Below are 144,179 nucleotides of genomic sequence, written 5' to 3'. Positions count from 1 at the left end.
AGAGAGAAAAAGGGGAGGCGGAGAAGGAGGGAACACGTGCAGGAAACGGGGAGAAAGAGAGAGGAAAAGTAAAGGAGAAGGATGGTGTGATGACAAAGCTGCAGGCGCAGTGTTTGTACATGCATCTGCAGGCAAATTAATCACAAGCCAGCCTCTTACTCCATTAAAATGCTAATGTAGGAAAATCTAGACATTTTCATATATTTGCAATATATCCCAGAGCCCAAAGATTGTTATTATGCTAAGTACAGGCTGGCTGCTGGATGAAATGCAAAGACAAATCTAACCAAGATAAAACCCAGATGAAACGTCTCTTAAGTAATGAATTAAAGCATAGAGAAGAAGGACGGAGCAACATTGAAACTATGAGTCCTCATGCAGTCAGACAGCAGAAGACTCTCAGTGATTCCCGAAGTGCAGCAGCTACTAAAAAAACATACAGTTACAGTAACTGTATGTTACAGAAGAGAGGATGGGGGTTGTGTATCGTGAGATTTTGGGCAACAATCTCCTTCCCTACACTCAGAAAGGGGTCAGTAGCTGACCCAGCCCATTTGGATTACAAATGTGTGCAAAACTTTGTCAATATTCTGCAAAATAAATAAATAAATAAATAAATAAATAAAAAATTAAAAATGGCAAATTCTGAGACTCTGTTAAATAACTAAATTTAAACCATTTGTGAATAAGTTTGTTGATGATTTCAGTAATTAAAAAACTTGCTGCGTCATGATGCTCCAACTACTTCCTGTCATCTTCTACCAGCTGCAACATTCGGTTATTCATCATGTGACTCGTGTTACAAAAAAAAAAAAAAAAAAAAAAAAAAAAAAAAAAAAAAGTGTTTCCGTTGCACTTTTGCAAAAATAAACCAATTTTGATACGGCCAAAAAAAAAAAAAAAAAAACTCATTCTAGTGACAAAACGTTTCAGCCAAAATCAAGTTTGTTTTTTTTGTTTGTTTTTTTTTTCAAAATTGGTGTGTTTCAATTAAACAAATTTGTTTCTAAAATCTAAACTTTTTTCAGCCTATATGGTCAACGGAAAACTCAGCTACTGACCTAAACGCACAGAGAGCAATTAAGGAGTGACACCCTTGGAAGAATTTCAAGGTTCTGGAGTGGCCCGGCCAGCCTCCAGACATGAAACCAATATCAAATCTTTGGAGGGAGGTGTGACTCCATGTTGCCTAGCAACAGCCCCGAAACATGAAAGATCGGGAGAAGGTTTGTAAGGAGGAGTGGAGCAAACATCCCTGCTGCAAACCTGGTCGAGAACCACAGGAAGAAACGTCTCTGGTTTCTGTAGCACGTGTTGCTCTACTGTATAAAATACTTTTTTCACACTACAATTATTTAAAAATCATACAATGAGGTTTTCTGGATTTTTACCTTAGACACCGTCTCTCACAGTTGAGATGTACCTACGGCAAAAAGTACAGACCTCCTTTGTAAAATGAAAAACTTAATCAGCGGAATATCAAATACTTATTTTCTCCATTGTATGTGTGTGAGATACCGGTTCTGTACGTTGCTTTTATTCATCTATCAGACTTCACATCTCCATGCTTTTGTAGAGTCTTCAAATGGCAACTAAAATATTCTATTCTTTTCCATCTTCTTGTCTGTACAGTCACGTTCATACGTAAAAATTAGTCGATAATTTTGCTTCAGGACAAACACACAAAGAGCACACTGGGTTGTGATGTAAAGTAAAATTTTAAAACTTTTTCATAGCAACAAAAAACTCTAACCACATTTCAGCTATGGCTGTACAATTCAAACTAAAACCAAAACGGGGAAGGCTCTTTCCCCTCCATCAGTGCCACAGTTGTTAAATTCAGACTGGGTCAGAGAGAGCCACAACACGAGTCCCTGTTTTTAATTTAAAAAATGTAAAATGTTCTGCAGTAAATATTGTCGCAAATGACTGAAATCTTGCTTTACCTTTTCTTTAAACCGACCTGCAAAAGTTGAAGGGTATTTCCACACCTGACAGCCGTTAAACTCGGTTCGATTGAGGGCCAAAATGGCAACAATTGTTTTACTTTCTGCTGGTGACCAAACCTTTTGAAAAACCCTGCTTACCACCTCGCTTGTGGTGCTCCAACTTATACGGTATGAAAAACTTTTGACTCGTTGCAGATAAACTGCCACACACTTTAAAGAGAAAAGCCATGTCTGCTAGGGGGAGGGTACTTTTTCACATGGCAGAATAAATAAATAAATCAAAGAATCATGTTTTAGCACATCCTGAAACCTAACCCACGTCTGCACAGCGCCAGAGACAAAATATTTATGTGATCATTTACGAGGGTAAAACGGCTTCTGCTGCGCTCGTTAACTGATAAACATTAACAGCCGCAGTCACGACCAATAATTACAAGAGACGATGTAGGTTCTCTCAGCTTCATGGATAAAAAGCCCCGGTTCTATTTTCACTTCCAGTTCTAGGGAACCCAGAGTGTTTTGTGCTCATTCTGAACCCTTGAGAGAAGTTTCCTTCGCCCAGTCAGCCCATTTTACCAGGAAGTGCGACACAGACGCTGGCAGGGAGCCTTTTTATATAAACAGGCAAACTACAAATGTCGGTGTTTGTGCCGCCTGCTGCTGTAATTATTATAGGAACAATACGCTCATATAAATATTCATGACCTCTCTGATAATATCTTTGGGTCAGTTTCACACTCACAAGATATTTTGATGAAAAAGATACGGAAAGAAAACAAACAGAAGTAGGGGGAGGAAAAAGGACTCAAACTGTAAAGATATGCAGCAACGTAGAGGCTGAGCAGCAGGACTCGGTTTCCGTACGCCTTGAATTTTTCCTCACGTTTTGTCAAGTTGCAACCACAAATATCAATGCCTTTTGGAAAAAGTAGCTTAGACAGTGAGGAGGATGAAAAAACGTTTGCAGCTGTTATCTGAGCAGAAAAACGTTTGAATATTTGTACAAAATTTTAAGAATAGAAGTAGCCGACTGTTATATGGCAGTAGTGTTGATGAGTTGATGCAGGCGTTTCCTCAACTCTTTCCAGACGTGGAGCGGATGCACGAGTTGGAGTTGGAATAAGAAAACTGAAAACTGTGGCTGCATTTCTTGTTCTTCCAGAGATGAAGTTGAACTAAATCCCTTCCCTTGTTGGATGATTAATGAATCTCTGCGAGATCAAAGTCAGATGCTTTATGCATCTAACTCTTACAACAGCTAAAATGATTAATCAGTTCATCACAATGAATGGATTATTGAAATAATCTTTGACTAATTTAGTAACTAATTGGTACCTGGAGTATACAGACTCCAAAGAGGCCATTTGCTGTGAGAACACATTCAGAGCAGAAAAAAGCCAAAACTGTACAAAAATATATAGATTTTGCAACCTAAGATCACAAAAACTTTTGTTGTTCCACCCAAAGTTTCTAAAGTTTTAACTCCACCTGATTCAAAGTCTCTAAATACAATGTTCTACTGATCCAATCATTAATTGTTTAATCCAATAAATAAACAGGTCAGTCTGACACTGTGTTGATGTCAACTCAAGCAGAAAGGGTTGAGCTGTTCACACTTTTATGTCAGAAGTATTTTTTAGCTGCAGATGCATCCTTTGCTACAAATGACCAAGACGTCACAAAATGAATTCTGTTATTGTACTTTAGGCAATAAAATGTTTAATTTCCTATCTAAAAATGGAATTAAATTGTTTATATGCATCTTCTAATGCATTTCTAATATTATATCTAAAAAAAGGTCTTCAATTAAAAACCTGCAGCATGTGGCATTTTTTTTAACCGATAAATCGGTTAATCGTCAGAATAATCAATAACTGAAATAATCTTTAGCAGCATGCATAATCTGGTATATTCTTAAAGTCTGCACTGGATTTTATTTAAGGGTATCACATTAAAAGAGGCTGAATGTAAATGCCTGCCACAGATTTTAAAATTGCATTTTTTAATTTTTTTATTTAAAGCCACTACTCAGGGTTGGTGCATCACACATATCTGCAGCAGTGTGAGTACTTTATGCAAGGCACTGTACACCAGATAAATATATTTTGTATCATTACTTTGCAGACTACAAAAACTCTCTACCTACCTAGACTTGTCGGTTTGATAAGTTCGTCAAGCAGGTCGTAGAAAGGCAGCCTCTGGAGCTTAACATCCGGGTGCACCGGGTGCAGCGAGGCCGAAGTGGGCAGGTGGTGCGTCAGCGCGGTCAGCTCGTGCTTCCCGGGTCCGAGCAGCGAGAGGGGCAGTAAGGCAGCGGGCGACGGAGCGCCGCCGTGACCGGCGTGGCCCTCGTACGCCAGCTGCGTCAGGCCGGCAGGCAGCGCCGCCCCACCTCCCCCGACGACTCCGACTGAAGCCGGGTGGTGCGGCCCGGTCAGCGCCAGCTCGGGGTGGGAGACCATTTTGGCAGGGAAGCGTCTTCGGTAGAGCTCTTTGATCTTCATGTGCACGGCGGGACTGCAGCCGGATTTCAGCAGGTGGAGCGCCTTGGTCAGCAGCTCGTGCTTGCGTCCATGTTTGTTGCGCCCAGCGTAGCCCAGCAGAACCTGCAGCTCCGACACCCGCAGGCTCATCACCATTTGCTGAGGGAGGGAGAAAAAATAATGAAAATAAACTCCTGACGTGAAACCTCAGTGCTAATATCGGTACAGCTGAGAGAATTAATTGTGATGAATCGATTATTGGAATAATTGAGTTAGTAACTGACTAATACTGTAATAAACTGACCAAAACAAAAAAGTCATTTGCTGAAAGTACAACACAGAGCAGTAATTACACCAAAGCAGTAATATATATATATATATATATATATATATATATATATATATATATATATATATATATATATATATATATATATATATATATATATATATATATATACACACACACAAACATAAAGATCAAAAACTTTGTCTTTAAATATTTTCTAATCCGTTTTAACTTTAACTCACCTGGTTCAAATTCAGTAAAATTATTCTATCAAGAAAAGTTTGAATCCAATTATTAATTAGTGAATCTGAATAAAAACTGTATTGATGTTCAGTCAAGCAGAAAGAATTGAGCATATTGATGTTAGATATTATTTAACTGCAAATTCATCTTTTGCAACAAATTATCAATTGGACATGTATGCAATCAAATGTTTATTTTCTTAGTTAAAAAGGGAATTGAATCATTTGTTTACTTATATATTTTTATGATTTTCAATTTTATTTATCCAATGAATTTATTAATTATCAGAATAATAAATAGATTATTCGATTACTAAAATAATTGTTAGTTGCAGCCCTACATCCATCTTTCTAAAATCCCAATGAAATATCTGAAAGGAATCAATGCCAGTCCATCTCTGCTTCACAAAACAAGCTCACTGATGTCCAAACCACTGTTTAATGTCTTGACAAGTGTGAGAAAATCCCAACATTTGACTTTAACTTTTACTTTATCATTTATCTACAAGATGTTTCACAGAACACTAAAAGTAGTTTCAAATGTTAATGCCCTATTTTTTTTTTTTTACCAGCCTGTACCTGCCTCATTTCAGCTGGCTGTAAAGTTTGGCATTTTACCCCAATGGTCCATAAGAACTGACTCACATTTGGAGCCAGACTTCAAACTTTTAGCGTTGCCACTTCTTGACTTTATTCTTTAGCTGCAGCGTGTCGTCAAGGCAACTCTGTCACTGAGACGCATACGTAAAGTTTTAATGTTTGAAGCAGACTTCCAAAAAGTAAACAAAGCGAGTAAAGTTGCAAAAGACAAAATTTAGATTGAGCAACAAAAAATCCCAACCAAAGTAACGTGTGCACAGTTTCACATAAACTGATAACCAGCACTCATTGTTAATACTTCTTAACTTTTAATGTGGGGACGGTCTATCTGTGTGGAGAACTAAAACTCAGAATTCAATCCGTAACACACAGAGGGATAATAAAAAAAAATAGCATATACAATTTTAAAGTGCAATACGAGTTCCTCATTTATGCCCCAGCTGTTTGTGATGCGTGAATGTTTCTCTTTGTATTAGTTCGTTTCTCAAACTAAGCGTCTTGATTCAAAATTCTTGTTTTCGGATGTTTTTTTTTTTGAGTCTCGAATTTATTTCTTATTTCTTCCTGCCCCCCCAAAAAACAACCAAACTAAAACAAACACCTTACATTGAATCTAGCAGGTAAAATCCTTCTCTGAATAACAGTACTCCTAAGTTACATTTGAAAGCTAAAACTGAGTGCCCAGAAACCAAACACAGAGCAGAACAAAATCCACATGTTCACTTTGAAAGACAGTAGGTTGCTATTCATCGTTAATCTGGTGTTGCAGTCCATCGCCCCCTGCTGAGCCACAGAGTTTTAAAACACATTGGACAGCATTAACCCACAGCACACCTGCATTTCCCCTCAGTGGAACAATTAAGGACATTTCTATTCTTTTTCTATTCCAGGGGGGGAAACGTTGAGAAAAGCCCAGTGTGAGTGAAATGCCAGCAGCAAAAGCTAACTGCATTCAAGTGATTCCCCGTAAAACACGAGCACAGAGTTTTTGTTCTTGTTTACAATAGTGAAGTGGGGGAACTGGTTTGGACTCACGCTCAGTCTCGCCCCTCTCAGCCAACGTGACCTTAAAGTAAAATAAAAATCACAAAACAAACAAACTGTGCAAAGGAAAGCAAAAATTTAAAAAATAAAATAAAATAAATATCCTCAATCCAAGGCTAAAGACTTGGTTTGACTTGTTAGGCAAATTATTTTTCTTTTCCCTTTTTTTATACAGTTTAAAATCAGAAATGCCAGATTTTCATGGCACTACCAATCTATTGCTGCACACTGACTGTTAGCTGGCTGATAGAAGGCTAATGCATTCTTCCCCGGAAAGTAAAATGTACCCACCACCCATCACTTTTTTATTAAAAAGTGTAGTTGAAAAGCTGTGAGCAGCGTGTGCGTTAGCAGCCACCTGCAGGTTGGTTACTAAAGCACAAAGCTCGACTAATTAACCAGCTATCATCAGCTTGTTATACTCCTAGTGTAACTACAACACGCAGAACAGCAAAACGTTGTTCACAATACAAAGTCAATTTCCTATATTAGCCGCGATCTCCCGTTTTTATTTTATTTTATTTTTTGAAATCTGTGATATACCTTCACCTTTAGGAAGGAGTTTCACTCTCAGCATGTATTTGAACTTCTCTCTTTTATTTACTTTAGCACAGCCCACAGTTTTTAACAAATTCCGTAGCTTTCTGTGTACTTCTAAATCTGCTCTTTCATTGCATCTTTTTGGGTCTGCTACTGCCTCTAGTGGCGTGGGGGTGGTAACACAACTAATATAATTACATTACTAAATCAGAATACCACAAAGTCTTTATTATTTATTATTAATTTCGGCATTAATGGAACCATAAAAGATAAAGTCCCTCACAAAACACCATACATTTTCATTTTCTTAAGGAAGTAGAGTTAATTAAATGAGATAAACAAGACCTGAAAGTGGTTCCAGTTTCACTCGATGGCCAACCTGTTGAAATTGTGGCTAATTTTAAATACCTTGGGTCATTCCTGGACAGTCAGCTCAGTTTTGCTGAAAACACTGGCTATGTTTTTAGGAAATGTTTTCAGAGAGACTATCTTTTGGGGTTACCAAACTTGAGGTCATGTACAACCAGTTAGGTAGAGGTTGTTGAGTTAAAATGTTAATACTTAACATTTTAACTTGAGTTTTAACTCATCTCCAGTTTTAACTGTTGAGTGTTTTAACTTCTCATCTTTTCAGCTGGTTTGGTCACATGAGCTGCAGACTAACTCTAACAATCTTATAAGAAAACTTTCAATGGCAGGTAAAATAGCAGGTAATAGTTTAAGCTCATGAAGGCCTTATTGTGTTCCTCTACTAACTATAGAACATCTATTTGAAGTCATTTATTGACAATGCAATAAATATTCTTAGCCAAACTAAATAATAACGTTTAACTATAGCATCCAAAGTATTTTACTTGATGCACAAATTGTTGACATTGTGATTCTATGAAAGAGTTTTATTTTATAGTTTTAGAGTCGAAGAAAAATGTTCACTTTAGAAGACTAAATAGTTTAACCATATTTTTCATTTATATAAGACTACCAACAAAATGTGAATTATTGCTTGTATCTGTTTAACAACCCTGGTTATTCGGTTGTGAAACTAATTAATTTGTTCATTATTGACTTTTGTTCAATTAAATTTCTTATGTATACATTGTAAATGGTATTTTTATTGTAGTTGATCATTTTGTTTTTTATGTCTCCTGATTTCTTTTGTTTCTCCTATAATTGATGGAGATATATAGATATTATTTGTAATGTATTAAAAGCATTGTTTATGTCACCTAATTGGCTCTACATCCTGAAGAAAATGGAAAAATATGGTGTTATAGAAGATAATTTTTCTTTCAGGTTGCCAGTAATGGCAAACTTAATAGTAAATAATAAAGACTTTGTGGTATTCTTGTTTAGTGACTTAATTCTATTAGTTGTGTTACCACCCCCACGCCACTAGAGGCAGTAGCAGGCCCGAAAAGATGCGACTAAGGAGCAGTTTTAGAAGTACGCAGAAAGCTACAGAATTTGTTAAAAACTGTAAGCTGTGCTGAAATACATAAAAGAGAAGTTCAAGTATATGCTGAGAGTGAATCTCCTTAAAGGTGAAGACTGTCAAATTTATAGGGAAAAAATCTTTCAAGAAGCATAATTGATTGCTTAGATTAATTATTAATTGTGGTTATTGCAGTACAAGTTTCACACCAACTCATGCACACAATACTCAATTCTGCTGCTTTGTTAGGAGCTTCACAAATGCAAACAAATACATAAGTAACAGGCTCAACCATGCTGTGAGTTCCTAACAGAAAAAGTATTTCACTGAGCCACACCACATAAAAATAAAGATATCAAGTTAGAAATTTTCAACCTGTTCACAAAAGCAATCCAAGTTTTGCACAACCAAATAAAACAAGAATAAACAATGAACAAGTATTTTTAAGCAAGACTATTTTTTGGACTGGAATAAACCCACGAATGCTTTTTTTCCCCTAACTTGATATGAGGCTGAGAGCCAAACTCCCACGGGACAATAGGATGGAGCAGGTTCAGCAATAGCATAGAAAAAGGAAATAAATAACAAAAATACCCAGTTTTAGGCTTTAACAACAGTTGCAGAAGAATTATTTCACCATACCAAATTATAGAATTTAAAGATGGTACCTTAAACTCTGTTCAATAAACATGAATTTTGTATGGTTTTTACAGTTTAACTACTAACATTTTAAAAGATAAAACTGATCTCAAACTCATGTTTAAGTGTCACCGGGCGATATTTTGATTTTAGGACATAGTACCCTATTTTAAGTTAAACTTTTTAAGAAAATTCATTCCCTAAATGTTTCTGTGTATAAAAAAATACAAACAAAAACACTATAAACAACATTATAAAAGCTACACTGACGTGTTTAAAGCAATGCCAGATATTTATTAGTACTTACAATAATTGTTGCATTTCTGCTATTGAAGTAAATGCAACTTGAACTTTTCATACACGTTTTGTTTCCAATAAACCGGACAGGCGAAAACAGCGGCGAAATCTCACCTGATGTACATTATTTTACATAACAGTTTGAATGTAGCTTGATTAAAAAGTATTAGTATCATGCAACAATGTTCACATAACTTGTGTTTTGCGTTCAGTTGACATTTGAAATGACATATATATATATATATATACACACACACGACATATGTGGGCTACTTTCTGTGACCTAACCACAGCAGCTGCTTTTTATACAGAAACTAAGACAAAAGTAAAAAAAGAGAAAAAACAACCCCAAAACACTTTCTGACTGAGGGAAGACACTGCATGCAATTAATAGCACTCTGTTTTTATTAGGGCACCTGTCTGTTCTTAAATGAATAGCCATAGTTTTCAGAGGTTATTCATAGACAAAATATTAAACTGTAAAGTTTGGTTTATATTGTTTTGTCCTGGTTCTTTCAACGTCTGAGACAACACTGGAAACTGAAGCTTTTTGCACTTTGCTGTGACTATTATCCTTGGAAATGTCAACTTATTTTTATCTCGAGTGCCTCAGGTGTAAAGCGTACCTCTCACGCTGGTTCAACCACAGAACCGAGCTGTGTGATTAAAACGAAAGCGCAGCAATAATACCAGTAAATCTGAACGGAACAGAAACCCCAAACGATTCAGTTTACTGTAAATCATGCTCCACTTTTGCACACTGAACTTTCACTCTCTGCAAATGTCGCAAAAACAATTTCTATTCTGCATTTATAGGAAGTCTTCCTGTACAACTATTTCATATAGATTTAGATTAATTACTGGTGTTCATAGAAGAACAGAAACCAAAAGTGTTTCAGCCACATCCAGTTTTCTTAAAACAGAAGAAGAAAAAAGTTTGGTCAATACCAGTGGCTCCATTGGGAAACAGCCCCAATAGTTCATTTGAAATTAAATTACAAAATGTTTCGCTGAAGGAAGAATGATCAGTCTGAGTGCAGTAATAAACAAACATTTGCTATTTAAATAAAACAGGTTTACAATCCTATGGATTTCTGTTGTTTCCTCTGTGTGTGGCTGACAATTTCTGCCGTAGGCATCTTATTAAGAATGACTAAATGTCAACTTTGATTATATGGGGACTTTAAGTACTACTCTATGCAAATAATGAGCCTCCTAACCATAGTAGTCGATTTTAAATGCAGCCTTGCAAGAAGCTAATAACCCGCCTTGATCATCTCAACCCACTTTGCAGTGACAATGACGGACAAAAAGTCAAAACTGGAGCCAAAAGTGACATACCGCATTTGGATAATAGTTATTCAGGAGCCCAGCCATGTCTAGACTTAGTACTGCTGATTATAAGTGGCTTAAACTACCCAGAGCAGAAACATGGCAACCAGATTATTCACAAGGCTGCAAGTAGGCCAGCATAAATTTTATGTGAAGACCTTTTAATTAGTTAACACTTTAACAGAACATTAGAAATAAGGATTCTTTTGCAGACAGCTACTGCAAAACGTTTCTTGACTTTCTTATAAGGAATATTTGTTATTGCTATATACTGTGATAATGTTATTGAATGTGATGCTTACAGTCGCCTCTAATTGTTTCCTTCATCACTTTTCTCCTTACGTTAAATGTAAAGTGTTGGCACTCAGGGCTGTTGAGGTTTGTGGAGATTTTATGAGTATAAATGCCTGATGCTAATAATTTAACATTGCACACATCAATATTGCAATTTCTGCGATATTGCTGTTCGATTGTGCAGTTCTGATTTAAAAAGCATCAATATTTGAGTTTAATTTGAATTGAGCATCCTCTGTGTTTTTCTTTCTCATATAAATCACTCCTTGCTCAGCACCTCAGTGCTTCTTCTTCTTCTTCAGTGGTTCAGTGACGTCTCTTTCCCAGATGGCGACATTAGAAATACCAAGATTTCTAAAGATTCCACATTTGTCCAGAGTCCATTTTTCAGACTTCTTGTGTATTCTTATAATATATAAAATACAAATATTCACTTTGAACGTATGGCAGACATTTCTAGCACAAGAGAGGGAAGAGTGGAAGGAATAAGGAAGGAAGTAAGGGACAATGAATAAAGGACAAGGGAAAGAACATTTTCTCTGAACTTCAGACAAAGGAATCAGGAATAAGGACTAGAAACAAACATTTTTCCATATTTATGCGAATCTATTAAATACTGAAATCAGATTTCACAGTTTTCCAGACTGTCTAGGTTCCCTGCATTTCTGTTATTACCTTTGTGCATTTTGTTTTTCTTTGCTATAGGAAATACTCCTGAAGAAGCTCTGCTGTGTTTTCCTCTCCTTAGACCTGGACCTGAATCTGGATGAAATACGAGTATGACTGGAAGGCACATGACTGGAGGAAGTGAATTTAAACTGAACTGGAGTTAGAGATTGAAATGAATTGGATCAATTTGTTTGGTAAAGAGTCTTGAAATTAGGATCTCTTCTTTTTCTACTTAATCTTTATTTACCTAGGAGGACAGATTACAACAATTTCTTATTTACAATGCAGGTTCGCAAAGGGCAGAGGCTTTTGGGGGTAACAGGTGGTCTCCATCTATTCCTTATATTCAGTAATGCCACAACAAAATGTTGATTCATTCGAGCTAAACTTGACATCCGAAACAAACTTACTTATATTTCAAATCAAATCAAACTTTATTTGTATCGCACATTTCAGCAGCAATGCATTTCAAAGTGCTTCACATCAAATCAAACACACAAACACAATGCAACATAGAATCAACATTAAAAACACAACATTAAGTCAGATTCCGTCAATAAATTTGCAATTGATTACGTTTCGAATACAACTCTAAACAAGTGGGTTTTTAGTTGAGATTTAAAGGAAGTCAGTGTTTCAGCTGTTTTACAGTTTTCTGGAAGTTTGTTCCAGATTTTTGGTGCATAGATGCTAAATGCTGCTTCTCCTCGTTTGGTTCTGGGGATGCAGAGCAGAACCAGAACCAGAAGACCTGAGAAGTCTGGAAGGGTTGATACAACAGCAGCAAATCTTTAATGTATTGTGGTGCTAAACCATTCAGTGATTTATAGACTAACAACAGTATTTTAACCTCTATTCTTTGAGCTACAGGGAGCCAGTGGAGGGACTTTAAAACTGGTGTTATGTGCTCTATCTTCCTGGTTTTAGTTAGAACGCGAGCAGCAGCATTCTGGATCAGCTGCAGCTGTTTGATTGATTTGTTGGACAGACCTGTGAAGACGCCGTTACACTAATCAATACGACTGAAGATAAACGCATGGATGAGTTTCTCTAGATCTGGCTGAGACATTAGTCCTTTAATCCTAGAAATGTTCTTCAGGTGATAGAAGGCTGTCTTTGTAACTGTCTTTATGTGGCTCTGAATGCTCAGGTCAGAGTCCATCACTACTCCCAGGTTTCGGGCCTGATCGCTGATTTTTAGTTGTAATAACTGAAGCTGTGCACTGACTCTAGATCGTTCCTCTTTAGGTCCAAAGATAATAACTTTTGTTTTTGTTCAGCTGGAGAAAGTTTTTTAAACCATCCTCCTTTAAAAAACACCTCCAAAAAATCCTTTATGTTTTATCCGTTTCCCACCAGGCACTTATTCATTTATTTCTTATGAATTATTTCCTACTTCTTGAACATGCACAAGTCTCACCTGATAAAGTGAGACTTCATCAGCCCTAACCTCTGCTTCCCGAGACGTTGGCTGCAGAATGACGCAGGTCATGGGGTCGTTTAACACCAAAGGTCTGAAAGCCAACCAACATTCACACTGTCTGAAGCGACAGAGCTGCACCTTATGCGCCGCTGCCATATAATGCGGACCATGCAATTTTTCACACAGTTTTAGTAAGTCCCTGAGACCTGTTCTAACACGACACACTACTTGCAACCAGACTATCAGCCTAAAAATGTACGGAAAAGCCGATTCCTGTGCAAAACAAGAAAGTTGAGGCTACACAGTGTAACAGGTCCACCCAGAGTAAACCAGACCTTTTCTGTCAATACACACAGAGGCAAGCGGGAGGCAGACGCCCAAATGTGAATGCAATTCTAATGCCTCTGGTCTGAGCCACACTGCAGTCATAAAAACACATCATTCAAACACAAGACAGCAGGAGGCTCAATCACAGGTGCAGCCGCCTCTATGTGCTTCGTCTACGCCGGACTAGCATTCGGATAATTCAACATGATCTGGAATTATCTGAACATGAACACGCAGTTTATCAATTCTTCTGCTGAACTGAATGAATGAATGAACGGTCAAGTTTCATGAAATATTCATGTAAACGTCTGAGGGGGGCTGTGGGGGGCGACATGGAGAAATGGTGACACTGGCTGCCGATCGTTTCACACACACGCCAAGCCCACCTCCCCCACCCCCCGCCCACCGCTGCCACAAAGCAAACACACAGAAAAGAAAGACAAATACACAAAAGCACAAACACCGCCTCAAATAAACCTGGCGCACACACCGACACACAAACACTTCCACCACATTGCGGATGTGTTACATTCCTCTGGCTTCAAAAAATAGAGGGAGAACAAACAGGGAGGAGGGAAAAAGAAGTGGCAAGGGAAGTGTTGGAGGAGAGACAGATGAACAGTTCACCGCCTGCCCCCCCCCTTACTCCTTTTCCTTTCTTTACGCTGTCAATCACTCTCTTCAGCATTCCCGGTCAGCGGCATGCAGCTTCGAGCTCTGTTTAATGAATGATTTATCTCAGAAATCTTTCTTTGTGCACAATATGTTTTCCACCAAATGTTAAAAATCTTTCTCATCATTTTTTTTTCTCCTGTAGACAGACGGAAAGCTTTGTTCTTGAATGAGGAGCAGAGCTAAACCAACAGATGACGCTTTGGTCACATTTCTTCCTCTGAAAGCTAAAGACCTACAGGGGAATAAATCATTAATAATAAACTGCACAGTCAAATTCTGTCTTGTTTTGTAGTTCCTGAAGCTAAATTAGAGCAACCAATCAGTGATCAGTAGGTCAAAAGTGACGAATCAAATGACAAATGCCTCAACACTGAAAAATCCCGCTTTGTTTTGGTCTGTGAATGCATCACTAAACAAATTCACTGAGGCACTACTTTTCAAACAAATCATTTATATGTTAAAGTCATATGCTTTAATAAAAACAGGTTATTTTCCCAACTTTTTTTAAAACCCCGTTTTTATAAGCGATACAAATTAATTTGCTTCAGTTACAGAAAAAAGCCTCATTGTATAAATACATTAAGCATTCTCTCTCCTAGACATTTTTTTATGAAACAAAAAAAATCATTGAACTACTAGAATATTATATAAGGCCAAGGAAAGATTAAAGAGTGTCATTGCTGTTCATTTTAGGGCTTTAAAGATGGTAAAAAAAATAATAAAAAAAATAAAAATACAGATTATTCACTGAAATTGTGAACCGACTTATAGTTTAAGCTCAGTTTAAATTCAAGTGAGAAAACATGAGGTCAAGGTATATTATTTATGAAAGGAGTTAGCGGATGAAACCAAAAACACTGTAAATGATTAAAGACCTGGGTTAGTAGGAATACAAATCAAAGCGTCTGTGAACCAGCTGGAGGTTGTGTATCATCAGATAGTAAAGAACAAGTTTCCTACAACAATAATACAGACGAATGAACGAAAACAGGTTCGATTTACTGTAGATTTGCTTATTTTTGTGAAACAAAGATAAGCATCACACAATTATTAAGGAAACTAGACCCTAATCCAGACCCTTTTAACAAAGGAGATGGACACCGTGTATAAACTATCGATGGGTCCCACTTCTTAGCTACTCAGGGAAAGCTTGCTCTATGGTGCTGGAAATGAGGCGCCGACTGATCATTCAACCTCAGATCCAGGAGAAGCAGCGTGGCTTTCGTTCTGTCTGTGGAACAGCGGACCAGACCACAGAACCGCTGAGGGAAGTTAGATTCTCCGATCCACATGGGTCCCCAGAGGTATTTTGCAGAGGGTGAAGGGGGAGCACAGGGTTCACAGGACGCTTTTATGAGCCATCTAGTAAAACTCAATCAAAGGCCGCATTCGCATTCCTGGCACACACTCGAACTTGTGTCTAGTGTGAGTTGGATTCCACCGGGTCTCTGATCCAGTTTGTTCATGGACAGGATCTCAAGGAGTAGTCATGGAGAAGAGGGTGTCTGCTTTGGGTACGTCAAAATTTGTTCAATAGAAGATGTGGTTCTGTTGGTGTCTAGAGGCAATGACCTTCAGCGTGAACCGGAGCGGCTTGGAGCTGAGACTGAAGCAGCCGGGATGAGACGGCTCCTCTATGTGAGACAATGGTTCTTCACCAGAAAATATTGGGTTGCTCCTAGTAAAAGGTGCTTATCTGATACGGTTCTTCCCAAGTGTGAATGAGCGCCTATGTCTTAAAATGGTTAAACTCCTTGCAGTGAAGGTTATGTTTATTGGTTTCTTGTTACAAGTTGTTTAGTGGGGGATGGACAGATGGATTAGCGGACAATGTTACCGTTGCTCCGGTCTGTTGTGAAAGAAAAAAACTTAGCCGAATAGCAAAATTCTCGATGTACCAGTCTGACGACATTCCTACCCTCAACTCACATCATACCAGTCAATCCACAGAGATCAAAGACCCTGTGTGTGCTTTCAGAGCATACAGGTGGGATTATGGAGCCATTGGAGCGTGCTCTACAACTCCCAGCATTCAACAGACTATGACACAAAGAACAGCAGAGAAGACTAAGTTCTTTGCGATGCAAGAATGCATTCAGTGTTTTCAATATGAGCGAAGTTCCTGTGCACCGTCCTCCACATCAGTATCAGCATCAAATTATGGACCATGATGTGTGTCTGCTCGATGCACACACAGATTTCTGCTGCAGCTGCCATCTTTGCTTTGCCTCATAAACCACATTAAATCCCATTATATTGCAGCCCATAGAGGCTATCCGTTTGCAGCTACCTCTTAAGTTGCTGCAAACTTAAGAGGGAATGTTATTCTTTCTGTGGGGGAATAATATTGGTGGGTGAACTTCAACCCCCCCTTCATGTTGGGCCCTCTCGGTTTATGATGAGTAGAGAACAAAACAATATGACAGATACTTAAAGGTGTCGAAGTACATTTCTTTAAACTCATAAAAGCTTAGATGTTAAGAAAGTAAGAATTAAAATTTTGCACCTCCTTGAGTTTCCAAAGGAATTTTTTTTGTTGTTGATTTGAAAAATAAAGTAAATATTAGTTATTTTGTGAAGAAATGCACTGAATAAACAAGAGTTTGTTAAAAAGGAAGAGAAAATAATTAACTAGTTTGATAAGTAAAAATAGTCTATTAAAATATTGTGTTGTGTCACTTTAAGACTGAAAACATTTTCATAGTTTTATGTGATGTACAGCTAGCTCTGCTTAAAGCAAGTAAGACTCGACCAAGACAGGGAGCAGCATACCAACAGTTACAAATCTAAACTACAGACATTAAATCCCAATTAAAATAAAACATGGATAATAAAGGGTGAAAAATAAGAAGGAGAAAACGTAGCCGTAACGGCAAAAATAGGAATAATATACAACTTGACAATACAAAAAAAGGCATATTTACGGCCTGATTAAGAGTTGCCTTAAATACAGTAAAAGATACAATTTCATTCAACTATAAGTCTTTCTGCAGTTGATTCCAGCAAATTGGGAAGATCTCTTTTTACCATAATCATTGTGAACGTCGGGCACAGTTAATAAAATAAAGTAATCCTAGTGCAAAAACTAAACCTTCTGAACAGGTGTCTCTGTGTTAGTGTGTATTTTTATATTGTTCTGCCTAAGGTCAGGCACTGCAAGTGACTGACTGACTATTGATCAAAATTCTCCTGAATTATGATTCATTAAAGGGCGGGACTAACCAGGAGGAGAGACGAAGGGGAGACACAAAAGCAACGTGGAGTCTCCGTGGAGTCTGCAACAACCTTTGGAGGAGTTTGTAGGAAGTCTGCTCAAAAAGTGCAACAACTTTTCTGTGCACTGGAGGGATATGCGTTGAGCTGGCCGCTGGAGTTCTGCATACGGGCCTGGTGAGAGGGAGAGACCGGCTGCTGTGGATTGCTTTGCGTTTCCCACGGCCTTTACCGAGAAACGTGTGGATTGTTTTCTAAAAGACAAGGCAACAGAAACTGTGGATCGAAAAACAGTGGTGAGAGACTACTGGATCAGGCCTGCAAGGGGCGGCTTTTTCAAAATATTGTCAGCTTTTATCTGTTTTATTTTTTGATGGGGCCACTAATTAAAAACTGTCGTTTACAGTTATTTCATTTTTACTAAAACCTAGGGACTGTTATTTGCTTTTCAGAGAGTTTAAAGTTGGCTTGAAATCCCTTAAGAGCTTTAAAAAAAGAGAAGAAAAATCCTGATTTCCAAAAGATTTTGGAGGTTTTATTTTGAGACTGAAAAAGAATAAACACGTGTCTTTTATTTTTAGTTATTTAGCCAGACACAAGTCTGTGGGGAGTGTTATTCTAGAGTTTAGTCTGTTGTCTATTTTGATTTTGAAGTTTGGCACTTTAATTTCACAAAGTCTCATTACTGGATGACCAGACATAATTAAGTCAACCATGTGCAAAGAGTGATAAAATATCAATAATTAAAAATAAAAACAACAAATGCTCCTGGGATGCAGTGTAAAATAGAAAGAACCAAGAACTTCAGAGTGCTAACTAGTGTTAAATACTGATAAAGCGCTACCATCATTTTGCATGGGCACATGCAGGTAGCAACATTTGGACATGAACAAATGTTTAACGTCATAAAATTCCCAAATCTAAGCAGCAGCAGCAGCAGCACATTGAAGAAAACTTGAAAACGGTGGAACACGAGCAGCATCCCAGAAAGCAGCCCAAGTGTTGGTTAAACTGCGTTTCATCACTTCCCACTGCCTGCACACCAGGCTGCAGCTTTACGGCCAATTAATGCTGCCTTTAAACTCATAAACAGTTCCACCCACTTCTAGTGATGTTCAGACTCTCTGCCCCTCATGCTCTCAGTGTGCTTAGTAAGTTGAGTTGGGTTTGAGTAAATAGAAAACAGCAACGGTGGAGAAAATCTTGATCATGTCAATTCTCTGAAAAACACATAAACAACGATTACCTCTGGTAATGCTTGGCATGTTGCGTTTCGATAAAGGTCCATGACCTGCCTGAGGGCGGACTAAAATATGCACAAAACAAATCCAGAAGAAGAACAGAAGCCTCTTCAAATTAGACATGAAAAACAACCATAATTCTTGGTGAAGGAAACAGGACTCTAATATTCATGAGTAAGCGCTGAGTTGTCAAAAATAGCATGGAAGTCAAAGATCTGATTCTTTTGTAAAATATTTTTTTCATGACCAAACTCCAGACTAAACTTAGCACATTTCTGAATTTGAAAATAATGAGTGCCAAAATGGGTTTGATCTCATTTTAACATCATCACTAAAACATTTCTGTAAAATAAAACACACACGCTGTGAATGAAAACCGTCCACTGTGTAAGACAAAAGACTTTATCTGGAATCTAGACATCACCTTTTGAGCCTCTTTTCATCTTTTCTAAGTAGAGTGTTTTATCTTTATACAACCTGTTGAACCTTATGGACAAACGAGCAAACAGATTAATAGACTCGCAGGAGGAAATTGTGGAAAAGCTTTAGTTTTTCTTTTCATTTTTTTCATAAAAAGAAGATAAACTTTAAAACAATTGTCTTAATGTGTAAAACAGAAGGCATGTGGAGATTTAGAAAAAGTGGAGTAAAAGTAGACAATACAAATTCACCAGTAAATTAGCAAGTGATGAAATTTAAAATTGAAAAGAATTAAGTTTGGAAACTCAATCGTTTCTGCCAGCAAACTTGTCGAGAAAAACGTGTTCTTTGACACACTTGAAGTGAGTAAATATCAGACGAGGCCATTAACGGTTTGGACCACTCAGCAAAAAACCCCAGACTCCTACGACATGCTGCGGTTCTTCTAGTACAATATACTGTTTTTTGTTTTTTGCACATGTTATAATTTTGGTCTGGAACTCAACCAATGCATAAAAGGTTTGTATTAATTAGGTGACAATAAAAACCCAAAGGAAGACGTCAAACCACAAAGGTTTCTACTGTTCTCTATTTATTTGATTCGCTCGACTTTGTTCTTTGCCTACCAGGAAAGGGGAGGTAGCAGCGTTCAGCAGCAAATTTAATGTATAAAATTATGTCCAAAATATTCCAATATGACAATCTAAAACACGACAGCTGTTGTAAGTGTCACTAAAATAATTTATTTCTTGAAAAATTTTATGTTTATTTCTAAAAATTAGAATAACGTATTCTAAGTTGTTTGGTTCATGTTTTAAGATTTGTGTTAAATGATTGTATTTTATTTCGACTCGAACTATTTTGTTGGAAGCTATCGCGAGATTTGTGTATATGCGTGAGGCTGCGAGATTTGAATAAACATAGAAGAGCAGAAGCCTGGAACTGAGCTACACGTAGCAGCCTCGTGTCTCCGGTAGCAGTCAAGGTATTTTATAGTTATGTTTGTAATGTTTTGTGAATTTATTGGTTATGGTGTTTTTACGGTGTTTTAATTACTTAATATTTTGGTTTAGAGTGAACAACGACGAATTATTCAGTTAAAGACCTCCGAAGTGGCAGGCGGCCACGAGGTAACCTTTGTCAGAGCACATGTCATCTGTCTGTCTGTAAATGTATTTATGTCTAAAGTTTTGTCTTTTATTTCTGTAGTTTTCACGGCATTTAATAAAGAGCCCGTCAAAAGGAAGCCGTGCCAGTGTTGTCGCTTTGGAGTTACAGTGAAAACTCGCCCAGCCAGCTACCGTAAGAAGCTCAAGACGACGGCAGCTGCAGTGAGTGACGGTACCGTGGTGCAACACAAGAGGGCGCCATTGGACAAGCTCAACTTTCACAAGAAGTCAAGCACAGCAGCAACAACCATGTACAACTGAAGTAAGGTGGAAATTAAAAAAGGACAGTGTTAAAAGTAGAAAAGGAGTGGTTTAAGTGAAGTTTAAAGCCACTATAAGTCTATAACACATTTGTCAAAAGGTTACTTATTTTCTACTGAGCTTTGAAGTGATGTGTTGTTGTTAAGAAAAGAGTGTTGTGTATTTATCTCGAGGTCAACTTAAGTTTGAAGTTAACAAAGTTCTTTAAGTTGAAATACATTTGTATTAAGAGTGAAGCTCATTACAGCTACAGTATAAAGTACTATTCAAGTCACATAAGTTAGAATTTGTAAGGAGTGTTTTGCAATTTAAATAGAGCATTGAGTGACAATTAACCAGACTTATAAGATGACTGACAATGAACATAAAGAGCTCAATCCTGTATCATGTGCTATAGAGGAGGAAAATGATACTGAGCAAAACTCAGAACCACAGACGGTTCGAAGAAGTGAAAGAGTTAGAACGTTAACCGAAAAGGGTAAAGAGCTTCAAGAGGAGAAACTTAAAACGCTTCAACACAGATATGCAGTCAGTTTTGAAAAATGGAGATATGAAGCAAGACTGAGCAAAGTAATACTAAGAAAAGAGGCTTCAAACAGTGAATTAAAGGAGCTGATTAACAATGTAAACATCACCTGCAGAGATATGCAAAACATTTATGAAGAAATACGACAAATACAAACTCCTGATGCAGACGCAAGGCGCAAAGTAGATGCATGTACATCACTTTCTGCATTCATTGTCAGAAGAGCTGAGAAACAACTGCAAGGAGACTTTGCAGAAGGCGATGAAGAGCCATGGCCAGATTTTGGGTCATGCTTAGGGTCTGAAAGCACGACATCAAGGTCAAAATCCAGAAGGTCTAAAAGTAGCACAGATAGTTCACAAACAACCAAGAGACTGGAAGCAGAGGCTCAGGCAGCTGCATCTCAAGAAATATTAGCAGTTATGGAAGAGCAAGAAAAGGAAACATTAGAGTTACAAAAACTGGAACGTGAAAATTTGGAAAGGCAGCAAGCCATGGAAGAGCAGCGAAGAAAGATTAAACGCTTGGAAGAAGTTAAAAAATTTAATGCCGCAAAAGCACGAGCAAAGGTTTATGATGAAGCTGAAAGTATTTCTGCAAGTCAGAGTTTATCACAGAGCATTAAAGCCGAAAGTGAAATCCAAGCAATCCCTGTCACAGCACACAGTTCTTCTCCAGTTCTAAATGTTACCCAATTCCATGATGCTACAATCGTTGGTTCTGTGCCACACATTCCTTCAGTAATAACTCAAACTCAACAAAGTCCTGGTGAACAACCTAAGACCTCCATAAGCCAAACACTTAAAGCATCAAGTCCACCATTCATCCCTCAAGCCACTCAGGTTTCCTCTGTTGCAACTCAGCAACAATCAAATTATGAGCTAGTTGGCATACTAGCAGAAGCAATAAGTGCTAATCGTCTTCCAACTCCTGAACCTACATTGTTCACTGGAGACCCTTTAAAGTTCAAAGATTGGCAGTTGTCATTTGAAACCCTGATAGAAAGGAAAAACATTCCAAAGAATGAGAGACTCTATTATCTCAGAAAGTACCTCGGTGGACCCGCGAAGAAAGCAGTTGACGGTTTTCTTCTAGTGGGGACAGATGAAGCATATGACTCAGCTTGGAAATTGCTGGAAAAACGTTTTGGAGATCTATTCACCATAGGAAAATGCTTCAGAGATAAGCTTCACAGCTGGCCTAAAATAAACTCCAAGGATGGAAGTGAGTTGAGGGAATTTGCTGACTTCCTGAAGAATTGTGAAGCTGCAATGTCACATACAAGGTCATTGGAGGTCCTCAATGATTGTATGGAGATCCAGAAACTCCTGCTAAAACTTCCAGATTGGTTGACCGCAAGATGGAACCGGACAGCCATGAAAATAAGAAGGGCTAGTGATGGAGAATATCCTTCTTTTCATGTGTTTGCTGATTTTGTATCCACTGAAGCAGACTTAGCATGTGATCCCATAGCATCAATGCAAGCTCTTAAAGGTTTGGAAATAAGTAAACCCAAACAATTACGCAACCAAGTCATCCAAGCAAAAACGCTAACAACAAACTCAAATCACACAAAGACTGTAACCTGTCTTTTCTGTAAAAGAAATGGTCACACACTTGATAAATGTTTCAAATTCACAGAAACCTCACTGCAAGACCGTATCAAGTTTGCACAAGCGGAAAGGCTGTGTTTTGGATGTTTAAAGAGAGGACATCATTCAAAGAAGTGTGACAAAAGGAGCACATGTGAAAAATGTCAAAAGAGACATCCAACATGTCTGCATGACGACACATTCATTGAGCGTAAAAAAGTAACACCTGCAGTGGGTGAGAAGTCTCAAGACAAGGACGAAGCTGACGCTAAAGAAGGAGACAAACCATCAGTTGCGATCTCTAACAGAGTAACTCAAACAACTTCAAGCACGTTGACATCCTCTATACTACCTGTATGGGTTTCATCAAAGAACGACCCAGATAGAGAGGTATTAGTTTATGCACTTCTTGATTCACAGAGTGATACATCCTTCATCTTGGATGAAGTAGCCCAAGATCTTGATACAAGTAAAAGTAAAGTTAATCTGCGTCTGTCAACCATGTCCGCCAAGTCAACAGTTATACCATGTGATAAGCTGGTAAACCTTCAAGTCAGAGGATATAAGGATGAAAAGAGAATTACATTACCACCAGTCTATACAAGAGAGTTTATCCCTGTCAACAAATCACATATCCCAACGTCTGAAACCACCTTAAAGTGGCCTCATCTGGAAAAGCTGGCAGATAAGCTACCTCCACTGCTTGAATGCGAAGTTGGTCTACTTATCGGCTACAACTGTCCACAAGCTCTCCTACCACGTGAAATTCTTGCAGGCAAAGAGAATCAACCTTATGCACAGTTAACTGATCTCGGCTGGAGCATAGTTGGTTGCTCATCTCAAGTTCAAAGTCACAATGATGTCATCGGTACAAGTCACAGAATCATTGTTCGTGAAGTATTTCCTGTTTCACAACCAGCAGTTGAACTCAAGCAACAAGTGCATTTTGTATGCAGAACCCAAGTAAAGGAAGTCAGTCCAACTGATGTGATAAAGGCTTTGGAATCTGATTTCTCTGAACATGCAACAGATGACAATCCGGTTTCACAGGAAGACATTTTGTTCATGTCAAAGGTGACCAAAGGCATAAAACAGAAGGAAGATGGTCATTACGAACTCCCGTTGCCATTCAAAACAGACAATCCAAATCTCCCAGATAACAAGCAAAGTGCTGAACACAGATTGTCTTCATTGGAACGTCGACTCAGAAGGGATGAGAAATACTATAAAGATTATGTCAAGTTCATGAATGATATTATAACTCGCGGAGATGCAGAAAAGGTGCCAGAACAAGAGCTGGACAACAAGACAGCATGGTACATCCCGCATCACGGGGTTTACCACCCCCACAAGCCTGAAAAAATACGTGTGGTTTTTGATTGTTCCGCACGCTTTCAGGGAACATCTCTCAACGATCATCTTTTGACTGGACCAGATCTCACCAACACACTGGTCGGAGTGTTATGCCGATTTAGAAAGGGCCCCATCGCCATTATGTGTGATGTGGAAAGAATGTTCCACCAATTCCACGTCATTAAGGAACATCAAAATTATTTAAGGTTTCTTTGGTGGGACAAAGGTGATTTGAACTCCAAACCTTCAGTTTACAGGATGAAAGTACATCTTTTCGGAGCAGCCTCATCTCCTGGATGTTGTAACTTTGGACTGAAGCACATTGCATCGCAAGGTAGAAACACATTCAGCAAAGAGACTGTTGAGTTCATCCAAAGAGGTTTTTACGTCGACGATGGACTTGCTAGTGTAACATCAACAGCCAAAGCTATACAGCTGGTCAAAGAGTCGAGGGAACTTTGCAAAACAGGCAACCTACATCTGCATAAGTTTGTGTCAAACAATAAAGAAGTTCTTGCAACAATTCCCCAAGAAGAACAAGCTCAATCCAAAGATCAGAACATGGCTTTAGGAGAACTCCACATTGAACGTGCACTTGGAGTACAATGGTGCATTGAAGCAGACGAATTCCAGTTCAGAGTTCAAGTTAAAGACAACCCACTGACCAGAAGAGGGGTACTCTCGACTGTCGCTTCCATCTATGACCCTCTTGGGTTTGTCGCCCCATTCACATTGATTGGAAAGCAAATACTCCAAACATTATGCAAAGACAAGGTTAACTGGGATGATGATCTTCCAGACCACATTCTACCACGATGGGAAGCATGGTTGAGAGACCTGCCTAAGCTGGCAGCTCTGAAGATCCCACGTAGCTACTCACAAGACATCAACATCATACAGTATGAATTGCATAACTTTTCTGATGCGAGCCTCGACGGTGATGGCGCATGTTCATACCTTAGAGCAATAAGCAAAGAAGGACGGATAAGCTGTTCACTCGTCATGGGAAAAGCGAGAGTTACACCCATCAAACAAATGACCATCCCAAGACTCGAACTGTCTTCGGCTGTAACTTCAGTTCGCAACGCTGATGTAATCAAACAAGAACTGGAAATTGAAAATCTACTAGAATATTATTGGACGGATTCACAAGTCGTACTGGCATATATAAGCAATGACGCTAAAAGATTTCACACATTCGTTGCCAACCGGATTCAACGAATAAGACAAAGTACGAGTCCTGAAAAATGGCAGCATGTCAGCTCAGAGGAAAATCCGGCTGATCAGGCCTCAAGGGGTTTAACCGCCGCACAACTGAAAGAATCAAACTGGTTCAAGGGTCCAGATTTCCTTTGGAAAAAAGATCTTCCAATCAAAAAGGAAACGGTGGGAGAAGTTGAAGAGATAGATCCTGAACTTCGAGCAGGTCATGCGCACACCATGCGGTCAAAAGAAGTGAACCCTGTTCTAGAGCGTCTAAAGAAGTTCTCTGATTGGTCGAGAGCTATAAAAGCTATTGCCAGACTCAAACGATGCTTAAAAGAGTTTAAAGGTGTTCAAGAAAGAACAAACAAAACAACAGATCTTGAAGAGAGAAGAGACACAGAAGTGTTCATTATTAAGCTAGTGCAAAGAGAAGTTTTTACTGAGGAAATACAGAAAATCAGATCTCAGAAGGAAAATTCTCTGCACAAGCATAACAGACTAAAGCAGCTAAATGCTTTCTTGGACAAGTCCGATGTTCTCAGGGTGGGAGGAAGATTGTCCCAATCAGCTTTGCATCATCATGTCAAACATCCCGCAATTCTTCCCAAGGAGTCCCATGTATCAGCCCTTCTCGTCAAACACCATCATGAACGTGTACATCATCAAGGAAGAGGCATGACCATAAATGAATTGCGTGCAAATGGCATATGGATTCTAGGATGTGGAAGTATGGTCTCTTCGCACATTTACCACTGTGTTAAATGTAGAAGATATAGAAAGGCCACAAATGTCCAACTGATGGCAGAGTTACCAGAAGTAAGAACAGAAACAGCACCTCCTTTTACATATTGCGGTGTCGACTGTTTTGGCCCATTTATGGTAAAGGAAGGAAGAAAGGAAGTCAAAAGATATGGATTATTGTTCACCTGCTTATGTTCACGAGCTGTGCATATTGAAACACTTGATGATTTATCCACTGATGCTTTCATGAACGCTCTTCGGGTTCTGATTGCCATAAGAGGTCCTGTTCGACAGTTAAGATGTGATCAAGGGACAAATTTTGTAGGAACCAGAAGAGAGTTTTTGGAGCTAATGAAGGATATGGACCAAGAACCACAAAGAGCTATTGGTTGCGAGTTTGTGATGAACTCAACAGCTAGCCACATGGGAGGCATCTGGGAAGCATGAAATTGGACAGTATCTGAAGCGTACTAACAGCAATGTTAGATAAATTCGCAAACAGACTTGATACAACTAGTCTAAGAACATTTCTTTATGAAACAATGGCCATCATTAACAGCAGACCTTTAAGTGTGGAGTATCTTAATGATCCCTTGGGTCCAGAGCCATTAACTCCCAATCACATATTAACGATGAAGTCTTCAGTTATTCTTCCCCCTCCAGGACAGTTTTGCAGAGAGGATTTGTACTTGAACAAAAGATGGAGAAGAGTACAATTTCTGGCAAACGAGTTTTGGCAAAGATGGAAACGAGAATATCTGCTAAATCTCCAACAGCGACAGAAATGGCAGAAAGTTTCAAGGAACCTGCACATTAATGACATTGTGATCATACAAGATGATAATGCTCCAAGATGTAAATGGAAACTAGCTCTAGTAGTTGAGACTCTAGAAAGCCCAGACGGCAAGGTTCGAAAGGTGAAACTAAAGACAAGTGAAACGACATTTGACAAAGGAAAACCACTGACAAGGTTGATATATTTAGAACGACCTATTCACAAGGTAGTGACGTTACTTGAGACTAATACAGAGTAAAACAGACTCTAATCTGGACACTCATTGAAAAATCACATTGAGAACCAATTAGTGATTTTGGTGGGAGTGTAAGTGTCACTAAAATAATTTATTTCTTGAAAAATTTTATGTTTATTTCTAAAAATTAGAATAACGTATTCTAAGTTGTTTGGTTCATGTTTTAAGATTTGTGTTAAATGATTGTATTTTATTTCGACTCGAACTATTTTGTTGGAAGCTATCGCGAGATTTGTGTATATGCGTGAGGCTGCGAGATTTGAATAAACATAGAAGAGCAGAAGCCTGGAACTGAGCTACACGTAGCAGCCTCGTGTCTCCGGTAGCAGTCAAGGTATTTTATAGTTATGTTTGTAATGTTTTGTGAATTTATTGGTTATGGTGTTTTTACGGTGTTTTAATTACTTAATATTTTGGTTTAGAGTGAACAACGACGAATTATTCAGTTAAAGACCTCCGAAGTGGCAGGCGGCCACGAGGTAACCTTTGTCAGAGCACATGTCATCTGTCTGTCTGTAAATGTATTTATGTCTAAAGTTTTGTCTTTTATTTCTGTAGTTTTCACGGCATTTAATAAAGAGCCCGTCAAAAGGAAGCCGTGCCAGTGTTGTCGCTTTGGAGTTACAGCTGTAATAATTGTGTTAAGCAAAAACACAAACAAGAACACCTAATAAAATACATTAAATCCTTTTGTATTTAGAACTAGAATTCAGAAGTAATAGTTAGATTAAAATTGCTCCAATTACAGGCAATTTGTAAAATGAATGTCTAAACATTTAATCAAATAAATCAGCATAAAAAGTGTCCCAGCACATCATAGAGAAAGATGGATCCGCCAAGCAGAAATATCGACACTCAATAATTTTGTCCCTGATGGCCAATTTGTGTAACGTCGCCTGATAGCTGAGAGCCTGTCATTTTACATCAAACATTGTGGGGGTAAAATTACGCACAGCTTTTGGATCGACTCTGAAACCTTCTCCAGGAACTAATTTTTTTTGCGTTTGTGTGTGTGTGTGTGTGTATGTCTTTTAAGGGTTTTTAAGACCCGCAGACACCCAGCAGACTCCTGTCAGACTGAAAGGCAGTGTGTAGGGTAATAATTTTCTGTCCAGAGCTGGCGAGAATGACGGATGGAGTGAGGGTGGGGGATGGGGGAAGAGAGAGCCTGCAGCTGAGCCTCCAAACCGAATGAAATTCTCCACAGCTCCAGTGAATAAACTGGAGCTGTGGAGGGGAAGGGTGGAAGAGAGGACGGGAGAGCTGATGGCGGGGGTCTAGAAAAAAATAACAATAAAAAATATCTGAAATTAGCATGTCACTAATGCTGCAGCAACTAAATCAAAAGTTTGACCAGAAATTAATCATTAAAAAGTATTTAGTATTTTAAAAGAGCTGATTGTTTTCTTTATAGATTTGTGAAAAAACTAGGAAATCCTATTAGGTCCAGTGATTGACCAAGATATTAATACATAAGAATATTTTATCAATTAAAAAAACACAATCAAGTAACTGACTACTTAAAACAAAAAAATAAAATGGAATAAAAAAAAAAAATGAATCCATGGTGAATTATTCCCTAAGCAATATGGCTAAGGTAACACTCAGTTGCATCACATCAGGCGAACAAAATGCGGATTTTGAAGGTTTTCCCTGTTTAAGCCTTCAGACATTTAGTTTGGTTCCCCGGACTGCTGCAGTGAGAGTGAACATCACGGCGTCACTGAAAGCTCTCTGGGGCTCGGACTGATTTCCTCTGAATGTCCACAGTAAGGATTTCGGGACTATTTGGGTTTACACCTCCACAGCAACCACTGTTGGCCTGCGTCTCATTTGTTGGACGTTCATTTTTTCCTATTCGATCTTGAACGCATCGGTCACGCCTTCTTCCCTGCCCATTTGGAAAATTCTAGATCGTTTACTTGGTGAGATGAGGAAGCAAAAGGACTCAATCATAAACAGTCCAGTAAGAAGGCGACCCAAGACCAGGACTTCTGGAATCATTTCCAGGATAAACCAAATTATGAAATCCAGGAATAAAAAATGTTGAATAATGAAGCACGGAAGTGGACGTGTTGTGATATGGGAATGTTTGCGACAGAAGGACTTCACATGATTTTCTACCCTGTCATAGAAAAATATGAGAAATCTGTAAATAAATTAAAGGTTAAACTCAACTAGATCCTTAAACGTGGTAAAAATAGACAGTTAAATTTGTAAGAGTGAGACTGAAAATCAAGAAGTGGAAAGTCCTTGCTTAATCGCAGTCCAGGTTTAAATGTTTTGAAATGACTTGAACTGAGATTAATCCAACGCTAAAGTCAGAAAGCACATTCATATTGATTTCTTTTGTTTAATTTCATTCTGATCGTCAAACCAAAGAGAAGATTAGACATAAAAATTTCTTAATGAAGAACTGCTTCATCGTTTGATCAAATTTTTTCACAAGTGTATATGACATGCCCGTCTTTGACTTTACATAGTTCTGTCTCACTGTGTCTTCCTGATGCCGTCTGGCCGAAATTCAAGAAGTTTTGTCATTTTCTGGAAACGAATGAGCTAAAGAAGCTTTGAATGACTCATCCTGCTCAGCTCCCGACAGCCTGTAATAAATCTCCATCCATTGAAATGATTCAATCAATCACAATAGAAAGTTTATTTCAGGCAGAGTTTGGACCACTTGTTTCATAGGAAACATTTAAATATGCGAGTATTAATGAGCGGTATGACATCTGGGGATTTAGAAAGTAGGAAGCTATAAAAATAGCTACACCTCGTTCTCAGAGCGGATCAAAGTTTTATTACTTACACTTTCTTCTTTTAAATTCTGACAAAATGGGTGTCGTTGTCTTTGTGTCAGAACTAATGAGAAATAACTTGCTTGGTCAATCACTTAATTAAATTGGCCTCCGATCATTAAGTAAAAAACCTCTGTGTCATTTTTGACCAGCATGTCATTTAAATCTCATACTAAACAGGTTTGCAGGATTTCCTGTTTAATATGTAATATTTTTATGTAATATTTTTTGTAATATTGCCAAAAAGGAGAGATGCTGGAAAAATTAGTCCATGTATTTGCTTCTTCAAGGGTGGACTACTGTCATTTTTTACAGTCAGGAAGTTCTCAGCTAACTAACTAATCCAAAAATGCTGCCGCTAGAGATCTGATAACATTAAAATATCTATAAATGTCCATATGTTCAAAAGAGAGCTCTTTGCTCTCAGTCTGCTTCCTAACATGCTTCCTAAAAGTAGATTGGGAGGCAGATCCTTTAGTCATCAGGCTCCTCTCATGTGGAAACAGCTCTCAGTTTCAGTCCGTGATGAAGACACCTCGTCTACTTCCAACACTATGCTTAAAACTAAACTAACTAAAACCAGTTTCTACTGTTAAAGGGAGTTTTTCCTCTATGTCAGGGGTCTCAAACTCCAGTCGTCGAGGGCCGCTGTCCTGCAACCTTTAGATGTGCCTCTGCTGCACCACACCCGAGTAGAATAATTAGGTCATTAGCGAGTCTGTGGAGAACTTGAGGTAATTAAGACATTTCATTCCAGTGGTTTGTACCTGTGGCACGTCTAAAAACTGCAGGACAGCGGCCCTCGACGACTGGAGTTTGACACCTGTGCTCTATGTCGTCACTCCATGCATGAGTTGAAATTCCTTTTTTTGTAAAGCGCCTGAAATTACATGCTTTGTCAATTGGAACTGTAGAAACAAAGTGAACCGAACTTAGTGTTTCTGAAGCAGGCATTCGACCGAGAAAAGCTGTTTCTGTCCCGCTAAATGATTAGCTCACCATGATGTTTTTGAGATTTGTGATTTTTTTTTAAAAGTGGAATGTCCTTGACTTCAGTCCAAAACCTCCACAGATCAGATAACGTGGGACAAGGTCACTTAGATATTGTTTCAGAGATTCAGCTGGGATCAGAATTGCAACAAATATACCCTTGAAAAAATGTTCTCCAAAGCTAAATTTCTTCAAAGTTGAATAACTTAGCATTTTTCTCACACAGTTCAACATTCCTGTGCACACCTGATTATAAACCAAAAAAAAAAAAAAACCCCACACACACACACAAATAACTAAGTTATGCACGCTTCATCTCCATTCTGACACACACCTGAACCTCACCGTCACAGAAAACACACTCTGGTCAGCGCTTGGCTGCAGCTCGGAGCAGCGGCCGGTACTGAAGCCATAATGAAAGGAAACAAGCAGCATGGACGCCTGTTTGATGAGGGCAGGCAGGATGGAGCTGGCCAGCGGCCGGCTCGTCCTGAATGGGCCGTTTTATCTGTAGGGAGACACAGTGGCCTCCGAAACGGGCGACTAGCTGGCATCGCGATCAAGTTGCTGAGAAAATCTTCCTCGGTAAAGGTTACAAGCGCCAAGCTATTGTTATGATTTATGTTTCAGAGAAGAAAAAAAGCTGTTCCAGACTGATATCGAGTGTCTCATTTCATCAAGCTTTTTTATTTTTATTTTTTTTACATTTACTTATGCAAACAATAATGAGTTGCACACATAACATGCTAACAGAGTCTGATTGTAAACTTGTTACCTTTATTTTCTCATCAAAGGTTAACTTTTCCATTAAAAGTAGCACTTTATTTTAAGGGGTGTGTATAAGGCTGACATAACATTGTCATAAACATGACATAATAACACCTGTCATGAACATGAAGGAGTCCTCATGAATGTTTTTGACTGTTGTCATTTGGTAAATGATGACACTTTTAGTGCATCTTTGAATTAAATGTCATTATTTACCTAGATCAATTAACTTTATAATTGTAATGAACATTTAACACTGGAACTGGAAGAGATTTTAAATTTCCAACATAAACACAACAACAGAAACAATAAATAAAATGAATTATGAAGTCTCTGTGAACAAAAATGTCCGTCAGCAAAAAGGTCCAGCTGAGACCAAAGCACCAAACTGAAGACTCAATTTGTCACCCAGTTTTTGGTAGAGAGAGAGAAAAACAATAAATCATGTAAATTAGAAACTGAGTTTGCTTCAATTTAGCATGCGATTAATTGTCTTATTGCGACATGCCTAACACGGCATGGGAAGAACCTGTTTGGCCAGTCAGATGGACACTGAAACCAAACTTGTCTCAACACTGGCTGGGTCAGACGCTTAGACACTGAGAAATCAGAGAGAAAACATTGATGTTGGGCAACAAGCAGAATCGTGAGGAAAATGTTAAATACAGCAGATATTTTTAACCATCTGTTGTATTTACCATGTATGTCCACCTAACAAGCGTGTTTTTCTTTGGACAATTTGAGAAATTATGCATGTCATCAGCCAATACACACAGTACTGTTTTTGTATGCATCTCATATCTTATAAGTGTTATTCAGTGTAGACTGCCACAAAACGTTGATGCTTGAGGCTATTAACATTTCAGTAATGTTACTGCATGCATATAATTTTCAGTCCCTGCATAAAATCCTGCAGTTTTTCTCTGTTCAAGATGTATCTAAATGACAGTCAACCTTTATAGCAGTGGCTGCCTGAACTGAAATTAGAGAGTAAATTCAGCCAACTTCCCCAGCACAGTTTACAATTCCACTTCATTTTTTCCCCTACAAAAAAATCATTTCAGATACCACTTGCAATGCAAAGTATTTGAGCTCAAGTTGAAGCTACATCCAAATTGCAGCCACGTTCTCCAGACCCGACACGCAGCGAGTCAACACCGGCGTAACTACTGGACACTATTAAGCTCACGGTGATCGCATGTGCCGGCCAAATGGTTTGTGCGTGCACAAAAACCTCAAGTGCAGCTCTCAGCCACATGACAATCATATGACACCAACACAATTATATTTTCCCCCGTGTGCGTGTGAAAAAAAAATCCGCAATGGTTCCCGGAAGCCTTGCAGTTCAAGCCCTCTTTAAAAACACCAAGGGATTTCTACCCATGATTACTTCCTGTGCCATTTAACGAGGGGAATGATTAAAATGTTGGAATGCAAACACTGCTTTTGCTCCCATCGCCTACGGGGACAAAAAAAAAAATACCACGAATAGTTTCTACCTTTCATGACGACACAGAGAAGTAATGCAGTGAAACGCGAGCCTCCAGACCACGCCTTGTTTTTGACGCCAGGCCTTCGACACTCCCCTGAATTTACACTTGAAAACCTTTAGGAAAACGTCTGCAGTCATCCAGGGTGGGGGGGCAGCGAACATTCATCACCGTGTATGAAAACATGTGGATTGCTTTCAGAGCTCCCACTGCAATCAATTATCTAAAACAAACACTCCAGCTATAACTTTATGAGACAGGCCTCTGGGGATTATGATCTAACAGTTAATCTAATTACCAGGCACACTGCTGGCAAATGCTTCAACTGTGAGCAGAATATGATCAGCTTGGATTTGTCAAAAGAGACGCATATTAGAACACATATATCCTGCATAACACAATGTCCAAAAGGTGTGCTTAAGAAAAAAGAAACGTGATACAGTCAAAGACGACATAAAAAGCTAAATATTTATCTTTTCTAAGAAGAGTTAGGCTTTCAGACGGCTGTTATGTTTTGAATGTGAAGTCTGAAAGCAGCATGAGAAACTTTGTCAAAGTCATATGAGCCAAAATCCTGGTAAGGTTTTCTTTTTTTTTTTTTTGAGGGGACTGAGGTCTAAAAGACAATAGAAGCTGATTTCTTTAATCAGTCATAACTTCTTTAATCAGGAAAAGTATTCATTTTTAAAGAGAAAAATACATTTATTGATTTTTACTTCTTAAGAGTTAAACCACACGTGATTTGTTTATCATTTACTTCTGAGGAGACAAACTTTTTTTTTTTTTTTTTTGGTAAATATTATGAAGCAGTCCTAATTCTCCCGGAGTGCCTGAAAGCCTGCTGGACTTTAAGTCAACAAATTGCCAATTATACTCGTGAAACTGACCATGATGAAGCTTAATGTCCCTCTACAACAAATTAACAGTATCTGAAAAATACATCTTTAAGAAATAGGAAAAAGAAATCCATTAAAAACTTCAATCAGAACCTGAGCGATCCATTCAGATAGCTATCACTTTTTTAAAGCCGTGTTGACACAACACTGGACAATCCCTTGAGTTATTTATGTCTGAATGATTTACAGGTCAGGGTTGAGTGGCTTACAGAACAAAAATAACATTCCTAGTATATTAGTCAGGTATCGAACTGGACGAGAGCAGAAACAAACCGCAAGTGTCACGATTTGTCTTTAAGAATCTTTAGAAACACAACAAAAAATCCCAATAAAAACACATTTTTGGGTTAGAAGAACATGTGGCTTGTTGGAAGTAAAACATGAACAAATATGGGATGATTAAAAGACTTTCAAGCGTGCGAAAAATAGTTGTCAAAACTTTTCACTACTACTTATTTAAGCTCCTTGTATGATGGCAAACATTTCCTAATTGCAATCAAATTAAAAACATACAAAATGAAATAAATAATACTGTAAAAATCATGTTTCATAATAATCACACTAAAAAGGCTAAAACCTAACTGGAGCACAAAAGGCTTTAATACGCTGACTAGGGGTGCCCTGGTTGCTGTTTTCTGGTCGATCAACGATCAATAATCAGCTTGACTTGTCAATTCCAATTTGGGTCAATATTAACTTTTTTGTCTAAGTTGGCAACATTGGGGCGATTATTGCCACCTATTGTCAGTAAACGTTGTCTCACGGTGGAGGAAATGGGGACTGTGGCTGATTTCCAGACCTTTCCAGAGGTAGATATTGGTTTCACCTGCAAGTATCGGCCGATCTCCCGTAATGAAGAAAATCAGGCTGGAATATCATTGCACAGTGCTGATGTGATCCGCTTTGAAATAATAAGTGGAATAATAATTCACAATAGACAAATTAAAGACAAACCAAAACCACTCGCATGTAATCACTCTGTTTTTCTCTCCTGCTTGGCTAAAAAAAACTTTCAGATCTGAGTTTGTTTCGTTTTATCTTGAAACAAACAAACCCAGATAAACAAAATCTGGACGTTTCCACCCTAAACACAACCTGCAGCCATAAACAAAAATCATGAAAATCAATGACTTCGTTTCACCTGTTCCTCTTGTTTGGCCAGGGTAAAAAAAGAAAAGAAAAAAAAAAACACCAGGTAGCACAAATCCTAAATATCTGCCTTGTTGTTATCCAGAAAAACACAGCTGAGCTCTCTGTGTTTACTTGCACGTCTAAAATAAACCTGTGCAGCTCTTTCGTTTGGTTTTGAGAAGGTGAACAGTACTGCAGTTCTTCTGAATCCCTGGAGGCTGGGAGATGGTGAGGCTCAAGTTGTGCCAGGCAGTCTCTGCAGGATGTGTGTGTGCAGGCGTGCGTGTGTGTGTGTGTGTGTGTGTAGGTGTGTGGTGGATGGGGGGTGGAAGCAGAGGTTGAACACTACCTGGCCATTATATAAAGCTCCAACTCTCGGCTACAGGGCTCTGTACTTAGCGCCAGCCTCCTCCCCTCTTTGTCCTCCCATCCCCCAACCTCTTAGCCTTCCAGCTTCTCTGACTCAAGCTAAACTATGAAATGCTCCGCCTGTTGTTTTCTCCCTCTCTCCTCTCTCTAGAGCCCCAATCATGGTGTGCATTGTGGCTCAAACAAAAGAACATTTGGGGGAGATAAAGACGTACACGAGTGCAGGTCTCCTTGCAGCTGGATAAGATCAGGTGACCCAGCTGGACGTGGTCCTGAAAGACGTCTCTTTTAATCATTAAACGCCACTCATCCACACCTGAGGACACTGAGGTCTAGTCCCAGCTTGCCACGGGAAGATAGACATCTAAAACCAGCTGTGTCCAATGCCGAGCATCACGAAATGTTGACAAGGGCGTTTCTGATCTGAGGCCAAGATGGCGAAGGTTCAAGTCGCACCGTTTTTAAATGCTAACGAAATCGCCTGTGAACGAGAAGAACCAAATCTCCTGTTTCGTAAAGACAGAATGGCCGTCTTAAAAAGTGCAAAGCTGGATGCCGAAGACGGAAAAGAGGAGCTGTGCTCGCACTCTGCTGCAGCCTTTTAGTCCAGCTCGGTTGGCAGAGGTCGGCAGAACTTGAGATGAAGGGGAATGGCAGAGAAGGGAGCAGGAGACGGCAGGCTGGGCAGGACCGCAGATGCCTTTTATCTTGAGGAGCCTCTTTGATGTTTGACTGCATATACGGACGACGTAACTGTGGTTACGTTGCTGAGCTCCGGTCCGGAGTTTCATTCAGAGGAAAGATGGCAGCCTTGATGTGTTCACAAGATTTCATTTCCTTTCTGCTCCATATCTAACTGCAAATGCGTGACACTGATGCAGAAAGAGGTAAAAATACCAAATTTACGTGGTTTGTTGCATCTTAAGTTAACCACTAAAGTATAAAATTATATAAAACATGAACCCCTTTATTTATGTTTTGAGACTTCCCTTTAAAAGTACATAAAAACATAGTGTGACACATGGTTACATCATCTTAAGAACCGCAGTTACCTTGAAAACGACCTATATAGACAGGTGGATTCAGTCCCAAAAGACTCTCCATCCAAGGTGCCATCTACCTTTCTGACAGTTAGCAAACCAAGCAGTGTACTTTGAGTAAAACCTAACTTTTAATTGAAAGTGAAATTAAAGCTTTGCAACGTATCGAATGGCTGCAGTAATTGAAATGTTTGCGATGTCATTGTATTCAATGTCACAATCACAAGAACTCTCCTTGATCTGATGCACGTCGTGCAAATAATTAGGGGCGTAACAATACCTAAAACTCACAGGATGAGACGAGACATGATAAGGATTTCACAAGAACAAGATTGGATTTTAATATTGCTTTCGAGAAAACTTCAAAGATCAAGTTTATGCTACAAAAAGGCCTTTATTTTGCATTGTTATTGATTTTACTCCAAATTCAACAAGCTGACATCTTTTTGTTAGGATTTCTTTTTCTCTCTTCAGATCTTAGCACAGTGCTGAAACTGTGCATGGTCTGCAGTACAACATTCACCACTGCCCTGTCAGTACTGACAGCGTGTGCTGTGTAGCTCAACGTACTCCTACACATCAAGTCATTGTTTGTTACAGCGATTCTTTCTACCTCTTTCAACGTCTGAGCAACTTACTGTGCTTACAAATGGTTTGTGTCTTTTCTTGTGTTGCCATTTATTGTACCTATTAGGGATGCACCAATTTATCGGCCAGCCGATTTATTGGTGATTGGCCGATTTTTACATGTGAAGCAGATCTTGACTACTGATTTTATCTACCTCTGCAAAGGTATTTAAATCAACTGGTATCTTTTTCTGCTCTGCTGTGAGAGAAGTTTCACTGGCAGACCGGCCCACCAGATCAGGTCATTATGTTTGCAGTTAACAATAGTCCTCTCACTGTTGGCAACTCATCAATTTTCTTGCTACATTTTAGACAAAAAAGAAATTGGTATCACCCAAAATTGGAATCGGTAGGTCAGGCTTTTTAATAGATCGTTAGTCGGCCAGAAAACTGCAATCGGTGCACCCCTAGTTCCTACTAAGAACCCAAAAAGATGCCAGACAAAGGATTTAAGAGTAGCTGCTGCATCTTTGGTGAGGCAACATCATACTGACTGCAACTGGCTAGCGCTCGCGAGGTAGCATTCAACTGAACAAGAAGTACTGTGATATTTCAAGATCGTTGGGTTTACGTAAACCTTTCAGTGCTGAAAACACAAATAATGGACAGCAACATCTTCGATTAATTGAAAATCTGCAATTTTCAAAAATGATAGAAATTTTGTGACCAAGATGCTAAAACTTGTAAATATAATTTAAAGGAAACAAAACAGCGGGGGAAATGTGGGGTAATAGCCGCCATATTTGTCACAATATTCAACAGTGTTGCATGTTTTTCTAATGCCATGCAGCTCCAGTTGAAGATACACAAGTGTTCCCACTAGAAACCCAAAATATCTCACAGCATCTTGTGTCTCATACTGTGGTTTTTTTTCTTGTCTTTCATAAGAAAACAAAGACAGAGGAACAGTGTGGCACATTTCCGCCTCATCTAAAAGAAAAATAATGCATATAATTTACAATCTATCCAAAGATTCACTGTCAGATCGGTCAGATAAACCTTCGATGCATTTTGTTTCTATAGCAGCTGGTATCCTGAACCTCACAAAATGTGGTGGGGACTGTATGATGGGACACTACGAGTCACTTATAGCTCATATTTTCCTATGGATTATATGGAGCTTTGCCTTAACAATCCACACTGATATTGTTAGCTGTGATTCTAAGAATAGTTTCCTGTTTTTAACGGAACAAATCGATTTGGCCAAAGATCAGACAGTAAAACAGCAATCTCAGGAAACCTAATGATAAATATTACAGGCAATTAGAGTTGTAAAAAAGTGAAGCAGAGGCTTTATGACATTACCTGGGGTAATAAACGATGAAAAACTGTACACCGCTCGTTATAAGTCAGAGACACTGTGGTCAATAAACAATACCTTTTATTTCCCCAAACAGCTTTCTCTGACAAACAAAAACAGAGATTACTTTAAAACTCTGCCACAGACAAATGGTCCACTAATTAAACTGATGAGGATAAACAAACAAGATGCCGCTGATTTAATCAAACTAACCTTTAGCTTACAAAATATGAACTTGCTTTTTCAGTTAATCACTTGATGATGATTACAACATTGTGCGCTGCTGCCCTCCAATTTGGAGATTTCACAAGTGGAAGACAGAGAAGTGCAGTCTGAAGTTTCCTTGCAGATCCAAAAGGATTGGGCCGCTCTGAGCGGACTACTTCCTAAAGAATGAGGAGCGTTTGGTGAATCACTGGGTTCAGCAGCGCTCCCCAAGGTCAAAAGGTCAGTGTAGAGGCTGCGACTGGTCAGACTGCAATAAAAAACAGATTTTTCAGTAATTACGAGTTATTACGTCATCTCATCTGACACGTTTCATGACAAAAAAATATTTTCTTCCAGTGCAGATGGATGCTTCAGTTTCTAACTTCCTGCTTTATATTCATCAAATGTAAGAAAAATGTAAAATCTCTCTTTTACCAGAAGTGAACATTTACTTATTCCTCATGTAAAGTAAGACCTGAATCAGCAGCAGACTCAGATTGAAAATTTATTTTAACCAAGACGTCTTTCAGGGGGGGAAAAAAAAATAAAAAATGGCAGCAGATAGTAAAACAATGCTATCTACTGCTAGCATTGCAGCAGTAGATAGCTGCTAAAATAAAATGTTTTTTCTTCTTTTGCATTTCAGATGGCAAGTTAAAAATTAGATATACTCTTCTAAATAATCAACAAAAAATTTTTTGTTTGTATTACAGCATCCAATGCTAATTTTTAATGTTTCAACTGGTATTTGGATGATTAAATCTTTCAATTTGGGATCCAGATTTTTGAGAATGAAAGGTATCCTTGCCATTATCCTGATATTTTATCTCCTTCTCCAGATCCTCTAACAGATTTATGTCAGGTCAACTAACGGGAGTACACCAACAGGAGAATTTGGGCCTATAAACATCAATATAAACATTGCTGTTTATGGCTGATATTTTCCAATTTGATATTTAATTCTCCACCTTTTGACACCATGAAATAACCACCACACCACTGACATCGCTTCACTGCTTCAGCTCAACACCTCACAATCCTGCACGACATCCTTACCACCAACACACGGTCCACCTTGTGCGTGGTTTCAAAGACCTTCCGTCTCCAAGTACTGATGAAGACTTATTGTGTATATGAGCTGTATCCCAGCTCCAAAACATTGTATTCAGATGACTGAATTATCTCCCCAGTCACCAGGTTTTGCAAGGGCCAACTAATCAGTCGTTCACTTCACCCAGAAGTGTTCAAAAGAAATAAAGCATGAAAACTCCCAGCTTCACCGATAATATTGACTGGGACTACATGTCTCTACCCTCAACATTATCCCATGTTAACAAAATATATATATATATTAAACAGTTTCATGGTGTCATTATGACACCTTCAAGGTACAGACATGATTTATACAGTTGCAGCTTCAAAACCACAAAAATCATTTGCTGTAGTCACTTTGTTGTTCAAATTTCTAGGTAATAGCAGAAAGAGTCAGTTCGCATGACAGGTTATTTATTCCACTGTCACGTGTTGGACCAGAATAACGGACCCAGTGTGTGTTGCTGCACACCGTCAGTCAAGCTGGCTGGAGGAAGAGAACTCTCATAAATTTGTCTTTGTTGAAAGAAAGATGAAGTTGGCTGTTTAGAAATACTTGCTGTTGCAAAAAAAAAAAAAAAAAAAAAAGAACAACTGTGCCTTTTATGCACTACACAGATAAGATAAGGTGAATTTTAAAAGAGATGTCCTCCAAAAGCTGTGATAGGGTGTAATGGCGAAATAAAGAAAGAAAGTCAGACTAGTTCATCAAAGAAAACCGGCTTGTTTTAGTACCTTTTCTTTATGTTACACTATGCTGTCTCATTTTCATTACCTGTTATCTTTTCAGCAAAACTAAATTAGCTATAAGAAAACAAATATATCTATAGGAACATTTTAAAATAGCAGGGTTTCCCCCCCCCATGTACAGTGATCCCTCGTTTTTCACGGGGATTAGGTTCCAAAAAGAACCAGTGAAAGGCGAAATCTGTGAAGAAGTTACCTTTATTTTTTACAATTATTATACAGCATAATTAAATACTCTACATTGAAACCAAAAAACAAAAGCTTTTTTCAGGCCTAAGCTTTTTTTTTTTAACAAATAGAACACGTTCTTACAAATAACTACAGTAAAATAATCATTTTAGTTATCAATACAAAGTACAGTAGGACAAATTGGGACAAATTGTGACTCGAATATTTCTCTGTGCCTCTTCCTGCGACTCTGCTCTCTAGTGTCTTTTTCTTCTGAAGCCTGTGGTGCAGGTGTGCTTTTTTCGAGAGAAGAACATAGTTATCGGTAGTTGTTGTCGCTCTTTTTTCTTCTGGGCAAAAATATTTGCCAGAATTTGCCAAGCTGTATTTCGTATATTTAAATACCGTAACGTTATTGGCACACAGGTAGAGAAGAAGCGCGGAGACTGTTTAGCCAATCAGGACGCAGAACATAATGCGCTGTGGAAAAAAAATTTAAAAAAACTGCACAAAAAACTCAGCGAAGCAGCGAAAGGTGAACCGTGTTACAGCGAGGGTTCACTGTATTATAAGCCTGGCGGGCCACCAGGCCTTACTTGTGCCCCCACCGGGCCAAGCTTTGCTTATTTATTTTAGTTTTTGTTTTTTTTAATGATTGCATTTTTCTTAAAAAAAAAAAACAAAACAAAACAAAAAAAAACTTTATAGTTGGTGTTTAGGTATTAATCTTCCAATCAAGTTATAGTTTCAAATTTCCTGTCAACTTTAAACATTTTTTAATCCAGAAACGATGCAGACCGCTGAATGACTGCTTTGGGCCCCAAGCACCAGGGAAACCTTGAGTAGTGTATTTCATTTTTGTCATGTTTTTCTTATTTAGCAAATAAAACATGAAAGTACTGTATATTTTTTTTCTTACTGATGTTTATTCAATATTTTGGTGATATAAAATATAAAATCTCATTAAATGGGGTCCATCATACTGCAAAGAGAGAGTCCTGAATAGAGATTCTGACTGTGGCTGAGATTGATTAGGAATTGGATACTAATGCTGATGTACCTTATTTCTCTGACTGTTGTACCACACAGCAGCAAATAATAATAATAATAATAATAATAAGTGCATGATAAGTCATAAAAGTGACAAATCTCCATTGCAGAAAGCTGCAGATGGAGGGAGTTATTGATTCTGAACACACAGCGCTCCTGACGTGTGCCACAGTAAAAAGGAAGGAGTACGCTTTAACGAACCCAACTTTTCAACCATTTACTTTTTCTTGTTTCCCAGCAAAACATCTCTAATACCTGAAATAATTTAACGTCCTGGAAATTATGCTGGAAGAAAAATGCCTTTTCTCTCTCTTTTTCCTCCAGCTGGAAACAAGCAATTGAGCTCCACACTGCTGCCTACCCATGTCCATCTCAAATGTGACATGTTTCCACAGCAACAGCACTGTGCAACTAAATCACCACAGGAGTTAAGGAAAGCTCCGTCTCTGCGAAAACCACACAAAAGTCGATGGCTGCAGACAACCGTGTACTCTCGCGGGGCAAGAAAAGTCTGATGATAATGGAGCTCGAATGGCGCTTTGACTGGGCGGAACATGTAGAACATGTATCACGTTGCCTGAAGTGACAAAACATGTTTGTTATCTTTGTCTGGCAGGCCGACTGGTGAGCCTCCCTGAATACCGAGAACAAGGGTAAAAAGGCAACAAACCGTCTACGACAGTTTGCTCCAGATGTTTCGACGCTAAACATCTCTGACATCTCTGGAGCAGAAGAAACATGCAACATCTGCATCAGGTTTGGCACTGTGTGGTTTATCACATCTGTTTTTGCACTGCTACCCGTCGTAACTCCATTTATCAAGTTTTTTATATATATATGTATACATTTCCCTCTTTTTCTGGGTTGGGTAAAAAGCTTCACATCTAAACCTTTACATCTTGAAAAGCTGCGTGCAGCATTCACGAGAACGGCAATCGCACACTCTGACATTTCCACCTGAACTTCTCATTCTGCTCCAACTGGAAATTAAGTGCGGCGATAATGACAACGGCAATAAAAGAAATAGGCAGGTGTTGAAAGGATGTAGGGAAGCAAAGACGAGGGCCTGTATCATTAGGGATTAACCTAGCCAGAGGCTCTACAAATAGACTGTCTCCACCTATAAGCTGCCTGCACATAGACAGTCATTTGTATTGCCAGGTTGCTGCTGCAGCAGCTCCGGAGAAGAAAGAAGACAGTTCAAAGGAGCTAAAGGCGGCTCGAGACTCCTCTCAAACAAAATGCAATGCAACAGGACATGCTGGAGAGAGCGGGCGGTCGGGTTAACAACATCTGAGGCTTTCAAGACGGTTTTATCGGAGATGACTGCACGGCAGCTTTATGCATTGATTCAGGATGTAAAGTATTAAACTATACAACCAGGAGCCTAATATATGTAAAAAGAATGATCGCCTCTTCCTAATGTCCTGAGGGGAGTTTTAACTGAATAAGACAACCCTGGAAGTGTTGAAATCTGTTTCAGTCTCCTTTAGGACAGACCCAACTCTAGGTGGCTACAAGATTCAAAGCAACGCTCAATAAAAATGAAGTCATAACGCTCGCTTAGGTGCATGCAAATTAAAAAAAAAAAAAAAAAAAAAAAAAAAACATTTCACACAAGTAAGAAATAATGAGCATGATAGGTCATAAGTTCAAGCTTCTGCAAACTGCTACCATTTATGCCAGGATGTTATTAATCCTATTAGTTATGGTTCTTGGAATCAAGTACCATAAGATACTTGATCTGCTTAAGGGAAGAAAAAACAAAAAGTTTTCAAAAACCATCTTCTTTGCATATTCCATAAAAGCCGACATCATGAAAAATTCTGAGAATTTGCATTGAGCTTTTGAAATATGTGGCTGGCTCTTTTTTTTCATAATTTTGTGACGTTTTATATAGCAAGTACAACTTGATGACCACTCATTTCCACAGACAGCAAAAAATAAATCTATTATATTAAGAGGACGCGTTATGATCAGGGCAAAAACCGTTTGGCTGAAACGGCAGATGATAGAATGCAAACAGTTGTTTGCACGCATTATAAATCTCCACACTGTCACAACTATAAATTTGCAGACTTGGCAGCTTCAGTGGTCAACATCACAGCTAGTTCTGCTCACACGGAGAGAAAAACTCTCTTATTTTGAAAGGTCAACTTTCCTTCATACAGTATTAAACAGAATTAAAAGTATGATGGCTCAGTTATTTACTTCCAAACAAAGTGAGAGAGGAAGTAGATAAATCACTGTTATCGTAAATATATCGGGACTTTATGAGCTCTAATGCTTCGCTAGCATGAAAACGTCCAGATTGATGCATCAGCATGAAACCTGAACCGAACACAGATCTAAACCAATCAGTTCGTTTAAAACGAGGATGACAAATCCACGAGAACCAATGACTGCGTGACGTCAATGGCTGCCAGGAAACACTTTGAGTCTTAGAAAAAATACGTGCGTCAAAAACCGCACATCTGAAAATAATGACGGTCTGTGGAGGCCAGAGCAATTTCAACTTTCTTACAGAGACAATGTTACCATCAACACATCACGTTTAGTTTCTTTCTGGACACCTTTCTGTTACACTCAATGCCTGTTCCACGCTTAACGCTCACCGACCTTTGCACAGTTTTCTCTGTTCATATAATGTTTGAGTGTTTCTTTGTCAAAGATATTGTAAATTTCTAAGCAGAAAGAGTCTTGTGCATCACAGTCGAAATCATAGACGCAAAACAAGACACAGTATGGCGTTTCAACATAAGCAAATTGCCATTTATTTCTTAGAAATGAAAGTCTTCAATCTTTTAAGTAGACAAAAGGAAAAAGTCTGAAAACATTTTCTGTACTTTTTCACGACTGTGTAGGAACTCTGTTTCCATACGAACCCAGAGCTTACATCTAAAGCTGAAACCATGGGTCTACTTGCTTAAGAGTGTCATAAAATAGTGAAGTGTTAGATTTTAAAGCAAACATTGGAAGAACTTCTGCTTCTTGGTGTTTAATCATCTGATATTTTCATCACTTTTAACAACACTGTTAGCTTATCCACTAATTGATAGCCTTACCTACTGATTAATTTACTATGAAATTTCAATCGAATTCAAGTTTATTTCGTCAAGGACAGCACATCAAACAACGTTGCAAGTTAAAAACAACGCAACGGTTGTTTGTACGTAGGTTTTCTAGCCCTGGGCTAATTTGCAAACCCAGTGTTTGGTTGAACCTTTTTAAAGACAAAGAATTTCAAACTAATTTGTCTTTAAACTGGTAGTTCCCCGAGACTTATCCTAATAACGGCACGAGATTGAAGTTACACAGAAGAAATCCATAAAGTTTCAGAATTTGCTACCACTTAATTGCAGCAAACACCAGCAGAGACTAATTTAATTAGAAGAAGTCCTGATGAAAATAGAACTAAAGATATCAGAACTGGGTCAATTTTCCCTTGACCAGCTCTGGTAAGCAGTCCAATTATTACAGAACCAGGGCCCTTTATTTTACCCTCAAACAAAGAATTCCCACTGTTTTCTTCGACAATTCGACTAAGAGACTCTAGCTTGGTGCAATGATTCAACTTAACAAAACAAACCAACAAAAAAAAAAAAAAGTGACAGTTTAGGGAAGTATCATGTAATGCAGGGGTGTCAAAGTCAAATGGACGGAGGGCCAAATAAAAAATTTAGGTACAAGCCGAGGGCCGGACTGATCGAATGTTCATTGAAATTTTTTTAAATGACGCATATAGTCTAGTGAACCTAATTGAACCTACTGAAAACCTAACAAATATATTCCAATATGATCAGATAAATAAAGCAATATTCTCTTATGGCTCTGTCAGTAATCTTTAATTTTCAACAGACACAACTGAAATATTTTTAAAATATAATTGGATTAAAATACAATAAAATAAAGTGCAAAAATCTATTAATCAAAAACAACACTTTCATCAAGGAGAAGTAACATGTAGTGAAAACAAATATTAAACTCAGTGTCCACCTTCCTTTTGCCATTTTTGATGGGTATCTGAAAGTTAATTTTACAGTTATGCTGACGACTGCTGTGCTAATAACCCTTCTAGACGGACGTGTCGCCAGACACATCGAAATTAGCAGTACCGTAATTCCGCCACACGTAGCGCTAAGTGGAAAAATTCCAACGGTTTCTGAAAGGGGAGACGTTGCACTTTCCAGCAAGTATCGGGTTAATACGGTAACTTCGCAGCTGCAGCTGCAGAAAGTGTAATTAATCCGGGGGGCACTCGTTTAATAGACGGTATATTTCGGCAATAACTTGGTGGATATTGAAAGTTCCGGTTGTTATGGATACATGGGTAAGTACATCATCTCACAGAACATTTAAAGAACTACTTACAGTTCAAATAAGGAAGATATTTTTTTTCAGACGGGGTGCCGGCTTGCTGCGGTCTGCGGGCCGGTTCTAATAATAAATCAAGATCATCCCAAGGGCCGTAAAAAATCTTCTCGCGGGCCGGATGTGGCCCGCGGGCCTTGACTCTGACATATGTGATGTAATGCATAAAGGAGGACAACCTTGTAATCAGTTCATAATAAGTAACATATCCATAAAATTGAATATCTGTATTCAAACTAACTTATGCAATCTGTTGGGTTTCAATGGAAAACATGTTTTCCCCACTGCATTCAATGCCACAATGAATTTTATTCAACCATTTGAGGATGAATTCAAACAGTACTTAAATAACACTTTACTGTTGCTTAATTCCGACTAGCATGAGACAGCCTTCGCTGCAAACCCGCTCTATATAAATATCGGCCAGGTCAAATCTAATCGGTGCAAAACCAATAAAGAAAACGAAGCCAGTTGTGACGGTGTTTGAACAGCAGGAGCTGGCACAGAAAAGGTTAGACAGATCCAAGAAACCGGTGTAAGAAAAGCTTTAAAATAAGACAAAATCATCCTGGAGCTCATGTAAAGACTGATCCCGGAATAACGGGAGTGAGCAGGCAGCGCACCGTTACACACACAGGTGTGCTGGATCATCAACAGGTAAACTAAACCTCAGGCTTATTGGTCCAGGCCAGGTGAGCTGCATCCACCTGCAGGCAGACTGGGCCTCTGCTCTTAAACGAAGCTGCATATCGATAACAATCTCCGGGTTGTAGATAAGCCCATAATAATGAGCGGGTTTTAACTAAGAATTTACAGGTGTGAAGAAGCTGCTTTCATTATATTCAACCCGCCTCGCGATCTGGAGGCTGCCGCCGCGTCAAAACCGCCCCGGCACGCAGGAGAAACTCGCATAAAAAACACAGTTTTAACTCATAGAGACCGAGTTGCAACCGGGATAAGTGACAGACGCCCGGGAAGGAGCTGGTGCGCTGAGGAAGACCGTCTGTTTCAGCCAAACCAGCGCCTCTCAACATCAACATAAACATGTTCGCAGGAGCTGTTGGGGGACTGAGAAAAAAAAAAGTTTCTGCCGCGTTTCGGTGGGAAACCTTCAACCCGAGAGGCTCCCAGCCATCCCGACACTCAGTCCGCTCCAGAACTGCACGGAGCCACAATGAAATACTGCAGGACCGGCTTAAATTTGTAATAATTTCAGGCTGCGCCTTACCTTCAGGTCCGCACTCTCCGCCATCTTCTATTTCTGTGCGCAGGCGTGCTGAGTTGTTGTCACATGACTGGGACGCGCAGAGGGGATTTGTGAACGCGCACAGAGCGATAGTGATGGGTTCAAGAGCACACCTGAAGATGGGAAAAACAAAAATCTATCCGTCTATCTGTCTACTTCTTGACAACGGCAACAAAAAATACAGTATTATTTTATATTAATATATATTTTTCCTATGCAAACTTGTTTAGTTTCAGTACAGTCGTTTTACTGGTAAACCTGTGAAGTGAGAGTGAAATTGCTATGTCTGTGTCACCTTTAGTTGTGTAAGTTACTTAGACAGCAACTTCACCATAATGACGGAGGAGAGCGACCATTACAACTAAGAGCAATAAAATAATTATTTATAAGCTAATAAAACCGCAATGTTATATGGTCCAATAAATGCAAGTTGTAAACTTGTAATAGGCAGACTTGTTTGAAAAATGTGTATAAATCATTGTCTTCCTGTAGCTTTTTGGTTTGCATCCAGCTAGCTCTACCACCTTTGTCCAAGAGAAACAACAAAGATGGACAGAAATACTGCAGAAAGCACCGAGATGCACAGCAAGAAACTCCTTTGGATTTCCAGGGTCGTGTGGGAGATAATTTGTCCTGAGAAGAAAAAGAAAAAAAGAAGTGAGATTTGATATGTGGCTGGTGTGGAGCTCACAACATTAAGCATTCTGATACAATCTCTGTGTTGAGCTACTTCTCATCTCATGGAATCGGTCCCAATGCTTCACAAGATCACTGCCAAGAAAAAGAAAAAAAAAGGGTGATCAAAAAGTCCTCCGAGAGCAACTCGTGATGAACTGTGCATCTGCTAGCATGATGGACCACCATGCACTGAACAAAGAATAACAAGGTGAATCAAAGAGCAGAACTTTGAAATTTGGCATCCTCTCTCTCTACTCTCTGCACTTTGACCCCGTTTTAAAAACACATCCTTTTTTATTACCTTTGGTCAGTTCGCTCAACACATAAGCAGGGCTTAACAACTCCAAGAAATAACACTTATCCTAACTTTTGGTTCAACGTCCACAACATTTAGACCTTTGCGTATCATAGATGCCTTTTGTCATTTCTTCCAGAAAATTGCCAATTATTTTGTCCATACATCGATTGCTTCTATACAACACTCTGTTGTTTCATGATGCTCTGTGCACTTATGTCTCAAAAATGTCTCCCAAATTGAACGGTTTCTCTCACGTGTGCATCAGCTTTTACTGATCATGTCTACAGTTGTGCACAGCTTTACCCACAGGCTGTTTCTAATGTTCGTTGAAAATGTTCTAATGTTCTAATGTGCTTTCTTTTGCGCAATGTAGTGAACAAAGAGGAACAGCAACAAGCAGTAAAAATGTAAAGCATGAATATTCAGTGTCTGGTACTCACTTAACTCACAAAGATCAGACATTTTGCAAAAAATAACAAAAAAAAACCCAAAAAAACGGGGCCAAATTTTGCAATGAAATCATAACAAAGCTATTTGAATATATTGTTCATAAACATGTAAGGACTTTTCATTCTGATGACATGATTCTTGCTTTTGATGAATGAAGAATCCACTTTGAGCATTTACAGGCTTTACAGTTTATAGTTTTTTTTTAACTTGTCAACTTGTAAAACTTTTGACATGACAAAAATTAAGCCTGAACTGTTTTCAATTGTTTTGTTTTCAAAACCCTGTAAAAACTAAAACATTTTTATATTAGTCCTATTATCTGGATTTTTGGTCATGACATCTGAAGAGCGATTTATCTTTCTTTCATTGGAAAGGTGTTGAGATTTAATGGGGACAACTGGCAAATATAAATTATGTACTGAGTTGCTTTAACCATTGAAGGCATAAATAATGTCCAAAAAACTAATCCACCCGGTCTACTGAAACTACAATGAAAATATTTCGTCAACAATTTTTTACTGCTTTCACAAACTAAACTAAAACTAGGTAAAAAGCCAAGTAGAATGAGAACAGCTATAATGAAATGTTAAGGTTTTTGTCAACAAACGAAAAACAAGACCACAATATTGTATGGAGATAAATTTTAGTTGTCTGAAAAGATGGGACTAGTTGCTTGTAATAACTAAATATTTCCTCTAGGTGTCATAAACGTTCACTTTTCAATTATCTTTTGTTTCGAATTATTTAATAAAACTTAGTTGACTGACTAAAATGCAAAACAAATTAAATTGCATCTTTGTCAAAAGTCTTTGACTGAAAAACAACATTAAAATGGCCCGTCAAACTTAACACTGATTAGTGTTAAGTACGGTCTCTTTTCAGAAACCGTCCTGAGAGCGCCGGAAAGTTTCTCCTGAAAGTTCAAATTGCAAAACTAGTCGCACCCTTGAGCTGTCATTTTTCTTACCTTTCAACTAAAACTTAAATGCAAAATTTGGGGGATGACCTTGGACTTGCTGTTAAATTTAAAACGACAGCCTCTATCAAACAACCTTCAGCACATGTTGTTCTCCGACAGCCAGTTTCTGACTATCCTTCATGCTGTGACTCAACAAGCCGAAGGCCACACATGTTTACATACTGCTTCAGACCTTGGCCTTTGCATGATGTTTCCTCTGCCTCTGTAAATAGTGGAACAGTTCAATTCTTTGCAGATCAGAGCTGAGAAATATTTCGGGTCTTTTTGATGATTTTACAATTAGATTTTCAAAAAATGCTATCATTGTAACGTTTCCCGTTTTGTTGATATAAACACAGCTACAAAGAACGTCTTTGTTGAGCATGAATGTTTAAAGTATTTTAACTATTTTAAGCCTTCATTTGTTTTATTCACGATTTTTCAATTTGGCTCAAACTCAAGCTAGGAATCTTCCTATTATGGTACCCATAGATTTCAGTACACTTTCTGATGTGGCCAGCTGGATATTTATGGAGAAAAAAGAACACAAAAACCCCCAAAACTATTCCTTACTTTGTTTCGGGAGGCCAGTAGGGGGCGCCAAAAGAGAACAAATCCAGCATGAAGCGAATCCTCCAGAGCTCATCCTGCAAAATTACCAACTATTCACATCCCTACTTACTGTAATAGGGTTGTTCTACCAAACTGCACCAAACTTTATAACACTTTATAACACTAAACACATTTTGGCTTTGTGCACAAATCCATTATGAAAAAAGAAATGCACAAAGACTTATTGACAAACCAGTTCTGTTGCTTGGTTCAGAGAGAACATTATGTCATCATGTATCGCTGCCATCTGTTGCATTGTTGATGCCCAGCAAGGGGACAGGTGTCCACTGACCACAAATGATTATAGAGCAAATAATCAATCCACAAATACTGTGAAACCATGATCCAGAAGCAGAAATAAAAAGTTATTCTTCTTATAAAATGCTTGATATGACTGTGAATGGGATCCATTGATGCACTTAAAGTTAAACATGTAGGCCCGACGTCAAACAAATAAACTCTTATCAGTGCACAGACACGTGACAAAAACGTCTACCGCACAAAAACTACATCGTGTAATCAAGACATTAAATGCAATGCAGTAAACTATGAATCAACCCTTCTGATTAAATTATACAGCAATAAAGTAGAAGATAACAAAATTGTTCATGGCATAGTTTGTGTGATGTCATCCATATTTATTGGTAGTTCTAGGCAAAAACCTAGAAAATGTATTCATCTTTCATTGCTGAACCAAATCTCACACTGTGAATTTTAGAAAAAGAAAGAAAAAAAAAACCCTCAAATAAAAGATTTCTTCAGTTCAGAAAAAAAATCCCACATTAACATATAAAGTTTTGTTTTCACCTTTAAATTACTGGTGCCACAAACTCTTGCTTAAAATGTTAATAAAGGATTTTCACAATTGCGCGTCACCTCAGGTTGATCTGTGTCCCCTACAGCTTTTTGTCAGTAATCCACAATTTCCTGTTTTTCTAGGACCTGGCTGTCCACCGCCAGCCCTCAGCCAGGTTTACGTGTGACACACCTGATTCAAATAATCCAAATAGCTCCTCAGAATGTCAGAGTCCATCTTATCCACTTCTCAAAATAGGTAAGACTGGAGAACATGCCAGTCTATAGGCCTGCAAGAGCTGATTTATTCCTTGCAGTCCACTCTACTCTTTGTTTGACTGTAAAGTCAGTGTCATGTGCGGCTCACCAGGGTCACTGTGGAGATTCAGGTGCAGTTCAGTTTTTTGTGGCTGTGCTGAGTTCGTAGTTTTGCCTCCAGCCAGAGGGTGGCACCAAACACACACTTTATTAAGAAAACGATGGCTTAGAGAGCCTGGTGAAGGACATAAGAGGTGAAGAAGTTTAAAAAAAAAAAAAAAAAACAAAACAAAACAGACACAGCAAAGGAGATATGTGCTTCTTTTCCCAAAGTGGATCATTTATTTGTTTTTGGGATTTTCTTCTCCGTCTTTCACAATGTAGAAACCATCACATTGTGACCCCATAAGGAGCCAAAGTGTAAACTGTACATCTCTGAGTGGAACATGGTTGATCGGCTGAATATCATGCGAATAAAAGCATTTGCTTTTGCACAAGGTCCAAGCAGCTCACACACACACACACACACACACACACACGCGGACAAGGCGAGACCTTAAGATAGATTTGTGTTAATCTTTAGAAAATGACTCAAATAAGAATAGCTGCTTGAACAGAATAAAACATAGCAAATAAACTACCACAGCTGGGACTGTTGGGAGAGAAACCGAGTTTATTTTGCAGCCACAAAGAGACAGCAGAACTCGGGTATTAAAACCTCAAAGCTTGCCGTTGCAGCAAACAGACCTCAGAGTTCCCAAGTCTTTAAAATGATGTCTTTAATGTTAATTTTAGAAAGGTTACAGTAAAACTTATTCATTAATATGTGGCACTGAATTGCGAATGTTTGTCAAACATCTGGAAAACAACATCTCTAGTGTTGCATGTATGTTAGCATCACACTGTATCAGCTGTATGTTGTCCGGATGAGTTCTAATGGACTCGTCAGCTTCCGCGGGAAAAGCGGCTCAATCGTTTCCGATCTATTGAAAATTGCACTTTACACTGGGTATTTGCAGGGCTTGTCCAAGGTAACAATTAATTATAAACATCGATCCGAAGCCACAACAAGTAAGTTGGAGAAAGGTTTTAAGATGTACGCCTCGTTAAACAGATACGAAGGTGAGTTTTACTTTCTTTAAACTTTGTGGCTAACATTAGCTTTAGCTTATGCTAGTAGGCAATATTCTCGGACATTTTCTTGTAAAAATGTGCTATTTAAGTATCTAAACATTTTTCATCAATTCTAATGGACAATGTTTTTTACCTTCTGTTCAAGTATATTACGTGACTTTATTGTCCTTAGTGTCAGAGACCAAGTAACGAGGAGGTTACGGTTCGGTTCGCAACAACCCCATAGCTTAACAGTAGAGCAGCTCTGGAGTCAAAGTTTTAGTTCAGCTAACTGTTCAGGTTCAGAGTTGTTGCTTTTAGAAAAATGTGGCCGTGTTCCGTAAGGTCTCCGTGTTATTTTGTTTTATTAGTTTTGCATACTTCTTGTACTGCTGTAAACACCGTACAGGCGGATCAGTTGCTCGGCTGCCTGGCTCTGGTCTGCTCTCTTGTTCTCGTACACTCGCTCTTTCAGGCTGAATACAGAAGTGATTCCATAGAAATAACACAGGACGGCTCCTTTACCATCTTCTTTAGGCTGAAGAAGCTGATCCGGAGTGAAGTGAGGGTTGTAAACTTTGCTGTGCGGCGTTAGCTTTAACTGGTAGCAACGAATATTTACAAGCCACCGTCTTCTTAATTCAGGATCGCTTGGAAATCCATGAAAACTTAAAAGGCCATTATATTAGGAAGACAACAAAGTGCATAGTATTGTTTTATTTGGGTCTGAAATACGACTTTGTCTTTTCTAGCTGTCATGGTAACTCGCGGAAAAAAGAGAGCCGCATTTGCGCATGCGGTTGTGACGTAATCGTGGCAGGCGCAAAGAGCCCATTCATATAATACACAGCCTAAATCAGTTTGGAAAGATCATGAACAGAACTGCTTTAAGTTGCTGAAAAATTTAAATAATCCAGTTTACCTTTTCGTCTTTGGCAGAGAGAGAACAGTTTTGTACGGCATCTTATTTAGTAGAGTTTTATTCCTGTTGTTCACCGCAGAGAACAGAGACTCCAGGGACACAAACCTCCTGAAACAGAAACTAAAAAAACAAACAAAAAAAATCTGAACCAACAGAAATACAGAGATATAAGAAGGAGAAATTGTCACAGAAATGAATAACAAGCGTGCGTAGACTTTGTTTTTTTTTTTTTTTTACCAGAAGCACATGCGGACACAGAAAGGAAACCTGTTCACCAAGTTGACATCCAAAACCAGAGCCACGTGAGGCTGTGTGAGACCCAAACTCCAGTGCACATTATTTCTGAAATAAATAGGCATATTTGGAGACAAAGTATGACTTACTCGTTTGGTGTGACAGATGTGTGTGGAGTACAGCAGACTCAGCAGTCAGAGAGGAGCTTCCATCTGTCATTTATTTATCGATTGGTTTGAAGACACAGCAGAAATGAGTCATCGAGCAAAAGTAAATTACGTATGTTAACATAAATATCAATGACATTTTTCCTCAGTGTGTTACTGGAACCTCAAGCAAAAAAAAAAAAGCTGCAATTTTGTAAATTAAAAGAACATTTTCTCAAGTTTTGTTTTTAATATTTTTGAGGTTTTATCAATAATTTATGTGAAATGGCCATTTACTTGAAGCAGCTTAGCTTGCATTACCTTGTCCTGGCTCTGTTTCAAATCCACAATATGTACTGTACATCAACAATCTGAACATAAGGAAAGTACAAAACGATGCAAGAAGTCTATAAAAATGCAAAAATAAAAAATTATTTTAAGACGGTCAGTTTTTTTTTTTTTTTTACTGAAATTAGAGTCTGGAAAACCCAAGCATAGAAAATAAATGAATAAACATTAACAATAACACCAAAAACTATTCTCAAAAAACCATAAAGACACAAATGAGAAAAAAAGAACAACGGAAAAACACAAAAGATTAGAGATTAAAGTGACTGCCATATTTTATCTGCTTGGATAGCGCCTTATCCCTGCCCTGCTGTTCGCTGGCCAGACATCGCTGGTTACAAAATAACCAAGCAAAAATTTAAAAAAATTATTTAAAAAAATAAATAAAAATGCTGAAAAGATCCACAAAAGAGACGCAAACTTTATGACACAAATCAACAGGGAGAGACAATATCTCAAAAAAGAAATAAATAAAAATGAAACTTAAATATACCCCAAAAGTACAATAAACACAAATCAACCTACAAATATTATTAAAAAAATAACAGCAAACAGAAAGAAAGACATTCTCAAAACAATCACAGGCGAGTGACGCATGCCAAAAAAAACAACAAAAACTCACATCACACAAAACAAGCTCAAAGAGAAACGTAAATCCTCCAAATAATCCCAGACAGTCGGTCGTTTGAGCGAGATAAAACTCAACAAGACAAGTAATCCATCAGTGTTTGTGTCCACATATCAGTCATTCCCACCGTGTTATGATGCCGTTCATCTCCTGGACCTTGTCAGCATTCAGAGGGAACAAGCTCTGCCACGGGGGCCAATTATGTTCGCTGGAAATTAGCATTCAACCTGCGCCAGTGACATTATGCCAGTATCTGTCTCAGCGTGAGGCACACAGGGTAATCAATATCTATTAGTCGTCCCATCTGAAGAATTAGATTTCACCAGTGGATCAACCTGCCTCCATCACCCCCTCCCCTCCACCCCGACTCCAGGTCAAACATTGGAAGATGACTGGACATGTCATGCGCTGATGTCGGCCGCCTAATGAAAGAGATCATGTTGAGCTCAAACAACTATGAGAGGCAACCCGATCCACCCCGGGGGGGAGAGGGGAGCTGTTCTGGAGAGACGCCAGCAGGGGACCCAGGGAAAAAAAAAACAAAAAAAAAAAAAACGGTAAAAGTCAGGGACATGAAGCCCAGAGAGCTTTTCAGGTTTTATTTGAATTTGTACAGAGATAAACAGGAGAACGGTGCGTTTGTGTCAGAAAGCAAGAGTCGATTCTTCTTTTGAAGCAGTTTGTAGTTTACATACTTGGAACAGTGTTCGTATAAAAAGCGCTTCAAGTGGAAAAAAAAAAAAGGTTTTGGTTCAATTTGCTGAGACAGAAATTCAACAGAAAGCAAGAATGGGAAACAGTCTTAAACAGATGCATCAGTGTGTTGGTTTTTCTTCTTCTTCTTCTTCCTTTTAGCAGAACATTTCGAAGTGAGAGCCTGAAGGGGTCGCTGCGGTAAGTGCTCGTTTCTACGTGCTGCGTTTGTGACACGCAACAACGAATTGGAGGAGGGAGTCTTGGTGTTTGGAAATGTCGTCCATTTAAAGTGCTTCATGACAAACACAGTGTACAAACCCAAGATAAATTACAAATACATGTAAAAACATATTGAAAGATGCAACAAAATCTAACAAATGAGCTTTTAACTTAATGTCATAATAAATACAAGCATTGCACATTGTCACATGACGTGTATATATATATATGTATATATATATATATATATATTTGTATGTATATAATGTATTTTTCTCTTCAGAGTAGTGAAAGAGCAGACGGTTTTCATTCGTTCCTTGGTTTGAGCTCTGCAGCTTGGGATCAGCAGTCCTCCGGTTCGCAGCGTGAAGCTCACGTTTCCTCTTTAACACAATAGTCCGGTTCTTTGGAGGAGAGGCCGCGGCCCAGTCCGTCTCCTCCGGAGCCTTGATGGATTCTCTCAGAGGTGTATCCACACAGCAGCAGCAGGAGAAGGAGGAGGAGGAGGAGGAGTCCCGGGGTTACAGGTGGAGAGAGGTGAACACCATGAAGGCTCTCGAGGCTGGATCTTTGAGTGGGCGTGAGTGTGTGTGTGTGTGTGTGTGTGTGTTTCCTCGGGCTGCTGGGGTGCGGTGGCACTACGGGGGCAGCAGCGGTGGCTTGAAGGTGCAGGCTCCGGTGCACTGACGGGGAGTGAGCATCTTGCAGGAGAAATGGTGAAGGGCGTCGTGAGCTTCTGGGGGGGAAGGAGTCCATCGGTGACGACACGAAGGCCAGAACAACAACAAAAGTTCGATTAGTGACCAGTTCTATTGTAATTCTGACATGTTAAACGAGGGCTGTCCAAAGTGCGGCCCCGGGGGGCCATTTGTGGCAGAATGATGCGATGTTCAATTCATCTCTTGAGCATTTAAAAGTAAAAAAAAAAAAAAAAAAAAGAACAATGAAACATAAAATTTGTGCTTGACTTTTTCATTAAATCTTAATTTTAAGTACTTTCAACTCGTGTCATAGGACAAAACGTTACAACACCTCTTGAAAATATCTGTGTATGGAGTGGAAGTCTAATATTTTGATATATATATATATTAGGACAAATAAACCTTAACCAGGGTCTGGATTTGACTCCTGGCCTCAAGTACTTCACAAATAGAAGCTGTCCTAAAGAGAAATATTACATTTGATTTTAATATCACATATCTGAGTGGTGAGACGACAGCATGCCCAACCACTGTCCTTCATCTGTTCTGCTCCTCGGCTCAGAAGAAAAGCTGAAAACTGCAGGAAGTTGGCGAGTTTCCTCACATCTGCGTCATACTGCCACTTGTTTCAGCTGAAAACTTTGCCATTTTAAGAGGAACAATTTAATTCATGTTTGAACTTTAACTGGACCACTCTAACGCAGGAACAGACTTATAACAGACTTTTTCATTCCTAGTTTCTTTCATTACCAATGTTGTTTAGTGATTTTGTAAAGTAACCCACCTGAACCCTGCAAATACAGAAAGTTTAACCGTTAAACAATTATTCTTTTAAACGTGAGCCTTCAGATTCTTTTCCTTTTAGTCGCCCGGTTTCTTCTTTTTCTTAGACATAGAATAAACTTTTACCGACACCATTATTTGTCTATATGCATGTGTGTCTGTATGTCTAGTAAAAATAATTGTATTTAAATACCAACAACTCAGGGATGGAGGGACATCCAATAGCCTGAAGCTTCACAATTCATGAACTGGAGTCTGTAGATGTTGACATAGTTGCTGTGATAATGATCAACGCGACATTTCTCCCCTTTTATTTTAGTATCGTTTCCCAATCTTTGGGGATTTTTTTTTTCTTTTTTTCCTGCAGCTTTGAGGTTTGATCTTTGAGCCCAAAACCATGGTTCGACCGCCACAGGAATGTCATCGGAACTTTTTAAACTCATTTGCATTTTAAAGGAAATCGACTAGGAAGCTGAATTGTTTTTGGAAACATTCTGGTCACAAGTGATATTAAGTAAGCCGACTCTTGCAGAACTGGCTTTCCCATCTCCTTTTACTGCATAATTGCAAACATCAACATTCAGGGAGATGTTTGTCGTTTCAGCTACTGTTGGAGGGAAAGTAGCAGATTGATTTATTTTATCCAGTATAACTGCGGGTCCAAATAGAAGTGGTTTGAGATATTTTCCGTCCTGCTGAGCACCAACAAGCCTCTCTGGTGAAAATAAAAAAAGAAGTCTTTTTGACAAAAAAAAAAAAAAAAAAGTATTTTAAGTCTACTCCTAAAGTTTCTAAATCATGTTGAAGAAAAGAACAACTCTGAGTTTTAGGGCTCGATATTTTTCCGATTGAAAAGAAAAATAAGGTGGGTTTTATTTAACTAGTTGTGACTGTTTTGGACTTGTGTGAAAATCTGATAAAATTTTAGACTTTTTTTTTTTTAATTAAGGAAAACTAGAAATTATATACAAAACAATTGAAAAGTTTGTTCTTGTCAGGATGACTCTCAACAAAGATCTTGAAGCTCTGTTGTTGCCTGAACCGTCCACCACACCCGTCATAAAGTTCATCTTTCCAGCTGAGCAGTTGTTATTGCGAGCAAACAGGGTTTGTTTTTCCCCTGAGATGATTATGATTTCACAAAAAAAAAAAGATCATTTTACTCCATCCAGTTTCATCGTTCAGCATCACCACCATCACACACGGCAGTGTTTTAGTTTGCTGGATTTTATGAAACATTTCTTGCTTATTAGCTTTTGGTGGAGAAACAGCACTTCTTTTTATATATGTATATATACATATATATAATTATAACTAAATAACATGTATATATTACAAATATTACCCAAAGAGAAACAAAAATGACAACTCATATAATAAAAAGGGAAATATTTTAGCCAAGTAGTACATACTTTATAGCAAATGTCACTAAAGATGTAACAGAATAGGAGCTGATTAGCATTTTCATGCATCTAATGAAACAGTGGGAAGTAGAGCTGACTCTCCACTGGGAGCCAGAACAGCAGAAGAAGAAGAAGAAGAAGAGATAAGGTGATGGAATCAGAAAAGCACCGGAAATAAGAGGAGAAATCTGTCATAATTGATTGTTTTGTATGTTCATTTAATGACAGCTGCCACACGTATTACATACAAAATTGTCACATTTTGTTTAATTTGGTTGATAAATTGCACATTGTTTTTGCATATTTTCCCCACGCAGAAACACATTTTGAAGGAAAATGAATGATCAACTGATTAGCTAAGCTCAGGTCAGATCTCAGAAATACAATTTCCTGTAAAATAAACAAAACAATCACTTTAAATAACTGATGGGTACATTTTTATTAAGTCAGATTGTCTTTGTTTGAGTCATTTTTTTTCCCCTCATCACTCACAGTAAAAATACTTTCCAGCCGTTATAAAACAAAGGATTAAATATTGTGGCCAATGGTGCTTTCCACTACTATGAGCACCAACTGGAGGCAGGCGTGAAAAATGAGAGGCTGCAATTTAAGTCTTCCTTACAGTTAATACTGACCACTGATAAAAGGAGAGGCGGACTGAAAAATAATAATAGTAATAAATAAATAAAAAAGTAGCACTTGCAAATATTTTTTGAGCTTGTGGGTAAAATGTGAATATTGCTTTCTCCCTGTGGACCAGATCAAATTTACCTTTTAGTTTCTGCTGTATTGCATAACGAGCCTTTCTCTCTTGGTCCAACTCGCTGCACAAAGTGTCTATTTTAAAAAAATAAAATAAAACTGAATAAAATAAATAAAATAAAATAAAATAATGGTTACTGAGGAAAGTAAAAAAAAAAAAAATCGTGAGCATTATGTAATGTGTGTCGTTTGCCCCTGTGGTATTTAGAGTGACCCCTCAGTGCACTTGAACCCTGTATTTAAACGACTGTAACGTTAAACCAATCCTTTAACGGGTGGCATTAGTTGATGTCTACTGCATGTAACCGATACAGAGCTACATAATGGTCTGTCTATTCAATTTTCCAGAGCATGATTTAGGAGAAAATAACATTTGCAAGCAAAACAATGTGGTTTCAGTTTTCACCTCTGGATGTCCATTAATCCCCTCAACCATGGCACGAAATAATAAATAAACGTGGAGCTTTACAGGAAAAAAACAACTCAACTTCATGTGTTGATATTTCAAATATGCAAGTGTCACTTTTTCCTTTTATGAGCATGAGAAGCTAGCTGGATTAACGAACGGGAGTTGTGTTGCTTTAACTGAAAGGAGGACCAATCTGAGTCTGCTTGGCAGAGTAGCAGAAAGAGACCCACCTCGAACAATCTGCAGCTGCTGGACCATCTCCTCTCTGTAGGACAGCTCACGCTTCATTTGATCCTGGAAATTATCTGAGGAGAACAAGGAACCTCATCGTATGGACAGACTTGTTCTGCGTCTTGTTTTATTTTAATTTTTCTTCCAACGACTCTTAGCTCGCTGATTACACTCACTTTTTGCCTCTCATACCTTTCAGATGCTGAAATTCTCTCTCCAGCTTCTTCCTCAGCTCCACTTGCTCCACCAGCTGCTTCTGCAGCTCCTCTGGAAAGAGACATTAGCATCAAGACAGATGATCCCATCGCATCTCCACATACTAAGACAGTTAAAAAAGCACACGCACCTGATCAAATTCACATCCTATTTTTTTTCTACTCATAAGGATCTGTTGCAGCCCCTGCAGTAAAGCGACTTCAGGTGTGTCTCTATCCTTGATAACAACCACTGGGCCCCTCTCTCTCTCTCTCTCTCTCTCTCTTTCCCTCTCTCTCTTTCGCAGGCTGCCGCAGTAATTGCCATGCATTGCCTGGAGGTGGAGACGATAATAACGGAGTCCCAGGGTTTTTCCAAGCGTTGTAAAATAATTAGCTGCCGCGCCTCGGGGTTATGGCTCTGTTCGTTAAAATATTAATAGCCTCTAAACGATTTCCCCTTACAATAATAAGTCAAAACTCCTACATCTCGTGATTAAGTGGTTAACAACTATGGAAACACTGTAGGCCTATAAAATGCTAATTCGCGTTCGGGAGACTTGGGCGCGTGCGTCTTTAGCGGCTTCACTTCAAACCAGGTGGAAATCTGTGTGTTAATTTTATTCACACGCGCCTTGGATTTGTTTAAATCGCTAAGGGGCCCCAGTTTCGCTTCGTAAATGTAAACGATCAAAAATGAAAACAAGAAAATAAGCTCACACCTTTCCCCCGTTCAAATTATTGCTACATTGTGAATTATTGCGGATAATGCGTTAACTTTAAGATTTTGAGGCTTGAAGCGCTTCCTACCTTTGGCCATGTTCTCCAGATCTCTCTCATGGACGCTGATGTCGATGCGTAAAGCTCCATCACCTGCAAATAAACCATTAAAAATAAATCACATAACTACATTTAAAACGATGTCTTTATTTTATTTTATTTAAAAAAAAAAAAAAAAAGCATTTGATGATTTGAAGCTTTTAGTTTTAAAAAATTAAGCGTATTTATCGGGAAATACACAAGAGAATGCTTTAAAAACCTTGTCTGTCCTTTTGCTCTGGATAGGACGCTGAACCGCGCTGCGTTTGTATTTCGGTCATGTGATGGACGCCTGGACATAAACAGGAGGACAATTGTCTTGGCTTAAAAGGTTGCTCAAAATGTGGTCGACTAAACAGCCGGTAATAAATTGGATCAATGATTTTACCGCTGGCTCTGCTGGACTGCTTGGAGCCGTAAGAAGGAGGTTCGTTCAGGAGGAGCACAGGGCCGTCCTTTTCATGTGGGTACACCTGCAAAACAGAGAGCAATTACACGCCATTTGCGGCGGTTCTTCACATAATTGCAGCCATTCAAAAACAAAACAAAAAAAGACAAAAAAGGCAAAAATTGAATAAATAGTATTAAATAAAAATAAACAATAATAATAATAATAATAATAATAATAATAATAATAATAATAATAATAATAATAATTAAAGCCTGTATTTAAAATTATGACTAGTAAGTGTTGGCCTATTTTTTTAACCTGTGATCTATAATTGACCAGGTTCGTTGAAAAAATAAAGAAAAAAACGTTTTTGTATTTTTTATTTTATTTAAATATATTTAAATAATAATACAAATAATAACAGTTCCGCTGCCTTGCTCAAGAGCAAGTCATTTTATCTCTGTTTTATAAAAGTACAAAGGCCAATTGAATTGATTAAGTCTGTGCTGGTCACCATTTCTATCATATTTACCCCTGCTGCTTCAGTCCAACTTTCCCTCCGGGGATCATTAAAGCTTCATTTCATCTAATCTCACCTCATGAAGAGGGGAACCGTTGCGCATCTGTCGGTCCTCATCCGACGAGCCCTGCGGTGATGCCCCAGCTGCCCCGGGGCTGGAGGAGCCGTCGGGCCTCTCCTGGCCCTCCTCAGGAACAGAACAGACCCGTTCGAGCGCCGGGGAACCTCGCAGGTCCCTACCGGGGGAGATCAGGACCGACTCCTCTTCCTCCGGACCCCGGCTGGACTCTACGTCCACGTCCGGGTCGTCGTCTTCGTCGTCCACCACGCTGTCCCTATCCGGAGAAGCCGACCTGTAGCTGGAGCTCTCGCTGATGAAATCCGGGGACAGGTAGCCAGGGCGCGCGCCGAACCCGTCCCGGTTGCCGTAGAGTTTGGCGATGGTCTCCGCGTCTTTGACCACGGGCCTGAAGGCCGAGATGTAGCTGATCTTCCTCTGGGAGGCCTCGTCCCCGGACTTGTCCTCGTCGTTCCTGGTGGAGGACTGAGAGCTGGGACTGCGCTCGTGGTGGGGGTGCGGGGTTATGTCTTTGGGTGTGTTTGCACCCCGGTCGCTTTGGTCAGACAGGTCCAACTCAGCTTGCCGGACGCCTGGCCGCTCTGCCGGAGGCTTGGGCGGGGAGCCCGGATAGGGCGGCATGGGCAGCCCACCGGCTGCGGGCCAGAACATGGGGAAAGCTGGGTAGAGGGAGTCCTTTGCGCCGGGCCAAAACACCCCGGGAACACTGGGCTTGCTGCCGTCAGTCACCCCGTCGCTCTTTTTCGGACACAGCCCGTAGCTCGGGAAGCCATACGGGTGGGGAGGGAACAGGGGTGTGGGGATCTTCTGGAGCATGCCAAAGCTCTTGCTGGGCACCGGGATGACCGGGTAGCTCCGTGCGCCGCCCGCCAAGCTTAAGTTATTGCTTCCCTGCTCCTCGTCGCACCGTAAAGTTTTGTGAGGGATCTCAGGGGAGCTAGTTGGAGCCAAGCTGGACGAGGCCTGCGATTTCAGCGACGAGGACATCCCCGACCCGCTCATGGGCAGAGTCCTTTTCCTGCTCCCCCCGTTGAACATGGCCTTAACGTCCTCCCACGCGTGGTTTATATCCTCAGACGGCTTCTTCTCCGTCAGTTTCAGGTGCCGTCTCCACGAATTGAAGTTTGCCGCGTCCGGCTGCAGGTACTTGGACTCCGGGGTGCGGTGGGAGTGAAAGATAAACTTATTCGGGGAGAAATACATGTTGCAAAAGCTGCATTTGATGCACTTCGCCCTGGAGCTGTTGTATCTGGCGGGGATGAAGCTGCCTCTGCAGCCCCACGCGCACTCGTGCGACACGTCAAAGGCGAAATTCTCCGGCAGCTTCGGGGGGCTGTGCGCCCCCAGGAACGATTTGCAAAGCCGCTCGGCCTCCCGTTTGGTGATCATGCCGCAGCGCCTGGACGAGATGGGCATGGCCCCGGCGCGCCGCAGGAGCTCCAGCTGGACGGGCGTGCACTGCACGCAGGTGATGCCCAGAGCCACGCGGCGGTTGTGGATCTCGTTGTAGCTGTAGTTCTTCAGCAGGGTGTTGGAAATCTGTGCCAGGCAGAGTCTCTCTTTCCCATCTATGACCAGAGACACGATGGGCACCCCGTACAGGGAGGTTTCACTCACTTGGTTCGGTTTGAGGGAGTTTGGGCTGGAAAAGCTCTGAGCGTCCTGCTTCAAACTCGGGGAAGAGCTGGCGTCTCGTCCCGCGTCTCCAAGATGTCCGGGCATCGACTCCATCCCTGGAAGCCTGACGGTCAAAGACAAAGTGCTGAAATTTAGCTTAGGGTGGGGTGTACAACTATTTTTTTATAGGTTTATAGAAAAGAAAAAAAAAACATTAAATGTAATTATATAAACTATTTAATCAAAACTATTTTTTTTGGTGCCAATTTAAATCTAAATAAGTAATCAATATGCAAATAAAACACTAATAATGCCATTAATACAAAATATTTCTTATTAATAATAATAATAATAATAATAATAATAATAATAATAATAATAGTTTATGAAGATTTTTATAACTGCAAAAGTGAAATCAATCTGAGCCCTTCGGCGCGTCCGGCCTCCTCTACCGGATTTCTTTCTTTCTTTTTTTTTTATTTAGGTGACCTCCTGCGTAGAAGGAGGACCTCTCCTGCTCCCCTTATCTTCAAATCGGCTCAGCACTTACGGAGCAGCTACTTAAGAGTCACATAAGATCCTTACACACGGAAAAGGACAGAAGGAGAATGCAGCCTGAGCTGCGCCAATGCGCTTAGCGGAGAGGAAAAGAGCAACTGTAAGCTGCTTTTCTGGTAATTACACGGATCCAAGCGTGCGTCCCCGCATTGTTAATAAAAGACCAGCCCTATATATAATTAAAGCTTCAGTGCAGATTAGCCTCAGACAGTGGCCGGGAATTAGGTTGGAGCGGGCCTCTCACGTTCACCTGCGCCTACTGACTGCGTAATGTAGGCCGCGGAGATCTGGCATGCAGGTTTATCATTAAAGTTTAATGGCTAACAGTTTACAGAATCAAAGATGCACGCATGCTCCAAACTCGATTTGTGCTTGACATGGCAAAAAAAAGCATATGTAGACATTGATATATATATATTTTAGTTAATTGAATTTACATAAATAAAAATAAGACGACGTACCTTTCTCTCCCGAAAAGACACTCCAGCGATGATCAGAGTGAAAAAATAAAACAATTAAAATAAAAATGACAAGGAGATGAAATTTCAGGGTTAATGTCTCCGGATAGAAACGACGATTAAAAACAAAGAACTAAAACACCGCAGAGTGTGAACTTTATGTCAGTTGGCTGACATGCGAGAAGAAGCAGCGGCAGCAGAAGCAGCAGCGGCGCACAGGACCTCCATCCTGTTGGAGCTCAGGGAGGTGAATGGCGTGTAGACAGGAAGCACATGGCACCTCTCTCCTCCTCCTCTCCCTGCTGTCATGCTGATGTGTAATAGCTCTCCCTCTCTGCCTCCCCTCCTCTAACGCACACACAAACACACGCTGAGCCGCACAACACTTCGGATAATTCACAATTTTTGACTCGCAAAGATGATATGAGAGATGATTCCCAATTAAGCCCCCGCTGACCCCATATTGGGAGAAATTTGGCCTGGAGATTAGCGTTAATTCCTGCTAATTCCGAGTCAAGTAACAAAAGCGAATTATAAGACAATTGATCAGAAATGTAGGCTATATAGCATTTACGGAGATGCAGTCAAGTGGGCAACATGTAAAGCGGCTCCTTTAAACTCTAGTTAGTGAAGACCCTCTGGAGGCCCCAGCTGGGGTCAAACTGATCACAGCATTTCATTTGCATTAAGGATCAGCTCGGTTGCGATTGTGCATCTTGCGTAACTTGCTCCCAGAGTCAAAGCGAGTTGGAGCACACGTCGCGCTGCGGAGGGCAGAAAGAACACCAAAAAGTCCCGGGATTATTTATCAAGTTACTCGGCCATCTGTCAGGTTTCCACGCCCGCCACGCATAAGAACCTTCTGCAGCTTCAGGGACGTAAAAAAAACAAAAAACAAAAAGAGGGTGAAAGGAAAGATGGATGCTAATCTAAGACGGATGCGTGGAAATTTAAGCAAGTTGAGTTTTGGCTTATTGCAGTAATAACTGAACGAAGCCGGTTAATGTTCCCCATCGACATGAACCACAGTAGAGTAAATATTGTTAAAGGTCGAAGTCGTTTAGGCGTTTTTTGATTCGTATGAAGACACTATTGATATGAAATGCAGGGGTGTCCCTAGAAAGCCTTTCAAAGGGTTGATCAGATGGGGTGGGGGTTGGGGGCTTAGACCACCAATAAATAAATAATAGATAAGAAAAAAAGACTTGCATGCTGCAAGGACATCAAAAACGGAACAGATAAAAAAATAAAAAAAACATTACAGTTCTTTGTAGCATTCCTTTCCAGTGAACAATGAATTAATCTTCACTGATAAAATGAACTAATAACATAACAAACAAGCTAAATTTATCAAACTTATATGTTTATTAATCTATGATTTATTGCAAGACACTGTTAAGGTAATTAGACAATGTGACACATAAGTTAATCTTTGAGTTTCTTTGTTCAAAACTATCAGTGATGAGCCCAGGTGTCGTTTTCTTTTTAAAACATATATTTTTAACAGTGATAAAGAACATCTGGATGAAGTGCTCCAGATGCGGGTCCGTTTTCCCCTTCCTTATTTTAAATTTTAACCAGTATTGTACAATTGAAATCCATGTATTGTGCCCAGTTTTCATTCACTTCTGTTCTTTTCAACCAGACTGTTTTTGGTGGGTCAAACTACATTTCCTTGGATGACTCCTAAAAGTACTTTAAATCATATACTGTCAAACTGGTCACAAAATGTCTCTCTGATGGGCACAAGTTGACTTACGGTTTCAACAAAACATAAATTGCTAAATAGTCATGTCTGGTATTAGGGAGTAATGACCTATATCTTAACCAAAGCCCAGGAAAATCTGAACTTCCACCAAAAGATGTGCAAAGAATAATAATAATAATAATAATAATAATAATAATAAAAAAATCATTATACGAATATTGTTTACAGCTGCTACTCAGTTTGCCATTCACGCAATATGAAATAGCGAGACAGTCGGTCAGCCGAAAAAGTTCTTCTGATGGCTCCATTATGTGTTAAGTCTATGCAAATGACAATAAATTGTCATTTGCTTAAAGTGGCTTTTTGTAATACGTTTGCATGGAACATGTTTGCATTTGTAAAAAACAACAACAACAAAAAAAAACAACCTTTGGCTTTACATTTAGGCCCTTTTTGTTGGTCTATCACATAAAATTTCCTGAAAAAAACATAAAAGTTTGTTGATGTAAAATGATTCAACGTGGAAAAGTTTAAGACATATCAGTGACGTCATCACAATATAACAAATCAGGTTTCAGCCAATTGGGAGCTGAATGAAGGATTTCGCTTTCTGGTGCCCCTGGGCCCTTAAAGGCTCGGACCGGCCCTGCTCGCACAGCGAATTCGTTAACAGATGCAAAACGAGTAGGTTGTTTCGGACGGTTTGACAAAAATAACAAGAACGCACTCATGTTGTCACTCAGCTTGCTGAAGGGAGCGTACAGAGTGTTCCCGGAGAGATGAGAGTGTATGAAGTGTCATCAGCCTGCGTGCAGCCTTTTCTCTCTCTCTCTCTCTTGCTCTCTCTCTTACCAACCTGCAATATTGATGCCGAACCTGATCCTATAAGCGCATCCTCTCCTCTTTCGCCATGGAGAGGTTGTCCCCTCTCCCCCATAATAATTACAATTTTATACTGTAATTATTCCTCTCCTTTTAATTATTTAGGCCGCCGAGCTGAATGCAGCCTTTTGTCGCCGCTTATTCCGGGAGAAACGTGAGCTGACGCGGCCGCAGATCAGCAGCGAGGAGTTTTTAATTAGAGACATTTCAGCGGTAATTTTACGCGAGCACCCTTTATTATTCCCGTTGGATACAAATTACCCCGGCCTCATTGATATGCACTCAACAGCAAGCTTTTAACCTGGAGGAGAAACGCGCCTTCAGGTGTCTGTCCAAACTCAGCAGGTGAGCTTCAGCACGACGCTCAAATGGAAGAAATAATGCTCCGTTTCCCCGGACAGTTGATAAATAAAACTACTTGGTGACCACCTGTGCTTTACTGCTTTCCTCCCCCATTCTCCTTAACCTTAATCAATTTTATTTATTTATTTATTCCCCCTTTTGTGTTAAGAAAGCCTCAGGTTTAAGACTACACTTCTCACTTCTGATGATATAAAAGCAAAAATATGTTAGATGGTTTTTTGCTTTTGATGCTGCGCAGAAAACTGTCCAGTTACAGAACAAGTAAGAAAATATCCATATTATTATTAATGCACAGCCTCTGAGCAGTCTCCAGAGGATGTTGAGGTTGCTGGATGACCAAAAATTATAGCAGAACTTCGAAAGTGGATAGTAAAAAAAAGTGGCGCATAAAACAAGACAAACTGGACAGAAGTTAAAATTAATTAAATAAAGAAATAAAATTTCAGTTTTTTAAAGTTTTTTCTCTCTTGTCTGATATTCACTATAAGATTTTACACACACACACACACACACACACATATATATATAACCACCTAATCTGTAGAAGGGGCCAATGGCCTCTCTGGCTCCTCCTTGGTAGCGCCCCTGTCTGTTTACACCCCTAACTTCACTTGACTGCCACTGAGCTCTGATCGAAAACTTCTTTGTCGCATCTAAATGAATGCATGCAAGTTTTAATAATAATAATAATAATAATAATAATAATAATAATAATAATAATAATAATAATAATAATAATAATGCTCATTTCTTCCGCATTTTGTTATTTTATTATTATTATTATTTTGCCTTATGATGTAAAAAGATCAATCAAGTCCATCTCAACCGGGACAGGTTTAATAACGGCAGCAATTGTAGCCAAATGTTTTATAATTAACAGTTGTATCAGCACCCCATAAAACCATGACCCCTATAAATCCCATTTTAGAGACCAATCAATCCTCCTCTTGGACTAAAGGGCCTATTGATCCCCCTCTGCTCGGCTCACTTAAACGCTTTCTCCGTCTCTCTTTTTGTTTCCAGTTAAAAGAGCATTTCGATTGCACTTTTTATTGGAGGAAAGACTCCGCCGAGAGGAAAGCGATGGCTCGAAAATTAAACGGTGACATTTTAATTACAGGACATTGATAAAGGGATCCGGGTAATGGCTGTGTACAGGGCGGCCACTCATTGTCCCGCCTGACGCGCTAATCAAGCCGGACTGCTGTGGGAAGGAAAAAAAAAAAAAAGGTCATCGGGCCGATACAAAGCGGAGATGCGGCTCGGTGGGAGTTTGGGAATATGAGGGTCCCGGACGGCTTCAAATGAAGACGCATCTCCAAACAAAGCACGGTCAATATCCCGGAGCGCCCCCATCTAGATCCCCCCTCCCACCCAACCAGACATATTATCACCATAGGTCACAGGGAGCGCATCCATAGATCATCTGATGCTACAATTTACATGTCACACAAAGCGTTTGTGACAGGTAAGAGTGACACGAGGAGGCTGGGCTGAGTGATCAGCATCGGGGCTCCCTGCAGACTGCAGCTTAGTTAAATCAACACATGGGATCACTGTGTGACGGATTGGGCGTGCCTGGTTATGACTTAGTGCTCACTTTAAATTAGAGCCAACAAAAATGTGTTTTTGTGTTTGAGACTTCTTGTGCCTTTTCTAAAAAAAAATAAATTAAAAAATGATACAAAATTATTGGATGAAACTGAGACAGACTGGCGACCTGTCCAGGGTGAACCCCCGGAACGTTAGCTGGGGATAGACACCAGCAACCCTCCCGACCCCATCAGGGACAAAGGGTGTAAGAAAATGGATGGATGGATATTGGATGAAAAAAGCCAAAGATGCAAATTAATTTGGTACTATTGCCGCTAAAGTCTTAAAGATGTGAATCTTTAAACTCATTTGCATCATTTTACTGGAAATCTGAGGAGAAAAAGCAAACCTTTTAAGAAAATGTATTTAGTGAAGAAAATAAAAGAAAAATGTCCATACAAATATAACGACGCGTAGGCTGTGTCTTTTGGGTTATGCACTGAACACCAGGCTTGAGTACGTATGTTTATTTTGCCACACAATGAGCAGGACGATAAGGGAGTTATAGCCTCTCCAGTGCTCACTGTTAGAGAGGCATCTCTGGGGCTTTAAATGTCCAAAACATCTATTAGAACCGATTTAAAGGCCAGCTGGTAGTTTGGCTCAAATGAGAGGAGTCTGTCTTATCGTCACAGATAAGACAAAACTCTTCTGGGAGTTCAACTGGGAACTCTGTTTCAGCGAGAAACTCCAGGTGGGTTTAGTGTTGAAGCATAGGGCACTAAACAGTGGACAATATATGTTGCCATGGGCCATCTTATATATATATATATATATATGTACACACACACATATTTTTATGCCCTAGGTACCTTGTCAGAGCACATGGCTTTATGGACTCCTGGAAGCTTCAAGCACGTCAAAAATCAGGTCTTCCTGGGTCTTTCAACAAGATAATCATCCAAAACATATGGAGAAGTCAAGATAGAAGTGGTTCACTAGACACACACCAACCTTCCATGGACATCTCCACACCCTGACCTAAACCTGTTAGAAAACCTTGGAAACCATCTGCCGGAAAGCGAGCAGAAGAGCACGCTCAGGATCACAGAGATGGTTAGGAGACAGACAAGGCAGGTGAAGTATCTTGTCCAAACACACAACAATGGAGACAGACAGAACAGGGATTCGAACCGGAAACCCAATGACAGCACAAGTCCCAACAGGTATTTTTCTGCAATAAACTGCACTGTGACTGAAAATACAGCAAATAAACAGGAGAAGAACAGATTAAACTGAAGCACACACCTTCTTGCTCCCCAAAAGGCACCTACCAGACACCTGAGTGAGTCTGAGCAGAAGGAATAAAAACAACCAAAATGGGATGGGTGGAAGGGGCATAAGATGGATGTCAAGAAAAACAAAAAACAAAACAGAACTCTGGGGAACAATTGGGAAGTCATCCCAAGGAGGAATAGAGTTCAGGTGGATGTTTGTGCAGCCAAAGAAACCCATGAGATCATGTTTATTTGGATGACTGTGCAGCCTGGGGAACCCCAGAGGAACCCTAGAAGAATCTTGGGAGGTAGACGGCAGTGGAGATGGCTGAGTGGCTGGTTATAGTGACAGAGAAAGTCTGGAGACAACCTGCACAGGAACCTGGAGGCTTTTGGCTGGCAGCAGAGCAGAAGGTCAAGCATGGTGTGGAACAGAAAATCTGGAAGACTGCGACACAGGACTGTGTAGTCTGGCGTCTTGTGGCACTGGAGTTCAGAGTGTGGTGACCTGCAGGGAAGAAGGAGCTCTGTGCTCCTGGAGATGGTGGTACGGGAGGTTAAAAACTGCAGAACAGTGGCAAAAGAGTTTGGAGACTACAGGCCAGTGAGGCTGGAGCTCTGGACAAATCAGACTCCTGCATAAGCTTAGAGTTAGGAAGCCAGAGGCACAAGAGCTTGATGGCAGTAGGCCTGCAACATAGCTAGTTATGTTGATGTTATGTTGGTGTGGTTACTATGCCACACCGAGCTGTGACAAAGTAGCCAGTGAGGCTGATGTCAAAGCAGGGGAACTCAGCTGGTTGACACAGATAACCAAAGAGCCAAGGTGGTGGCTGGTGACGAACCGTTGATTTAGGAATCTTGAAGGCTGGTGGAACAGGGATCTTGAAGCCATGAAAGTCAGACGATCAGTGATAGACCAATGAACCCTAGAGGCTGGAAGCACAAAGGGTTAGCAGGCCAGTGATACAGGACTTTGGAAGCTGTTGGCAGAGCAGATAGGTTTCGGGATGCAGGCGTTGGTGGGCAAAGGAATTTGACCTGGAATCTGAAGACCCTCACAGAGCGTCTGGTTGGTTGGCAGGACAAGAGAGTTAGAGATCCCTGTATCAAGCTCTGGGGAAGGAAACTCAGCAAAATGGGACAGACTTAGAGAAGCTCTGAGGAATGGCATTGGAACCAGTGATGAAGCTCAGGAATTGGAACCTGAGGAGAATCACTCTGGACCACTTTGGCAAGGAACTCAAGACCAGGAAGAATAGGCGGTGGTGAGATTATGGCAGGTCAGAACAGTTGCTGCACCAGACAGGAGGACAACAGCAACTGCAGAAGAGCGAAAAGGAGGCTAGAGGGGGAGACATGCAGCAAAAATCTCAGGGTTGGGAATCAAACCCAGGAAAGCTGCGTTGAGGACTATGTTAGAGAGGTGATTGCTCTCCCTCTACAACACACAGAGCCACATTTGTAACATTTACATGTTTCTTGTCCATGAAAAACCTGAAAAGGTTTTTTCTTTTGGCAGGTTAATTTTCTTTACTCTTTTTACCTCAGCACGTTTGATTCGAATGTTTAAGAGTCAGTGTCTCAAGAATAGTTTTTCTGCTCTTTAGTCTGCAATTATGAGTCGCAATTCCCTCTATTTCTATTGACAGCATAACATTTCAAGTGCTGCATAACAGCCAAGCTTTTTAAATGACCAGTCAGACACAGATATGGGTACAAATAGGCCACAGTGTAAGTGAGACTACATTTACATCTGCTGTAAATGACAAAGTGCACAACTTGGTTATGTAAGAAAACACATTTACTCAGAAACATGACCCCCCCCCTCCCCATTACACTTTAATTTATGCATTAGTTATACGTTTTTAGACTGACAGAATACCAAATTGTGCACTTTACCATCAACAGCTGTTGTAGCCTATATATATTCTCAGAGTGTGTCCCATTTGCAGCCTGCTAGCTTAAAAAGTTTGGATGTTGCACATCATGTTGGTGGTAGAAAAAGGGGGGGGGAACGTGACCCATTACTGTAAACCACAGAGCAGAGAACGTTCTCCTGAGACACCGAGACTCAAATGTGTTGAGATAAAAGTACCCAATTTTTAAAAGATTAATCAGACAAAAAAAAAAAAAAAAAAGAAGTCACCTTTTCAGGGCGTTAAGTTTACGAATATATTTAAAGGTTGCCTCGTCGGTCATATTTTAATCCGTTTACGGGAGTTTTGAACGATGCGCGTTCCCGCGAATGCAAACCTAAAAGCAGGCATGCGCTTTTCGGCTCAACACCGACAGAAGGCGTCTGCCTGGTCCAGGCGGATGCTGGTTGATCTAGAGGGCGAGGTATCCACATCCCCGCAAATTTAGAGTACATCGAGTCTCTTTGAAAGTCAAAGTCTTCCTGCTCTGGTTAAAGGGCTCGTCTAAAGAAAAATAAAAACCTGAGTCCGATTCATGGCAAAAGAATCCTCTACCTCCTCCACCTGCTGCTGGGTCCACCTCTTCTGCTTGGTCCTTCCGTCATGTAAGGTGGCGAACCAAAAGTTCAGACCGGAACCCGGGGTCACCGAACACATATTTAATGAAATAAAGATCAACACTTACAGGTAATACACTGACAACGTCACGGAGGATAATCTCAGAAGGCAACGGGAAAAAAAAAAAACATGAAAAACTGACGGACGAACCAAAGGAGGAAAAAAAAAAGAGAGAAGATGATAGGCAGGTTTTAAATACACCGAGGGAGAGAAGAGAGCGGCATAGAAACCAGAGGGACTAATCAGAGGTAAGCAGAGGCAGCTGGGGAAGATAGCAATCAGAGAGATGGAGATGTGAAACAGCTGGAAAGGGAAGCACACTAAACCAACACGCAAAGACACTTAGAAGAATTAAAACCAGGTCCAAGCAAATCAAGAGGAAAATATGACCAAGCTGGAGCTCAAACTCCTAAGAATTGTGACACAAACGCTCACAATGGGAAAAGAGCAATGTCCAACATTCAGGTGTTTAATTTGAGTTTATTCTAAAAAAAAATAAAAATAAAAATAAAAATTCTCAAATGTTCTTTTTAATTTGAAAGAATTGCTTCATTAGGAAATTAGTTTCTCACACAGCACATCTATAAACATGAAAGATGAGAATTAAAAAAATAGACAAACATTTAATCAATTTCAATTGACTGAAAAGGTGGTTCACTGAAATCTTGACAAAGGTCAAGATTTCAGTGAACCACTGAAATCTTGACAAAGGTCAAGATTTCAGTGGTCAACTCAACTGTTATGCAGTTGAGTTGATTGAGTTGATGGCTCAGCTTGAGTCGTCTTGTGTTACTTTTACATGTCGTCCTTCACGTTAGAGCTCCTTCGCTTGGTTTCCTCTCAATTAGCTTCCACTTCACCCACTGTCTGCTTCCTGCTCTGTCTGGATATCAACCACTCTTGACCTCAGCCATGCTAAAGGTTTTTTACAGTGGCATAAATGTTGAGTTTTGAAATTTTATAGTTTCAACATTTGTGGAGACAGTACAAATTGAATGTAGATTATTGTGCAGAGTGGTGAGATATATGTATATCTCACCACTGGCTCCTTGTCAGAGAAAAGTGAGCAGTTGTCACTGGTTTGCATCAAATTACCCTGCACACGTGAGGAAAGTGCTGCTAGGAATCACAAGCTTTCTGGGTCATCCGAGTGTCAGGATGAATGTGGTGTACATTCTACACACCGCACTTTTAATTCCTTTTATTTGTTAAAAGTTTTTTGCATTATATGTAATTTTCTTTGTACATCACAGTTGTATGCTACTTTGTGTTGGTCTTTCACATTAAATTCCAACGTTTGTGGTTGCAGTGTGACAAAATATGGAAGGTTCCAGGGCTATAAATCCTTCTTTAAGCCACTGTAGATGTCATTTATGTGTAAACTCAAAGCTAGTGAAGTTTAGGAGAACTTTTCTGCCCAAGGAATTAAGTGGTAATCACCAAGCAGAATAAATACATTTTACTCTAAAGATGATCAGGTATTGGACTGAAAACAAGTGAAGGGTTGGGCCACAGTCCAAAAATAACATAAGAACTTTGAACAACTTTTAGAAAGTCTGGGGAGTTATTTGATCAAGACTCAAGATTCCAGGAAAGTAAAGAAATCTAAAAATATCGATGGCTCTGGACTTTTCCCACAAAGTTGTACATCACTGCAGGATTAAATATAAAGATCATATTTGTTAGCAAGTGGCATCTGGCAAGATAGTGACACTTATACAATTTAGGAAATAAGAACCATTTTGTATATCTTGTAAAGATTGTAGCATATATGATTAAAAACCATTTTTAAACTTCGTTGAGGTTTGGTAATTAGCTAGGGAGTATTTCACTAAGAACAATGCTATGCTGCTAAATCTTTGTTTTGCTGCAGACTACTTCCAGTCTATACCAGATAACACATTGCAAGACAAATAAGATCATTGTTGGATTCAATTGATGATCTCTTGTATCATTTGTTTTTGTCTTGATGTGTGGATGACCTTTAAATACATTTTTATGTGCGCCTCCAACCAACTCAGATATTGTGAACTTAGCTTTCAGAGGCTAACAATCATCTGGGCTTTTACAAATTGGCAACGGGAACGCTGTTTATATGAGTGAAACCACCAGCTTTAAAAATACTTTTTATGCAACTAAAGATCAATGAGAGCAATATTAAGTAATTTACTATAAAGAAATTAACAAAAAGAAAGTGTGAAATTAAAGTTTGAACAAATTGCTAAAACTATTCATGGTGCCAGTTTATAATAAATGTCTCTCTATCAAAATAAGAGAAAAAAAGTTTAATTCAATCTGACGATGCACACTTTCCATGTGAACCTTGGTATCAAACAACGCAGTTAAAACTGCAGCAATGTTTATAAAAAAGTAAATTTTTGCACATTTGTTAAAACTGTCATTAGGTTGTTACAGTATGAGATAGTCTCTGAAAAGCTAGCTAGCTCCTCTGCCTTTTCCCAGTGCTGCCAGTACTAACTGCATAAATACACCACCCAGTAAGAAACAACCAATGAGAGCCAGGAGGAAGGTCTTAGTGCTGTCAATCACTTGCTTTTTGCTAAGCTACGGCTGATTCACCACAGCATAGCCTGCCACCAATGCTAAAGCTAGTTAGCTAGTTATGGCCACCGATGACAGGCGGTGGATCAACGTTTTCCCTGTAACAGTAGCACTTTGAGCAGCGCATACACAAAACTGAACAGCGCTAAGACCCTCCCCCTGGCTCTGACTGGTTGTTTTTGACTTCAATAGTAGCACTGGGAGGAGCTTGATTGTTTTTCACAGATTGTCTCTTTAATACCACACTGTCATGGTGACAGTTTTAATAAAACACGTTTTTGTGAAAGTTTTTAAGTTCAGTTTACTATTCAAATTGGTTAAAAAAAAATAAATTCTATCAAAGGGAATCTAGCTGATTTTATCGAGCCGCTGGCTTGCAGCGCGAATCTAGCTTCAACAGAGAGGAAAAGCTCCCCGTTAAGAAACCTCCAGCAGGACCAGAACGTGTCCGAGTACGAAAGACGGCAAAAAAAGACAAAAATAAGGAACACAGGAGCACCGACAGGGATGCTTTCTATGTTCGGAAAAAGATGAAACTGTTCGTTGAGTGGCCTCATCTTTATCTAACATCTAACGTTCATATCCACGCACAGAAGCCACTCAGTTTCAGGCAACTTATTTTATATCAAAAACTTATTCAACGAATTGTGTTGCTTAATAAACCTTGGCGAACTCGCAGGTGAAAGGGATTAGGTTGTATAATTAACATTTCCCCGCAGTCCTTTCATTACCTCTTGGTGTATTGCAGTCAGGACAAAAGAGGATGAAAATTGTGGCAAAAATAAAGGTTTTTGATAAAAATGAGTTGAATTTAGTTGCGGCGACGGCGCATTCACATCAAATCCTTAATCGTTTTTGCAAATAAATGACATTGACACACCTGTCGGAGCTCCAACTTGATTCCCCGTTCCGCTCTGTTTTTCCTTCTTTCTCTTTCTCGGCCTTTGTTTGGAGAAAAAAAAAAAACTTCTTTCAAAAATAAGCTCGACCTTATTTGCTCTTAATTTTTCCACATAAAAAGATTTGAGTGAATACATTTGAATGCATTGTATTAATTTAATACACGACTAATGCTAAAAAAAAAAAGTTTTCTTTTCTTTCTGTCTTCATTTTGCATTCTGAACACCATTTATTCAAAGGCCCAATATCTTTCCCCCCCCCCCCCCCCCCCTGCATTCAGACGAATTGTGAGGAAAACTCTAGAGTTGCTCAGCGAGGTCGTTCCGACGCTACGCCGAAGGGTTCGAGGTGAAAACTCGCTCGCGTTGCGGGTTAATGCGTCACCTTTGCCTCTTTAATGGAACCGCACGCGCCTCTCCCTTTAGGAGTTAATGAAGTTCAGCCGCATAAGAGGAGAGTTTTTGTTATGACACGTGTGAGGAGACATAATAGATTGTTTCAACTCAAGCTTTTCAAGTCGGGAGACAAAGAAAACACAGCGCGTCCTTGTCGTTTCAGGCGAACACGCAGCCTCGTGAGAACACAATCGTTCCGTTGGACGAGATCTGCGCGCCTTGAACCGCTTCTCGCAGGTTACGTCGGATGTTAATAATCAAGAACATATCAGGTGTTAATTAAAGGTGGACTGAGATTAATTATGAAATGCAAATTACAACTGAACTCACGGAAAGTGCTTACAGATTTGGGTCACTCCAGTGCAAGACGGCAAAAATTTCAGAATATTTTAGACAATGAGGGTTTTTTTTTTTTCACCGCGTTTAAGGGCATGTTAAGTGTGAAGGCCATTCTCTGGATGCTGGCTATTTGTTATATTTTAATAAAGACCAGCTGAGGCTCGTTGCCGTCTGCCTGAATCACAACAAAGGCTAAACACAGAGAAAAAAAAATATTAAAAGAGTCCTGCAGAAGAGTCAGTTTTTCATTTTTTCAGCACTTGCTTAAAGAGCTTTCATCCACTCATCATAGCAGGAACGTCGATCCTCTGGGGGTTAAAGATTCACTTCTTAGGGTGAAACGATTGTACAACAAACGACTGCAAAGACCCGGGATGTGGACTAAGATTAGAATTACAATTCTCGCCTCAAAATCAACACATTAGGCTTAACTAAGAGATTTGTGACAGATAAAAGCTGAGCTTCTGAGCATAATGACAAAAGTTATGTTTGGAAGAGTCAAAGTGAGATTTTCAGATTAAAGAACGCGGTACTAGCTGTTAGGATGGTGGTAGCATCATGTTGCGGTTCTGTTTTGCTACCAGTCATATGTAATACTTAAAGATGAACATAATAAAAAAGATGGAGAACACTGAAACTTGGATAAGCGTATGCGTCTAGCCACACCTGGTTGCACTGGACAATGATCCCATACTTACAGTAAAACCGATGCAAGCTAGGCTAACACGTAGCTTCTGCTCTGACTCCTTTATTAATGGGTTATGCATAAAAGGCAGTTCCTTCCAAGAAAATCAAACCAATGTAAATGAACTTGACCTAATATACCAAAACATACTTCTTTGTTTTTTTTGGTAAATGTGAATCTGTGTGAACAAGACTCCTCAAGGCTTCATTCTTGTGCCTATTTTCAAAGACAACATTTTCTTTGCTTACTGCATAAAAAGAGAGAAGTAATAGATTTTAGTCCCAAAAATACCACAGGTACAGATTCATGTCAAAAACTGCTGTAAGCGTTTAAACAAAAAGGAAACCCGCCACTACTACGGCTTTTGAACTGGTTTTTATTGCTAATTTTCCCCCAAAAGAATAAATTTTTTAGTCTCAACTTTAAACTTTATTGAAGTCAAGTTTAAAATCAAGACAAATGCATTTGTTTTAAATCAAACACAAAAAGGCTGTCAGTAACATCACAGCATTAATAATTCTGCTGAATCTCAACACTTTTCCAAGGCTTTGCGGTTTTGATGTGGAAAAAAATAAAAACATTAAACAGAGTAGAAAGGTGGTGCGTATCGTAAGCAGACTGAAAAGGTAAGAAAAACAAAGGCAGCTTTCATGGCAGATTAAAAATTAATTACAAAGACGTGGTGCTTTCATTATGTCACAGTTTTCTGTGACGTGATTTCTGAACTGGTTTCCAAACGGAACTAGTTTTTTTTTTGTTTGACTGTACAGTATGCTTATATGTTAAGGCTGATGTAATGTCATACACGTGTTAGAAAAGCATATATATATATATATATATATATATATATATATATATATGTATTTTTTTCTGACTGTTTTAATTTGTGATAATTTTGCCAACTGTTACCAGAAAATGACCGGGATCATACACTGTTGTTCTTTAAAACATAGAGTCTGTACATATATGGAGTTTTATTCTGTTGACTTAAAACAATTGGGAGCTCTTGTGAGAGGATCTTGCTTGGGAAATTACTTCCTCCCAAACAATAACTTCAGTGCGTTGATTAAAAAAAATGAGCAAATCAAAGGTTAAACTAGCTTAAACTGAAATACAGTCCAGTTGAGTTTTTTTTTTGTTGTTGTTGTTGTTTTGTTTTACCCTTATGAGTTTATTTTGTAACACATTAGTGCTGCTTCTGAAGACTAAAATCATGAGACTGATGCCTGTCTTGGTCTGCGGCTTCCAAAGGCTTCAGAGACAAACTGTGTCTCTGAAACGAGCGGCCATGACAGTCAGAAGGCAGATGTGCCTCGGAGGCGGATTGAAAAAGGCGTGGAGTGAGAAATGTGCAGACGTCCTTCCATCTCAAAACGCAGCGCATGATCCCCTCCTTGGTTCGTGGAGAGCTGGTGAGCTTTCTGACTACCAACAGTCGAACAAACGTGTTGCACACCCACCTCTGAGAGCGATCTGGTCTCTGAAGACAAAATGTCACAAAACACACAGAGCCAAAAAACCCCCAAAACCATCCATTGGCATCTTTATCTTCTTTGTTTGTTTGTTTTTTTTCTTCCTCCATTGGGTTTAAAGATAAACATTTGTTCTGGACCAGAAGCACAAATAGGAGCTTTTTTTGTGTGCTTTTTTTGGCAAATATCAAATGACAACTTAAAGTTGCTGAGGTAATAAATGAAAGCACAGGAAAACCAGGCACAGAAGACGGGCAGTTACTCACAGGAGGAAACCTTGATATTCACTTGAAGGCCCCGCCGGCCCCTCATGGTCTTTTTGAGAAGATGTTTACTGTCTCTGATCCTTTGAGTCAATTCTCAGGATTTCTGGATTCTCCAAGAATAATAATTAACCCCCCCCCCCCAAAACATGGCAGAGCATCTGCTACACAAGATGGAGATTGAGACAGCGAAGCTCGGACTGCACAAAGTCTGGACACCGTCCCGGGACACGAGCTCACCCGTGTTTCGTCAACCGAGTCTCTTTAAATAAGCAGATTCTCAAATAAAGTACGTAACAATTATTACCCAGCCGTTAATGCAGTGCATGAGGGCGAACTTGGGCCCCGGAGGCTTTTGTAAGTGCTCATGGTTTGGTGTCAAATGTCCCGGTGAGTAACGTCTGGACAGCAGGAGGACGCCCGACGTGTCACTGAGCCTGCTGAGATCGCCTCTCCTCCAGACAGCGACAGACCCACATGGACACCACCTCGGCATTCCCGTCGTTGTACTGGATTATGAAGGAATGGTCCTGCAGGAGCAGAAACAAGCAGGAAAACAACGGTCGCTTAGAAAGGACTGACAGATGTCTTGGGGAAAGATGCAAGCATTTCAGGAGTTGACCAAAAACCTGGAATTCAAATCTTCCAAATAAGAAAAAGACAAAAAAAAAAGTTTTTCCCCACCCTTTATATATTTGATCATATTTCCATATAAACTCACATTTTTTTTAAATGGTAGGAAATTATTTTATTCAAATTTTGTTTACATAAACTAAACTACTATTGATAGAAAAACGTTTCACTTTCTACCTGAACATTGCAAAAAACACAAAATCTTACCAAAAGTCATTTCGGTTTATTCATCTCAGTACACTTGAAATAAGACAAAACTAACACACAAGTACATTTACAGCAAGATTGAAGGTTGTTTTAAGTAAATAATTCCTTAATACCGATTAAAAAGCAATAGTTGCACTGGCAGATTAATTCACTCAGACATTTTTCAAATAAGTGAAATAATCTGCCAGTGGAACTAAGACTTTTTCATCAATATGAAGAAATTATTTACTTAAAACAAGCTGCTACATCTTGCTGAAAAGTTAGTTTTGTCTTATTCCAAGTCTAATAAGATATTTCCACTAGAAAATAGACCAAAAACGACTTTGTAAGATTGTGTGCTTTTGCAGTGTGGAAGTTACACTTGTGTAATTTTATTTTGAAATGACAGTCCGAGTTTCATTAAATATCTGCTCATATCATTGCACGACCCCCACAGTAACTCTTAAGGCAAAATAACGGATTGGCTGTAAAATCAAAGGTAATGAGCTTCCTCACGTCTAACAGCCATTAGGTCTCTTTCACTTAACTCCACATTATTATTTTTTACTATTGAACAGACGGGAGTCGCAAACGTTATTAGGCCTTTATGTAGAAGGGTGTGAGAATTTGTGGGATTTGTGCTTATCCCCAAATATGGACCACGAAATGCTGATAAAATCCAAAATAAAGTAAACAAGAACAGCAGTAAAACCTGTTAAAAATTAATGCCCGACAGATTTGAAGCGACGACGTCCCAGAGAACATCCTGGGTCTAACGACCTACTTGAGCTGTATCAGGATATAAAGTGAGATGTGTAACAGAAATAAAAATAAAAACAAAATAAATAAAAACGCTTTAAAAATGAAATTCAGAATATCTCTGACTGCTTTTCATTAGCGGAGCAAACAAATCACAACGCATATTTTTCCACCTGGTGACTGACGGCTCGTAAAGGCTGTTATACAGCGCCGGTGTTCGCTTGCAGCAGGACTGGAAAAAAGAGATGTCACATGTGAGCTCTCAGTCGGAGCGAACCCGGTCACCCAATCCCCCTCCACGGCTTTCCAGAGAGAAGCCAGGGGGGGCGGGGGGGGGGGGTCGCAGAGGTCACCCGGAGGTCAGGGATGAAACGGGAGCAGGTTGTAAATGAAACAAATCAACTCAGGCTGACCGGGAATTTTCCCTGAGATGTCTCAATGTCCAATTACATAAGCAGAGGCTTCGCAAGGAAGCTTTAATGAACTTGTCAGCACTGATTTCAGCAACAACAAGAGAGTGTAGATCCTAACAAGGAGATCGATCAGAGCATAAAAACAGACAGAGACTATTGTTTGGTCTCGTCTAGACGGAGCACACGTCTCACGAGCTGGAGAGTTTGGCAGAATTTGAAAACAGATTGGAATCAAGTAGGATTACAATTGATCTTTGTGATCAGAAGTCTGTTTCTTCACTTCACTTCCTGTTTGCACAGTAAGGAGCTACACATTTACGTCTGACAGAATATGGTGGACCCCCCGTATTAGCGGGGGTTAATGACCACAGACAAACATCTATCAATACTTAAGATTCCCACTAAAAACACTTAAATAAATACTTGTTTTAACAGTTCAGACACCAAATATACCATATTGTGTATTAATAAGCACAGTGGAAACCGCCGAAGGATTGTCACAGAAACTAATATAAACAGTTTTCCTTATTTCCACCGTCTAGCTAACAGCCAATCAGTGTTAAGGAAAATAAATGACACTCCTGGATTGGCAGCTTTACAAACCCCAGCCAATAGCGTGTCAAGTAGAATTGATGGGTATGTCAGCTTCCAAAGCCACATTTTATTTCATATATTAGATGTGCTCTACAGAAAAATCCATAAACAGTCGTTTGAAAATAATTTGGAGTTATGTTTCAAAGACAAATATGTGAATATGCAGCAGTCCTCTGCATCTCACTGAATATTTAGGGGACAGAGAGGAGACCAGTTAACATGATAATTGTGTTTTTTAAGCATTTATATGAGCATATGAATAAGTAATAGTCTTGTGCAAACAGAACCCCGTTGTATTTAGTGGGAAGAAAATATCCAAAGCTAGTGTCTTCTATGATCAACAAAGCTAAAACAAAGGCTAAATACCAGTTAGATATTCCTAAACACTATAAAAAAACATCCAAAAAATACCAGTTTAAAACATTTTATAGTCAGTGTTATCATTATAATTTGCTGAACACTAATGAATTGATTTTAGTATAATTGCAGCTCTTCACAGCAAGCCAGAAAGGAAAATGATAGCATGAAAATGACTCCATTTTAATCTTAACACAAGAACAAAAATACAAATTCCTGAGCAATTTCCTTCTGATATTCAGAATAAAAAAAAAATTAAAAAAATTATCCGACGTTCTAATTGAGTTTCAACATCATATAGTTGCAATGAGACGACTTTTGGCTGTTTCCCCAACTATGTTTGGACGGCATTGTGCCAAAACCAATCATTTTCCACAACTGCTTTGTGCCATTTATTAATTTTTGCCAGTATACTGGAATATTAAAAAATCTAAATATATTTAAAAAACACATTAAAGTAGATTCAGTTTTATATGGGTACATTTGGCAGTGATTTGTACTTCCTCAACAAGCGTAGAGTATAACCTGAGCTGATATCTGCTGCAGGTTTAATACCCATATACACAACACAAACCTGCATTACACAGCAGATACAGTTACTGTATAAAAGGGGAATAAGTCACAATTGAGGATTTATCAGTTTCTTGAAGGAGAGTCATGTAAATTAACCCAGACATGAATTAAATGCCATGGGATAAATGGATGGGAAAAGGTCCAAGTGACCCTAAATAATGAGGTTCGGTTGGATCCAAGTTGGTGAAAATGGTAAAAGGTAGGTTGGGTATCATCAATCCCCTACTTACTGTTGGTTATTGAAAATAAGTAAAATGTCTCTGACCCTCAATGTTTAGAAGATTAAGCTTCCCGACTAACGACACGATTCTAACTTCCACCACATATTCTGCTGCCAACTTATTGTTTAAAGCTGTTTTAGTTAAAGGATAAGCAGCTTTCCATTAGCCATTTTCTATATCCCGCTGCAGGTTTGCCGTCGGATTTACACTGTGGACTCATTAAACACCTCTCAGCAACAAACAAACAGGTTCACACCATGTAAAATTAGCAAAGAACTAGGACACACTGGTGGTGATGCTCCACTTCCTCCCTCCCAGGGGTCTTGTGGTCTATTTCTGGCTACACAGGGAAATATGCGGGCACGAAAATTCTCTAAAATCAAATTCAGGGTGAACACTGTTGCTGCTTGCTTGCTCATCAGGGTCCCTTACTCACAGTTAACATTTTAACTCACCACAGCAGAGGAAATGGTTGCAAACTTCAGAGTGCTCCGACTGTGAACAAAGTGTACGGACTGTAAAGGACTGGCGAAAGCCCCATCAATCCTGTTGCCCTTCTAATGGGCAGCTAGGGTTAACACAGTCTGAGGTTAATTACTGTCATATCAGTGTGAGCATGTGTGTCAGCGAGAGACACACACTTCCACGCGCACACAGCAGACGCTCCTGGTGCCCCTCTAAGAGCTGGACATCCATCTCATCAATCTTTCTTCTTTGTCTCTGCACTGAACAAGTGATGCAAGAATAAAAAGAAACTCCTAAGTGACGTTTTCCTTTTTTTTCTTGTTTTAAATGAATCTCTGGAACCTCTGCTCCAGAAATGAGCCCCGACATGCCGGAGGAATCTGCTGGAGTGTGACCTGGAAGAAGGTGGCTGTCAAAATGCACCAGTGCATATGCAACATGCACACCATAATGAGGTGGGTGAATTCGCTGGCTTGACCAAAGGATTCGATGTGGTCAAACTCTGAACAGCGGCAAATCTTAAAAACAAAACGTGTTGTATGTACAATGAGAAGCACAACATAAATGCATGTCTAAGTAAATATGTTAAAACCCTTTGATTAATAAGACAGATTGGAAAAATACTGTATAAATACAATCTGGTAAATCCAGATGTGATTAGAAATCCCTGTATGAAATATGAAGACTACATCCTTGTTTGTATGAAAAACAAAAACCATCCACTTTGCTACACCTTTGAAATACTAAAACTATTTATTCCTGAACTCGATCAATTCACATTTTCTTAAAAAAAAAAGAAAAAAAAGAAAGAAATTTCCCAAATAGAGTTAGCGCAAATCTCATTTAAAAATTGCTCTTTAGGAGCTATAGACAACATCACAGGAATTTAAGGAAGCTGAGTTGATTTCAGAATAAGAACTTGACAAATCAACTAAGAATCCTGAAAGGATTTCAAGAAGAAATTCAGTGAATTAATGTTGAGTTGCTTTGGTCACCAAAGAAGACGGCCGTCTTAGTCTTGGGATGGAGCGTCGCGTCGTTTTAAATCCTCACAGTAAATGGGTAGAAAGGATAAAAGTCCACAATCTGACAATCAGTACAATACAAAAGTTGAAAACAAAACTTGAGCTGAAAACCTGATGAAAATATTAAATAAATAATCTGTGACGTTTCAAATGAGTAACAACATGCAGATGAGAGAGGCCACCGCTCAGATTATTTCTTAATCTGAGCGATATTCAATTACTGAAACGGTTTAGGATTTTAACAGTTATTTAAATCGCAATCAAAATGCTATCATTTATATAATTATTAAGTCTATTCATTTACTCTTTTCTTATGTTTACTTCAATTTTTATTCATATTTTTAGTCGAATTCAGTTTGTGGCCCTCAATTGTTTTCGGTTAATGCTTAAAAAATGTAAATGGTCCAAGCAGCCTTAATCTACAGCTTACTGAAAAGGAAGTAGAAACTTAAAGAAAAATATTTTATCTATTCTTTTTTTCAAATTTTGATTATTATTAATATATATTTTTTTAAATCTTTTAATCCTCATTGGATAAATAGGCTTGGACTGTAAAAAAAAAAAAGCCTCCTGATCTTTCCTCTCCCTCCTCCACACATGATCATGTAATAATTAAATTACCTGCACCTTAAATTAAGTTTGAAACCTACATTAGAAGAGTTATGAATGCAGAGTGAATAACTACTCGCTGGATCAGGTCATTCAAGGTGTTGGACTTTCCGCCGTATTAAAGCAGGGTCAGAGGTGAGACGGGAGAAGGACTCATTTAAAAGTTACATTAATCACCGTCTTGCCAAATCAAACCGGGATAATCACCTGCAACTGCCCTGCTCAGAAGGAACTGACCCAAACCCAGGGGAAATTCTACCTAACACTTTAATTGTTTGAAGCCTTTGAAGGGTCTGTTTAATCCAAGATTAATTTATGCGATTTTAAATAACTCTGCGCATGATTAATACGCCGAGATGAAATTAAAAGCAGTTTGGGGCAATTATTACAAGGGACTGGTCAGCACCTCATTAGAATGGTGTTGGAGACAACATGGCGAGTGTGTGTGTGTGTGTGTGTGTGTGTGTGTGAGAGAGAGAAAAAGGTGAAGAGGTAGATAGAATAACTGGGTCTTTACGGATTTGCATGCTAATCACTACATCCCACTGGAAACTTGTCGGCAGTAGGCGTGTCCAGCCTGTGATGGATCCAAACTTCTCTGAGGCGTCTTAAAATGCCATTTACCCTCAACGTCTGATAATCTGTGCATTTAATGTCCACACACCACTTCTCCCGATGCACAGCTCTGTCTCTGTCCAACGTTAAGTCGCAGATCTACCTCTGTGCGCCGGATGTCTCCAGAGAATTTGGACGTGAAGAATTAATCTTTTATGCCCTCGCTTAAGGAGCACAGTGCTCCCAGGAGCTCTGATTTTAAACAGTGAATGTCGCAGCAACACAATTTGTCACTGAAGAGTCTACAGAGGAATTGGATTCCTTGTAGACGACTCGCACAGCCACGTTTGACCTTAGAAGTTCTTATTTCAGGCACATTTTAGAAGTGGGTGTAACATTTAGCAATATAAATAGAAAACCTGCCTCCACTTTCTACCTTGGTGATCTTCTAGCACCACTTGCACAGACTGTTACAAAAATGCTGATATGGAAGACCAGCCTAAACAACAGATCAGACAAAGTTTGATGATTCACAGACTAGAGGCGAGTCCAATAAAAAGTACAGACATGGTGGGTTTAACTAAGGACCCTGTAATTACAGTAGATGGGGAACTTGGGTGTTAGATGGTATCTGCTGGATTCCTTGGTTGTCAACCATTTGACAATTAGCACTTTATGAATCCTTGAATCGGACTGAATGGATTTGTGGTGCAGTGGATCGATTATATCTTTATGCCACTGAATCAAATGTGGGATTGACTGAACAACAACTTTACAGTAGTCTGCAAACTCAAAATACTAGAAAAGAGTCTCAGGGGCATTCTCTGATGAGCTTTACTTCCTGTTTTGAGCAATGTATGTACCTTAGCAACTCCACAGGGCATCCGTCTCACCCTTTGATTAGGACACTCAAACGAAGTCTTAAGTGCGGAAGCACAAATCCCTAGTCTACTGTCCTATATGTGTTTTTTGTTTTGTTATTGAAGAGATGTCATTTGAAAAGCAGATGGTGCAAGAGAAATTTTGTACTCAAAAGTGGCATGCATCTCCAAAAGGCTACTAATGTGGGCTTACATGGTTCAAATTTAGAAGATTATAATTTATAAGAAGCCATTTTTTTGACATGGACCCCCACCAATGTGTGCTGCCCTTTTGACACTGCAGCAACTGACTGCATTACATCACACTCTTTCATAAATGATTGGATCATTCTGGGTTACTGCCTCAGTGCTTTAGCTTTTCTTTTTTTTTTCTTTTTTGTCAGTTGTATTTTTAAATACTGTTACTTTCTGTGCAGTTGTCAATCATTTTCATATTATCTCAACAACTTCAAACTACTCCACAAGTGTAGCAACATTGTTTATTATACACTAGCAATTATTGTCAAATTGCTTTTTAGCTTTGATCTTCATTATAAGATAAGTTTTACGGTGGTTCTAAATCCAGTTCTTATACAAAAAACTGACAACAGCAGCAAAAGCCCAAAGTGTCAATGGGGTTTACATCAATGAAAACCCAGGGGTGAAATGTGAAAACATGCGTCAGGGAAGGCGCTGACAGAAAAGTTTAGGAGGGAGACGACACCAGTGGTTAGACACAGGAGGTGCAATAATACAAAAGCACGCAAAAAAAAAAAGACTTTTCATACATGTATTGATGTCAACATTAAGACGTGGGATTTTTTTTTTTAGAGAGAAAAGCTTAAAACTTTAAAACGACTTTGTTTAAAAACTATAACCCATGATAGAAATCCCCCCCAAGAGAATAAATTCTTGGAAACAAACTGGAAAATCTGATTTATCATTCAGTTCTTACTTTGAAGAAAAAAAAAAAAAAAAAAGTTGCTTCAGGTCACTGCGTTCATATTAAAAGACTATAAAGTAAAGTTACAATGTGCATCAGATCGAAAAGATCTAAAAAAAAAATGTGCATGAAATCTCAATGCGCTATGGACAAAATAAAGCTAAATGGCTCCATTTTCCTCCCCAGTAATGTGTGTGTTTGTGCAAGTCAAAACCAACCTGGAGGCGAGTACGAGAAAAGAGGGGCTCATCTGGTCTCTCTGTGGCTAAGAAATCTGAGTGTATCTGCCAGCGTACACATGGACGGCAGAGAACAGACGAGCAGGATGGGAGGGCTGCGTTTACAAGGGCGCTAAAAGGCAAAGGTTGTCGCAGAGGACCAAGAGGAAAGAGAGAGAAAAACGCGGCGCAGAAACGATGCTGTGAAAATCACAAGCTGTAGAAATGTTCGTTATATTAATTCTTGGAAAGAAGCATTGAGAAATATCTTCCAATAGGATCACAGCAAAGTGCTTTTGGTGAGTCTTAAAAAAACTCACAAAAGGAGTCATTTTAGGAATTTGGTGATCGAGAAACTTTTATTCCAAACAAACTACTGACACTTCCGGATTCCTGGAAAGATTGTTGACTGACTGAGTTGAGTGGAGTTTGAAGCAACAGATGTTGTGGATCTGAGCTTTAACAGCAAATACTCAGACTAATTCACGTGTAAGTGCACATGTGTATCTAACATTCCTGTTGGTCTTTTCAAATGAACGAACAATTTATCGTGGAATGCGTCAACTTTAGCGATTATACCACTACAAGAAACTCAGGACAGTTCGGAGACACAACATTACGTTCTGTGGCGACACAAAAAACTAACTCAAGGCTGAAAAAATATGCATTTCTAGGACATAGTAACTTTTATTATCTGTTTTAGAATAGTGTTGCAGTTGTTAAATAAAATCCAAATGGTCAGACCTCATAGTAGTGTCTTTTTATCCCCATTTATTTTTTTTATAGCATGAAACCAAAATCTCACTCGTACATGATGGGTCACAAGCAGATAACCTAGTGACCTACAGAATTGTTTAATGTTTATATTATGATGCACAAATTAAGAGCCATATAAGAAAATAATCTATTCCAATGGGTATAAAGACACAGACAATTAGTTCACTTCTCTGAAAAGTCAAGTTCGTCAGCTGCTGAATCACACGTAAATGTTCTCCTGCTCAACAAAAATAAAAGTTTAACTTTGGCTTCAAGTGGTCATTTTGTTTGGTTTAATAGAGTCAAGAGTCAACTTTTGATGCTGCTTGAGAGAAAACAAAATGCTTTTTACGGGGCGCTGCATGACCAGCTGCAGTTCACACACACCCAGCTGACTGAGTGAGGAAAGCCGCATGTTTTGAGAGCAGTACGTAGGAGCATTATCTGGATCACTTAAAGCAAGAAATGTTGCACTTTGTGATGTAAAGTTTAACTTTTTACCTTGCATTTTCCTTTTCTACACTTAATAGCCTTAAGGTAAAGTACATCCGTGTCTGTTAGATATCAACAACGTGCTGTAAGTTGGAGCTTTGCTCAGACTGTTGGTGTGTGAGGGTCATCTTGAGGAGAGGGAAGAGGACGTGTGGGTTCAAAACAGAGATTAAGTTTTGTGTTTGACTGCCAACAGCCAGAGCACTGAGAAAAATGGCTGATATGACAGTGCTCCCCTTGTTGTTACAAGATTTAACAAAACTCCCAAAGAGGACGGATTCAGTTCTCATCACCTTAGTTAATTGAACATTTCATTATATACAGTACATTAGCTAAAGATTTCAGTGTTTTGCTACAAACAAAACACTGAACAAGTAAGTAACATACTTATTTTTATTTTCTTTTTACAAAAATTTAAGTCTTTTATTATTCTGACCAAGAATAGTGAAGTAGCATTCAGGTTTCATTAGATTGAACTACGTGATCTTTTTTTGACCTTCTGTGCTCTTGAGACTGTCCATAAAGCAAAGGCAATGATGTTATTATGACTAAGTGAATTTTGTAAAACGTGAAAGCTTTTTGAAGTTAAGATATTTTATCTGATTAGGTTAAAACTCAACAGAATGTATCTTTGTCCTTTAATTCTCTGGTAGTTACATGGTACTGAGAGTCCCTCAGTTCTTACTTATAATCTGGAAAACAGTCTTTATGAAAAGGAAACAGATAGGTTTGTAAAAACAGAATCTACTTTTCCTAATGCCATCTAGTGTAGATGTGGCAAAAACACTGTGCATTTTTCTTGAGCACAAAGTCAGTAGAGTGTGAGGACATCTCTGTCTGCTCAGCTGGACTAAAACTGTGGATCAACATAGTTGAAATTCGACTGCATTGTGTTATTCAGATTACTCTATCTTCTATGCTACAAGTTATACTTTTATATAGTTTTGCTAGACATAGAAATTATAGTCAGGTGCAACTTATATTTGCTTTTTTCCCTCTTTGTGGTGCATTTATTGAATGTTGAGTTAGATGTTACTGTCATAAGCCAAGCAAACAGGAGGGAAGCTACACATGTGTACTAAAAGAACGTGCTGCCAGGAGAGGATTGTTTGCAGTTCTGGTTTCCAAGAGAGGAACAACAAAATATCCAACAGCCTTCCAGTCTCAGGGTGAACTCCCTGGGCAGACAGCAGCTGTGTGAGCCAGGAGAGACCAAGCTGAGAGACCGGACTGAAACTGGAGCAGAAGCCGAAGCGGGTACCCGGAAAGTAAATAATGAATGTCCGAAAATAGAGGTACTCCCTGTCTGGTTACATGATGAGGCTGTTTTTCTGGTACCTGACCTCCAGGTTTTCCTTGGCTGGGGCACATCTCCATTTTGTGAATTCATCTAAACCTTCCCTTAGGCTCCAGTGAGGTATTTAAACATCCAAATAGTGTGTAAATCCTTAGTTCACCTTTATAGAGACCAACTCTTTCACAATCTCACTTAAAAATAGTTGTTTCCTGCTTGCTCCTGTGTTGTTAGTCATTATATTAGCGTGATTACCAGATGTTTAAAACTGATTCCATGGGCTCTCCATGCATCCTGTTTCAGTTTTAGAAGCAAGATATTTATCAAACAATATCCTCTTCGTTTCAATGTTTTGGAATATCTCCATAGCAATGTCTTTGAATCTAGCTAGACATGTTAGTGTGGCGGAAACTGGTATCCTTCTGTCCAGGTGACTACTGAAAACCCTACATCCTTTTGCAGCGGTGTATACCCAAGATAAAACCGAAAACTGTAATGGAAACAGTGATGACTGTTTCTAACCGTAAGATTGTACGGCTGGTTACCATGGAGACTAAACGCAGGCTTGTGGAGGGATGTTGTTGACCAAGAAGTAATAGATTTTTCCAGTTGCTCTCAAGTGAAGATACACTTCATCTTAAAGACAGTAATACTTCCTCCATATCATGAGAAGAAGACAAACTATTTTGTTTCAATATATACATTACATAAAAACTGCCAATCACATTTTACAGGCACAGGGCTAACTAAGCCTGATCTTTGTTGGGCTACATTTGAAAATGGTAAGTGGGAAAAATGCAAAGAGTATCTGAATGAACTAAATGAGTGATAAAACTGCCAATAAGTGTTTCAGGTTTTGTGATAAGAAAGTAATAGTTGATGGCAACATTTTCTAGAAAGTTCTCACATAGGAACAATTGGCCTGAACTGGGTTTGACTTGGCTGAGCTAAATGCTCATTCAGACATTTGGGTTGTGTAGTAAATATACCTCCTTTCAATAGCTGCCTTAATTTAGGACATTGATAAAATAAGTGAACAGGACGCAAAGGTTTGTCTCATCAAAGAGCATCTAATGGGACATAATCCCAGAAACAACAATAGCATCAAGAATAGCTTTGCCACTTATAAGAGAGAACACAAGATGAAAGCTAATGATAAACAAATAGCAGCAAGTTGAGTGTATACAGTCATAAACCAACATTATTTGCTCAGTCCCTGCGCTATTGTGTGATTTTCTACATTACTTTCCATAGATGAAAAAAAACAAAAACGTGAGAGTAAATGGTTGCACTTTTTGTGTGCGACACAGGAGAGAAGAGGAGCGGCGACTCGGTGCATTAACATACAGATAGAATAGGAAAAGAGTTTTAATGTACTCAGGAGGCTGGAGGAATGGAGATGTAGAATGAGAGGTGCGGAGGAAAGGGCCAATGAAGACGAGGAGAGAGAAAGACAATCAGCACAGTGGTGACACAGAGGCAGGCATCCATGACCTTGTATCTCAGTTCATCATGCAGGAAAAGAAATGAAAGGCCTACAGGAAGGAAAGAAATATATGAGTAAAGAGAAGACGAGCAGGATGGAGGGGAAGATGGAGTCAAAAATAGAGAAAATTCAACAAACAGCTCAGGGATCACAGATGAGCGTGTTACCACGAGAACGTGAAGAAAAAAAAAAGAAACAGTGACAGGAACGACGACGTAAACAGCTGCATTAGAACAGCACTGACCCGACCCAAAGGATGTGAAAGCTGTAAGGACGAAATCTGTGACTATAAAAGGAATATATATATATATATATATATAAACTTACTGAAAGACAAAGATAGCAGCTATCAGGTCCAGTAATCTGTGACTGTACACAAGGAAGAAGGAGAGAGTGGGGACATCCTGTGCTTGGGGACAAGTGGGACATCAGAGACACTATTATCCAGGGCAAAACAAAGGGGACAAAAAAGCTCAAGGATGAACTATGAGGACAAGTCTGTGGGGTCAAAGTGACGCTTTGGGCGATGTTCTGCTGAGAAATCTTCAACCCCGAATTCAATGTGAAGGGAACAACCTTCCTAATATCCAGTATCTAACCTAATATCTAATTGGTGCATTTTATAAATTTAAAAATGGTTAAGAGGTTAAAAGTTATGAGAACAAGAAGAAGCAACACTTATTTTCCTATGGAAAGTTCTGCGTGACCGGAAATTGATATTTAAAGCAGCAAATAAACCTGAAATCCCTGTTCAACCGACATTTTACTTTACTCCTCCTTTCGGGCGCGAGACTGAGAACATGCAATCTGCCAGCGGCTCTGCATTTACACCTTGCAGCACTCTGTTCTGCAAACGCCAACCTTCAGCACTCATTTCTCTGTGGACCCGCAAGCCGCTGTCATTGCTCCCCGACGCAGAATCCTCACTGTGTTGCAACTCTTAAAAGCCCGTTAGAGTAAATGTCTGGTTTCGTGTGCTAATGCCAGAAGTGAGAAAACTGTCGCGGTCACACCGGGCCAGAGATGCGTTGGCTTGGCTGTCAGACAAGATGGAAAGAGCTAAAACTTGGCAAAGTCGATTTTATTTAACTTTTTTTTTTAGATAATCTGGTGCTGTTCTGATTATTGCCAAAAATCATTCCCAATTAAATGAACCCTAAAGCTAAAAATAGCAATAAACCTTAAGTTAAACAAATTTAATAAATTAGTTATTTAGTTATTCTGAGCAAAACAAACAAAAACAACTCATCTTGCTTAACAAAATTTGAGTTAATGGAATCTTTATATTTGTTTTTTGCTTTTTTAAAAATATTTCAAGAACAACATTTACTGATGTGTTTGTTACTTTTACTTGTTCTTGCTAAAAAACCAGTTTACCTAAATGAAATGAAACAAAAAACTATGAATTAAATAGCGCTAAGAAACCCAGCTACTGGATGAAAACTTGTAATGAAACTGTTTTCATTACATTTTATCAGTCAACTTTTGCTGTATAAAAGTTGAGTGATAGGTTTTAAAAAGATGATAAAGCAACGAAGGACTTGTCTTTCTTTCTGTTTAGGTGCAATGCTTGCCAGATGCATTGGCAGTGCTTTAGTTTTTTATTTTAATTTCTTTATGTCAACTCATCAAATTTTACACGGTTGTGAAACCAAGTTTTTCAACAAAGAAATTATGCGAATCTCGTGGTTCCCTTGGGACGGCCGTTTAAGTGGAGAAATTGAAAGAAATACTCTTGAAGAAGGTGTCGAACCTGCCTCAAGGTTTTCTGCGATATGAAATCCTTTTGTGGAAGCGAAAAGTTAATTCCTGTCGTTTCCACACGCCTCTACCAACATGGCGGGTCCTTGACCCAAGACATCACTGCCAGAAACACAACTGCGTTTCCAAAAGACACTTGAAACTCTACCAGAACACATGAATGTTAACACCGTCTGTACACACTTATAACAACAACAACAACAAAAAGAAAAATATGTTTTTATATCCTCAGAAGACTGTTTAATAGGAGCCTCGGTTTAACTTACCAAGAGATTATTAGGTGCGGGTCTCTCCTTGGGGTTCTTTCGCATGCTGAGAAAAGAGAGACACAAGCGGAGAGATTCCAGTCATCATTCGCTGTATTGGAAAGTGCAGAAGAGCTATTTTTGTTCTATTAACAAATGCATACTTTCATTAATAAACTGATATATGAAAGGAGTCTTTCTACGAAATCCTTCATGCCACAGAGGCTGAAAAAAAGAAAGAGTGAATAGCCATACAACACAGGTACGGTAATTTATTCCACATAATTAGAGAATTTGTGTGTGCGTGTCCTCCATATTGTGTTTACTGTGATCCGTCAGAACGACCGACACGGGGGACTGTGTGCAGTTACTCGTGAAACTGCTTTATGTATCATAATGAAAGGGCCATGACCGTCTAAGAATAGTCAGACAGTAGAGTACAAACGCTGCACCAAAGCAGGACGGAGCACCTGTGCAGAGAGGTGTCCTGTGTGAGCAAATACAGCCGCCACGGGGGACAAACAGCAGCTGCCATGGTCTGCTGGTGAGCACTGAGCACACACGCTCATACACAGAGCATGCATGTGGTTTGGGAGTGCATGTAAATGTTTGCCTAACTGTAAAGGTTACAAGTGGCTAATGAATCAGAGGCAAACAGGGTAAACACTGGATTTGGTCCTCATGCATTAGAAAAGCAGTCACTGTCAAAGGGACAGCTTTTAATCTATTGCTAGCAGCTCCAAATATTATGGCTCAAGCCAACTACGACAATGAAATCACACACACACACACACACACACACACCCAGGAACATGCACTTTAATGCCATTAAATACTATAATACCCTTGATTCATTCAGGATCATTTGGCCTGTTCATGACAAATATGGCCTGTGGGATTTTGAACTGTTCAGTCTGACACACTGGAGTCAGAGCTGGTCGGTTTTTGTTGGTCACAAAAACGAGAATAATGTAATATAAAATCACCCAAAAACAGTTGAAAGTGTTTAAAGTATAAATCATTTTAAAATATTGGCACCAGTGACTCACCACTGAGTGATGAAGTGAACAAACTTTTCACTGAACTGTCCAACGGGAAGAACTGGAGGGTCCTGTAGGAGGAAACAAACCCATTTGTTTAGAAAACAACAATTCAATTAAGGACAGAAAAAAAAATGTCTTTTTAAAATATTTTACTCTTACTTTTTGCTAGGTCAAAAATGTACACACACCAAGCTCAATACGCCTTTAAAAAAATTTGGGAACTCTCACATGATGATTGTGATGTCATGACTTTGTAAGCTGCTGCGGCACAACTGTGGATGTATTTAAAGGCAACACCTCAAACACACCACTTCCATGGGCGTAACTTCTTATGGGGCCGGGTTTTGGGTCTAAGGAGTGAACTTAGTTTAGGTAAGGTTTAGGATTAGGCATGTACTGGTAATAGTTAGGTTTAGGGTAAAGGTCAGCAGCTGAGATTCATCTCAAAAATAAGTGGAAATCAATGCAAAGTCATTGTGAAGACAGCTTCATTAGCTATTCTATTTAGGACCATTTCTGGAATATTTACTAACCTTCTCAAGGTAAATAAATAACTTTCAGAAGCCCCGTTGGTCCTTCTGAAGACATATGGGCCTAATGGTGGACCCCTTGTCTGTGATTCACAGGTATGGTGTGAATTAGGTTAAGTGTTAGGAACAGTCTAGTAATGGTTAGGTCTAAGACAAATGTCTGAGGTAGGTATAAATACAGTTACTAAAATAAATGGAAGTCAATACAAAGTCCTAATATGGGTAGAAATACAAACCTGTGAGTGTGTACCTTGAGTAAACTTGATGTCCAACTTAATGTTATTTTAGTTTGCCATAAAGTTCCTGTCTCCAGGTGTTACAGCTTACAGTTATTATCATCATCTAATATTAATGAAACATTGCTTTGAGTTAAACATGGTTTCATTATGGGAAGAACTGTATATTTGTATAAGAAGCATACTTCATAAAAACCAAAAAAAAAAAAAATGTCTGACATCCGCTTTGATTTAAAGATGGTAATTGTGACATTGTGGCCGTCTCTACCAATAGGAAAGTCTCTGGGAGTGGACATTGTTAGACATGGTCACTCCTGTAATCGTAGGGCGCTGCACTTTGTTTTAATCTTTCAATCCACAAAACATCTATCCTGTGGTATTTCATGTGCCTTCATATATTGTATAGATAATCATGGTGGGCCGGCATGGCCAAAAATGTCAGGGCCATTATCCGGTCCCAGTCCTGCGCTGGGTGAAGAGGAAATAAAGGAATCAGAATCTGAAGAGGCTTTGAGGTTTCAAATATAAGCAACCCACCAAATGGCACAGAAAGATGAAACCAGATAAAGAAGCCAACACGACAAAAGCTGCTGTGAACGTTTTCAGGTCATTCAAATCAAGGCCACATTTCTGAAGGAAAGGTATTCATGTATGAATTTATTATTTTCTTTAAAAATATACTGTTGATTTTAAAACATGGCAGCGTTTTGTTCCCCAATTGATAAATGCAGAATGGGAACCAGCTTTGTAGGATATCTTCCTGTGTCAGATTACTGGAAATAGATTGTGCAGAAACTAAACACATTGGATGCAGTCACTAAGGTGCATTCGAAATATAAAAATAAACTTGACTTTTCAAAAATGTGCTCTAGTAATACCACATTTAAAAAGTATATATGAACCCATAAAAGCTTGGCAGATATAACATTGGGTTACTGGTTATATTATTAACCTCTAAAATGCTCTATAATGCATGTCTGAATTAAGACCAACCAAAAACTGGGAGAAAAGGTCCACAACCTGAACCCCATGCCCATCCTTTGACATGTACTTTGTCAACGTTGGCTCTCTGAACCATGTCATGCAAACCATCTGTGCAACCATCGCTTTACCTCATTACTTCATTTTGTTCCACTTATTCTGCTTCTGTTCTTGTTTTGTGCTCTCAGCAGAACAGTAAAATAAAACAAATAGGGCTTTTTCATGTTTCTGCAACTATGGTAGTCAATTCCAACAGAGAAAAAGAAGTGAAGCAAAGTTTGGGCTTCTTGGCATCCCTTCATTTTTTAAGATCCAATCAATTCTGAACCACTGCAACATAACAGAAGGTAATGTGAGCTTTAATAGAACTGATAAAAATCCGATTTAAGAGGAACCATCTGAAAAAGTTAGTTGGTAGGCGGATTATTTAGTAGATTCTAATTCCAGAGATCTGCACAAAAAATGCTTATTATTTATATACACACACACACACACGAAACCTTAATATCTGAATTCAAAGCCAGGCATTTATTCAAATGCCAAAAATTAGACCTCTTTACAAGCACCACCCTGCTGTGCCAGTAAAAACACCTCTGGGCTGTGTTCGCCATTCCTTAATGCTCTGATCGGCAGCCTCCCGCAAAGCATGATGCATGAACCCATTTAAATTAACAAAGGAACGGCTCCCTCATAATCTCACTGCACTGCACAGTCGCGTCGCCGCTTGGATGAACAATATATCATAGTACATACACAAACCTGCACCCACAAAGAAATGCCCTTGAGCACCACACACTACAAGCCTGACTGTATGTTCTCTGCTCGGACAGACATTACAGTCTGAATGCACACTCAAAATTAAACCCAGAGTATGTTTAAAGAGTTGACCAAGCAAGTAAATGCATCCTTTGTGTAGATTAGACCTCTGTCCACACTCCTCACATATCTGCATGCACCTTAATGCACCTTTTTTTTTTTTTTTTTTTTTCACAGACACAAACATGTTATGCATTTATTCATGTCCCCAGCTGAGCGCAACACTGCTGCAGCTTTGATGTGGCAGCAGGCGATGGCACAAAAGACAAGCAGGCTGATGAAAGTGACTGGCCTGTTTAAATTATTCCACTGCTTGTCAATTTGCTCCACTGTAAGACGGCGCGCGTGCGTGCTTACGAGGGTACGGGTAAATATACATGTCATTGCCATGAAGCAATTATTAGGCAAAATTAGATCAGTAATTACAGGCTTGAGAATAAAGTGGGAGTTCTTTATTAGGGAAGCCGGTTGCTATTCAACAAACAGAGGAGAGCCGGCACATTAATGAGAGAGGACAGCGGACAGATGGAGGGAACGACTGCAGAGAACGTCCAATTTAAGACCTTGGCTCAACGGCGCGAGCGTTTTTCTCAGGGACACACTAAAACAATCTAAGTGAAGAGTAACTAAATTAACGTCAATTAAACATACATGTGGTCTTAAACGAGACTCATTCTCTGTGTCATAAAGGTTAATAAAGCAGCAATTATTTGCTATGTAATAACAGTATATTTGCTTTCCTCTGGTCTGTCTACCATCTTTATCCGTGTTTTTCAAGGCGTTTAATACAAGAAAATGTTGGACAAAGTGCAGCAAAATTACAATAAAGTCTGCTGACAACCCCCCGCCCCCCCCACACATCTCCTATTCAGAGTAGCGGCCTTAACGTTACACGCAGACAATTTTAGGGTGCCTTCACGCAAGCCCGGTTTGTTCACTTTTATTAAACACTAGTTCTATTGTCTAGAAAGTCTGATTTATTTTGGGAGGCCTGAATTTGCAAACTCTGATTCAGACTTAAAAAAAAAAAAAATCACACTCTGGTCCACCTAAAACCTGAGTCTCGGTTTGGTTGAAAGAACTCTGCTTTGAACACCAAGCGGACCGGACAGCGCTCCAAACGCAGTCTTCTTCAAATTAATTTATTTTTTTGTCATTTTCTTCATTGGTTCTTGATGCAGCGCCACTACATGTGAGGAGGGGAACTGTTGTTTTTTTTTTTTAAAAAGAGTTTGGTTTGTTTAACACAATGCAGCGTGAAAAAGAACCGAACCAGCTAAAAATGTAACAATTGTTTTAATTCTGGTCCCCAATCGAACAGAGTCTGCTGGACAATCAGGTGTGAAAACACCCTAAGATCCCGACTTCATAATATTTTAGATGCAATTGACACAAAACATTTTCAGCACTATTATTCTTATAAGAAACCTTTAGATAAAACACTGACATCTCTGACTCATTCTATTGAGAGAAATAATAAAAATATGATGATTCTAATATCACTGAGTGGTTTCTCTAAAAATATTGAGGCATTTCTTGTAATGGAAATAATATGAAGAGTTTTTATAAAAGTTTCCATCTTTCACTAATTCAGTCAAAGGTAGAGTTGCACTCAGTTCATTTCATACCAGCCAGTAACAGCTTCAGCTTTCCTCTGAGGTCTGAATCACTGGTTTCGATTTTTCTTTGCCTGTGATTCAGCCATTAAAAGTAACAAACAATAAGTACAAAAGAAAAACGTGCTGCCAACTGCTTGATGGAGGTAGTATTATAAATTCAGTAGAAAATTTAGACATTACAAAAATAAAAACCTATTTAAATTTTGAAGCTTATGTCCCTGATCTTTGTTGAACTTTCACTAAACACAAAAGCAGGTTTAGTTTTACGATTGATACATTTTAAGGTAAAACTAGTAATCAAAACAGGATTTCTTTTAACTCCCAGCAAGTCTTTTATTTCTAAGCCTGCAAAGAATTTTAAAACATGAAATTTGTCAGGTTCTATGTTTTTTGGTGTATTTATTTCTAGTTTCCTGTGTGTCTGAGTCTCTGTGTTGTCCTGTCTCCCCTTGATTAGTCCCCAGGTGTGTCTCGTTCCCTGATTACCCTCTGTGTATTTAGTGTCACCTGTGTCTCTGTGTCCTTGTCGGGTCCTCCGTCTGTGTACGTCAAGTCACGTCAAGTCACGTCTCTTCACGTCTGTTGTCAGTCCACTCATATAACCTGTTGCTACCGGCGTTTGAGCCTGGAGCCAGCTCAGCCGTGCTGCCTGTGTTCGTGGACATTTTGGACTATTTCTTGTCACCATTAAACCATCATTTAACCGTACCTGGGTCTCTAGTGTCTACCTCACCACCTCATACACCGCAAATCATGGCAAAATTAAGCATATCTGAAAAGCTCAAACTTTAGCTTTTATTATAATTAATGACTACCTCATTCAACAAAAAGCATATCTTTACACTGATACTGTAAATTTTAGCTCTTGGGATTCCTTTACCGGAAAACTTCCATTTCATTTTCCCAACAAAAAATGAGTTGGTTTTTTTTCTGCTTATCTGCTTGCTTTGAGAGCAAAACCTAAATTTCTGCTGCCATGTGTCAAATGTCCAAATTTGTTAGATTTTGACTTAATACTCAACACACAAATAAACACAGTTGGCTCTCCCAGTATCCGCACACCAGTTGTGCCTCAACGATTACGAATGTACTTCAGCTAAATAGTTAATTAGTCAGGATACACATTCTCTCAAAGTGACTTCCATCTTTCCAGACAGAGCTTATCCTATTGTCTCCTCCTTGAAGGCACCAAATTAGCAGGGACAGTAAGGCTCTGCTGCTCCGGCAGGGACAACACGGCGCTTTCTCTCCCTTCAAGGGGAGACAGCAAAGGGCACGAGAAAAATAGTTTGAGTGATCGCTACGTCTAGCTGACTAATGAACAGTTCAGCCCAGGTCAATCCATTACAACCAAAAGCATTTAATTATTAATTACGGCCAATCCATAGGCAGTTAAGGACAAGTGACACTGTATGTTTAATGTGCAATATGGCTGGTGATGGGGGCAGTGGGTGGCTGTTGTTGTTGAGGCATTTTGGCTATTAGTGAATGTCAGCAAAAAGCTCTGGGAAAAAAAAAATATGAAGAAAATGTGATTGCTGGTTCTGATGAGGGGCAGTGTGTGTTCACATACAGTATTCATGAGGACGACAGCATGGCAATAAATCAAAAAACAAACATGCTTAGGTGGGTTTACCCTGCATGTTAGTCTGGCTTATACTGCATCTAATAAACTGTTTTTCCACAAAAAAAAAAAAGTGACATTTTAGATTTAATTGGTAACAGAAGCCTATTCTGAAGAGGATGAGTAGCTGGTACAACAATTGTTAGGATTTCTACACGTTTCCATGTCCAAATTCAACTGAAGAGTTCATAATCAAACACAAAAGTTCACAATTCATTTACTTGATCAATATGGTAGAAAAAAAGGAAAGAAAATTTGATGGATAGATAAACTAACAAAAACAGTTAGACAAACAGGACTGAAAACATTTCCCAGCTCCGGATAAATTTCAACGCCTGATCTTGTGTCACACACCCCTGTCGTGTGACGTCTTTTTAAAAGGTAGACTAGAATTGGCTGCGCAAAACATAACGTTTTTTATTCACGATTTTGCTCAGTCCTACATTCCCATATACTCCTGATTTCAAACATGTTTTCTCAGAAACAAGGATGCAACCTCAACCTTTAAGATAGCCATTACCTTTTTACACAACAGAGGTGGGAAAAAAAATCCTGCTTCGACATAATTCTGGTTCTTGTAGTCCACAGAATTCAGAACTGTGTTTTTGTGCGACTGACACTCGTGACGAGTCCAGCCTCTGCTACAGTAATGTGCATACGTCTGTTGCCGGAGGCTGTTGCATAGGGTGAAGGGTTGAGTGAATGGGGAGCAAAGCCGCCTGAGTGGTTTGCTTCATTAGGAAACAAAATATAAGCTTTCCGGGCCATTAGGACTGACTTTAGATGCAGAAGCACATAAGTCGGCGACTCACCTCATCAACGATGCATTGCAGTAACTGGAGAGGCTGACGAGGAGAAGCAGAAGGAGTCGGGGGGAGAAACGTTAGCCTGCATGGAATTTCTTGGCAATAGGGGAAATCAGTTGTGTGATAAAAAAAAAAAAAAGTACTAAGATTAATCACATGCAGCAAGCTCAGGCAAAGCAGGGTTTTTATTATTCCATTATAGCACCTAATGTAATACCAGCAGTTTAGGCATAATCTAATAATTTGCTGCAAAAAATCCAATCTGAGTGAGTTTTTTTTTTTTTTAAATGAGAGAGTCAACCAAGAGTGACAGACTATATGCAGAGGAAGAGACCTCTGGCTTCTTGCATCCTATTCCATAGCAATAAAACTTACCATTAGAGATCCTTGGTTTTTCTGAATCTGTAGGGCAAGACAGAAGAAGGAAAAAAAAAAAAAAAGAGATGAGGCAATATGTAATTAGTGTGTCATAATCAAGACGATGCACTTGGAAACATTATGATCACTAGGAGAAAATTATTGCTTTCCTGTTGGCAATTTGTGAGTACGTACTAACACCATTTACATAATGAAAACACACAAATGTTAATGGTCTGGCTCTCATTTGTGGGGAATGGGGGTAAAAGATCCACTAATGCTAATTTTCTGAGCATTTCTTTATTCCTGCCCTCCAGGTTATCTAGATGTGCTGGGATGTAGAAGAACTGTAAAACAGCGTTGGAGGAGATTTACAATGGGCCACGCTGAATGTCTGCTTTACAGGTATAATGGTGCGTTTTAAGTGACTACTAAAGGGTAGGAGGTATTGCTTGTACGGGGAAGAAATGTGAGGAGATACGGGAGCACATCCTTAAAAGTGAGGAAAAGAACATTCTGTAAAAGATTTAGGCTAGTTCTGGAAAGACGTTGGTAAAAAAAAACAAAACAAAAAAAACAAAAAAAACAAAAAGAAAACGCATACACAGCTATGATGATAAAAAAAAAAAGCATAATGTTCTTAAAAATGTATGAAGTAGAAAAGAGGCGTTTGATTTGAAAAATGTAGACATGCCATTTTAACTTAAAATGCATGAAACGGCAGTGGAGCTAAGCAAAGCATTAAGTCTTCCCATTCAAAACCCCTCCAGGGATGAATTCACTACAACAACTTGTTTTCATTTCTAAAAACCTTAAATTTATACATTCATCACTCAGAATAAATGATACAAGGCTTAAAACCTGGGCTCAGCTGAACAGATTGCTCATTTCTCCACGTTTTTTGACAGTGCATTAGAGCACTTATTGATTCACTCAATTAAATACAGGTTTTCGCACTCTGTAAATACCAAGAGACTCCTAAACTGCCTCTATATCCAGTTTTGCCTGATTCAGACACATTAAAAGCAACTATGGAAAACTAATTTGTTCTGAAATAATTACTAAAACAGAATTGCGAGCTGCTCCAGGGCTTGAAATTGGATAGAGGGAGGTTAACTTATTTAAAACATAATTGAGGACCTATTGTACTTCTACATAGCAGCATGGCTACATTTCAAAAAGAAGAATTCAATATGTTTGTGTGTTTATATAAGTCATTAGGTGAATGTTCATCCTGAGGGTAAACAATGCCTGATATGATAATCAAACTGGGAAAAAAAAAAAGAGAGATCTTCTGAGTTTCCTCTCTATAATGTCACATCCAAGAAGACAGCGCCATGTATGAGGATGTATTTACTTCTGTGTATGTGTGTGTTTGTGACAACATGATGAATGCCTCTGCGGAAAACATCAGCTTTCCGTCTCTGCTGAGCTTATGAAGTTTCGCTTTCTTGGAAATAGAGCTCAGCGTGAAACCAGAAGTCACAAAATCAATATTCAAATGCACAAACTTTTTTTCCCCTGCCTGCTCAATATAACTTCATAAAACATATCAGATTGCGAGTTTGTTTCCCTAAATACTTATATATATATGGTGTAAAATAAACACTGCATTCCACCCTGAACAGACCATTTGCACCATGTCACCATCATTTAATTAAATTTGTCCTGCAGTTCACCTGACATGGTGATTCCCCTTCAATTAATCTTACACTTAGGGGTAAGTAATAGAATATTTAAGAGATATATATACTCATGAGGTCGAATGGTCCAAACAAAGTCAGATCTAAATCTAACTTAGAATGTCTGGTTATAATTCAAAACTAATTTTTATAGATGCTATGTGTCCAATCTTTAATTTGGAAATATATCTTTTCTTTACACTTTTACAGTTACGCGATACTGTTGTTCCATCACTTACAATACAACTAAAACATGCAGATGTTTGTGGTTCCACCATGACAGAACATAAAACATGGTTTAATATTTGATAATGAATATTATGGAAAAGTCTGGATTTCTTTACATAACTGTCAACGCTTTCGCTTGTTTAAGTTAAACCCCAGTATTAAGTCTTTGAAAAAGGGTAATATTATTGTCAGTATCTGTAATCGTGTAGGGTGCTGACAAACTCACAGAACTTTGTTTACAACTACCCAGTGAATAAAAAGAAGAAATAGAAACTATAATATTTCTTTTTATGTTGAGGGGAAAAAGTGTCTGTAGTCTTTGATAGATGCAGTGATGTGTAATGAAGTATCTTAAAAAAGAAGAAGAAAAAAAAAACTCAGAATGGCACGATATTTCATCCGGGAATCTATTCGAATATGAGAAATATGACAAAAATGAAGCGAAACAAAACAATAGAGCAAACCAAAACGACAACAAATCAATCAGAAGCAATAGTGCTGGCGGCTGTATACACATCACATCATCAGGTCTGGTGTCTTCAAAGACTTTCAGAGCGAGCCGCGCAAAACTCCATTAACTCCTGACAAAGAACGCAAATGAATCCCAACATGTGGTGAAGTGGAATTAAAGAGACCATCTCTAATCATAGCAAACATGAGGTGATGACTCCACTCTGCATGTACACACGCACACACACAGAAGGATGAATGAGCGCCAGCTGAACAAAAAGCTGCAAATAAAAACAAATAGAAAACAAGCAGACATCCTCAGAATTTTACAGTATGAATGACACATCCCAAACACAATATTGGCTTTCTTTGGAAGTGCAATTTACGAATGCCTCCAAGCCAAACGTAACTCTTCCAGTATCCTTGGCAACTTTAAGGCTGAAATTTGTGTCACAGATTCACTCGCGATCGCAACCAACTTCGTTGTTCTGTGCTGAAATGTTTTCTTTGACGTATAGCGGGGGGTGGGGGGTTGCACAAACAGCTGTGCCAGCATCTGAAAAAAAATGACAGCTTAAGCCCGAGGACTTTGGCTGGCTGCGCTTGACGAGCTGGATCCGAGCGTTCTCTGCCACATAGCTCTGCCACAGCCTGCAGGTGAACTGTCTAGAGTGCCATATGGAGTTAGGGGAAAATTAACACCGAAATAAGGAAACTATTGGACACGCGAGAGCATAAACAACTGACAGATATTCCAAATATTCTGTGTAATCCCTCAAAATCATTTGGTGAGGAAGGAACATAAGAACATACACCCTACGTAAGAAGATACATAAGAATGACAAAATTACTGTAAATTAGAGAAGATCTAACCAAAACTAGACCAGCTCAAGACTAAATTCGCAAACACAAACTCTCCATATATTGACTTGCAGATGTGTATTGTAAAGAAATATGAATTTTCTTCCCTTTCACAATGACTCATTTTGAGAAGGAACATTAGAAACAGCAATATCTACTGGAATCAGCCTCACTGATTATGTAAACAAGCCAACTAGGTTATAGATTAATTCTTAATTACTGCATTTTTTTGGACTTCAAGTCCCACTCATGTAAAGTTGCATTTATTTAGAAATGGTCAGACTTGAGGGGGACTTGATCTGGTGACATGTTGTGTCCAGCTGCTTTTCATCAAACTCACAGAAACTGTCAACTTTGGCTTGGAAGTCTGCTGGCAGTTTTTGATGCACTGATGTCCATGCTCTAAATCAGCGTGGTCAGTAATGGCTGGCCACGCTGGTGAAGTGCGCAGCACAGCGGAGACACATGAGGTGTAAATCCTAGGTGATGAAGAGACAGTTGCATTGTGCAAAGAAGTAACACCAAGAAGAGAGAAGGGTTGTGTGAAAAGTCATTATTTTACTCTTCCAGTCAACTACCAGGTTCTGGAGAAGCAACTGCAACGTTCACAAGCCTTTTATAACTCAAATAAAACTATTTCTCAAGTGTCATGGTTTAGGCTTGCATAACTGCTGCAGTCTGTGGGGAGCTACAATACGCTGACAGAACCTTGAGTGCCAACATATAATGTGACATACTTAAGCAGAGCATTATTTTTAGTATTCCAATGTGATGATGTCCTCAAACACACTTCAAAGATAACCACTGCCTTGTCAAAGGTGCTGGACTGGCCAAGCATGTATCCAGATCTGAACCCTTTTGAGGATCTGTGGGGGATCCTCAAGCAGAAGATGATGTCATGGTGGAGTGAAAGAGGATTCTAGTGGCAACCTGTGAAGATCTACTGAACTTCAAGGCAGTGCTTGAAAATAATGGTGGCCACACAAAATGATGACACCGAAAGCATGATTTGGACTTTCTGACTTAAGGGTGTACTAATTTTTGCTGCAAGCAGTTTAGACACAAATAGGTATGTGTCGGTCTTGTCCCTTGAAAAGATGTAATAAAATATCTACAAAAATATGTGACGTGTACTCACTTTTGTGACATGCTGTATTTTAGCTTACCTAGCCAACAGATAAAGGAAATGCACGTCTCTCTATAATTGCAGATACCCTTGGTATAGATGTGACCAAAACAAAATGAAGAAATAGATGGCTTTCATAGAGAATTTATATACATATCCCTTCATTCATTCCCCCAAAGTTAAATTTTACCATTTAGTCCAAATAAATCTATCTATCCTTAGCATCCTGTCAAAACTGAAAAACATAAAAATAATCATTTTTTTTTCTTTTTTTTTTTTTACAAAAATCTAATATCCGTACAATAAAGTCAAGGGCTCTTAACTTTATTTTAAAGAGAGCTTGATTTTCACACAATACATCCTGAACATAAATCCGCTTCTTTAGATTCCTAGCAGGGAAGCAGCCAGCAGGTAACCTGAGGTGACCAGATTCAGATTGCTCAGGGACAGATTAGCAAGTTAAAGCCAACTTAAAGTACTAATTAAGACTTGATGGGATTGGGAAGTCACTTCTGTAGTCAGCAATTACATTTGAGGAGGATTTTAATTTACTGTAATGAGGAGGAGGGAACGGGCCCAGACAACAGCCTCATACACCGAAAGCTGTATCTAAACAACAAATATTTATCAGTGTAAATAGGAACGAAAAATTCCAAGGATTATCAGTGTAGCAGTATAGAATATATATTGTCAGTATAGCAAGAGCAATCTGCAGAACCTCCACGCCCCTAAAACAACCTAGACTAGAAATATCATGATCTGACACTATTTACACACACATTTCAAACTATATTAATTGATAAAATCATCCCTTTGAAAAAACCCCCAGAAAAGCAACAACTCGTTCTACTGCTGTTGGAATTACATAAAATTTTGATCATTGCTGTTGTTATATATTAAACATTCATGCTTAATTTGATTTCAATACAGACTAAGAGGAAGTCTAGAAGAAAGCGTAGCAGGAAAATTGAAAGAAAAAAACTGTCAAACTTCATAGCACTATGAAATTTGGACTATTATAAAACACTTCAAGAAATACAAGCTGGTTATTAATTAGGCTATCTGCTGGGGTAAAGCCTGCTGTCAGCAGCTTAAATTCACTAGCTTGCTAAATGTAGTTTTAAAGTTAACTAAATAAGAGTGATGGATGATGCTGTTCATGACTAGACATATTTCCAAATGCCTTAATTTTTCTACCTTGTGAGGAAGACAAAAATGCACAGCAACAGGTGGGGGAGGGGTTGTGCTGTAGCACTCTATGCCTATTAAGCCAGAGAAATCTCCAGGTATTGTGGCGCTATCAGTAGCCACTCATTAAGACTTTACTGTATTGTAGAGAAGGACTGAAACCATCGCTTTTAACAATCGTGCATAATGCCTAACTACATTTTACATACTGCTATTTATCTGTCACGTACAGTTCATACTTATAAATACAATACAAACACAAAAAATTAAAAGCGACTTACTTGAGGGTACGGGAACATGCCAAGAGCCAACTGTAAGAAGAAGAACAATAATTACTAATAAAGGAGATCTTAAAACATCAAAAAACAAATTACAAAAACACTTTATACAATTTCTATTTTCCTATGTGAATGCATGTGTGAAAAATGAATAAAAAATGAATAACATCAAAATTATGTAGCGCTTTATTAGGACGCTCATAGACACACATTCATAACAACTGGGCTGGATGTTGTGGCAAATACTGGCTATAATCTTTACATGGGAGCATGTGCTCCAGTGTGTAACTTAATTGAACACCATGAAGTTTTATATTGAAATGTATATTTAAATTTTATCCTCATACAGCATTGCATTCCCAGTTCTTGTATTCAGAAATGGACAGAGTGAGAGAATGTGGGTGCTGAAGCAAATGTACTAGCGGAGACATTCAGCCTTCAAAGTAAGCTTAGTGCCCACCTGCTGGTAATACTTCTTGGTCAAACAACGTCAGCTATTACTTAATAACCTCCATGCCATCCCTCCCAGAACAACATAGACAGATAACGAACAGGAGGACAATGTAGTGAATGCCTTGCATAATAAAACGTGTACTTGTGTCATTTTAAGTGAGAAGATTTGTGACAGGTTGCCGCCTTTAGAACATTTTGACGAGGTAGGTACTTTTCATCTGAAAGTGCCCCCATGACAACAAAAGCCAACATTTTCTTTTTTTGATCACAAATAGATGGAGCAGTGGCTCAAAGATTGACCCAAACTGAGTGAAACTGAAGGCCATCTCCTTTTTTTTTGCTTAACGCATTCACCGGTAGCAAGCGACGAAGAGACGGGTCATCTTCATCACACGGATTATTGGTTAATAATCTCAACAGGACTGCATCATACTGAGCTCATCCATTTTGGTTAGAGTGATTGAATTAAACATTATTGACAAACAAAGGTGAAACAGGGGCATGAATCATTTGTTGCATGGCAGAGAGACGACTGCAGACAGAAACGGATGGAAAATCAATAGTGCAAATGGGAAGAAGAGAGAACGGGGAAGTCTAGTTGTTAAGCTGAAATGTTAGACAGCAGGGTGTCTCTCAAACACGATCAACAACGTGTAGAGTGATGGAAAAAAGATGACCATGCACAGACACACACATAATAGTTGATATTAGCCATTAGGTTTCAGCTGTAGATGTAGATGCTACAAGACGTTCTTTGAGTAAAATCTGGGTTATTCCTTTTTATATGCAGAAATTCCTAAAGAAAAGGTTGGTATATCTACTGAAAATACATTACAACAATATTTTGACCAGAGCAACCAGATTTAATTTAACCAGTACAACTGAGTGCAGCTATGCTACTCCACATACAGGTACTGAGACCAGAGTCCTGCATAAACTCCAAGAAACAAGACAATTGAAGTAATACATTTGGTCCCTATGACTAGTGAAGCGAAATAACTTTAAACTTTTTATGAATGTTTAATGTGCAAATATGACATTGCAGAATCAGAATCAAATTTTCTGATTTCCATCTGATTCATATAAATTCCCATAATGTTCATAAAAGGTTTGAATATTTCTGAAATTCCCCAGCTCATCCCAAGCCTGTGGAAGGTTTCTGAAAACTCTCACCCTTTACAGCCTTACTTTGCATTTAATATTTTTCTTCTTGCTAAATTTTCACATTCCCTTCTGTGTAAAATACAGAAGAAAAAGCTTGAAGTTATTGTCAAAAAAATAAAAAAATAAAATAAAAAAAAATAGTGTACCTCCATGAAAGAGATGCCCACACTCCAGACATCAGCATGGATCCCATACTGCTCTCCTGATATCCTTTCAGGCTGTCGAGATAAACAAGTTTGCTTATTCTTAAAACAAACCAAAAACAAACAAAAAAAAAGAAAAATGGATGTATCTAAAATCAAAATTCAAAATTTTACCTTAAATTACAATAAAAAGTAGAAAACTTACTGCCATATATGCGTTGGTTCCCACATAGGTTTTTGCTATAGAATTTACCAGCTGTAAAAGGAAAGAAAAGACTCCTTCACATCACGTAAGTAAGCTTAAAATTATATCAAAAGTTAAACACAAATAACGTTAACAGGTTTTACAATTTTAAAAATAAAACAACACCTTTGGCTGATTTGCATTCCCTAAATCTACTGTCATGTAAGTGGGCTGCGCTCAGGCCTCAAAGAAGAGACAATGGCATCAGAGAAGAGGTGGGACCAAGTCACTGTTTTGCAAATCTCAAGTCTTTGTCCTCAAGTCAAGACAGGCAAAAGTCGAGTCACGTCTCAAGTCAGGAGCTTGAAATTTCAAGTTCTTTCGAGTTGTTGATTTTTTATTTTTGTTTACAATGTTCCAATTATGCTAAATGTAAATAATAGACCATGTGTTCTCTTTAAAATCAAATACGCACTCATTGCAAATACAGCACAGTGGTTTTGAATTTGGATGTGATGGTAAAATAAATATCTGTCAGTCCAAGTGGGGTTAAATCTACAGCCAATTTCACATCTCAGTATTGATAAAAAATGTGGCGTGAATTCAAGCTGGCCAGAATCACTAAACAAGACACAAAATAATGTGCTGCGTTACCGTCCAGAAGCATTCAGAACTACTCCACAGCGTTACGTTCAGGATCCTTACAATTGTACAATGTTTTACTCTTTCTGAAGGATAGCAAAATTACTGGATTATGATTTGTTTTTCTAGCAAAATTACACCACTTGGTAATGGGTTCTGTGCAACGACCATCACACTGCCACTTGAAGAGTTATAACTGAAAAAACAGTAGACTGACATGCACTGACTGCAGTAAACAATCTATTTATTGTCAATACAATTTCCCAACATCGATGTCTCCAAATACATCTATGTATTTTAAGACATACATAGATGTATGTCTACGTTTGGATTTGAGAACATGGGAAATGTCTCTGACCGGTGCTACTGTGTTCAGAGGAGGGGGGAGTTAAACTAACCTAAGAGCCATGGGGGGAGGAGGGGATATTTATGGGAAAATACTAATACGGGAGCAGGGTGGGAAAGGGGTGTAAAAGACTGTAGTTTTCTTTATGAATACACCATCCATCCTGTGATGGAACTGGACCCGATTCATCATTATGATGGGACAGAGAGAAACTCTCTTCCCTGAGTTCAGGTCCAAAACCTGCTTTCTGATCCGGACCCCGCTCAGTATCCACCGGCTTCCTGAGCTAACGCGGTGCACATTAATGTGGAGACGTTTGAATCACATACGGCATGACTAAACATGGCACACAAGTGAAAGATAAGCGGCATCACCAACGTAACCCAGAGTTGCTAACACGATGCTGGCTACGGTACTTAGTTGTCTCATAGTAAAAGAAAAGTACCGCTGACCGTTCTTTGTGCAACTTCAAATGGAGAACAGTTGGAAGTTGTATCTTCATCTGAGATCCGGTTCTTGCAGGTTTTGCATGTTTCACTCCATTTTTAGTTGGACATTTTGTGATTAATGTACCCAAAAGAAATTACTCACAGGAGCATATCTGCTTTGAGAGTTTTTTTCGTCTCTCTTTTTTTTTTTACCCCGTTGTTATTTTTAAATCCTGTTAATTTGATTGGATATGCTGCAGCTATGCATTATACATACAGAGTGTGAAAAAACAGAAGGACGGTCTGTGCCTGTTAATATGGAATGAGTGAAATGAATTAATGGGGCCACTTTATAAATAATATGTGTATTAAATGTTAAGACTTTGAGTAAAATATCAAGGCTTTTCAAGTAAACAGCTTCAAGTCAAGTCCCAAGTCAATGGTGTGAAAGTCAAAGTCAAGTCCGAGTCTTTGAGCATTTTTTCAAGTCAAGTGTCAAGTCTTAATTTTAATAACTCGAGTCTGATTCGAGTCCAAGTCATGTGACTCGAGTTCCCACCTCTGCAACAAAGTGTGTATGTCATCAGTGACACAACCGTGATAATGTCTGTCTGCTCCCATATGGCTTTTTTTTTCTTAAGGTCCTGCTGAATGTGAGGCAAGGATGAAGCGTTTACATGCATAAAAGACAAGTAAACAAACAAAATAGAACAAAAAGAGGGGTGGGACACATGTGTTCACCTTTAGGAAGGAAGTGAAGGTTATGAATGAAGGACCAATTTTCCAAAGAAGGGCAACTATTTGCGTGCCAGGATGCTGAAAGGGAAAACAGAGTCCACGGCTCTGGGTGTTTTGGGGACGGTGAAGTTCTGTCCCTGATGATCATCATTACAAAACACACTTTGGCACGTGGACACACACACACACACACGTGATGACAAGGCTATTGTCTGCCACCCAAGCTTTCCCCTCCGACCTACTGAATACATATCAGTGCGGCTCGGCGTTGTGTGTGTGTGTCATAATTATAGCAAATGATTTTTTTTTCAGAGGATGCAGAACAATGGAGGGGGGGGTGCTAATGTGAGAAGATGACCCTGGGGATGGCTCTGATGTCTTGAGTGTAGAATGAACGCTGTGATTGACAAGCTGGCCACATGAACACACACACACACTATGAATGCACAGGTCTGCAGCGGCGCAGCTCCACTCTACAGCTTCCTCGCATTTCCATCCTGCATTCTTTCATTCACTCCAACACAAACAAATCAGAGTACCTGCGTGCTGACACCAAAGTCACACAGCTTGACTTGTCCTCGGGTGTTCACCAGCATATTGGAAGGCTTGACGTCTGTGGAGACAAACTGCTTGATAAGAACTGCGACATCAGCACTCTGCCGCTTGTCTTTATCAACTCTGCCCCTTTTTTCTCTTTTTAATAACGCAGCAACCTTACTCACCTCTGTGAAGTATCTTCAGGCTCCACAAATATGTCAGGCCTTTTACAACCTAAAGACACGAGCGTCGGGAAAACGTAAAGGTTACGACTTTAAACAGATAAAAATCTGAAACTCGGCTTTGTTCCCTATTTAATCGGTCAAATGTAAGAACACATGAGCAGAACTCGATAGTAACACACTGCCAGACTCTTATCAGAGTGACAAAAAAAACAAAAAAAAACATGGCTGTTTATTTTGAAATCAGCTGTCAGAGTTGAAACAGGTCAACACGCTGTTTACAGCTGCGCTCACGGCTGATTATTTTCCCCCGAATACATAAACTTGATCTCTGACTCAGTTCTGTTAGTCCTTTGATGTCTCCAGGTGGTGCTAAAATATTTTGCTCAGAAAGCTGTGATTAACTCCTGTTTTCCACAGCTGGTATTGTGATCCACTAGCCCTGCTGGTTGTTGAACAGTTTTGAAGGACATTTACTGGTGTGACGTCGTGGCTCCTGCTCTCAGGTGGTGGAAAAGTCGACCGGCTCTTTTACAGAACCAGCCCCGGTTCTGACCCGATACGTCTTTGGTTGAACCAAATCAATCTGGTGGTCTCACAGTAAAAATAGACATCAGAGTTTTCAAACAGGTAGAAGTTTTTGTCAGAGAACTCAACATTTAAGCCCAACCACTCGTGTGTGTTTGAGTGCTTACGTAGACTCATAATATCAACTAACCTTTGTAAAAATGTTAATTAAATAAAGCAGACTGGTCTGCTTTCATTGGAGCAACAATTTATAAATGACAAGTTAGAATATTTCACGCCATTTTTGTATCAAAATAGAAAAAACTATGGTATGGGTAATCGACAAATATTAAATATGGAATAAGCTGACATGTTGCACCTCATGTTCATGAGAATAAATCACTTGCTTTATCGCAATGTGATAGAATATCAATTTGTTTGGATGACAATACGATGTTTGCCCGTATCACAAAGCGTGTCATGATAAGATTTCTATTCAATTAAATTCACAAATCTGCAATCGATTTGCGTGCCAGGATGCTAAAATTAGAATCAATTTTTAATCTCTCTAAAAGTGTAAGCACTGTGAAATAATCTGACGTTGTGGCTTAAGAAAACAGGGTTGGTTAAAATTACAAAGCTCTGCCTCCTCTCCCGCGGTGGAAGTGTTCACAACTGATGGCCACGTAAGATGTAAGACTCGGAGGAAAACCTCCCAGATCACATCGTGCAAACTGGAAACAGTGAATTGATTAAAAAAAGATTTGACCTGTTGTGGCAAAAGGGAAACTATGTTGGAAGTTAAGACTCTCGAATGCAATCATCATTTTATCTAAGCTTGTAAATTAGTCACACAATTAAACAACGAATACAGGAACTAATGAAATATGCCTGGAAAAAATAACATGAAAGTGAATCGAGTGAGAAAGAAGGGTTTTTACAGATGTGTGGCACGTGTAACCTGACAGATCCTCTTTAGAAAGCCAAATGGGTGTTTAACTATTATTCATTTTCAAATGTTTTTCACCACTTTGCGGTGATTTCTTCATTTACACAATATGCAAGCCACTTCCAGGGCTTTTGTCATCCACCACTGATATGCCACATAAGGAGATGAATGAAATTAACGAAACACAAAACTGTATCGAAAGGTTGTGGTACAAGAGCAACAACTGGCAACCTCCCCGGGTGCTTTTCTTTCAGTGATAATTAACAACTGTGGCAGTAGAAAGGAGGGAAAGCTGTGAAACAGAATTAGCACTGATTAAATAGCTGTCACTGTTTGATTACGGACAAAGTTAAAGGGGAAGCAACACAAAAGAGGAGCCGGAGCCGGAGGGAGGGTAATGAGTGTGGAAAAGAGATATGCATTAATCGACTTCAAGGCCGCCTCCGTCAAAAAGCTGGCTTTAACAGGGACAAGAAAATACGAGAGAAAAGGATCCGACACGCACACCACTCTCTCTCTAACTCTACTAAAAATAAATGTCTGATATGACAATCGCACTGCTCAGAAACTTACTGCCACAGCGATCCTTCCCAGAACGTGCTCCGGTATTCTTTTGTAGACGTCCAAAGATCCACCTGCATGGGAAAAAACAACGATCTTTGTAGGCCTGGGTTTTACCCGTGTAATATGACTGAATGATACATTTCACTTTTAATATACTGAGGAAAATCATAGGGAAAAAAAAACATGTAAAATTTGAGTGGGGAGAAAAATGCCTTGGCTTAAGATTTTGTTTAAAAGTAAATATCAGTTTAGTTTGAATTTCACTTCAAAACTGTTTATTTTTCCTAAAACGTTGTTCCAGAATCATAAGAAAACCTCCAATCCAAACATCACTGTGACGTCAAACTACATAATGATTTTTGCTATACTCCTTATTCAATAATGCAAATAACTGATCCAAGCATAATGTTTACTTTTACTAGTAACTCAAGGTTAAGAAAAGTTCCATGAAGTAGTCAGAAGTTACAGACTTTACTGACGTACTGCTGGATGTGTGAAACATGGGAATCATTGCATTAACACGCACTTAGACAAACACACACCTAAGAACCGTACTGTCCCCGATCTCACACCAGTGCATACATCTCCAAATGCACTTCAGTCAAGATTTATCACGCCCTTGTAGCTTTTAGCACACAGCCATGCTAAGCAGTTCACAGCGATCAGACGATCCTTTGATCTGCAGAAGTGTAAATGGACACTCAGCAGAGAGACAGAGCTGGGCTGTTCCCTCAAGTCTCTTCTGCGTAGCTGTGGGCAGCGAGTGAGAAAGCAACGTAGCAGAAAAACTCACCATCCATAAATTCTGTACATATGGAAATCCTGTTCTCCACAAAGAAGGCACTGAAGAAAGTGATGATGTAGGGCGAATCGCACTGCAAATAAAGAAGATGCTCATCAATTAAGACAAACTCAAAGCATTTTGATTTGTTTATAAAGTCGGAAAAGTGGTTGCCATCTTGCTAGCCCAAGCAAAACTTTCGTTCTTTGCTAATGTAAACTACTGTTTTACTGTGTTTATCTTTTCAAATTTTTAGAAGGGATTTTCTTTCATTGTGTCTAATAATGGCGACAGTGTTTGTAGTACATCCTAAGGGAGAAATAACGGATATAATATATGGAAACACAATGCAGAAGGCTTTCTCAATTTAATAAAACAGCCAGCAGTAATTTCAGACTTCCTTTTGATTCAGTCACTGAAAGATAAACCATTTGCATATGCTTCTGTATTTAAGGTCTCTTATCTCTCATCCCTCCAAATTATCAAAATCAGCTTAGCTGATCATCCTCCATGTCCAGCGTTGTATAAAATCCAGCGTTTTGGCACCAAACCTGCTTCTACAGACATTTTTGATAGAATGGTTTGCTCCCCTGCGACAGACTGTCGACCTGTCCAGGGTGAACCCCACCTTCACCCGGAACGTAGCTGGAGAGGAACCAGCAACCCTCCAGACCCCATTAGGGACAAGGGCGAATAGAAAATGGATGGATGGATGGATGGATGGAAGTAGCCACCACAGTAATTTTGTGTCATGATGTTCATAATAACTGATGTTTTAAAAACCGAATATTGCATGAACTATAAATGACGTGTTATTTTTGGAGCGCTGCTTAGAAACCAAGGGAAGTGAAAGCAGGAGCCCTTTAACATGAAAGGGATTAAATGATTGGTTTTGTGAATCATTCTATGCCTAAACTATTCCCAGTGATGATGCAGAGTTGGTTAAAGCAGGTCTGCATCATAGTTGCGCTTATTTAACCCAAAGATCAAAATCTATTTTATATCAACAAATGTTACAACTATTGATCTTAATAAAGCACTTCAGTGCAGCACAGCAACTTAGCTTTGACTACTTCCATGAACCCTGTGGCGATTTTCTTTTGCTATCAGAAGAATAGCGCCTCCGTATCTTCCTTATAGGAACTTCAACTCAATATCTTTGTTTTTCATCCTTGAATTAAAACACATGTAAATGGGTATGTTTCTGATCCCTTACTTTGTAAGAGTTTGCCTGATAAATATTGTCAGTGGTTAATTAACAGAGCAGGTCAAAAAGATTCAGGATTAGGAAAAACTAGCTGTTTTGCTGAAGAACAGATGAGAGCTGGAGACACCAACCTTGTAGAGAATTTCCAATTCTGACATGATTTGCTTCTGTAACTCCACTGTAATATCCAGAGGAATAATCTGTACTCACACATTACAAAGAGAGGAAGGAGACAGTAGAGTTTATTAAATCAAATACAACAAAATAAAACTAAGTGCAATGGAAAGACACAGCAAAGGAGTCAATACAGTCAGAGGAATTCTCACCTTGACAGCTAAAACACGCTTGCTGAGAACATGGTACGCTCTAGAGAAAGAAAAAAACAACAACAAATGGGCAAATATATTCAAATCATAATATTAAAAAATGCCTTCCTTGCCTTTCACTGTCATTTTTAACTGCGTGATATTAAAAGAAAAACTGTCTGTACACTTATTTCTTTATCGTTAGAAAGGTCATGGTCAGTTTTTAGAACCAGCTATGATTCTGTTCACTCCTGATTTAAACACTGTTAAGTTCAGTTTTTCCTTTCTACTGCACAAAAGATATGCCAAGGTCTTCGCAAATAAATCTCCGCCTACTTCCAGGCTTTCATTAACGTTCTGAACTGGGAACTGTAACAATCACTACTTTATTGGTCTAAGAATACCACATTCACCGTAATCAGCAAGTGAAATAACGTTCCAGAAAACAGCACAACTGATTTCCTTATAAAATACAGTAAAAGTAGATTTTTTTGTTGTTGCTCAAAAGAGCAATGACTAAATGATTAAAACCAGATCAAGGCAACCCTTTCTCTATTTGCTCCAGACTTGAGGCTAGAGTTGCAGGTAAAGCTGCAGTCGCCGACCGGCACCATAATGATTTAATTAGCGAACACCTTAGCAGCATGCGTCGGCTTTAGTTACCGGCCTTGAAGGTCGGTTTACAGTGGCCCCGACAATACCTCAAGAGCTCTTAACATACAGTCCTCAAGGACGAATACTGTACGACAGCTGTCAAGTGATGAAGAGGAGGTGGGTTCGGTGTACGTCACGCGGGCTAGTTGATTTGCAGGTTTAAGACATGCGATCCTTACCCAACAACATGCAGCGGGCCCTCTGTGAGTATGGTACAAAGTGTGCTTAATGTGTCCAACTTTGGGGTGTCAAATTGCTGTTTCGGCACACACTCCTAAACTGGCCCAGAACTTTAATTAATGGCAACTATTAGAGCTGAGTTAGGTATTAACAAGCAGGGCAAACACCCAATGTGGCTATCCTGTGCATGGTAACTAAAGTATGACAGAAAAACACCTTGATCATTTCTCATGCAGCCTAATCAAAAAGATGGAAATGAAAAGGCTGCATAATAATACACTTAAACATTTCCTGACTTGTGTGGGATGTTTGATTTTCTAGAAGGAATGTTGATCATATGCCTCATCGTGGAAGAAAGCTGATGGCCCCGTTTTCATTTTGATCTCTCTGTCCTCCTGTTAGCTACAATCAATAGTACTTAAGCATGACAGCTGCCTCTTAATTAAGAGGAGGATGTTAATTGATGCAGGACTGCAGGGGTACACATGTTATGTACCGACTTAGCCATGTGTATGAGCGATTCAGAGCGAAATTACTGCAACACCAAACGACTCCTGATTGTGATAGAGAAGTCTCCACATGCCAAGAAGAGGAGTGACACAGCAAAATAACACATTGGCACCAATTTCAGTTTATTTAGAGTCATAAATAAAAGAGATGGTTCAAAAACAGATACACTGAAATGGAAACTGTAGGTATAAATCCCACGTAAAATAGTTAAAAAGGTCAAAGTTAGAACAAAAACTGCATCAGGGCTGTAAAAGAGATCGTGACGACTGCTTGGTCAAAGCTTTATTCTCAGCCTGGCCTTGACCACCCCAGGGCTCAGCATCCTCGTATGAGTTACAGTGACAAGCTTGTGACAGCAGGAGGCTAGGGGACAAGGTTACATAGGCACCCCCACCGTCACTTCCCCCGATCTGACCCTAGTAAATGTGCCCCATTGCCTGGATCTTATTTACACTCCAGCTTGCTCTGTAATAAAAGCTCCATCATGCAGTATTCATAGGGCCTCTCACGATGCCTCTAAACTTGGGGCTGTGGGTTACAGACACGGGCCTTTTTGGATCTGGGGTAACAGACATGCGTGTTCGGCTGGGTTACATAAAAGACACTCTACCCGTGCTTCTCACTGGCCATCCTGTCTGAAACCGACGGGTTTCAAAGAAGCCTAAGTACAAACGTTCATAAACTTATTAAGTTTCTTCCCTCTCCACAGGAACTACAAGTGTTTTACCTGTTGTCAAGACAACTGCACACAGATGATTTGTCCACCTCTGAACTTGTGATTCAGATTTACCAGTACAAATGAAACAACTTTTCCGGAGTCAAATTTCCACTGGCGTCAGCTCTTTTCATCTCTGTTTGTATAGTTAAACTTCAAATCTAGGACAAGGACTTTAACCCATTCGTTTGTGATTAATTAATTATCTAGATTTTTTATATATATAAAAATCCAGAGCCAGAACCTTTGAATTTGCATGTTTCTTGTGCACCTTTAAATCCGATGTAACAGCAACATCTGCAAACATCGGCCCAATAGAGGTTCATTCTTGCTTTGAAAAACGATCTGATTGGACGCTAGAAAAGACTACTGTGTGCAAGTTGTGCTAAGAGGAGCCTATCACTAATGCTACTCAAGCCTAAAATACAATCTCGATAGATTGTATTGAGGAAACGGGGTATTAGGTTTGGAAATACAAACACTTCTCCAGGCTATTTTAGTTTTTATCCAACTTAAAAATACTTCAATCAAATTCAGCACTTTTCCAGACTTTAAAGACACTCCTATTTGACTTTTGCTGTAAGTGCAAATACGTCTGGATACATAAGAGGCTTGTATTATTCTGAGTGTTTCACTTTGACTGATTTAGATTTTACTAACAGAGACCAAGATACAATCCTAGAATCTCACAACCATTAAGCAAATAGCTTTAGCCCTTCAATACACACTCTAATCAATGAGGTGAGAAAACTAAATCAATGGAGAAAATGGGCTGCGATGCTAAAGAACCAGGTGTGGGTGTCTAAGTAGATGTCGCTACAGTCACAGCCAAGAAAATGTGATGTTTTAATTGCCCCGCTAGATCCATGAGTCATGCGTGTCCTTGCTAGAGTATTTATAAGCTGTAACGCCGGTCAGATTGGTGAACAGTGTGTAATAAAAAGGGGGAGAGGGGCAGACTTTGATGGATGAGCAGGGTCAACGTGTGGCTGTGAAGAGCTGAAGGGTTGGTAACGTTCAATCGAGTCGAACTGACTCCGGGTCATAAATAGGGGAGGAGGTTAATAGGTGGGGAGCCGTTTGTAGTTCTATTCACATGTGATGAACCCAATCTAAGCTGCACCAAACAGCACAAACTGACAAGGATATAAGACCTTACAATGTCCGCCCACACCATCAGCGCATGTGTAGTAAATACTCCATGAAAACACAACGGCTCTCTAATTGAACATTACTATAAAGCAGTGTGACAGAGGCCTGTGATAAGCAACCATGTGAACATCTTGTTCTGGACGGACTTTTGTTTGTCAACCAAATGAAAATCTATTTCATTCGTCAAACATTGTACTGCTAAAATTTATCTCATCATTTCGTTCACTTTGTTCCACTTACTTAATTATAAAGCACATAAAAAAGAACCTCAGTTTCTCCAAAGGGTTTGTAAAGGTGGAATATAAATACATTTAGCAAGGCAAACTTGGGAGAGTTTGGCTCAAAAACACAGCTAAGGATGATTAAATGTACCCAAATTAAATGATCAGTAGGTAATAGCTATATTAAATGGAATTTGTTTTCCTCAAGTTAAACTTTACAACAAACTTATAAGTAAAGTACTCATTCGATATCAAGAGCCGCTTTATTAACCCCCCTATTTTTTGTTAATCTTCTTCTTTCAACCATGTCAGTTTCAGCACCAATGCATATAGATTTTTACTGGACTAAATTGACCAGAGAATTTGTTGGGGTTGCATTATTGGCTTTCTTCAGTGCAGTGTAACCATTTCTGGTGCCAAACTGATGAACAATCCTATTCCCTTTTAACTATTAAAGGATGAAGCCTACCGAAACAATTTTAAAAGCAGTGAAAGACGTTCAAACGGGCAAAAGACAGAAAACAAAACAAAGGGTGTTTTTGCCGGCGCAATGACGGGAAAATTTACAGGTTTTGCTGAGGACGGTCGGAAGCAGAGCGCTCTGTCAAGTCAAGGTTAGCCTTAGCAGTGATCAATACTTCAATCTCAATAAAACAGCTCAATTGCGAAGAATTGATGGGAAATGGAAAGAAAAGGTGGGGAGAGAAAGATAGAAGAGCAACAGAAATGCCAACCTTGTCATAACGCAGCAGGTCTGTAATACATTTGTCTACTGGATGGAGCTCTTGACAGTGGCGGGAGGAGTGCTACTCTCCAGACCAATTAAGTCAATGGCTGTCATACCTTATAGCCCCCAAATCAATATCATATATGTTTGCAACCTTCGAACCAGAATAAATAAGTGAAGATGGAGACACAAACCAGCCTGATAGATGTCACACCAACCACAGAGATGAATGACCAAACAGAGAATCAGAAGATGGTGGATTCTTCGCACAGCAACATGTTTTTAGTATGAAAAGTTCACATTTTAGCATAACTAAAACCATTTTAGTTGCTTGATCAGGTACTTCAATACATCTCAATCTACAGCAGGTCACGTTGTGCTTGTGATGCTGAGCAATACTCACTTATAAACTGTGCCTCCGTTTCCATGGCCAAGTTGCTCCTGATATTGGAGGTCCTGGGCATTTATCTACAGGGCAGAAAAACACATATATGCAGGTTATGGTACCGTGGAAGGACAGCGTTGTTTAGGAGAGAAGGAGGGAGAGCATGCCCGTGTGAAGCAGAAGGGGCTACACTGTTATTGGAAGCCATAAACAAGCCAGGCATCAGGTCAGCCCAAGTTCAGCGACACGCGGAGAGAAAACAGAGGAGCAGTAGGAGGAGATCAATACTACACTTGCTGTCCAATTTATAAAAGGATATTGGGTTTGTGTGAGAAAGGCAGTGACTTATGGTTAGTTTCAAGCTGCCTTTTTCTCTTTTGATCATTTAAGTTCATTTGAACTGAATTAAAAAGAAAAAAAAAACATTATTTGTCCTTTCTTGCTTTTCTTTTAAAAAATAATATATATTTTTTAACTGGATCCAAAAGAAATTCCCTAATGTGCTAAAACAAACATTAAAGGTTCAATTCTGATTTCTGGAGAACTTAGCTGAATATACCTGGACTTTATTGATCGAAAAACAAAAGAAAACAAAAAAAGACTGTTAAGACATAAATAAGCCATCAGCCAAAACATGATGATTTACTGCAAAAAAATGAATTCTGGCATTCACACCAAAGGTAACTCAACACATGCGTAAAAATATTTGCAAATTGACCAAAGCACTAACTTTTGTAAGCATAAAAAAGGAAACTATTCAACAAGTCATTTTTAAACTTACACACTAGTTGTTTTTTGCTACTTAATGATGCCAAAACAACATTTATCCCTTTTCATAACGTAATTGGGACATAAAAATCTGAGGTGTTGGTCTCATTATCGAGGCAGGAAACTATTTACATAATGTTGATGATGCACTCTTGTGCTCAATTGTTTCATTAAAGAATAGCTGCTTTTTTGCTTGAAATAAACTTTAGCATTTTGTATCTTAATTGTGGCATTTCTTTATATTACCTTCTGTCTTCCTTCATTGCATATAATGAGTATAAGAATGGTGTTCAACAGCAGTAATTGTCTGAGTAGAGGTGGGAGGCTCTATTGATAATACACTGTAAGCGATCATAACGTGATGATGATCTGTCAAAGCCGACAGCTTATGGGATCATCTTTAAAGGATATTCAATTCACTAAAGATCTACTGTATGTTCCCACTCAGAAACTATCATTTTTCCTCCTTTTCCTTTAGCTTCAAACATTAACTTTTAAGCAGCTGAGATAAAATAGTTTCTGGTTTTGTGGATGAATTGGCAGAAAAACCAGGGAAAAGCCATGGACTGATGATGGACGTAGGAAAATGAGTAAAGAGACTACAACTACCACTACAAACGTTAATAGTAACAATAAAGTTAGCTGTGATAGTTGAAATAAATTTGTAAATAATAATCATGATACAAAAGTGTCATATCTAATTATTTGTTTTTAAAATACATTTTTACATTTTTGCAGTTACAGTGCACTTTAATGATTTAGCATGCTTGCAGAGTTATATAATGCCAACTGTGTTTTGACATATGTTGACAAAATTGTTCAAACTGAATAACCTATGCTTCTAAACATTATTTCACATTGGCTCCACTATGTTTTTTTTTATCACCAGATATTCTTTTATTCAGGTAGATTGTGAAATAAATTGCAATTGTTTCTTTACTGTATGAAAAAAAATTGCCATGATATCTTTACCATGTTGCCCATCGCTACAACTAATGTCAGACAGCCAGTGAGAAATATATAGCTATAAAGATTAAGCTATGCATGTAATTTGAGGCCGCAGATGCAGATGAATGCTGACTGAAAGCACATTTATTTAGGCCAAACTGTATCCAAGAAATTATTTTTAATAACGAAGGGGGGAAAAAAGGATTCAAAACATAATTTAAGCAAGATTGCAAATGTTCAAGCACACTGTTCAAACAAGCTCCTTGCTAAATTTAAGCTCAATTTAATTGTGAGGTAAAAAGAGAGAAAACAAATGGATAAAAGACGTGGAAGAGATTTGAGGCAACAAATCGATTAGTTCATTGGTTTACAGGAGAAATCCGAGAGGCTGAGGTCTTAATTTTCTTCCTCACAAGCAGACTAATACCTGACTATAAATGTGAGAATGAAAAATAGATGCGCAGAAAGTTTTTATTCGTCATAGTCTGAAAATTAGCTGCCAATACTATATTGTAGAGTATATATATCTTTTGACGACTCACCTGCCCATTTGTCAAGATCGTCTTCAACTCTGCGGATGACTTCTTCAAACTGGAAAAAGGAAACCAAATGTTTCTCAACTTTTCTACCCTCCAAGCAGCTGCAGCTTAACCCATGCGCTGTCACATCAGCTTCATGGAGAGAAAAACTCACCTGTTGTTGGCTAAGGAGTCTGGGACAACCTGAGTGCAGTCGTTGGCTGGGTTGTGTCTGGTGTTAACCTGAAGGTGAGCAAACACAAATGTGACAAAAACAAACTAATACATGAAGTGAAAGACAAACAAATAGAAACGCAGGCGGAAATGTTCATAAACGATAAATGTGCAGTGTTTTCGTAAGAAAGAGGCGAAGGAAGGGAAAAATTAATGTACAGCAATGTGGCTTTACACTAGAGAAAAATAAAACTGATTAAAATAAATCGGCAAGTTAAGGCATTAAAATGTTATACCTCATTGGGGACTTTATTCCCTCATTTCTATGTCTATCCAACTGTATCTGTTTATTCAAGAGCACTTCATAATCAGCCCAGATATATATTAAAAAAGAAAAATCAAGAGATAAGAACCTGAAAAGGGAATACTAAAAATAACTCCTAAATTGAGGTCAAAAGACCAATGTGTTGGGTTCACAAAAGCTCTGGGATTCTCCCTTTAATTAGTGCCCAGGAAAACCTCATTTAAATGCCACACAAGGTTCCTCTAAGCCAATTACTTTTGTGCTATAAAAAAGGGGAAACATTACCAAACGACTAAGGGTTTCTGGAGAACGACATCTTCTCAAAACAGACCCTTGACCTTAAAGAAAGAAAAAAAAATAGGAAAAGAAAAGGAAAAACTGACACAGTTCAGTGGGTGTTACAAAAGCTCCTCTGAGGATGGGTTAAATAAAAACACTCGGTGTTTTAGTGGGGGTTGAGTTTGTCATTGAAATGCAGATGGATGTAATATGGATCATCGGGAGAGATGGAGGAGGTGTCAAGTCATTTAACCCATGATAATTAGCAGCGACTTTCAATGGCAACATATGCCGAACATAAAAGGGGAAGGTCTGGGGAAAGGCCATTTGGGGGCTTGTAATGACAATTTCACGGTTGAACAATGACATCTTCTTATTGCCTGATTTTGTTCTAACCAACGCTGATATTCCTCCTATCTTACGGATCACGATACTCTGGAGGGGAATCAGGATTTCTCAGGAACGCCGTTATGCTAAACGACTTTCCCGAGAATCCAGAGCGACTCAGGAGGAGAAAGTCGAGCCCTCTGACAGACGGAGCCGCGTATGCCCACACATAAACATGGAAAAAGGAGAATGAGTGAAAGGAAAGGAGAGCCTTGACTTCAATTGACATTTCAATAAGTGGAACACAGCATTACCAATCCATTTGACTCCACTTCCCGCCCTCCCCATCCCCCACACTCCCCGTGTAAGGCAGCCGAAACAATTATTGAGATGGGTACCTTCAGGCCATGTATGTTCCGGATCCCTGGAGTCTTGCCGGCTGAAACAGTAATTGGTTAGATTGTAGAACACATCACTGGACCATTTACAAATGTGTTGAAAAGGAATAAGTTCTTTATAAATAATTTAAAAAAAAGAATAAGGTGATGAAATGACATGAGGGTTGGTCTGAGAATGAGAGTGACTGAGATATTGGACTCTTGAGAGAGCTGGTAAAGAAGAAAAAGAAGAAAAAAAAACAATCATAGAGTGGGAGCGGGGACATAAAGGAGAAACCAACTCTCACAGAGCAAAAGAGACACAAAGAATGTTTTATCACTCCGCCCTTGAGGCCAGCGATCTTGTATGACTTTGAACTGGAAACTAACGTGGTGTTGAAAAAGTAAGTACTGGAGAAGCAAGTGTGTTAAAACCACTGAGAGAAGAAGCTACACCATGCTGGAGATAAAAGCAAATACTTACAGAGCTAGATAAGGCGTTAAGAAAATGTGATCATTTCTCACTGAAAAAGTGATTTTTATGTTGATATATTGGTGAAAGAAAATCGGCATCTTTCTTATCCATCACTATGGTTGTTGTTTTTCAGTAATTGCTTGATCTTTCAGCTTTTTCATTGTGAATTTCTACACACAAAGAGGGACAAGGGAGTTTAACTACACATATCTCATAATCCATCTCAGAATCCCTGCAGACAGATGGCCTCATATCTACATCTTCCTTTTTAAATCGGTTTCCAGCCACATCCAGTGTGCAGAAAAGCTGTATGATCCCTGATCCTCTGATATCTGATGTAATCGGTATCAATCCAGCTCCATGCAGGTGTAACACAGAGTGTTTCAAGTAGGATCTTTTTCCTCTGTGGGGCAATATAAAAAGACTAACTGAGAACTAGTTAGTAAGTTAGCTAATAACTAAGCTGGAATTGCAGTTCATGGATTCACCACAAAACCTCAAAACAACTTGACCAACTCTAAGTTTTAATATCAACTTAAACGGTTGATATAAAATTAAGTGAGTTTATGGTATTTCAGTGTTAATTAGACTTTGAAGAGATGTTGACATGACGTGGTTTTACTCTTAAATTAGGCATATGTGTGTATGTAGGTGGGGTTTTAAATATGGGCCTCACATGTTGATCACAATGGACCAGCTTCCAGCTCCTGAGCAAAGCGGTTCTTTAGTCTGACCCACTGAGATAGACTAGTTTATTGGAGATAGACTTGGCTGCTTGCAGCAGAAGAACCAAAGACCAGCTGATCTAACATCAGTTTAGCAAACTTGGTTAAAAAACTCTAGTATTTTGGCCGCTATCGTTCATCTGGAGTGAACATCAAATGTAATCACACTCCATCCAAAAACTAAATATAGTATTATTCAATGAAGTGTGAATTCACAATAGCATTAGTCCTATCCAAAAAATATTACACTTTGCGCAGTCCTTTACAACATTAATATTCCACACTGCATAACACAATAATGACGTTTTCAATTCGAGCTGCAGGCTATACTGAATCACAATCGTCACAGCGATATCCCAATCACCGGTCTAATGCATTATTGGGTAAGCTGTACAATTTTACGTGCTAGACATTAAAAACCATCTTTTCTGCAATATTGGGGCCATTTAGATGGACCTTTCCCCTCCTTTTTTGCCCACAACTGATAAAAATCCAACATCAGAAATTTCAGGGAGCGAGCAGGGGACATTATGAGGGTGGAAAACAGAAAGTAAACAAGTAAAATGTATGTTAATCACAACCACTTCGATATTTCACAATGTCATGATTCCCTGGAAGGGTGCAGCTCTATTTTTGATCTGTTGTAAATTTCTGCACTTCTAATTTGAGCTGCAAAATGCAACTGAATCGCAGCACAATGTATACATTTGTTATGTGTGTACACCGTATGTCAACTGTAATGTTTTATGCTTTGACCTGTGCATCTGGGCTCTGTTTGTTTGTTTGTTTATCTGTATGTTCTAAACTTTGAAAACTTAAAATAAAATTTATAAAATAAAGAAAACACACACACACACTCTTCTAAGCTATTAAATGCGTAAATCTTAAAAGTCATGTTTTCATTCATTGCAAGCAGAAAATCCATCATGATTAACAAAAATAAGGGCTTGAAAAACACATTCCAAGTGTTATGAACTTGCAACCGGATAAATAATGCAATATTGAACACCTCAGCTTGGAGCAGATCCTCCCATCGGACACTAATAACGTCGTCCAAAATGCTAAAGGTCACACAGTGATGGAAAGACAGATGAGAAACAGAAGAAAGAAGAAAACTGGAAAATATTGCAATATTTATTAATATCATGCCCATCGCACTATTTTCTAATATTGTGCAACCCTCTTTTGTTTCCACATCTGTTAAAGATTTTAGCAAACCAGATGCAAAACTCATGGACAGAGACTGAGATGGCAAAACAGTAAGAGGAAAATTTGGCTCACTGGCAACTTCTACTCTCACCTCGATGTTAAACAGCAAAATCCCTGTGACATGTTTTCCAAATATCTTGGAAGCCTTTTTCTAACCTCGTGTGACTGTAAATTAAGACTCTGTACCTCTTGGAAAAATCTGTAGCGGGTCTGGCATCAGTCCACTCATGCGCTGTTCATTCATTGTGTTGCAGTACTAAAATCAAGAAGAAAAAAAAAACATATTTAAGAATAATACTGGCTTGACCATTAATGCACAAAAGACAACTTAAACATCCTTGAATGCTTCTAGAATAATTAGGTTAAAATATGAGGGAAAGAGACGTTTTTTCTAGCTAGGTTAGAATAAGTCCAACGCATCTTCAAAAAAATAAAAGTGAGCATGCTGTGCTGAAATCTGTTGCCGATGAGGTCCAATGCCCTGTGGGCTTGTTCTGAGGGAGTGTAGCATTAACCCTTTTCTCCTCCAGGTCAGCAGCTCACCAAACACTCATATCCTACAGGACTAACACGAGCAGACGCACTCTGGAGCCTTTCAGCTGCTTGCCAAGGCAATGCAATAATTGATGTTTCAGTTAAACAAACCATCTGTTAAAGTGTGAGCTTCTGCGAATGGAAAAGTGTGTGTGGCTGTGTATTTGTGTGTGTGTGTGTGTGTGTGTGTGTGTGTGTGTGTGTGTGTGTGTGTGTGTGTATGGGTGTGCGTTTGAGTTTTCCTTTCAAGATTTCTATCCGAACGCCTAAAAATACCAAAAACATCGCAATGTTTGCATGTAGAGGAAACCTACATGAGTTCATTGTGTTTAATTTTCTATCCAGTGTGAAAAAGGCAGTCGCCACAGCAATATGCAAATCTGCTCTCTCATTGTGAAGGAGGGAGGGAGGACGATGGGACCGGCTTGGATGGGAATGGATCAGAATGGCTACCCAAGTGGCACAGCTGTTATTAAAAGGCCTATTTATCACTGTCAGATCCCCTCCTCGCTCCTAGCCCTCTGCATTTACCCTCCAGCACTTTCACTAGGCCACATCTGAACAATACGGCCTAATACCAAAAAAAAAAAAAAAAAAAAAAATAGAAGAAGAAGAACAAGAAGTAGAAGGGGAAAAAAAAGGAAATTTGTGTTGAGGTTGTGGGAGCAGATTGGGCTTCATGTACCTTTAATTTTCCGCTCAGCTGGCTTATTGATTAAAGCCGCAATTACCACCTAATCTTTAGTAGGTGTGTTATTAAAAGACACTCTCTATTGTTGGCCAATAACTAAACAGTGTCCGAACTCAAACAGTATCACTAAGCCTTAAGGGACACACGAGAGAAGTGTGGGTCTCATCATCATTAGCAGAGTAAGGGGAAACGGGAGTAAAAACGATGGAATTAGAGTCACTCCCTCCAGGGGGAGCCGCATGAGGAGTGGATGGGGGGTAGGAGGGGTCACATGTTTTATTTTAGCACCTGACATAGAGCAGTCTTTAACTTTGAACAGGGGCGTCTGTCTTTCAAGGTGTCGAACAATGATTAGAGATGCCTGGAAGTCGAGCCGGTCTCACAGGAGCATGCAGCAGCAATCAATGTTTGCAAAGAAGTGGAAGACTTTTTAGAACAGATGCCCTCTGCACACTCCCGTTAATTAACTTGTGAATTTGAGCATTAATTTGATCAACCAGAAGTGTCATTTTTTTGGCAAGCAGAGATCTTGGGAAAGAAAAAAAAAACCCCAGAAAGATTGATTTTGAAAATGTTTATAAGTAATTATACCCCCTCTCCCCCCCAAAAAATCAGAAGTATCCAAACAGAAACACCTGCATTCACAAAGTGACAGACTAAATGAATTACCCCACCTCTGACCCAACATGCTGTTTCCTGTAATTCCTATTAATTTCACATAATGGCTGTCTGCTCACCTGGAATTAATAACACTGAAGTCAAAATCCACTGGGATATCTGCGGAGGGCCAAGTGGCAACCACAGCAAACAACCACAAACGAAAATAAAAATGCATTTAAAGTACATGTACTTGAGTGGTTTAAATTATATTCCAGTGTGTTCGGTATTTTCCAGGTGATCAGCAGCTTTTTGTACATCGGGCAGTCCCATGAGTGGAAAGCCATTACAGAACTCCTGGACTCATTTAGCAAAAATTCATGAACAAATGAGTTTTTAAATGTGTGGGCACAGAAGTGCAGCGTGAATACTTAATATTTGTGCTTGGTAGAAAGCTTGGAGGTCAGGGTCGTCCATTACGTTCAGCTACGTCACGTCTGTATAAAGCACTAAGTGTACGAAAAAATGCTCTGAATATGATTGGCATCAATAAATAAAAAGAGAAAGAAAATATATGCAGAGTTCCCACATGTTTACATTGTAAGTCAAAATCCTTTCCGACTCAAATCTCTCAAAAGTTCTTAGTCCCTTTTTGGCTACATTTTTATAAATGTAGAGCAAATACTCACGCTTTGCTAGGACTTCAAATATGGAACCTGTGAATACAATATTGGGATGGATGTATGGATGTGGATGGAGAAACATACTGCAATGATGTTTAAAATATATACATATGGAGCAAAGCATATATAGATGTGAAAAATGACTTCAGAGAGATTTGACTTCCTAAACTGACACTTTGAAATTGAATTCTGTGTCTTTAAGAAGCTCCTGCTCTTTCCAAGACTCCGCCTTCAGCACGTCGTCACAACAGTGTTCCTCCATTATGTTGCCTACAGACTTTCTTACGAGCGTTGGACAGAGAAGTAGTTTGTAAAAAGTTAATTCTTCACAATGCCCAGCTCAGGTTTAGGCAAAGAATTAATGAATTAATTGAGTTTCTCCTAAATCAGCTGCCAATAAAATGGTGCAAACTTTTTGCTCTCTTTTAGTTAGGAGGTCTATTCTCCTCAAATGCGAGGAACCTTTCACACCTGATGTAATGTGAATAGATCAGAACAATGGTGATTTATGTCTATTAGATGACTAGTTGAGACGTTTTGGTCAATCAGGAATCAATATGTATTCTTTATCAAAGTGTGCAGTTTACTACCATTTCTGATTGATTGTCCAGATTGTTTGAGTACTCAGCTTTTAAATTATGTTAAGTCTCTGTTTTGATTGGTGGATAAAATACATAAAACAGGACACACCACACATAGGACAACATGGCAGAAGTACCACTCTGATAGCATCAAGTAAAACATGATTGTGGGTTAGGTCAATACTTTTTCCATCTCCTTCTTACATCTGCCTCTTTTCTTGTCTAATCACATTGCTACCCTATGCTGCATAATGATTAAAAAGCAACCACAAGTGATAAAAATGGCCAAAAAAACAAGGAGTGTAAATTGTGCCTGTGGCAGTAGCAGCATCATTGTGAGCTGATGGGGGGTAAAAGACATCCACAGATGAAAGTAGATTTTGAACAATTCTGCAGCCCAGGGGGGCTGCTCTTTAATGAGGCAAAACTTTAACTACTGAATAATAAATAATAAAAATTGACAGTTCATTTAGCTTTCAGTGTACCTCATACAGAAACTCATTACATGCCATTACTCTTACTGTCCGTGGCATGATCAGTAACTATGGTGGAATAGAAAAATACACTGAATTAGACGGCATCTCTGAGAGGGTAGCTGTGTTATTTTGTATGAGAGCATTTCTGCTGCCTACAACTTTGGTTTTAAAGACGGTTTTACCAAACTACTTGAGCTCTAGCTGTGTTATATTTATTTCAGGTTTCCAGCTCAAATGATTTAAGTTAACTTAAACCATTTATGGAAAATGTCAAATTTATTAATCTGACCGATTATTATTTATCTGTCCTTAAAATACTTTCTAACAACCATGTCACTTTGCATACTAGACATGGAGAGTTATTAAGGTCAGCTGAATCTGACTGTTTACCTTTAAGGACAAACATGAACTGGATGGTTTGACATTTCACATACATGGTGCACAGATATAACAACAATTAATTAAGTGTTGTTTTTATGTATTTTCATTTATACACTCACATATGACAGCATAGCTTTGAGTTCCTCGTCACTTCTTACAGTAATTCTGTCTCCCACCTCATCTTCATCTAAACAAAAAAGGGAAACACAAACAGAGAACAGTGAGTCATAGATTATAAGACTAAGCATATTAAATTAAGCACAATAAAAATTGAGCCTCCACATACACACTTTGAGAGCTGATGATTATATTCAATGACTACCGCTTGCATATAATGTTCCCTGAGGAACTGACGTAACATAAATACAAAAGTTAACATTCATCAGGATGAGGTTGGTCATAGTTAAGTTGGTTCAATCAATTTTGTTAAGACAGTCAACTAGTCCAAATGATGATTAGAACATCAATAGAAAAAGAGGATAATATTGAAAAGTAAATCTTATCTTATCTTATGCGTCAGCCTGAATGAATTATTATGATTGCGTTTGCTTTACAGAACCATGAAGAGAAATAAATAGAATAATAAATAAAATCTTTTTGCAGATTTAAATGTGCATGCAAATTAATCAAACATACATAATATTTACAGTTAATACATGCATATATTGTAACAATGCATGTATTAATCAAATTCTAGAGTACTGAGTTCATGTTTTTATCCTTGAGATAGAATAAAAAATTATGTTTTTCATTAAGTTACATAGTAATTCTGCACACTACTAGTTTTCTACTCAGTTAGTTTACACAACTGTTCTTCTACAGTAACACACCTCACTGTTCCTTATTTAAATATACAAATACGAAGTTTATTAATGCTTTGGATACACAGAACTGTCATTGTTCAATAATAAAAGCAATCCTCAAAAGTGCAACTTGCTAAATAATTATGCACACAGTGTATTTTGTAAAAGTACAAATTGGCTGGACTCTTTTGTTGATTTATTCTGCTGTCGTTCTGCAACTCAGAGATACTCTGTCAACATACCAACACTGTTCATGTATGCAAGCACTGATACCGATGCAAAACCATTATGAAACAAAATAGCAATGACACAGTAATATTCATCCTGTTTGATACAGTAAGACAATAGACTTCAATGGCATTTGGTTTCTCCTAACCTTTTCACAAACAGTCTGATATGAATCTCATTTAGTAACAGATAGCATCATGCATAGGCAGAAATATAGAAATCTGAGCTTCTAAATAAACTCGAATTTTATAAGTTATTTACACAGGCTGTTTCCAGGGAGGAATCTTTCAGTACTGTGCCTGTTTCTAATACTACAAATAGAAAGAGAAACTTACATTCAAACGCCGTGACAGTGGCTTCAGGCATCACGTCTCTGATTGCGACCTAAAATGTTTGGCAGAGTGAATTGCCAAGATTTTAATTAGAATAACAGCGATTTATTATATAATGACACCTACTGATATTTTACAAGTTTAGAGAAAAATACCAGTATAATAGCTCGATACGCTCATACAGAACAGATATAGGTATTTGTGCCTGGATTCAAATTACATAAATGTAGAAAAACTGTGTTTTCTATTAGCTAGACTGACTCACCAGCAAGTCGTTGAAGTTCAACACAGATGGATAGTCCACAGACGAGTCCATGTCCCCTAAAGGTGTCTTTATACGGATTACTATCGGCTCGGTGTCCATTTCCACAGGATGATTTAAAATGAGCATAAAAACGGAAGCATGAACCTCATAATCCTCCTCGGTTGTCAGGAAGCTAGGGAGCTAATTTCCTGTAATGCTTCTCCCCAATTAAAATGACGTGAAAATGTAAAAGACGGAGCTGACTCAAAAATGTCGCGACATATCACCTGGACACCCTGAGACTGGAAACTAAATGTATTTTTCTTTTGAGTTCCTAGGTAAACTTTTATGTAAGAACAGAGGATATGTTTTGCTAGGCAGCTAATTTTAAGGAAACAGCACGTACAGCTCTTCCGAATCAACATCCGCTCAGGGAATTTCAAAATAAGAGACGCATTTGGAAAAGCCAAACTTTCTGAAGTTATCTAAAATTTTTCAAATGAATAACATAGCTCAAACATAACAGCTCAAATGTTATGTTCAGCTTAAGATAATTTAAAAAATATTTTAGATAATTAACCTTTTTATTCTTAAAAATAAACTAACTATTTGGGAATAAATATATTACATTTCATCTTGGTTTGGGAGTTTTTAAATTAATAATTTCTGACATTTCTGACACATTTTACCTGAGTAAGGAACACACTGTAGCGCAGCAGTTTTAAACCGCTTCGTATGATAATTTGTGTTGAATTTTTTGACTTTCTAGTGTTCCTTTTGCATTTGCTTGTGACTCACCTGGCTCAAAGTTACTCTCTTCTTCTACTTCTTTCTTCTTTAGTATTAAATGGTAGCTTGCATTACTGCCGTCTCTTGAGTCAATGGTTTGGATAATTATACAGAAGCATATTTTAATTTAGTGCCATTACCCACTACATGGCGTATCTCTAATTTCTCTACAGGTTGTCCATCTTCTGTCCAAAAAGCATACTTGGTAGATAAACTAAATGGATGATGACGGATGAAACATTTTGGGCATAATTGTAATAAGATAAAATCTGTTATCAGAAATAAATGACAGTTCTAAAGATGTTTGTGTTGCCTAAATGTCCCTGTTTATGCAGCTGATTTATCTTTTGATCCTAGGGGAGAACAAATATTTTTAATGAATTCATCAAGCAAATCAAGACTTTTTTTTGTAAAAATTTGATCCACACTGCCTAACTGCAGTTGAAAACTGCACCAATTTTTGCTCCTTTTTCACATCATTAATACAGAATTTGTATTTAAAGGTTTCCACTTGGCATCAGTCGTTAGAGCTTAATTGAAAGTAAAACAAAGGAGCACTTAAAACTGTTGTTGATTACGGCCTTATGATTGAGGAGCAGCGGCTCCGTGCAGCTTTGATTGCACTTCTAACAACAAGGCATCGATCTTTGGACAAAGGGAAGTCTCATCTTGTGTTAATTTACAGCGCACTGATCCCAGATCTGATACCCGACTCTGTTGACCTGGGTTATGTGTAATGATAAGAACTTGTTAAAGCCTGCTCTTTCTCCCTATTCCTCCGATCTGGCAGAAATGTGCAACTTGAAATCGTATCCCTGGGGCTTGTGTGCTCTGCCAGGCACCGTGGTAGGTTGGGTTTCAAGTAGGTTACAAAACAACCTTTCCCACCCCTGATTGGCCTGGGGATGAACTTTTCAACCAAATGTTTTCATCTCTAGAAAGCTGAAAGGAAACCATCCAAATTAACTACGGTGTGAACAGTTTCTGTCTACTTACCACAGACTCAAACAGACACACAAACGTTACGGGTCTATTGACTCTTTCTGAACTAATCTCATCACTTATACCTGGACCAACAGCTGGGCTAAAGACCCATTGATTTCCATGTAACGCCTGAAATTATTACTTTGTCTAATTGTTACAAGAAAGTAAAGGGGAAACAAGGCAGGGCCATCAAGCATTCTGATTAATGCCTCCACCAGCAGTGGCCTCTGATGAAAAGCACAGGATCTATATGGCACTTTGTCAAACATACTCTCCCAGGGCTTGACGTTAGGTCCTTCTGCTTTAGGGGCCAGCCAGTATGAAGCGCAGTCAGCAATCCACATTATCAGAAATCAAACTCCTGACTTAGCTCGGAGGGGAAAGTGGAAAAGGAAGGCCAGCATTCGCTGTCTGGTAATTAAGAGCCATTTTATCAGAGCTCCTCTTTTGCTGCATGCTTTTTCCGCCCATTGCTATTGACAAGCTGCTTAGCACAAAGTGAGTTCAGTTTGACTCTAAATATATGAGGCACACTTATTTAACTTTCTCAGCAAAGAGGGAAATGCAAGTAAACAAGACAGAAATAATGCTGTCCGGCAAGGCTGCCTCTTTCGCTGTATGTTATGTTTTGTTTATGGCCATGTAGTGTGTGTGTGTCCGCTGCTTTTTACTTCCTGCCCTCCTTCTCCTGCAGATGGTTATTGTTTCATAGGTCTGCTCAAATGTATTGGTAGGCTTGTTGTGTTTATTGATGAGTGAACTACTGTCTTTTTTCACTGTAGTGCTAATATAGAAGATCTTGATATGCTATTTGTCTGCTCCTGAAGAATCGATCATCACATATATTAAGTCCAACCTAATAGATTTAATTATGATATTACCCTTCAGATCATCTGTAATTATTCAAGTAAAGTACCAAGAAAAATAATTTGCCCCACCAGATTGTTTGTTTTGTTTTTTTTGTTGTGCTGAACCAGAGCATCAAAATAATTTCCTCTGACAAAGATAACTTGAGCAAATGAGACCTCCATATTATAAATTATGATAACATTGATATGGAAGAATTCTGTTATGTTCTTTTTTACACAAGAGACTGAGATTTAAGTTCAGACTAGGCTAATACAAAATCTTAATTGTGTTTTTGGATCACTGTCCTGCGACGTAGTAACCCATGTGTGCATCAGCTTAAAGTCATCTACAGATGGCTGAACATCCCTCTTCAGGACTTTTGGTTTTTCGGGTTATGGCAAGTTTTCCTAGTCTTGAAGCAGCAGAGGATCCCCAAACCATGACACTACTGCCATCGTACTTGACAGTACATTCTTATTTTGAAATGATTTGTTAGTTTTACACCAGATGTAATAGGAGACAGGACTTCCAAAAAGTTCCACTTTTTTTGTCTCGTCAACGCACTGAACATTTTCCCAAAAGTCTTGGTGGAGTTTTTCTCCAAATATGTTCTTTTCAGTCAATAGTGATTTTAGCCAAATCACTAATGCCCAGTTTCTCCCCAGTCTATTCATTATTGTTGAATCATGAACACTGATCCAAGCTAAGGGAAGTGAAGTCTGCAGGCCATAAGATGTTGTTTTGGGCTCTCTTACGTCCTCTTGTATGAGTTGGTGATGCTCTCTTGGGGTAGTTTTGGTAGACAAACCAGTCCTGGAAAGGTTCACCACTGTTCCATGTTTTCTGTTTTTTTAGCTCCTACTCTGATCTGCTGGAGACACAAATGGCTTACAAATGGCTTTGTAACATTGTCCATACTGATGAACGTCAATTCAATTTGTCTTAGTTTATTTATATATCAATTCACTACAAATGTCATCTCAAGACATTTCAATGTAATCTATATGTAGTCATTCATTCCAATAATCTAGGTAGGTCCAAGCCTAATAACATGGATTCTAACTCAGTCCTAGTTGTAAAACAGTATAACTGAACAAACCTGTCAAATTTAATTTCAGATCTCAATCAGAGAAAATATTTTCTGTCTCAGGAGATTTGTTTCTCAAATGTTCTTGAATATCACTAAGTGTTGCTTTCTGAGATATTTTTATGACTCTGACAGCTTTTTCACATCACTGTAAAAACGTTTGATCCCGTTTGCCTCTCAGGAACATTTAAATGTCTCTGGTTTAACAAAAGCACAGGATGTGATGCGAGCGACGTAAGAAAATTGTGTCCTCGCCATCTGTCTGGGGCCACGTGACGTCCCAACTCAGATATCCAAGCCCTCAAGCTGAAATAGAGATGTGTCTCCTCATCCTTGAAGCCTGGAGCTGGTTGTTTATTGGTGCTGCTAGAGTCCGCGCTCAGATCGATACCATCCACCTCAGATGGGCCTTCAAAACACAGGCTCCAAATTGAGGTCAGGATATGTAGAGGGTTATGGCACTTCACCAGATATGAATTGCCTGAGCTGTTGCGATCATTTGTTATACGTTCCTTTAAAGTTCATCTCAAAAGTTGACCTGTGATGAAGCACGGGGAGTTTGCGAGTCGCCAAGAGTTATGAGGAAGTGCTCCAATTCACGGACAAGTCGGGCCTGCAAGAAATGGATTGTGTGACTAACTCTCAGGTCTCTGAGCAGCATGCTTTCCTTGACGTTTCCAGTGTTTCAAATTCACCTCAAAGATGCCCTTTATGGCTCTGTGTTGTTTCTAATAAAGAGGAAATATTGGTGCCGTCCTGACCTGCTCATAGGGGCCATAGAAAATTTATGAGGTGTGTCCCCTCCGTTGAGGCTGCTTTTGAACAAAGCTTGACATAAATAACACATCTCACCAGTTAACCTGAGCTCTATTGGTTTTGTTCTCATGTTGTGGTCAACTGACTTTAATACATGTAAGACATAAATGCTTCTTATTTTATAGTATGTTTTCACAAATAAGCTCTGAACTATGAATCATGGAGTGCATTTCTCTTCAGAATGGAGCTCAGTTTTCGTGAAAACCCGGTTTTCAGTTTTTTTTAAGTTTGATTCTGATTTGTTTGAAAATAAAGGAGATTATCCTCATAAACACAAATCTTTAAACTTCATCTCATTTTAGTAAACTCAAAATAAAGAAAATGAATGAATTGTTGTTGGTGTGTTTCCAGATGGAAAACAATGGTTGTTTTTCGCTATGATGTAGTTGAAGAAGATGATAAAAACTGCATGGCGGTGGATTGGCTCATCACTGGTGGTTGTTGTAGATCCGGCCACAGAGAGGAGCAAATAATTTGAGGCCATCGGTTGCACTTTAAGCTTGAGCTCGCAAAAATTGAGGAACACTCAAAACATTCAGGATATTAGTGGAACAAGCAACAGGAGGAGAACCGTATGAACACTGGAGAGAACAGCCTAGGCCAGGAAAATCATAGGAGACAAGGGTGACCAGTTGTTGGGGGGAAAAAAAGTGGAATAAAACTGATGGATCTGACTAAACTGAGAGGTTTTATGTGCTGGGGGGGGGGGGGGGGGGGTGATGACTGGAAGAAGCAGCAGGCTGAACTCATTACCAGAAGGAGGTTTGTGAACAGGAACAGTGGCTAAAGATGGCGGCTCCAAATTACCAAAGACTACACTCATAACAAACTGAATACAACACTAAAAGCAAAGTCCAGCTGATCACAACATATATAAAAAAATATATACACTTGATACTTGACATTCTTCCAACTGCAGGGTGAAGTTGTGCTGCAGTGCTCGTACCTGAACAGTTGTTAGCATCCACACTGAACATGCTGGTCCATATTTTTTTAGGCTGGCAGTTTCTGTTGTGTTGTGCAAGAAGCAAATACATAAAAACCCCAAAGTGCTTTATAGGGAGTGCATTAGATTCAGACAGCCCCGGCTCCAGACGACTTTCACAGGGGAGCCATCGGCTGATTTTTGTTTTGTTTTGTTTTTTTGGAGGGGAGGGCAAAATGAATCTATGTGGCAATAATAATATGACTTAAGTAAAAGAAAAAGGTACAGGGCAGTAAAACTAATCTTATAAGTACCTTCCAAAAAAGTTACTCAAGTAAATGTAACAAGTACTATCCACTTTTAAACATAGATAACATAATTAGCCAATGCCCGCCCATGCCGCCGGGCCTGGCTTCAGATATGATTAAATTAAAAATATTATTAAAAAGACACAAAAATAATTAAATTGTGTAAATAATAACAAAATAAATAAATAAATAAATAATTACCTATTTCTATTTCATTTCTCCTTAGTAACCACAAGGGGGGGACCTGCAGCCCTCAACACTACAATAGAAAAATTCAATTTGACTCCCAAAATGAGAAGGTTCTGACTAGCACTGCATGTAAGATGTTCACTACTATGTATGTCCACATACATTTCTAGCAAGACTGAATTATTCCTTTGAGGTTCATGATCAGTATGCAACTTCCTGAGCATGTAAAAATATTTGTGGTTTTCAAAAATATGGACTTCAGATCTCATTCCGGAAAAGTCCTTTTTGGTCATTCAGACTCTTCTCTGTTTCTGAGACATCATGAATGAATATTTGATATGACCTGCTCACTGACCAATGTGGTTCACAGAGAGTGAGAAGTATACTGTCAAGTCAAAGTAAGTTATCTAAAGTATGCATGGACAAATGCATAAACTGTGATGGAAATTACAACATTGGGAAAGTAAAATGAATAAATACAATAAAAAATATAACAACAGGTAACTAAGAATACAAGTACTGCAAACTAAATGTAACTAAAAACACTCCAAACAGCACCACACTAACACTGTGACACATCTATATATGTGTGTGACTGTGGCCAAGATGCATGACCTCTCTTCAACCACACATTGCTCTGGTGCAGTATTTCAGGTGGCCTGTTTGTCAGCTGAAATATTCATCAAACAGATCAACGGAAAGTCTGGCTGGCTTTTCAGCTGGGAGCAACATGTCAATAATTGATAGAAGATGAGGTAAATGACTTGGTGACTGTGTGTTGGTGTGTGTTGGGGTCCATCTCCTGCTGTAAGCGATGCCTCTGACCTTTGCTGTGAGAAAGATCTCATTATGGTCGGCCTTTACATGACATATGTACAGCAATACAACAAAGCAAACAGTGAAAGTAGACAAGAAGTTGGACTCGTCGTTGAAGTGTTTTGTGCTTTAATTTTCTGAGTAGTCGTGTTTTATGTTAGGCTGATACAGCAGATATAATCTGTGCATTAAATGTGAGTTCTCCCGGAAATAGAAGAAAAAAAAAAACCCATGAAGATAATCTGGTGTGAATTTATAAAATTGCAAATGTGTCATGGGTCACACATAGCAGGTTGTGGCTGGTGAAGTAGGCCATTATGACCTATCTGTGCTTGTTTTTTAATTCATGACAAACTACCTACCTGATACTGCAGTGAGTCAGTGGAAAGTTGTGCTGCAGGTGTGTGTTGGTTCCGCCTGTCAGACGAGATCGCTTGGGCTTTAAAATTTTTAACCTTCTGTTCGCTGTCTGACCTTCAACTCGAAACGGTCAATACCAGCTATAAATCACTACTGTGGTTCCTAGAATAATTCTGCATGCAGCCTCTGAAGGATCCAGTGTGTCACCATTGGCATGAAGAGTTGCACGTTTTCCTGTTTTTAAAGAATGTGATTTTCTTCATTTGTTTTGTACTCCGGGAAGTTTATATCAGAGTAGATTTGTATGAAAAACTCAAGGGTAAAATGACGACAGGTGACAATAAAAACTTTGCAAACTAAGTCTTCTCCGTTTCTCCAGATGAAAGAGTCAAACGCTAACATTCTTGGAATGAAGAACCTCGAAAGTATGAAAAGAGAAATGTGCTTTCAAAGTCCAGTTTGTCACGTTACAACCAGAAGCTGCAGTGTGTTCTCTTGAAACATTTTTTTCATTACTGAGCAACAAAAACAGTGCGTAAGAAAGAGGATACATGAATTAAGACAACAAAATCTAAAAAAAAAAGTGCGGCCTGCAGATGATTTCCCCCCTTCTACTCTTTTACTCTGAAATAAAATGCAGCTCTGTGTGAAAATGTATCAATATTCTTGATAAAGCTCAGGTGTTTCTGTCCAACTTGATAACCAACCACAAGTTCGAAGGCAGGACTGCAGATTTCAGTTTTATTAAAATGCCCAACAGATGACAGGAACTTTCAGACAAGACAATATTATACAGTTTTTGGAGTTTGCGAGATGCATGTGTGACAGAGAATAGTTTTGAAACGCTGAGCAAACATTTCCATTGGCACACTGACTGATGACTCCCCCGCAGCTGTTTTTGGTCAAATTCAAAAGTGCTCCATAGAGAAATTTGCAGAAATGTAAACATGAAAGTTGCACTTCATAAATGCTTTTAAATATGTTTATGTGGCATAGCACACGTTACTTTTCAGCTTTTTAAAAACGAATCAACTTAAAATGTACGGCTTGGTTATAAACTGTAAGGATATTTTTCTTGTGACTTATTTAAATACTGTACATATTAAATGAATGATGAAAAATACAAAAGGATTGATATAATAGAGACTGGAAAATGTTTGCATTTTAAGGCATTTCAGTCTAGAATTAGCAAACCTGGCCTTGAACTGCAAAGAAAAAAAAAATCTGTTTCATATTTTTCAACAAGTGAAAGGTAGGTTGTTTTTGTCAAGCACCACATTTCATTTTCTAAGAATTTAATAACCTCAGCTGTTTAATCGAGCACTTAATACAGGCTTTGAGACATTTAATTTCTCGTGTTCGTTAAAGAGTCTTTGAAATGATCAAGGATACGTCCGAAAATTTCCCCTTTCCATGAAAACACACGAGTGTCTCTATCAGCCGCTGCTTTGGGTTTGATTGTCGTCTTTAAAATGTGTATGCATGAGTGTCTGGGTGTGTTTTTCTTTCTTTTTTTGTGCACGCACATGTCCCCCTCATTGTGGGATGTAACAATGCCCCAGAAACACAACCTCCAGGGGTCTTACCTGAACGTGGCGGCCCCCAATTTTTCATTAAAAACTGCCATCCTGCAGCTGAGGCTTCGGTGCACCACAATGTGACAGAACGCTGGAAGGGCAAACATATGCGACCTGTACCCAACCTTCAAATGTGCCCCAGTAGATGGATGGATCTTTTGCTCCTCTCTATTTTACAAGTTTGTATGCAAATTAATGCAAACCATTTCCAAAGAATATTATAGGGCATTGTTGCCGGCCACGCTGCCCATCCACCTCCCTCCGCCTCCCGCCTCTTGTTAATGTATTGAAGCCTCTGCAAATTAAAAGGAATATAACATTTACAAGTCAACCGCTGAGACATGTTTTTTGATTTTTTTCCCTTTTCAACTTTTTACCTTTTGTTAAATATGTCAATAATGGTTCAACTAGGTTTGCTGTTTGCCTTGAAAAATATGTCAAGTTGATGTCTCACATGTAATCTGAGGGTATCGGACCCGCTGAAGGGAGAAATTTTTTTTGAAAAAAATCCTGATTTAGCCGGAACCAAACAACTCTGGCGAGATTTGGAAGCGCCGATGTAATTACAGGTCATAAGTTGAGCGGCTCAGTGCCACAGCAGCTGTAGTGAAAGCTGAGCCTGTCAAACACCCTGATGTACATATAGACCGCCACAGTTTTCATTACAATCACAAAGCCGTGCGCCGTCCGCTGGATGAGCGACCTACAATTGTATTTGTTTATTTATTTTGTGCAAAAGTCACGTTTAATCGCATAGAATGGTGATGATGATCCTGATAAAGTGTCCAGATGAGAATTTTCAAAAATCTTTCCATAATATATTACCAACTCTTGGTAAAATATGTAACCAAGCAACAGAAAAAATATAAAACAATGAAAAAATGATTGAAACCCCCGTAACCAATTAGGAAAATGAATTAAATGAGGTTGAATTTTGAGGTCTCCTCTTAAATATATATATTTTTTTACAACAAAACACAAATGAAAAGGAGCACATAAAATTAATATCTATTTTTTAAAGATAAGTCTGTCAAACATGTTATTTTTAATCTTGTTCTGAACTGAATGCTGAAAACATTCATCCTTATTTTATCTGGAAAATGAAGTTATGGAAAGATAAAACTAACGTTGCTGGCACGGTGAGTTACGCAAAGAGGTTTAGACTTTTTAAATTTACTTCAGCAATAAAACCTCACTTTCTTTTCTAAGCTTGCTTGCTTGTTTAATTATTTTGGAAATCTGTAAAAATGTCGCGCTGATATGTTTTGTCAGATTATTGTTAAGCCGTGTCTGGTCGTTTGAACCCTCTTTTATTTTTATTTTTTAACAAGTCCCTTTCTTACTGTGGAATAAGGCAACAAATTCAACTGAAGGAAGTGAGAGCAGCAGGGATTTAGATGTTCTGCATTCTTTGGTATCTTCCTGGATGGGTCATCGAAGTACTCTTGGAGTAATTTTGGTGGAACAGGTACCACCAAAATTATCTGTGTTTTTCTCCACAGATGGAGAAAACATTGAACTCTGTTCAATGTTTTCTCCATCTGTGGATAATAGTACTGAGGAGTTCAGGAGCATCAGTAAAGGCTCAGTAACCCTTCCCAGATTTACAGATAGCTTCTTATCTGTTCTTGAATATTTTTAGGGTGAGGCTTGATGTGTTGCTTTTGAGATATTTCAGTCTATTTCATGTTGTTATGAAATGTATTTAAATTATATGGTGATTCTGTAGGTCAGATAGAAATCGGGATGTGGATTATGACATGCAGGTCGGCTTTCTAAAAAGGAGCTTATCGCGGTAAAACAAGGCAGACAATTATTTTTTCAGATCTTTAAATTGCTGTTTTTCTCAAAACATGTTAAGACATTTGAAAACTGCTTTAAATTGCTTTCTGGGATATCTTTGGTGTATTAACTTTTTCAAAACATTCAAATGTAAAAAAAAAAAAAAAAAAAAAATCTCTGACGCAAATACTTTATCAGAGCACCTCATATGATGCAAATAGCTAAAATTAAAGTGAAAAAGAAAGAGTTATGCACCCAACAGTGTACACATAAACACACACGCTCACACACACACACACACACACACACACACACACACACACACTTTGAGTTGCTCCCAGGGGGGCAGTTAGGATGCAGGGCAGGTCTGGATGTGGGAGAGGAAGCAAAGTGGTGGTAAGACATCAAATAAAATGTCATCTCTTATTGTGTCAGTGAAGTAATTCCCTTTTAAAGGCATGACCTCTCACCCTAGAAGAGCTCGGCCAATTGCACAGCTCAACCACAAGGTGACAACAAATGACTTGAAACTGCAAAATGGGGAGGCAGGGGTGAGGGCTGGGGGTAGGCTCAATGAACCAGTTAGGCCAGGAAGAGGATGTGTCCAAATCGATTCAGGATTGTT

General features: G+C 39.0%; 3 protein-coding genes across 10 annotated transcripts in view; all 3 read right to left on the bottom strand.

Annotated features, from left to right (window-relative positions):
• Positions 1 to 47,460, bottom strand: part of LOC122841692 (E3 SUMO-protein ligase PIAS1-like) — a 79,764-nt gene extending 32,304 nt beyond the window's left edge. Inside the window, exons 1-2 of the mRNA XM_044135234.1 lie at positions 47,261 to 47,460; positions 4,096 to 4,591 (exon numbers count right to left, since the gene is read on the bottom strand). Of these exons, the coding sequence (XP_043991169.1) occupies positions 4,096 to 4,591; positions 47,261 to 47,284 (520 nt within the window). The 5' untranslated portion in view covers positions 47,285 to 47,460. The remainder of the gene's footprint in view (positions 1 to 4,095; positions 4,592 to 47,260) is intronic.
• A 7,842-nt stretch (positions 47,461 to 55,302) lies between these two features.
• Positions 55,303 to 76,430, bottom strand: skor1a (SKI family transcriptional corepressor 1a). 7 transcript variants are annotated; one of them, XM_044135175.1, is made up of 10 exons: positions 72,796 to 72,910; positions 64,562 to 64,581; positions 63,543 to 63,666; positions 61,923 to 63,464; positions 61,324 to 61,408; positions 61,156 to 61,227; positions 60,927 to 60,989; positions 60,115 to 60,189; positions 59,922 to 59,996; positions 55,303 to 56,369 (listed from the first exon to the last, which is right to left on the bottom strand). In XM_044135175.1, exons 1-10 carry the CDS (start codon positions 72,895 to 72,897, stop codon positions 56,272 to 56,274), a joined length of 2,256 nt encoding a protein of 751 aa, XP_043991110.1. In that variant the 5' UTR covers positions 72,898 to 72,910; the 3' UTR covers positions 55,303 to 56,271. The 7 variants fall into 7 exon arrangements, with proteins under 7 accessions (XP_043991110.1, XP_043991119.1, XP_043991080.1 ...); XM_044135184.1 differs by lacking the exon at positions 72,796 to 72,910 and adding an exon at positions 72,926 to 73,090 and having other exon boundaries at positions 61,923 to 63,666; XM_044135145.1 differs by having other exon boundaries at positions 61,923 to 63,666.
• Positions 76,431 to 78,104: 1,674 nt separating this feature from the next.
• map2k5 (mitogen-activated protein kinase kinase 5) lies at positions 78,105 to 133,486 on the bottom strand. Of its 2 annotated transcripts, XM_044135216.1 has the most exons (22): positions 133,094 to 133,486; positions 132,832 to 132,880; positions 131,585 to 131,652; positions 127,709 to 127,778; positions 125,135 to 125,175; positions 123,828 to 123,895; positions 123,677 to 123,725; positions 121,437 to 121,501; positions 116,896 to 116,935; positions 116,701 to 116,769; positions 115,375 to 115,456; positions 114,591 to 114,652; positions 112,565 to 112,613; positions 112,382 to 112,455; positions 109,710 to 109,760; positions 109,508 to 109,579; positions 107,748 to 107,777; positions 101,950 to 101,976; positions 101,581 to 101,613; positions 94,969 to 95,030; positions 93,941 to 93,986; positions 78,105 to 80,004 (listed from the first exon to the last, which is right to left on the bottom strand). In XM_044135216.1, exons 1-22 carry the CDS (start codon positions 133,217 to 133,219, stop codon positions 79,903 to 79,905), a joined length of 1,335 nt encoding a protein of 444 aa, XP_043991151.1. In that variant the 5' UTR covers positions 133,220 to 133,486; the 3' UTR covers positions 78,105 to 79,902. The 2 variants fall into 2 exon arrangements, with proteins under 2 accessions (XP_043991151.1, XP_043991160.1); XM_044135225.1 differs by lacking the exons at positions 78,105 to 80,004; positions 93,941 to 93,986; positions 94,969 to 95,030 and having other exon boundaries at positions 101,581 to 101,669.
• Between the last annotated feature and the right edge of the window lie 10,693 nt (positions 133,487 to 144,179).

This window comes from Gambusia affinis, linkage group LG02, assembly GCF_019740435.1.
Source record: "Gambusia affinis linkage group LG02, SWU_Gaff_1.0, whole genome shotgun sequence".
Taxonomy (NCBI): Eukaryota; Metazoa; Chordata; class Actinopteri; order Cyprinodontiformes; family Poeciliidae; genus Gambusia; species Gambusia affinis.
This window is presented reverse-complemented; position numbering and strand designations above follow the sequence as displayed.

Excerpts from the sequence above, each read along its gene's own strand:
- skor1a (XM_044135145.1), bottom strand. The coding sequence starts at position 72,897 with ATGTGTTCGGTGACCCCGGGTTCCGGTCTGAACTTTTGGTTCGCCACC. Across the intron at positions 63,667-64,561 it reads TGTCTTTTCGGGAGAGAAAG|GCTTCCAGGGATGGAGTCGA; the intron begins GTACGTCGTCTT and ends TTTGACCGTCAG. Across the intron at positions 61,409-61,922 it reads ACGGTTCCCCTCTTCATGAG|GTGTACCCACATGAAAAGGA; the intron begins GTGAGATTAGAT and ends TCTGTTTTGCAG.
- map2k5 (XM_044135216.1), bottom strand. The coding sequence starts at position 133,219 with ATGCTCATTTTAAATCATCCTGTGGAAATGGACACCGAGCCGATAGTA. Across the intron at positions 125,176-127,708 it reads GCTACAGATTTTTCCAAGAG|CCGGCAAGACTCCAGGGATC; the intron begins GTACAGAGTCTT and ends TTACTGTTTCAG. Across the intron at positions 116,770-116,895 it reads AGCGTGTTTTAGCTGTCAAG|ATTATTCCTCTGGATATTAC; the intron begins GTGAGAATTCCT and ends GTGTGAGTACAG.